At 38.8% G+C, this 144,179-nt stretch overlaps 1 long non-coding RNA gene across 1 annotated transcript; it reads left to right on the top strand.

Moving 5' to 3' along the window:
* The first annotated feature begins 78,922 nt into the window (after positions 1-78,922).
* On the top strand, positions 78,923-142,847 carry LOC137036075 (uncharacterized). Its single transcript, XR_010897139.1, has 5 exons — positions 78,923-79,035; positions 79,148-79,259; positions 80,337-80,695; positions 139,768-139,870; positions 139,960-142,847. It is a non-coding gene; the product is annotated as an uncharacterized lncRNA (long non-coding RNA).
* Positions 142,848-144,179: the final 1,332 nt, after the last annotated feature.

Raw genomic sequence — 144,179 nt, 5'->3', positions numbered from 1 at the left:
AACACGCACAACAGGTGTGATGCGTCACGCGTGCGAGACTGCGAGTGGACGAGACGCTGCGCATGACACGTGACAAGGGCCCGAGGGCTCGGGCTCGGGCAGAGAATCTAAGCTCTAATTGGGAGCCCCTCATTTAGGGCATAGCATTGCTGTAGTTCAAACAGCAAGCATAGCGCTAACATCGCCAATGTCATGCGTTCAAATTCCATGGAATGCATAAACTGAGAAATGTTTTTTTTTTTTCAGCCAGCTTTGAACAGAAATGCATCGCTTTTGTTTTTACTCTAGAACACACATTTGCTTGAGAAGCTTGAAATGACAGCTTTTTAGCATGATTTGCAGCAAAGAAGCAAAAATTATTACTCCATTGTTGCAGTGTTGTTAATGTTAACTATTTAAACTGTTTTTTGCTAATCAAAATGAAGCTGAAATAAAATAAAATACACATTCAGGATAATATTTTTATCTTGTCATGTATAATATGTTGCAGTGTTTAGTAATTCTGAATGGATCTGTGTACTGTAGTAGGCATAGGCCTATAATGCAGTCAGGTCAAGGCGGTTGGTTTATTTGTTTATTTATTTATTTATTTATTTATTTATTTATTTATTTATGTATTTATTTTTTCGGCATCTCCATGTGGTCCTGTTTACTATCACAACTTGACATGTCTAAAGCATAAATAAGCTCTAAAAAGCTCTAAACAAGCTTCTTGCTGTTGCACTGTACGCAAACTGTAAACTGAACAAACTTTTTTTTTTCTCGAGTCTCGAGAAGTGGCCTTTTTTGGAAAGACATGATTTTTTTTTTTTTTTGCAAAAAATACGGTTTTGTGAGAATCATCCTTTAATCTGATAGTTTACTTTGCTGAATATAGCAAATGATGATAAAATAATTAAACAAGATAAATTAGGTATGCTTCATTTCACAATAAGTTATGGGTGTGAAAAAAAGGGTGTGATTGATCACAATTAAAAATGTTAATCTTCTGACAGCCCTAATAGAAATATTTAAAGGTGCCCTAGAACTTTTTTTTAAAAGATGTAATATAAGTCTAAGGTGTCCCCTGAATGTGTCTGTGAAGTTTCAGCTCAAAATACCCCGTAGATTATTTTTTTTTAATTCATTTTTTTAACTGGCTATTTTGGGGCATAATTAGAAATGAGCCGATTCAGGGTGTGTGGCCCTTTAAATCTGGTGCTCCACGCCCCAAGAGCTCGTGCTTGCCTTAAACAATATAAAAAAAGTTCAAACAACTAATATAACCCTCAAAATGGATCTTTACAAAGTGTTCGTCATGCAGCATGTCTAATCGCGTAAGTACAGTGTTTATTTTGATGTTTACATTTGATTCTGAATGAATTTGATGGCTAACGGCTAATGCTACACTGTTGGAGAGATTTGAATTATGAATTATATAAATTATACAGACTGCAAGTGTTTTAAAAATGAAAATAGCGACGGCTCTTGTCTCCGTAAATACAGTAATAAACGATGGTAACTTTAACCACATTTAACAGTACATTAGCAACATGCTAACAAAACGTTTAGAAAGACAATTTACAAATATCACTAAAAATATCATGTTATCATGAATCATGTCAGTTATTATTGCTCCATCTGGCATTTTTCGCTATTGTTGAGATTCGCCTGTTCTTTGGAGGTCTTTTAAACAAATGAGATTTATATAAGAAGCAGGAGACAATGGAGTTTGAGACTCACTGTATTTCATTTCCATGTACTGAACTCTTGTTATTTGACTATGCCAAGGTAAATTCAATTTTTGAATCTAGGGCACCTTTAAAAAAGTGGAAAATCACATAACAAAGTGACTAAAAGTAAAATTTAAATGAAAACGAAATATTAAAATATTAATAAATAATTTAAAATATAACACTGTTGTCAGATTGCATCACTGCATTAACGTTTAAATTGATGTCAAAGAAATGTAATCTTGACAGTTTTCGAGTCTTTCCTCATGCATGCTTAAATAACTACATCGAAAATATCTGCTAGAACTTTGCTAAGATGGCCTTAGAGTGAAGTGACTTGCTTCACATAATACCCAGATTTATTGTCTATACTCATAGATATAAATGAAGAAGTGTGACCACCTTTCATTTTTCATTTTGTTCTTCATGCCACGTCCTTTCTGTTAGCGAGGATTTCATGACAGATCATTTTACCTTACAACATCTGAGGTGGCACTGCTTATGGAAGAATATCAGTGGAGAATTTGCTTTAGCAAAATTCTCATGAGGAATTCTCAAATTTCGCATGAGGGAACGCTCCGTGTGCCAGATTCACCAAGTGGAAAATGCAGCGCAAATTTTGACATCTCTCTGACTCAAGTTCATATTCCAAAGAATCATCTCCGATTTCAATTTTCACCACTCTCCACACCTCTGATCTCTTGCACAGAGATCAGAGTCATGTTACAGTCAGAAATAATTAGACCTGGTAATTACATGCCGCTTCGTGACTAAGTTGTGTTTAGGGATATAATGACACAGTCGAATGCCTTTGTTGTTTGACAATTAACCATATATCTGCTCCCCATTGCCTACAGTGATGTTTAGTGTTGTGTAATGTGTCACAACGTGCACGCCTGTCTCTTTAATTGTAGTTATTTTCCCTGTCCCGGCACTGGCTTTTGGAAAGGGGTGTGAGAAGCATGAGAAGAACTACTGCAGGGCACAAACCGGTCATTCCCTGTACGTCTGACCAGTCACATGCAAGCTTTGATGACGCTTGCTTTCACGATGTATAGCACCTCACGTGTTTTCTGAGGAGAGGAAACATGTTTGAAGATCAGTACAGGATCGTCTTGGAAATTCTAACACCTAATTTGAGCCTGAACTCAGTCTGACACCACAAAGTGGATTCCTGGAAGTCATAGAGACTGTATTCATAACACATTTGATTGCTTACAACGTTTAAGCATCCTATTATGGTTATTTATCTGTGGTCCATGTTGCAATTAACATTTTTTTTTAATGATAGTGAACTGTCAATTAGCCAGTTATGTTCTAAATATAAGACTGAGAGAGAGGAAAAACACACAGTAAAGTCTTGCATCACGTTTTGTGGCATAGTGCTGCGCCATACATACTTAAATAATGATAATAATAAATAAATAAATAAAGTCATTGGCATCAGTTTCAATATAAACACACCTTTCTATGTTATTAAGCCTATAGTTTTAAATTTAACCCCCAGTTTCACAGACAAGGCTTAAGCCTAGTCCCAGACTAAAATGCATGTTTGAGCTGTTTTAACTGATAATAATATGCACCAACATATCTTAAAATATGTCAGTGCCATTGTTTTGTCTCAAGATGCACACCAATGATGGTTTTTTTAAGGCATGTTCATGAAAACTACTGAAATGTCTTAACTGAACTAAAGCCTAACCCTGGCTTAAAGGGTTAGTTCACCCAAAAATGACAATTCTGTCATTAATTACTCACCCTCATGTTGTTTCAAACCCGTAAGACCTTTGTTCATCTTCAGAACACAAATTAAGATGTTTTTGATGGAATCCGAGAGGTATATTGTCCATAGACCGCAATATAATCAACACTTTCAAGGTCCAATAAGGTACTAAAGACACTGATGAAAAAGTGGACGTGACTGCAGTGGCTCAACCTTAATTTTATGAAGTGACAAGAATACTTTTTGTGTGCAAAAACAAAACAAAAATAACGACTCTATTCAACAATATCTTTTCTTCCATGTCATTCTGATACGTTGTTTATGTCCAGTGCATCTAGGTTCAACACGATCACATGAGAATGCGTATCAATAGTACGAGTTTGTAATCTCGTAGAATATATACGCCAAAATGAGTTTTGGCGTGCTTATGGTACGCAGATTTTTTCGCATGCATATGATACGCACTTTATGGCGTGTATATGATACGCTCTTGGGTAGGATGGGGGTGGGGGGTGGAGGGTTCGTACGTACACTGTAAAAAATGACCGATATTTTAACAGTAAAAGACTTTAAAAATGCTGCGGTGAAAAACCGTCAATTGGTTTACAAAAAGTTTCCATACTATATACGGTGAATGACTGTAATAGATCTAACGGTACATTTAATGAAATTTTACAGTAAAATACCGTTAAATTCACAGTTTTTGGAAGTTAAAAATAACAATTCATTGTAAAATTTACAGTGAAAAACCGTAAATTGACATTCCCACAATTCCCTGCGTGACACTTCACATTTGATATATTTTCATTGAAATAACTCTGTTTCTTCTTAGTTTTTCTCATTTTTTTCTAATCAGTTATGTACGTTAGGGTTTTGTGTTACATCTAATGTTGTTAAATTAATGTTTATTGCATTTTTAAAATGTCATGTATGTTACCATGATGGTGTTTAGTGTGTGTGTGAATGACACTGTGTGCACCTTCTGTATGTTAGTATTGTCCTTCTCAACTTGTGGAAAAGCTGCTTGTGATGAACTTCGATTCATCATGTGACTCTTATCACCACTGTGTTTGGTGACTGTCAGTGTATTATAAAGGTACAAAACAGATATTAGTACTTCATTAGGTTGGTAAATTAATGTTATATCAGTTAATGAAATACGTTATTTTACCGTAAAATTAACAATTTTTTTTTTTACGTTGCTACTGTATTTTTTACGGTAAAGTTCTGGCAACCACAGCTGCCGTTTTTTTACCGTAAATTTTACAGGGATTTTTTTTACAGTGTATAATACGCCATAAAGTGCGTATCATATGCACGCGAAAAACTGCGTACCATAAGCACGCCAAAACTCATTTTGCCGTATATATTCTACGAGATTACAAACTCGTACTATTGATACGCATTTTTGTGTGATCGGGCTCCCAGGTTCTATGTCAGAACGTTGACTCATTGGCTGGCTCCTGCGTCAGCATCACATGCATGCGTTGTGGTGCTCATCTGATCAGCTTTGGCCAATACTGAGCTGGAATTTGGACGTAAACATGGAAGCCTTTACTGTGCTTACTGCATCACCTGTGTAAGGATAATGACAGAGAAGAGAAGAGATGGTTGAAGTCATTATTGTCTGTTAAATTGCTGTCTTGATGACTCATATACCTTTCGGATTTCATCAAAAAATATCTTAATTTTTGTTCTGAAGATGAACGAAGATCTTACGGTGTGGAACGACATGGGGGTGAGTAATTAATGACAGAAATTTCATTTTCGGGGAAATTAATCATTTAATCTAATCCCTCTCTGTGAAACCAGGCCTAAATGTATAAAAATAATTAAGTTTATTAATTGATGAATCAAACTTGCTGGGTAATGTCAATTTTATATTTTATATTATATTTTTTAGTTTTACATGCATATATATATATATATATATATATATATATATATATATATATATATATATATATATATATATATAAATATATATAAATATATGTGCTTGTTACACATCGCTAGACACAAGCATCAAATTGCTGTCATTAAAAACAAAAATGACTTTCAGTTGATTTGTTGCTGTTAAGCATGTGTTGTGATGCCCATTTAAAAGAGTGACAGAAAGAGAAAGATGGAAGGGAATAAAAGAAAAAAAGAAAGACGGCAGTCATTCTACGTGCCAGAGATGTGGCTACTCAACTTTTTCTCATTCCCATTTCACATCTCTCATCATGTCTCCTCTCTCCACCCGTCTGGATGACACGTGTGTAAATCTCAGAGACCTTTAAGTGTATCCCGGGCTGCTTTCCCAATGGCACTGTTTCCTAATGACACAAGCGCTCGTCTGTATTTATGAAGTCCTGTGTGATCATCCGTCAGCGTGACAAACTCACTGTGACCCTCCAGCGGACACTTTGTGCTTATTTATGGAGTTTGTAAATAAATTATGAGAAACATTAATTAAAATCTGTAAACATTTTCCCCTCTTGACGTCTTTGAAATTCATACTTGACATATTCGTCTTTCTTGGCACAGAGGTTGAAAAGTCCTTTGGGTACATGAGGGGGAAAATACCAGGTAATTCGCTTGACCCGGCAAAGTGCAAACACTTATATATCATAAAAAGAATTCTCTCACTCCCAAAGTGGCCTGCAAGAGCGATCAGACAGGGATTGCGCAGAAAAACACCTTGGAAACCTGGGATGTAATGATTCAAATTTGCCACGGTTTGATTTTTATCACGGTTCTGTGGTTATGGTCTTTCTTCCTTTCGGTAAATGCTTGGTACTAAAGTCATTTTAAGGCATCAAGGTTGGGAAAAATTCAGAATTAAAGAATTGGCTCTCTTCGATTTCATGACTGTGAATTAGAATTAAATTGACCACACCCCACAGGAAGTTGAATTGGGGATGGATGGATGGATGGATGGATGGATGGATGGATGGATGGATGGATGGATGGATGGATGGATCAATCTAGTATTTAATAATAACAACACCCAGTTACCTTGGTATTCTTTGCAAGTCTGGATGAGTATTATAAAGTTACACCTCACCTGTAGACTGTCAATGGTATGTAATGCATGCCAAAATTCATCCGTGTTGAGTACATTCAGTTCTGCCGTCTAGGACTGCATTTGTGCTAAAAATGTGAAGAATTCTGGGCAGGTTCCTTCAAGTATTTTTATAGTGGCAGACAATGACGTCACAGTCACAGACTATAGATAAGCAGTGTGTGTATGTGCACAAGCGTTGTTTTCTTAGGCCGTTATTAATGATAGCTCTATGCAAGCACACAAATCTCACAGACTCGGATTATGACTTATTTGAACTCTTAGGTGTACCCAAATACATTCATCACCGACCTACGGAGGATGAGTTTCAACTCTCCACCTCGTGTAGGACTTAAGACAAAAATTAATTTTCTTACTTGTGTTTGTGCTTTAAAAATGTTTAATATATGTTGGGCAAAAAGTTAAGCCTTAGATTTGGAGTAACTCATAAAACATTTAATGTTCACCAGGAAATCTGGAACATAGCCTTCCCGTCAAATCATGGTCTAGTTGATGTTGGCAGTTTCCAAAGCTACACCATTATATGGACAAAAAGCTTGTTTCCCATTGATGGCAATTCAGAAAGAAGCAGTGTACTCTGAAAAACATGACAAATATGTAGTATACCCATTTCAATATCCAAAATGTAAAATATTTTTTTCCCCTTTCTGCTGACTTTGATGTGATGCAATGTGAAACACTGCATCCAATGTACACTGCCTTTAAAAAACAAACAAAACAAAAAACATTTTTTTCAAGAATTTATTTTTTCAGCAACTTTTACATAAATTCTATTTCAAATAAATGCTGTTCTTTTGAACTTTCTATTCATCAAGAAACATTATATATTGTTCCCACAAAAATATTAAGCAGCACAACTGTATTCAACATTAATAATAATAATAAATGTCTCTTGAGCAGCAAGTCGGCACATTAGAATGATTTCTGAAGGATTATGTGACACTTAAGACTGGAGTAATGATTTTGAAAATTCAGTTTTGCATCAAATTACATTTCAATATATGCCAAAAATAGACAACCATTTTGTATTTTTGATCAAATAAATGCTGCCTTGGTAAGCAAGAGACTTATTTCATAAACATTACTGACCCCAAACTTTTAAACGGTAGTGTATCTGACACATACACAATGTATTCAGTTATATAAATGTAAGCTAGACTAAAGTCCCTTTAAGACAAGTCATTTCACTCGGCGGCAATCTTAGCAACATCTCTTGGGCATGCAAGTGCAGCTCCTATCTCTTTGAATGGGGAAACATCAAATTCTCCAAAGCTGTTTGCCAAGCTTTCGATTAAACTTCATATTTGAAATCACCAATGAAATCTGACAACAACTCTCTCATAAATTTTGTTTCTAAATACTCGAATCATGAAAAAAAACGGCATTTTTTTCAGGCTGGATCAAGCTAATGTCATAAGTGTGCATCTCTATAGGAAGCACACGTCTGACTGTTTCTATAGGAACTGGAGCTTCGAATGGCCGCTGCAGTGACCAATCGATGATTGGTTCTTATTTTGAAGGCGGGACTTATTCCACCAAATTGGCCGTTGCACTTTCTCCCATTCAAAACAATTTGAGAGACTCATCTTGTGTTATTATATAGTCTTTGGCTAGACCTGATTTTATCCATGAGGAATTTATAAGATAGTGAAAAGTGTAACATCAGCTGAAAATGAAGTTTTTTGAATAAATTACATAGATGAATGGTGGACCAGGAACATGCATTAATAAGTAAATATGGTCAGTTTTGATTTACAGCGCATGCTCTCAGACATTGAATAAAAGCAAAAACCTTACAAGGGCCTTACAATAGCAGAAGCATTCCTGCCACACATCTCCTTCTCAACTGGCACCAATCATAATTACACAGAGAGAGAAACATTGTAAAGCAAACATATCCAATACAATCACACGCAATAAGACTCCAAGTAGTTACCAAAACACCGGTCTAAACTTTAACAAGAAACGGTAAATATTTACAGGCTTGGAGTGTCTCAGACCGCAGACCACAGTGGCCTCTTGGAGTGGAGTTTCAGAGTGTGACCGTGGCTTTAAGTTTGGAGTTTGTTTATATGAGACCAGGTTCAGGGAGGTTGTGTTTGCCTCCTCAGGTCAATCAAGTTTACACTGGCCTGATTGAGATATTCGATAGTCGCCAGGCAACAAGCATCAACACGCCATCACCAGCCACGCAACCAGCGTATATCTCGGCTCAGAGCGCAGCGCACACTTCCTCCGCATGTGTTTGGGAAATGCATCAGGAGTGTTTTGATTGGCTGCAGCATTTGGTTCTACTTTAGTCCAAGACTGCTGACAAATTAGTCATGAAACCCCAGACATTGCATTAAAGGTGGCCTTAGTGAATATGTGCAAAGTCCATCACATGAACTCTAGTTCTGCATCTGTGAGATTAATAGACAGACTGGAGTGCTACATCTGTCTAATCTCTTTATGACTTTGGCTTCCCATGACAGGCATTTTAGTTAACATTGTGGAGATTTAGGTCTCTGCAGTTTATCAAAGTTTCACAGAGAGCTGGTTCGTGACAAGTTGCATGTGAGAAAACCCAAAATTAAATCAATGACAGAAGAAGCGTGGAAGAGAGGTCCAAAACAGTGCTCTTTACTGAAGGGCTTGGGCTCTGTTCCAAAACCTAGTGAGCTGACTACATAGGCAGCATTTTAAGGCATCATAGGAAGGATATTGCAATAGTGAATATTGTTTAAGGATTGCATTTATACCAAGCGGCAACCTCCCCCTTTCTCTCATGAAGCCAATACGGAAGTAACTTAAACTGCGTTTCATCGACTGGCAGCTAGGGACAGGCTCCAAAAGAGAGCAGAATGTCATATAGTCCCATGTTAAATTGGCCAAGTTTATAGCAGAAAAAAACATGTTTACAAGTTGGTTCAAATTGTGGTTTTGGTCTATACTGCTATTTTTGCCCTTCATGACAACTCTGAGGGGGGTGATTTTTTTTTTATAACTTATCAGTTTAAATTATATTAAGCCTTAAAAGTTCTGCATAATTAAGGGCGTGGTCACTTGAGTGACAGGTAGATTGCGCTGCTGTCTGTGAGCCGTCATGTTACCTCAGCTGCCGCTGAATTTGGCATCTCAGCCGTTTTTGTGCTTTTTTTCTTGATTATTTTATACAATTATAAAATATGGCTTGCTGCATAATATTCGAGACTGATGTGTGTTTGTGTGCATGCATGGGGAAGAGACACAGAACACACATTGTTGGATCGTGGCATTGGCTGAAAGTTTTGATTGCGAGATTTACTACAATGACAATACCAGGAGGATATACAACTCTGACAGCACTGCTTGGATATTATAACTAAAACTGCTGCACTATTTTGAAAAGAAATATACTTTGGACACAGGCTCATTTGTTTGTTAGTTACGATCGCTGCTCAGATTGCATCCTTTCTTGAAGAACGATGACCGAGAGCAGGTCATTCAGAAGAAACATGAAATGTTTTTTTTTGTTTTGCAATGGACATTTATATTTTACCCAAGTGCCACAGATTGGATTCATCTCGCGATCTCTATTATAAAGGTATGAAGTCCCATTTGACATTTTCCATGTTGTTATTTGCACACCCAACACAAATTACTGGTGTTTGAGCATCCATATCTTAAAAAAACACCGTAAATTGACAGTAAACCTTTAGAACTTATTTTAAAACTTATCTTTATTAATAATTTAGATAGTATCTAGATAGATAGCTTCTTTGCTTGCTAACGTGGTCACGTTGTGGTTTCAGCAACCAATCACATCAGCTCAAACCACCTCCCCACCTCTTTGCCCATTTTCAGTTATCGGGGAGTGATGTGCGGTGACGCGCAGCTAAGATGGCTGCGGCCTCATTTTCGCCCAAAACTGCTGTTCAGAACTCTATGGGTGACGTCACGGACGCTACGTCCATATTTTTTTATGATTTATCTATGATTTATACTTTATTGAAAGGGCAATCACATAATACATTGCAATGAGCTGACAGACAAAGCAAGAACAATGTGATAATAAATTATCATAAAAATTTTTATGCTTATTAAAGTATTGCATATTTAGCTTAGCAACATGCTAACAAATCTCTATTGTGCACTTCAAATTGATGATTTTTGAGGTTTCATTTAAGTTTGGCTACTACCTAAGAAGGTAGCAGCCTATGTAGACAGCACAACAGCTCACTATCATAGCTGTCCCTTTCTTTCAGTCAATACACAAAGACTTGTTCCAGTTCTCTAAGTTTAGTTATTAGTGGAGTTTGTACATTTTGTTTCGGTAGCCTAAATGGTGGTTTGGAGGCACAAGCACCACCAAATACATTAATGCCCCAGGTTCAGATTTTTAGACTTAATCTTTTTCTCATATTTTATTATAACTTCATGCCCTTTTTGAATAGATTTGAACCTGTTCTGTGTGTGTCTTTACAAAAACGGTTCATTATTTGTGGCATCAAAAGTACTTTGGTTACCAAGAAGACACAAGTGTCAGTGAAGTCCTCCAACCGACAAGTAAATGTTTATTATTTCACTTTAAGCTTTTTTTTAGTTTTTATAGGTACAACGGAAAATGGTATTTAATTTCTTTCTTTCAGTAGATATGTTTGATGGCCTGTTTTGTCCTACTGTGTCTTTAAGTCTTTCCATGTTCCAATGTGAAATAAGATCTAGAAAAAAAATACCACAAAACAGTCTGCACTAAAATCAGCTGCTCAGACTATTAAGATTATAATGTATGAAGCCCCTGAAGGGATATTTTAAATGGAAAAAAAAAATATGAGATGGAAGGTCAACACTTTTGCATTCGATTGTGTACCCCCGAGAAACTTTTGCATTTGCTTACAAACTTTCAGATTCACTAAAGATAAGATAAACTTTTCTTGGCTTAACGCAAAACCATTGCAAGAGAACATAAAGTGTTGTGAGCAAACACAAAGTTTCTCAGAGGAGTGCAAAGGTTTTGCAAGCAAACACAAAAACAGTGAAATATAATTTTTCCTACCATGTGATATTTTTTTCCATCATCATGCGCTCTCCAAAAGATTGAAATGATAAGGAATATTGTAAAAAATAAACATCTGATGTTGAATTTCCACTTTCATTTGTTGTTATGGTGTTGGTAATAATATTATCCATCCTACCTCTACTGTAGCTGTTACCTCACTGTGAATCTGCAGACAGAATGGATTGGTTTACGTGTATTTTAAATGTGGGCTGTCATAACTTTGTGTGGTCAAATACATTCATCTGTTTGATGTCAGAGAGTTATAAAAGTTCAGAGTGAGCCATTTTGGCACATTCGTTTCAATGAATGCTTTTTTTTTTCCACTGTAGAGGAAATAAACAGTGTTGGGGTAACAAGTAAAGTGAGTTACGTAATCAATTACTTTATAGTAATCTAGTAAAGTAACGCATTACATTTGCCAAAAATAGAATTTTTGTTATTAAAAAACAGAAGTTAGCCAAGCCCAGGTGAGAAAAAGTAACACAAAAGTAATGTAACGCTTTACTTTCCATAAAAAGTATAAGTAATGCAATTAGTTACTTTTTTGGGGAGTAACACAATATTGCAATGCATTACTTTTAAAAGTAACTTTCCCCAACACTGGAAATAATAGCATTGTTTTAATAGCACTTTGAACTGAAGTAAATTGTGATTCCTTGTGATATGAGACCTTTAAGACACTTCAGTGACAGTTGGGAAAACCAGCAGTCATATTTGTATGCTTTGACAGTCTCTCTCTCTCTCTCTCTCTCACACACACACAATGTCAAGCATGCTTCATCCTGGGTGGGTGTTTGAACTCTGTGTATCCAGATCTGAGAACAGCACAAGCAAACTGTGTTTGGCCACTGTGTTTGGACAGCACGGCCAGGTCTCCCAGGGTGACTTTATGAGGAGCTGAAAGACCTATGGCCCAGTGATCCCCTTTCCCCAGGCTGCAGAGCAGGCCTGATGTCCCCTCTGGCTCTTTTAGAAACAGCTCTTTAGGCAGGAGGCCAAGTTCCCAGGGCAATGCAGTGCATTTGCGTAACTCCAGATGTCCATCTGTTCGGTGGTTTGGGAGGGAATTTGAATCCTTTTCTCCAACAGCTTTCCATCACCCAGTTCCCCATTGCATCTACTATCTTTGGCCATTTCCGTCTATGAAACAGGGAGCGGGACCCGGGTCAGGCGTACCATCGCGTGGTGAGGGGTGAGAAGCAACTGGTGGCAGGATGTGACCCTGACGTCAACCGTCCCGAGGCTGCGATGAAGTCATGGCAGTGTGGGCAAACGAACGCACAGGGAGAGAATATGTTTGGAATTGCTGTCTGACTGATTGTGTTGTGTGGGATTGAGAAAATGAGCCATCAATCAACAGGATCACGTGTATCACGCCTGGGTTACACCATCACGTTTTGCTCTCTCAAGCGCAGAAAGATTTTAGAGTGAAAAGTGGTCCTGTGCATCCTTGTTGTGGCAGTTGTGCTCTGTGACCCCTTCAGTCATCCAAATCAGTCATGCGAGATGCATTTCATTACAAAATCTCAGTGGAAACATAGTTTTTCTTGGGTGTTTATATAGCAAATTACACAGAGACACACACACACACACACACACTCATCTCATGAGTTACAGCGGCGTCACATGAAAATAATAATAAAACTAGCCGCTGTTGACTGCAAACAGTCAAAAGTGTGTGTACTCCAGTCAGAAGCCAATTTCAATAATCTTTCAGCATCTTGAAAGTATTTATAAAACACCAGCTTCCCATTTCAACAACAGTTCTCCATATCATATGCCACTGCACTCTGATAAAATAAATCCTTCTTGTGCTTTTAAGCAGACATGTCAAACATGCCACAGACTCACTTTATTTAAATCACAAGGAAAACTCAATGAGTTCCTTAACAGCACTACAACTAACCAGGTGCAAAGCAAGATATGGCTTTACAATTATAGCGGGTTCTCTAGCAAAGTGGTTCTAGACCTGTGTGTGTGTGTGTGTGTGTGTGTGTGTGTGTGTGTGTGTGTGTGTGTGTGTGTGTGTGTGTGTGTGTGTGTGTGTGTGTGTGTGTGTGTGCACGCTACATGGATGACAAGTTATTTTAGAAAAGGAGCTTTTATTCTGAAGTATACAGTACACAGAGCAAGTTTATACTTAACACATGCGGCACAACAACACCCATAAAAATGCGCTACACTTCTAAAAGAGGATGAGACCCAAACAGTACATTCCCATGATACTTTGCAACACGAACAGTCAATCAGATCTTGGCTAGGACACTAACAATACATTTCACAGTATTTTGTTTTTATTTAGCTTCAAGCTAAGCTTCCAGTTTTTTTATGCCCTTCCCTCGCTAACTTCTCTCAGTCTCGTTGACTCGGATATATGTCATTGCTTACTTTGCCTGAGTTCCCACTACTGGCAGAACCTTTGCAATGGGCTGAATTGGAACGTCCTAAGCCGTTGATCACTTGGAATCCGCTATGGAGCTGAATTATTATTTCATTTTTTTCCCTTATGAAATTGTTGAATGCTGCACTCAATATGTATATAGCTGTGTTTGTGTTGTTTTAAATATTTAAAATAAATAAATAAATATTATATATTTGTGAGGAGTCGCCTGTCATTTGCGTCATACCCGTGTTACCCTCGGATTCCAGTTTCATTTTGTAGAAAACATGGAAACACCAAAGACGCTTTGATACATTACATTTTAATAGACAAGGGAACAACTGTTTGGTTACGTTTATAGACAGAAAACTAATTATTGTTATATATCTCAACACGTTTAGTCTTATATTGTTTAAATCTGATTTTCTTGATTTTTTGCGAGTACCATGCTTTACCATGCCTCAGAGAAAAACACTATTTTGTGAAGTAGCTAACATAGCATAATCAGATGCAGCTTTATTTTTAGTAACAGTAATACAGCATTTTCTCCATCATACAATACGTTTTAAAATTAATTTCATGCCATTTATCAACACAAGCCATCCAGCATTTAATGTTATATTCTAAAATGGATCTATCTTACTGCAGTGTGTAACAGTGTCTCACAGCAGCCGCCGAGAGAACGCACAGAGTAACGTTATAACAATTTCAACACACTCAAATGTATCTAATATGATAAATAGAGCTGTGTTACCTCATACTCATGACCGGAAAAGCAGAAGCGGCGCCGGCGACTGCGGCATAATAAAAGTCCCACTGCTCGTGAGGCGTGTGTTGCACAATCACTCCAGCGGCCTCGTTCAGCTCCACAACACTCGGTCCTGCTCTGCTTCATACTACAGTAACGTTAATAATCACATCCATGAACATGATTTCTTCCCGAGACCTATCCCGATTGTTTCCACCGGCTGTGATGTGAAGACCACATGTCCCAAGATTCTGTGCTCAAACTTGGCATCATCAAGCTACGCCTTTGTTTTGAATAGGCCTCTAGCGACCTCTAGCGGACATAAATCTTACATATTGCACCTTTTTAACTAAAATTATTGATGATTCATCTAAACAGATTTTTGGCCAATCAGATGCTCTCCAGATTGAGCATGTCCATCCCTCTGATTTCACCTGCCATGTGTATTTGGTTCAAATATTTGAAAAACTTGTGAATGCTAACAACTTCATCCATTTGCCATCTATTATAAATGTGCAATGATAAAGTGGATGTTTGTCATCAGATTCTACACCAAAGGATTAATGCGCAGCCTTTAAGAAAATAATTAAAAAGAAAAGAAAAACTTAAAACAGGAGGCCAAAATACACAGAGATCCTTTCTCCACAGCTGCTGATAGTGGATTTGACAGATCTGCACTGGACTGTAGGATGATCACTTGAAGATGCCATAAAAGATTAGCACAACATAAGGTAGCCAACTTCAAGAAACAGCAATACCAGCAGGTGGGTCATTATCATTTCTCAACATGCTGGTTCTACTTTTAACTCTCATGGTGACTAAACTCATAGTTATCTCTTTTCCTCTGAGAAGAGAGATAGTCGTTGAACAAAAACAGAATGAAAGACAAGCACAACAATGTCCTTCATTCTCTTGCCAGGCAGATGTTTACAATACTATTAGCAGCTGCGATAGGCCAGGTATGTTCTTGAGCTAAAAAGTGGTTATGCTTGACAGCTAAAGCCAAAAGAAATAGCCCATATGCCACAGGCATTTTTATTTATACCCTCCAATGAGGAGGCCGCAGGCCCATCAGGTCGCTGAGAGGAGACACGTACATCATGCCCCTCGGCACTATATGCTAATATCTCAGTGTTCGAATCTCTTTGACACTTTGTCATGTTTCTCATATTTCATCAATATAACCCTACTCGCTATGTTTTTGTGCTGTCAAGTGGGATTTCTTGTGTGTGGTAAAGTGCTGACATACAGATTTGTTTCTTCTGCTAAAAAAAACTTCAGATTTCTAAGAAAATGCAGAAAGACCTGTTTCTAGTCAGTGAGAGCTTTATATGTTTTTGCTATAGATTGTTAGAAGATTTGTTGCTGTGTATGATGATGTGGTTTCACCGATCTTATTATGAAATGGTTTTAGTTGAGCATGTAGCATTACTGTACATGACTTGAATAGTGAATATGGATAGTGGAAATAGTTTAATTTGGCAACTGCAGTCACACTAAGGGACTAGAGGTGGTCACACTAGACTTTGAACATGCAACATTTTTGGATACTTCATTTGACGTCTTGCTCGTTTTTTGTTTTGTTTTTTGTTTTTTTTTCATTTATTTTAAACATGAATTCAACATATAAAAATATACAATCTACTTCACTTTCCTGCAATGCTGTAAACTTGCATTGCAAGTTTGCATTCAACCATTTTTAGTACATCATTGTTGTATAAATGTACCCTTAGTTTGTGTTTAACTTAGAGTTTATGCTGTGATGTATCAACCTTCTATTGATCATTTGTCTTCATGTGATTCAAATTCTTAGGTTAGAGATCAACAAACTTTGGAATGCAGCATAATGCAAACTTCTCCACATGAGCTTGTGTTTCTGGTCATTGCAAAGCTCAATATGGAAGATGTGGAAATGGAAGTCCCAGCCAATCACAAGTTTGTTTTTATATCAGGTGCATGAGCTGGACCAGACAATATCACAGTATCACAATATCACAGACACCAATCACTATGAAATCAAAATTAATGATTTTTAATGACGATACAACTGAAAATATTGCAGTTGTTTTATAATCAGTCAATGCATACCTTTATTATTATTCTTTTTTATTCATTAATTTATGTGCCCTCATCATTTTTTATCAAAAAAAGTAATGTACATCGCTCGGATATACGTCACATTAGAGGAAAAAAGGCAATCACAATTACCGTTTCATGCCAACTTTAAAGGTGCCCTTGAATGAAAAATTTAATTTAGCTTGGCATAGTTAAATAACAAGAGTTCAGTACATGGAAATGAAATACAGTGAGTCTCAAACACCGTTGTTTCCTCCTTCTTATATAAATCTCATTTGTTTAAAAGACCTCCAAAGAACAGGCGAATCTCAACATAACACCGACTGTTACGTAACAGTCGGGGTGTACACCCCAATATTTGTATATGCCAGCTCATGTTCCCAACATTATGAAAGGCATTAGACAAGGGCAGGCAGTATTAACGTCTGGATCTGTGCACAGCCGAATCATCAGACTAGGTAAGCAAGTGTAACCCTCATACGGGTAAGTACACACTGAGTTAGTTTGCCTAAATAAAATAACCTAATTCAACAATTCACTTTGGATAATAAATGAAATCACCATAACAAAGAATTGCATACAAATTACAAATTGTATTGAATGAACAACAATGGAAATAAACAATTACAATATAACAATTGTGTGGTGCGTTATCAGTGTATGTGTATGACTCAATGAGTCAAGGATCACCAGTTCTGTTCACTTAAGTTCACGTTGCTGAGCTCAGATTAGTTTTCCAAATCACTGGAATTAACTTTCCTTGGAATTAAATTTTTTTTTTTTTTCAAGCAAAAGTGTCTCGTAGAGGAAATCCGGGGTTTGTAAGTTTGTACAATCCTACCGCAGTGCTGGCCGGCAAAGAGCACTCCGTACAAATCGACTGAAGTTCACACCAAGATCAACTGGGTGGCCCGCCATCTTCCATCCGGAAGAGAGAGTGTTCGAGGAAAACCAAAAAAACCGAGATTCAATGAAAGTTATTTCGTTCCCGAAATCAACATGAAAATAACAAATCTTTTGCACCTCTTCCTGATGCATATGCTCATTTCTAGCTCGTGATCAAGTTTATTCCACAGTTTGTACAGCTTAAATTCTTTGTGCTCTGACTGTATTTTGTTTGTCTCACGTTGCCTATTTGCTCGCATACACAGCGCACAGCAGGGCGGAGCATGAATTGTTTAACCAATCACAATTACCCATTCATGACTGCTCAACAATTGCTAGGCAGATTTTCTATATTCAGGTTTTATGCAGCATTTTGATTGGTGGAATAATATAGAATACAATAATATAATATCGCATAACAATAATATAATAATATAAGCTTAATGTTAGAATTATAAGATTAACTTTTCTATAAGAACTTCTTATGGGGGTTACATCCTCCCCTTCTGAATCAACATGAGTCTCTTCATGTTATCAAACTACATCACAGTTTGAAATCATGGGATTTCTTAAGGTAACATCTTGTGTTTCCTTAAAGGTATCAATTATTGCTTGATGAAATCCTTCCAGTATAGTCTGTGCGAAAGAGATCATAGGTTTCCCTAATGTCGGGTAGTGAAACAATCCTGGGGGTCTACGGGCTCTTTCTGATCTGCGCACAGTACATTCATTTGATGGCTCATTTGGAGAAATTTCAGCATTGGTTCCATGTCCCATAACCTCAGAGTCTTGCTCTTCAACAACACTGTCAAGTGGACTGTTCTGTACCGGCAAATCCGGCTCAACTGAAATTTCAGGTGAAGTCTCAGGCTCTCCGCTCTCAGATATCTCAAGTAAGTCTCCCTCATCAGCTCTGATTGGAGGTACGTTACTCAGATACTCAGCCTCATCTTTAGTTTGGTTTGCAGTAACTGTATTATCACACTGCATTTCCATAACCATTTCATCAGGTAAGTGTTGCTCTTTTGTACTCAGGCCTGGGACAGACTGGCGGGGAATTCTTTCCAACCCATCCTTCCCAACAGACTCATCTGGACTAATGTGGCTACAGGGTACTTCACATAACTCCACCACCCCCTCACTTGTGAGAGTGGGCATGACTAATGTATGCTGCCAGTAATCATCATCATTATCATCTTCTGAGTCAGGTTTGTCAGACTGAATACTATCTTGCCTTGTTCTTGGCTTCGTAGCTTGAATAACTACTTCCTCTGTCTCTTTTGTTTCAGAGAGAAATCCACATGGAAGAAGGTGATCACGGTGCAGCGTACGTACTGGTTCCTCTGCATTCTCAGGCTTAACAGAATACACAGGTAAGTCTCCCATGCGCTTGGTCACAATATAAACGGTGGATTCCCACCGATCAGCGAGTTTGTGCTTGTTCCGTAAGCGCAAATTTCTCACTAAAACTCTGTCTCCTTTCTCCAAAGTGGACTCTCTAACAACCTTATCAAAGCGTTTCTTGTTCTTATCAGCTACTTTCTTCGCATTTTGGATTGCAAGTCCATAACTGTACTCTAATCTGGCTTTCAGATTCTTCACGTATTGAGAATGAGAGATGGTTCTACCATCCTTGACTGGTAACCCAAAGGCAATGTCGACTGGTAGCCTTGGCTGTCGGCCAAACATTAGCTCATATGGTGAAAAACCGGTAACCTCATTCTTTGTACAGTTATAAGCATGGGCTAACGGCTTCACAAAATCACGCCAGTGAGCTTTGTTCTTGTCTTGCAGGGTACCCAACATACTCAAGAGAGTGCGATTAAATCGCTCTACGGGGTTCCCTCTGGGATGGTAAGGACTTGTTCTCACCTTTCGAATGTTTGTGATAATACATAACTCCTTTATGACGTGAGATTCAAAATCTCTGCCCTGGTCACTATGAAGTCGCTCAGGAAATCCGTAGTGAGTAAGGAACTGATCCCACAGACACTTGGCAACTGTAGCAGCTTTCTGATCTTTCGTAGGAATAGCCACTGCATATTTTGTGAAGTGATCGGTGATGACAAGGATATCTTTAGTGTTCCGACTATCTGGCTCCAATGATAAAAAGTCCATGCACACCAGTTCCATGGGTCTGGTAGTGCATATGTTGACTAGAGGAGCAGCCTTATTAGGCTGAGTTTTCCTTCTGACACACCTTTCACAAGTCTTAATTTTTCTCTCCACCTCCAGGGACATTTTAGGCCAGTAAAATCTGGATCTGACAAGGTCGAGAGTTCGTTCAATCCCCAAATGGCCCATGTCATCATGGAGTTTCTGGAGTACCAGGGGTCGAACAACTTCTGGCAACACTAACTGATAAACTGTCTGGCCATCACACATCCTTGTCCTATACAGAAGTTCACTCTTCAGCTGGAAGCGCTCCCACTCCCGTAGCATCAACTGGAGATCAGGACTGTTAAACTTTACACGGGTAGACACTCTTTCCTCAGACTCTAGAAGCTTTATAACTTGACTAATAATAGGATCCTCTCTTTGCAGCTTCTTGAGATCTGCTTGACTATACTTTTGAAGAACTGAAACACCACATTCAATGTCCTGTTCCTCAAAACTAGCAGGAACCGCAGATGACTGCACTGTTAAGGATTCTACATATCCAAGGTAAGGAAGGTGTTCAATGTTTTGGCTAACAATGTGTCTTTGACATGTTGCCAAAACTGTCTCCCTAGCAACATCCCTCAGTGGACTAGAGGATCTTAAGAGATGTGATGTAAATCGCTGGATCCGTTGACACTCACTTCCTGAAATAGCATCATCCTCTAACACATCATGAGGTCTTCTGGACAATCCGTCTGCATCCATGTTATGCTTACCAGCCCTGTACTTGATGTTAAAGTCAAAGATGGACAAAGCAGCTAACCAGCGATAACTTGCTGCGTCCAGCTTAGCTGTGGTGAGCAAGTAAGTCAGTGGATTATTATCTGTGACCACCGTGAATTGACTCCCATAAAGATAGTCATGGAACTTTTCCACTATAGCCCATTTAAGGGCTAAAAATTCCAGCTTATGGGCTGGGTATCTTGATTCACTGCGACTTAACCCTCTGCTTGCATAAGCGATCACACGGGGTTGACCGTCCTGCATTTGGTACAATGCTGCACCTAAACCAGTCGTGCTAGCATCTGTATGCAGAGTGTAAGACAGTTTTGAGTCAGCAAAACCAAGCACTGGAGCAGAAGTTAACTTGTCAATAATGGTGGTAAATGCTTCCTGACACTCTTGACTCCAACGCTCCGCATAAAAGGCTCCTTGGCATGAAAGTACCGACCACTGGTGGCTACCTTACTCCCTTTCCGCTGGGACGGATAACCTGCCGTGAGATTTGTCAGTGGTTTGACTATCTTGGAGTAGTCTTTTATAAATCGTCTGTAATATCCTGAAAATCCAAGGAATGACCTCAGCTCTTTCAGATTCTGGGGTCTCGGCCAGGTCTTAAGAGCTCGAATTTTATCAGGATCCGTTTTCACTCCCTCCCTAGACACAATGTGTCCTGGCAAGTAGCGCACATCAGTCTGAAAGAATTTACATTTATCAGGAGACAATTTAAGTCCGTAATCTCTGAGGCGTCCTAACACATTGATGAGCCTACTCTCATGTTCTTCCAATGTGTCAGAATAAACGATTAAATCGTCCAAAAAAACTAGGACCTCTTTCAAATGAATGTCTCCCATGCATCTCTCCATGAGGCGTTGGAAGGTGCTGGGAGCATTCGTAATTCCCTGAGGCATCCGATTGAATTCCCAGAAGCCTAATGGACAAGTGAAGGCTGTTTTGGACTTATCTTCCTCTTCCATTTCCACCTGGTAATATCCGGATTTCAAATCCATTACAGAGAACCACTGCGATCCCGCAAGTGCTGAGAATGATTCCTCCAGGTTTGGAAGGGCATATGCATCCTTTATGGTCTGTATATTTAATTTCCTGTAATCCACACAGAGGCGTACATCTCCATTCTTTTTTCGTACCACAACTATTGGCGAAGCAAATGAAGACTCGGACTCCCTGATTATTCCAGCATTAAGAAGAGTTTGTAAATGCTTTTTCACTGCCTCAAAATCTCTGGGATGAATTGGACGCGCTCGTTGTTTAAAAGGCGTCTCATCCTTTAGTTTGATATGATGTTTTATCCTTGTAGCGTGACCAAAGTCAAGATCATGGTGGGAGAAAACATCAGAAAAAGAATTCAGTTTTTGGACTATCTGCTCTTTCCACTCCGCAGATAATGGAGACTGCCCAAAGTCAAATTGTAATCCAGAATCAGGAGTTCTCTCTTGCTGACTAAAACAGCCAGCTGAAATCATTTTCTGTTCTTTTGAACAAGGATCTTGGATGAGCTGGTATGGCATGCTAAGTTCAGCCAAAATACAATTTTTGGGAAGCAGAATGTCATGATCAGTTTCATTCCTCAAGGAGACAGGTACTTTGAAAGGACTACTCTTAGGTAAAGTAATGAGACAGTTGTCCACAAACACTCCACCCGGAAGAATGGATTCTGCTGGCTGTTCAAGTACAGCCCACGTCTCATCTCCCATCGAAACAGACTGAATAATGTGACCCTCAAGCAAAATCTTCTGCCCTGCGAGAAGAACTTCATTTGTTCTTTCCTGCAGCTTCACCAAGCCTAACCTACCGCTCGAAATCTGTTTTTGTCTCTTGTTCAGTACTCTCCAGACTTGATCATAACCATGACGAGAAAAATTTATTTGCAGGGGTAGCTGATTGCTACATTGTTCATAAACTGCGTCAAGGGTGTTGGTGCCAATCAACAATGGAACTTCACTACTTGAACTGACATCCGGAACGACCAAAGCAAGGGTAAGTATCTCAGGTTCTGAAAGTATAAAATCTTTTGGGAACTTTACGCTGACCTCTACATATCCCAAATAGGGCACTAGTTGACCGTTGGCTCCCTCCACAGCAAGCAATTGGTCAATTGGGTGTATGGGTTGATCACATAGACATTTGTTGTAGAAGGACTGTGCAACCGTTGTAACCTGAGACCCAGTATCTAATAAACAGTGACAGTCTTTCCCAAATACTTTGACAACCGCGGTGCATTTTTCTCCTACAAGTTGTTTGGGCAGCCTTTTGTTTTGAGAAACAGCATGAGACTTTGAGGTGCATTCTTGAGAATCCTTTAAGGTGGAACAAAAATCAATCATGGCCCCTGTGTGTTCCAAGGCAGGGGCCACTACTAGTTTAAATCCTGTTTTTCCAAAGCACCATTCTTCTTGTCCCAAGCACGTTGTTTCTCTCTAAGCTCCTGTCTTTTGGTTTGCACTAAAGTGGGGTTTGGTGCATTGCAGCAGGAAGAAACAATATGGGCATCTTCACCGCACCTAAAGCAATACCAAGGCCTGGGTCTTGAAGTAGGAACAGGATTGCTGTTCTTCTGCTTAGTGTCTGACTTTAGATCAGATGGTTTCGGTTTGTCCTGTTTAGAACTTTTCGCTTGAGATGTTTTTTCATCACGAAGTGTCAAAAGTTTTGCGACCTGAGTTTGCAGTTGAGCTATTTGCTTCTGCAATGACTGCACTGTTGCCGAAGGTATATAATCACCGTCAACAGTTAAGTCAAGATTCGTCAGACACGGTTTACAAGCAACCTGTGCATTAGGCTGGAGCTTTACTCTGGTCACCCCAAGGTGATGCCTCATTCGGTTACTTTTAGCTGCCTGCCTATCCTCTTCAGTGCGCAGCATGAGTAAAAACTCTGGAAATGTTGGAGGATTATGTTTCCGTTGTTCAAGCTGGAGGTTGGAGATCAGAGAATTATTCCAGCATCCTCTGCAAAATTGTCTCAACAACTGCCTGTCTGACTCTGTCGCAGCAAGGCCATTGCTTCGTACAACAGAACTCAATGCTGTCTGAAGACGATGGAGATAATCAGATGACTTCTCTCCAGCATTCTGATTGAGATTGAGAAATGCAGCAAAAAGCTCATCGCCATCCTCTACAGCAGCAAAGGCAGAATCAAGAAGATCAAGATAGGCTTTAGAGGAGGATGAGAGGGCCTAATGATTTGATTATGTTAGAAGCTGGAGGTGTAAGGCTCTCTATGATTTTTCTGACTACTTGTGCATCACTAATCATAGGGTCATTCAAATAGAGATTGACTGTTCCACGCCATGTATCATAATCAACTTCAAAGTTTTGGTGAGGAACTCTGCCAGAGAAAGGCTTCAACTTTAAAGGTACATGGAGTTGTGAGACTATATCTCCACTTCTGACTACATGCTCCACTACCACACGCTGAACATCTGGTGTAGTGAGATGGCTAGGTGCAAGCATGACTGGAGGGCTGTTAACGTTTAAAGAGGGAATACTCTCAGGGGTTGCAGTACATTTGGATGTATGAAGGCCTGTGGCCTCTGGAAGTCCATGCAAGTCACTCTTCAACCCATCGCTTGGCATTTCTGTGGATTTACCTGGCATAGAAGGCCTTTCTGAATCTAAGGGTGAGTCTAGGGCTTCAAGCACAGAACCATCCATAACAGATTCACTGATCCTACTGAGTTCATCTTTAAGAACATCTTCAAACTGCTTCCCACTCAACTTTGCTAGCTGTTTAAGCTCAGAGAGGTAGGCTTTTGTTGTGCTGGTGCCACACTTTTCGCTATACACACTTCCAAGACTTTGAATTTGATGATTTATTTTAGGATCTCCATGACAGGGTCTGCGGTGAGGTAAAGGAAGAGACTCTAAGGCTGCCATGGCAGAACCACATTCGAATTCAACTGCTGTCTGAGTATCAGTTATTGCTACCATTCTAGAGATGCTTCCATACTCGTGCAAAAACTCAAAAACTTCATCATCAACAGTGGTGTTTGATAACCCACTAATCAAGACACAATTGGGAACTTTCAGATTTTCCTTGAGTATTACATCCATTTTTTTTTTTTTTTTTTAATCAAATACAAGAGGTAAAACCTAGTGATATGGGATGTGTCAAATCAAATTGCTCCTGGCTGGCACTCGCCAAGTTTTACTGTGTAACCCTCATACGGGTAAGTACACACTGAGTTAGTTTGCCTAAATAAAATAACCTAATTCAACAATTCACTTTGGATAATAAATGAAATCACCATAACAAAGAATTGCATACAAATTACAAATTGTATTGAATGAACAACAATGGAAATAAACAATTACAATATAACAATTGTGTGGTGCGTTATCAGTGTATGTGTATGACTCAATGAGTCAAGGATCACCAGTTCTGTTCACTTAAGTTCACGTTGCTGAGCTCAGATTAGTTTTCCAAATCACTGGAATTAACTTTCCTTGGAATTAAATTTTTTTTTTTTTCAAGCAAAAGTGTCTCGTAGAGGAAATCCGGGGTTTGTAAGTTTGTACAATCCTACCGCAGTGCTGGCCGGCAAAGAGCACTCCGTACAAATCGACTGAAGTTCACACCAAGATCAACTGGGTGGCCCGCCATCTTCCATCCGGAAGAGAGAGTGTTCGAGGAAAACCAAAAAAACCGAGATTCAATGAAAGTTATTTCGTTCCCGAAATCAACATGAAAATAACAAATCTTTTGCACCTCTTCCTGATGCATATGCTCATTTCTAGCTCGTGATCAAGTTTATTCCACAGTTTGTACAGCTTAAATTCTTTGTGCTCTGACTGTATTTTGTTTGTCTCACGTTGCCTATTTGCTCGCATACACAGCGCACAGCAGGGCGGAGCATGAATTGTTTAACCAATCACAATTACCCATTCATGACTGCTCAACAATTGCTAGGCAGATTTTCTATATTCAGGTTTTATGCAGCATTTTGATTGGTGGAATAATATAGAATACAATAATATAATATCGCATAACAATAATATAATAATATAAGCTTAATGTTAGAATTATAAGATTAACTTTTCTATAAGAACTTCTTATGGGGGTTACACAAGCAAGAACAACAGCAAAAAATGGCAGATGGAGCAATAATAACTGACATGATCCATGATATCATGACATTTTTAGTGATATTTGTAAATTGTCTTTCTAAATGTTTTGTTAGCTTGTTGCTAATGTACTGTTAAATGTGGTTAAAGTTACCATCGTTTCTTACTGTATTCACGGAGACAAGAGCCGTCGCTATTTTCATTTTTAAACACTTGCAGTCTGTATAATTCATAAACACAACTTCATTCTTTATAAATCTCTCCAACAGTGTAGCATTAGCCATTAGCCACGGATCACAGCCTCAAATTCATTCAGAATCAAATGTAAACAATATAACAGTGTATAATACTCACATAATCCGCCGCATACATGATGAACACTTTGTAAAGATCCATTTGAGGGTTATATTAGCTGTGTGAACTTTGTTTAGGGACTGTTTAAGGCAAGCGCGAGCTCCGTGGGCAGAGAGCACGAGATTTAAAGGGCCCGCACAGCATAAATCGGCTCATATTTAATGATGCCCCAAAATAGGCAGTTAAAAAAATGAATTTAAAAAAAAATCTATGGGGTATATTGAGCTGAAACTTCAGACACATTCAGGGGACTCCTTAGACTTATATTACATGTAAAAAAAAAAAAACGTTCAATGGCACCTTTAAAGTTGTTGTATTTGCTAAAATACTGTTGGTGTGGACAATTTTTTTTTATCATTATTATTGTTTGTATGTTTTACAAAGACTGCATTTTTAGAAATATCTGAGCCAGACCTTTTGTTTCATACTTTGCATCATAATGTAGTTTTTTCTTTGCTTTCAAATTTACATTTATTCATTTAGCAGAGACTTTTATCCAAAGCCACCTTCTAATGATAAATGCTACTACACAAAATTTGAAAATGAATATTTGTCACAAACTGAGGGTTTCATGTGCCTTACATAAAGGCATTATCCCATAGCAGCAGGAATATCACAGTTCTCCAGTATCAGTGTAAGAATGGTAGATTGTCTCCAGCGAGTCATATTTTGCTTGCAGGCAATATTCCCTAGAGTTCAGTGGAGACAGGTAACTTTGCCCTCCTCAGTTTTTGCGACTGCTTTGACTGCTCTTCCATCCTCTTTGCAGATATGCTTGTCTTCAGGGGAAATTTTGAAACTTTATGAGTTTTTAGAGCTCAGGTTTCTGTGAAGGGTATCATAAATGATAGTTTATGGCTCAGATGATTCTTTATCCTGCCACCTACCACAGTTATGAAAGGGCTTCCCCGAGTAAAGAACTGAACTGGGTGGAGCTAGAATGCCATTAGAAACGAGTGCTGACGCAGAGTTTTCAGATAGTTTGAACAACCTGAAGCGTTTTGTCTCACAATTATTATTTTATTTCCCTTATTCATGGCTCACATTTCTATTAACTTGAGAACAATTTGTTACTAGTCACGCCAAGTCACTTTTACCTACAGTATATAGCGATTTATGCAATACAGATTTGTGGTATCTTTCAAGAGTTAGTAAGCAAAGAAACACACAAGACAGGAGTAACAAACTTCATCCATCTTGTTTTTATCTTTCACTCCTGTTCTCATACACATTACATTATTACACAACACTTCAAAATGGTAGTCACAATATATTTCATGCATAAACACAAGATTGTTTCAAAGCAGCTAACAGAATCAATGACGTATAAAGACAATAGTGTCATTATTCAGCTCAAGTCAGTTCACTGTTGATTCAGTTCAGTTCAATAGTGTAAATTTCATCAATTATGAATTCATCTAACACAATGGTTTTGTTATTTTCAGTGTTCAGTGTTGATTCAATTTAGTTCAACGGCGTTGATGTTCAAAATTCATCAATTATGAAACCAAAACAATTCAGCTATAAAGAAGCTGCAGAACCTGATTTCACCAAGTACAACATGTTCATAATATTACTGAATAGTTAGTTTCAAACCCCAACTAAGCAAGCCAAAGGCGACAGTGGCAAGGAACCCAAACTCCATCAGGTGACCAAAATGGAGAAACGAGGCTCAGTTGGGGGGCCAGTTCTCCTCTGGACAAATGAATGCACATGCTGAGATTTTTGATTCCAGGCTGCATCACATCATCATGTCAGATTTGTGGATTGATATTGTTCAAACATTTTACATCCAGCTCTTTTTGCTTGAGTATGACACTCTAGCATTAGGTGGAAAAATGTACATACATACAAACAAACCTAATACTAGATCAAGATCATTTAAAAAAGTCAAGTATTCAAAGTAACATCTCTTCTAAAGAATGTAAGAATACGCTGACACTGCCATGAATGACATAAGTTCAATACTTCACCCATTTGCATTAGTTGCACGTTTCACTGCTGGATGTTGTAAACTGTGATGTACAGGCCTTCAAACTAAGAGGGAGACTGAGAGGTTCACATTTATACACCTCAAGGTGCTGATGAGCGTGTTGTTGCAGACGTCAGTCTTGTCCTGTAACACGCTATCGGCATGTGTCAGGCTTCCATTTTCTGCCAGATAAAGCTTGGCTGGATGCCTAGTCTCATCACTCGTGCGGGGCTGCGTGCCGCCTCACCTGTAAGAGCTGAGATCCCACTAAAACAATATTGCATTACGTGCCAGAAATCAGAAACCACATTTGTCACGTACGCCTGGAGAATTTATAGCCGGCTTATGTGTTTGGTGACATAAAACGTATCGTTTACCCTTCGGGGCTGATGCATACTTGTGTAATACATCAACCTGAGCAGTTTAACCCTCATGTATTGTTTAAGGTCTGTGAGACCTTCTAAATACACATAAAGTGAAGTAGCAGTTTAACACTATGACATTTTTCTGTATTATAAGAAAATATAGTAATATAGTTTATTTTTATATTTCATTTTATAAAAATTGGATATAAACATGCATTAAACCAAAAATGTTTGCATCTCACTATTTTTATGCGCATTTTGGAATATTGCATAATAAATGCTGGATGGAAACGCCAAGATGCGCATAAATTCAAAAAATGTGCACAAAAAAAAAAATGTATGCATTCAAATTAGTAGGATACATTTTTTATGTGATATGAAAACGTGCATAAACAACAATGGAAACACTTTTACCGAATAAATTCCTTGATGCACATCAAAAAAGTAATGTGACTTTGCAATGGCACAGCATAACTGGACCAACCAGTGGAAAGGTCTCGTTGCATAGCATCTGAAATGCTGTTTTGGTCGTTCTTTAATACCTGAGCAAAGTCTGTCGTATAATTCCCTACCAGAAATGCAAATAATTTATTATATATGATATACTAATAATATATTATATAATATACTATATACAGTGGCTTCTACTGCAGCAACTTCCATTTTTATTAGTGATATTTAGCGTCAGTTTATCAGGAAATTACGATTTTGTTCTCTTCGACTCACTGGATGGAAATAATGCTTTATTTGCAAACGATTCAAGCGATATACTAAATTTGTGCAAGTTAAATTCACAACTTTGGATGGAAATTATTATAGAGCATAGAAAAAAAGTCAAAATGATGATGCATACAGTCGCTGATTTCTGTTTTTTTTTTTTTTTAAAGAAATTAATACTTTTATTAAGCAAGGTTGCATTAAATTGATCAAAAAGACAATAAAGCTGTTTTGTTTTTTTTAAACTTTCTATTCATCAAAGAATCATGAAAAAAACTGCATCACAGTTTCCACAAAAATATGATGTAGCAAAAATACTAAGTTCTGTCATGAAACTCTAGATGGCGCAGGCTGATGGGTCCTTAACGCAAACAGGTCTAGCTACTTGGCACAAGCTGATTGGTTCATGTCGCATTTGCGGCCAATGAGCTTGCTGCTCAACATTTAAATGGCTGGTTACACCCACTATAGCAGTTTGCTGCACACTTCCATATTTCCTCTGAAACCCTTCACCTTCCCCAGCTCCACCTGTATAGATCTGCTGAGGGTAATTTATGTGATATTTATGCAGCAGCAGTAGCATGTCTTGGTTATGTATTGGCAATAGCAACTTCCTGTACTTGCTCTGCAGCATCAATAATCTACAGCAGCAGCAGCATAGCAGATCTAGTCCACCAAGACCAACTACATTAACATTGTCATTTCCATTACCATGCTAAAAATCCTATGAGAGTTGTCACTATAGAACTGCTTTCAAAATTGACAATAATAATAATAAGAAATGTTTATTGAGCAGCAAATCAGCATATTATATTAATTTCATGTGACACATATACTTAATTTCATGTGAAGACTGGAGTAATGATGCTGAATCACAGAAATAGCTTTGTCATCGCAGGAATAAATTACATTTATTTTAAAAATATACTATAATAGAAAACAGTTGTTTTAAATGGTAATCATATTTCAGAATAGTGCTGTGTTTTTGATTTGCCTTGGTGAGCAATAGAGCCTTCTTTCAAAAACATTAAAGGAACACTCCACTTTTTTTGAAAATAGGCTCATTTTCCAACTCCCCTAGAGTTAAGCAGTTGAGTTTGACCGTTTTTGAATCCATTCAGCCGATCTCCGGTTCTGGCGGTACCACTTTTAGCATAGCTTAGCATAGTTCATTGAATCTGATTAGACCGTTAGCATCGCGCTTAAAAATGACCAAAGAGTTTTGATATTTTTCCTATTTAAAACTTGACTCTTCTGTAGTTAAATCGTGTACTAAGACCGACGGAAAATAAAAAGTTGTGATTTTCTAGGCTGATATGGCTAGGAACTATACTCTCTTTCTGGCGTAATAATCAAGGAACTTTGCTGCCGTTCCATGGCTGCAGCAGTGCAATGATATTACTCAGCACCCGTGAGCCCCTGCTTGCACAGGGAACGTGCCTTGCAACCATGGAGACGTTTGTGAGAGACGCTGCGTAATATCATTGCACTGCTGCACCCATGATACGGCAGCAAAGTTCCTTGATTATTACGCCTGAGTGAGAGTATAGTTCCTAGCCATATCAGCCTAGAAAATCACAACTTTTCATTTTCCGCCAGTCTTAGTACACGATTTAACTACAGAAGAGTCAAGTTTTAAATAGGAAAAATATCAAAACTCTCTGGTCATTTTTAAGCGCGATGCTAACGGTCTAATAAGATTCAATGAACTATGCTAAGCTATGCTAAAAGTGGTACCGCCAGAACCGAAGATCGGCTGAATGGATTCGAAAACGGTAAAACTCAACTGTTTAACTCTAGGGGAGTTGGACAATGAGCCTATTTTCAAAAAAAGTGGAGCGTTCCTTTAAAACAGTGTAGAGACCCCAATGGTACTGCATAACAATAAAAAAACAATCTATACATCTCTGTGGAAATGTTAAGAAACTGTTTGCATCCTTTCTAATGGATTAGTGAGTCTTTTAGATAGATTAGCACAACTAGAACTGCCTATTTGTGTTTACTAAATGTTTGCTGAGTCCTGACTTTTCTGCAGTACGTGTGCAAACATGCGAGGTGCAGGCTGCAGGTGTTGTTTGACAAGTGCAGTTCTGCATAGCTTTGCCTTTTCCTTTTTTACTTTGTCAAAAGTCTGCAAATCTCTCTTAAGTCTCATATTTGAACAGAATCTTTTGTATGTCATCAACAGTGCCCACGCAGCTGTAACGTCACTAATGTTTATTTTGTGCGTTTCAACTCAAGTGAGTTCATTGGGCGGAGAAGACGCTGAAAGGTTGTGACTGAAGGTATTTTCTGAAGGTACCAGAGTTTTGTTATGATCACAATGTCCAGAGGGTTTAGTGTAGTAGGCCTCTTCACTGTGAGTCTTTTAAGTTCTCTTGAAAATAACGAGTTCATTGGTAGAGGTTGCTGCTAAATTGATTTAACAGCTCAGCACAAACTTGCGTTAATGTCGCTGACCTACATAATTGCTCACGTTTCAACACTCTCTGCAGCTACTGCAAGTGGAAAAAATGTTAAAGTCATACTGATTTATTGAAGTTGCATATTGTCGCACGCATGGGATACCCTGTGTACACGTGAGGTACCTTCCCTGCAGTGTAGCGTCATAGTGGGTTGGAGGAAAACCCTTGACCTCCCTTTCTACTTTCCAACCCCCAAAGCTCTTTATAGCTTTTTAAAGAGCACTACTCCCTCTGTTGACACGTCACAACGCACCCAGAGGAAAAAGTTTTGTGCCTAACGGTGGTCATTTCACAGCTTTCATTTTATGAGATATTCACTTAGCTATCAATTTTGTCTCCGCTGTTTCTTCTTAAATACCATAGGAAAAATAAAAAATAAACACAAATAGTAATGTCACACATTCTTAGAAGAAAAGGTTCTATATAGGGTTCCGTCAGGCACTTCATGCATAGAATCTTTTAGGGCAGGGGTTCTCAACTCTGTCCTGCAGAGTTTAGCTCCAATCTTGATCAAACTTACCTGCCTGTAACCTTTTAGCAAAGCCGTTTTAAAGGCAGCGTAGGTGATTTGGTTCAAAAACATTTTTTGTTATGCTGGTTGAAAGTCTCTTCACATCCTGATAGAAATCACTAAGTTGAGTGGTCTAAATGCATTTATATGTATACAGTGTATAACGTCCGTGGAAGGCGTATGACGATAACATGTTTGTCCAATTGGTCTGAGTGCAACAATACAATGTTCTACGTGATTTCACGCAGACGTCACACATCATCAGCACTTTTTGTGATACGCAGAGTTAGACAGACAGTAACTGAAACAGCAGCCGCCTTTTACAGTTCCTCCTCAACCAAAACAAGCTTATGCTATGTTCACGCCATAACTACTGTAATATGGAAGCGATGGAAACTGGTGACGTTATACTCAGAGTGGTTCGTGACTCAAATTTACACATTTCAATGGCAACACAATCAACGGCAAAATGAATCTGCAGCAATCAGGTGGTACAGGTCAATGCTCTTTATGTCATTTACATTCATTATTATTGTAATGTTATGTGCTTTGAGACATGAGGTAGTTTAACGCAGTCTCTTGTGGCACTTTTGTTTGCTCCCTGCTGTGTGCGTTCATGTGTTTTGGAGGAGGCGTGGCTTTGGAGAGGAGGCTTTGGTAGGCTAGCTCGCTATTGCTAGCCTCTCTGAAAATGACCTACCCTACCTTTAAAACAAGACTTCTAGGTTAGCAAAAAATAGCGTAATGCTGCAGTACGCAAGGAAGTTGACCAGAGGCCTTTTTTAATGGATGTCAAGGGAGACAAGGTTTCACTGCACTGAATAAACAGCTTTTGTGGGAATAAAGCTCATTTAATGAATCAACAGCTTAAAAATTCATTTTGTATTGATCTATTTTTTAGAGTTTACACTTTATAAGAGAAGTCTTGGAAAATTGCTCAACAGGTAGGATTCAGTTTACGGCACTTATTATTAATTTCTATGGTATCTGCAAACAGTGACTGACTGTAGCACAACTCTGAATGAAATTCAACGACATCAAGGCTGAAATGTGATTGGTTATTAAAGCACACATGATCCAAGTTGGCCATTATGCTTTCTCCAATGATAGAGCCAGGAACCCTTGTATCTCCCAATAATGCATCCTAGTTCCCATACTATTTGTCCTAAATAGTATTTGAAATTAGAATTAGTGTGTCACAAATTGTAGTATGTTGAAATGAATATAACCGGATGGTCTACTTATTCCGGTTAAAATCCGAAGTACAGATCTGTGCACACTCTAACGGCTAATATTGGCCACAAGCCATTGCTCGTTGGATGAGGATTTGATTACAACTTCAAACACTTAACACATGCTAAAAAAAACTACAAACATGTCATATGTGTGAGTCCGGCGGTTAAAGGGATAGTTCACCCAAAAATGAAAATTTGATGTTTATCTGCTTACACCCAGTGCATCCAAGATGTAGGTGACTTTTTTTCTTCAGTCGAACACGATTTTTAACTGCAACCGCTGCCGTATGTCAGTCAAATAATAGCAGTAGATGGGAACTTCAACTATAACAGTAAATAAAACTTGCTTAGACAAATCCAAATTAAACCCTGCGGCTCGTGACGACACATTAATGTCCTAAGACACGAAACGAGCGCTTTGTGCGAGAAACCGAACAGTATTTATATAATTTTTACCTCTAATACACCACTATGTCCAACTTCGTTCAGCTTCCTGTTAGTGAGGTCAAAAAACGCATTGTGATGACGGAAGTGATGTCTCGCCCATATACTTCAATGAGCGCGAGACATCACTTCCGTTGTCAGAGCGCGATCAGACCTCACTAACAGGAAGCTGAACGGAGTTGGACATAGTGGTGTATTAGAGGTAAAAAATTAAATAAATACTGTTCGGTTTCTCGCACAAAGCGCTCGTTTCGTGTCTTAGGACATTAATGTGTCGTCACGAGCTGCAGGGTTTAATTTGGATTTATCTATGGAAGTTTTTTCGACTCTTATTGTTCAAGTTCCCAATCACTGCTATTATTTGACTGACAGACGGCAGCGGTTGCAGTTAAAAATCATAATTTGCGTTCGACTGAAGAAAAAAAGTCCTCTACATCTTGGATGCACTGGGGGTAAGCAGATAAACATCAAATTTTCATCTTTGGGTGAACTATCCCTTTAAGAGGTTTAGATAAAGGGGTTTGAGTGATTAATAATCAATATTTAACCTGACGAAAAGCTATTTATTCAATGTTATCCACATTATCTTTCATCTGCAACAGCATTGTTAACTGTTGTAAAGATATGTTTGATCGTTAACTTTTAAATGCATCATTATGAAAATTGCAAATGCATGAAGAGAGTTCACCGCATAAAAGACCCACGACTGGCAGATCAACACATTACTACATTTCTCTTTGAAACGGTAGGAAATTAAATTGAATGTGGAGTATTTTAACTGTGACAAGATGATTGATAGGGCTGTTTAAACGATGAAAGGATGCACATAGCGACAGAGCTGTCTGTTAAAAATGCTGTTATGATGAATTAGTATGTCCTAAAGTGTGCCTACTCTTCTGCTACACACTCAAAAGTATGTTTTTTTGTTGTTGTTTTTTTCACAAAAACATACTTTTAGGGCATAGTATAAGTAGGCGAATTGGGACGCAGCACATCTCTGTTTGAAATCAGTTTCATGAGGTACCGCAAATGCAAAGTTATTGCCTGTTAGGGCAGCGAGGCAACAAGTCAGCTGCTTTAGCTTTCAGACGCAGCCAATGACTGCAGGGTGAACTCCAGGTGCAGATAGGGAACGTAATCATGCTAGCATTTTAAATGACCAGTTGCCACCGTCTGTGTTTTCTCAGCTGCCTAATTTTGCCAAAAACACCTGTGCTGAGAAGTAAATGCCATGCCAATAAACTTAGTGAGCTGCTTCCGTAGGCAGCATTTTAAGGCATCATAGGTGTGCTGTTGTGGCTGTTCCAAAACATAGACAACGTGATTTAATTGCATCATAAGAGTGTGTTTTGGCCAAATGTATCCTTTGTGTAGAATTCAAATCAATAATACGCTGTAATGATTAGTAGGGCAAAAAAAAAAATGGTGGAAGAAAAGGTTGATTATAATCAATTAATTATAATTCATTCATTACTGTAAAGCTTTAATACAAAACTGTTACAATAATTATTATGTTAAATATTAAATATTATTTTACCCAAAATTCGAATTGGCATGAAATGGAAAACACAAAGTGGAGTTAATGCGGGATGATTACAGAATGCTTTGCTGTTTAATTCCACTCGCATGTAATGTGCATGTAAACATACGTTTTTTTACCCGACTGGAGTGTTTAAGGTACGTATAAACAGAACATTTAGTATCTGCAATCAGACTGAATTTAATCAGTGAAAATCTGTGCGTGTAAACAATCAATGAGTTCACTGCGGCCTGTTGCATGCAAGCGACTCTCAAGACAAAATCTTGAGATTATGCAATGTGACGTGGCACGACCCTGTAATTTGAGAGTGAAGGAACTAATGTAATTAAATCCTCGGGTCAAGAAACTTTTCTGCGAATGTAGAAGAAACCTCCTTAGGCATAATAAAAACATAATGAGAAGGAGAGAAAAAAGCACATACTGTAGGGATACACATGTAGGATTGTCACGTGGCATGCACGGGGCAGAGAGGGCAACCATGGCTAATTGTGAGCCTTGCACGCTTTGCTCATCTGCTTTAGAGGTGATCGTGATGAGCAGCGACCATTCCTCTATTATTTATTCAAAACACTGGAAAAACAGAAGAGAACAAGGAAAAAAAAAAACTGTTAGTTCACCCCAAAATGAAAATTCTGTAATTACTTACCCTCATGTCGTTCCACACCCACAAGTCTTTCGTTCATCTTCAGAACACAAATTAAGATATTTCTGATGACAAAATGCTGTCAGATGTCCTTCCTCTGCCTTTGTAACTACCACTTTGATGCTGCAAAAACTTCATAAAGAGATTGAAAAACTAATCCATATGAATCAAGCGGTTTAGTCCACATTTTCTGAAGAGAACTGATCGCTTGTTACGGTGAACAGATTTAATTTAAGCTTTTACTCCCATGTAAACATTGATCAGAGAACATAATCAGAAGCTCAACCTAACCTGAATAACGCACAAAACCAAACCTCTTCGGGAAGCTCAAACTTGTTGCATAACCAATGAGGTTCATTCTCGTGTGTTGCGCACCACGTTTGAGCTTCCGGAAGAGGTTTTCTCTTGTGTTGAAAAGAGTTTTATTTTAAGATTTTCTGTCTGTCCTTTTGTCCACATTGTTTTGTGCCTCTGCTGAACAGCAAGCAAATGAGTATCCAGTTTTTTTTTTTTTTTTTCGAGTTTATTTTATGGACAGGCCTAATAATATTTTAATAACCCCTGTAAAAGTGAGCAGAAACAGGAAATGGATTAACCTGACATTTACAAGATGAGGAAGTGGGTACTCGCATAGGCACTCCCTGCTATAAATGTCCATTTAGTCAGGAATTTTTTGGAATTACATTTTGGACAATTATCTCCAAGGTTCTGTGAAGGTTCTTGGATAAAATTCTTCTTTATATAGTGTCTCCACTGTAACATTTCATCCTAAAATGATTTATATAGAAATAGTGAGGCAGGAAGATAAAAAAAAAAAAATGTTCTTTTCGTTGATTTCAAGGATGGAATGTGGAATGTGACCAAAATCCACTTGTTTAATTGTTCTATCATTACAAGGATGTTGTGGTCAGGTAACTGCAATGAATACTGGCTTTGTACCTTAGAGTTAAACAGTTCAAAACCATTTTCAAGGAAAAGCACACCCACACAATAGACAAAGCGGACTGTGTTGTGCTTCCACAACATTTGCTGCAAGATAATACCGTAAGGTTGTAGACGGCACACCGCAGGGTCAAAGGTCAGGTCAAAGATCAGACCAGGACATGGACAGGTGCAGGATTGACCCCACTTTAATCATAAAGGCTTGGCCGGTGCTTTGTTTTATAAACCTGAAAAACAAAAAAAGGAATAAGTGGGATGTGCACTTCATTAATGTTTTTGATTTGGCCTAAAATTGATTACACCATCAATGCCCTGACAATGTTTACTTTTTTCCTACATACTATATTCAAGCTTCCCACAAGTAAATATCAATATCAGGGAATTTCAAAATTGTGTTTTCCATGCCTGGAAAAGTCATGGAAATTGTTTAATGAATGTACACTTTCCTAAATATGCTCTGCCCTAAAATATTTCATAGGCTATAATGCTCTCAGGTACAACCCGAATTCGGAAATTCCGGAAATGTTTTTAAAATTTGAATAAAATGAAAACTAAAATCACATGAGCCAAAATTTTATTCACAATAGAACATAGATAACATAAATGTTTACCGACAGTGGTTTCTGGAAGTATTCCTGGGCCCATTTAGTAATGTCATTGACACAATCATGCAGATGAGTGATGTGGTGTCGTCTGAGGGCTCAAAGACCACGAGCATCCAAAAAAGATCTTCGGCTCCAGTTTCTCTGAATCTTTTGATGATGTTATGCACTGTAGATGATGAGATTTGCAAAGCCTTTGCAATTTGACGTTGAGGAACATTTGTTTTTAAAGTATTCCACAATCTTTTTACACACTCTTTCACAGCTCTGCCCATCTTTACTTCTGAGAGACTCTGCCTCTCTAAGACATCCCTTTTATAGCTAATCATGTTACAGACCAGGGGCTGTATTCACAAAACATTTTATCTTACCACTAAGGGTTCTCCTAAATAGCAGTAAAAGTTCTTAGCTAAGAGTTTTCTCTTAAAACCTATTCACAAAGCTGCTGAGACCAACTTTTACTAAGGAATATACTGAAGTCTTAAGCTAAGAGTGAGGGCGGGGTTGACCTCGTTGCTATGGAGTAAACACACAGTGATTGGCTGATGGGGGGGGAGTCAGCGATTTAATCATAGAAATATTGTAGAATGAGGTGTCATGTTTCCACATTAAAATAAAGGTTTTAAAATACAAATGTTGCCCTATTCAAATAAATATTTTTTAATAAAAATGTTGCCATAGTCAAAATAAAATGTTGCCATATTGTTGCCATGAAGGTTTTAAAATAGGCTAAGTGTCACTAATTAAACTAGTATATACACTAAATTGTACACCTGGATGTCTGCATCTCAAGAGATTGTAGAATTCAAGCTACAAATTATGTTTTATAAACAAAGTCTGGGAGAAACACATTCAAACAGTTTTTCTAATCAGCTCGAGAGGAGGAATATATACACAGACGAAAGCTGACTCGCCTATACTGTAGTTACTTTGACAGTTTTCTGCATCCCTCTGCCACCCCACTCTCGGCTGGGGACAGTGGTGTAATGTAACGAAGTAATAATACTTTGTTACAGTACTTAAGTATTTTTTGGGAGAATCTGTACTTTACTTGAGTTTTTATATTTCTGTCAACTTTTACTTTTACTCCACTACATTTCCTAAATAAATTATATACTTTTACTCCGATACATTTTCCCAAAGCATTTTCGTTACTTTCTACAAAATAAAGTAGGAAGAACACAGACTGCAAGCAAGCATGTGCAAACAATTGCTTGCACAACCGCGGTTGATTTAATTTTCCGGGTTGCGTCCATTGCTGGAGCGGCTGAGAGGCGCTGTCATTACGAGCATAGATTACAAGACATTACGAGAGCGGCCTCTAGAGGCGAAATAAAAACTATCACTGATGCCTCGTATGGTTTCTTTTGACACGTGATGTGAGGCTGCGCGCTGCACAGAGCGGGACACTTCAAAAACGATTTAAAACTGACAACAAAACGGTATGTTATACAATGTACACTACAGTACATGTTTTCATATCACTATAAAGTAATTAGTTTGTTGACTAGATGCTGCATTAGTGGAGAACAGTATGTTTGCCGTCGAGGCTGAGAGGATGCTAAGATTAGTAGTAACCTCAAGCGGTTAAAACAATGTGACAAAAAAAACAACAACTGTATGCCACGATTGTTACCATTCATTTGCATTAGTTTATAACTATTTGTTCGCTGTTATGCATTCATTATCCGGTATTCTCAACGACAGAAGCTTAACAAATCAGAAATGTAGCCTATTCAATTTCAGTTTTTATCGGCACTGTAACACATATTTTGATTAGATAATCATCAATTTTTCTTAAATAGAGCCAAATAATGTGTGAAAGTACACATATAATAGACCCATGCTATGCCTTTGTGTGTAAAGATGGTAATTTTTAAGCATGACTGTTTGGATTTATATGAAATAGTAACATTTTACAATAAGAGTACATTTGTAACATTAAATAAGGTTAATAAAAGTATTGTACATTTTAACATTTTAAAGTTGTCTCTTACATTAGTTATAATGCACTATGAATTAACATGAACGAACGATCAATGTATAATTGATATATTAGTATTTTTTATGTATAAAAATTACAATAAACATTTAGCGTTTAGCCATTTTTTTTATTTAAAGAAACAAAATGTAAGAGAGTTAAAACTGAACACAATCTTGCTGATCAAACTGTGTATAGAACAATTTTTAATATTTTTTTTTTTGCTCCTTTTGTATTTTACATTTACTTGTACTTTTACTTTCAGTACTTAAGTACATTTAATATCAAAAAAATATTTTTCGTACTTAAGTACAAAAAATATCACATACTTTAAAACTTTTACTCAAGTAACATTCTAAACAGCAACTTTAACTTCTACCAAAGTCATTTTCTGGCAAGATATCTATACTTTTACTCAAGTATGGTTTTCGAGTACTTTATACACCACTGGCTGGGGATACGGAGATAACTTTGGGTTTGGACTAAATGCCAAGCTCAAAGCCTTCAATCCCCTTGGACAGCACACCAAATATGCTTATTATATATATATATATATATATTACTCTATTCAATCATTTGTAAGTGTGAACTCATAAAAACCATTGCCACAGGTAATCAGACAATATTTATTTATTTGTTAAAGTTTTTTTTTTTTTTTTTTTTTTGCATCTCATCGTAGATTCAAATCTATAAATAAAAATGTATTGCATTTATGAAGAAAAGGTTCAGCAACTAAGGCTCTATCGCTATTGCCTCAATGGTGTACAGTGTCTTTAGGTGGATTAGGACTGTTTGTGATTTGGTCTTAGTGATTTAGGAGTCCTCTTGACTACTCCTAATGTTTCACAGATTTAGGAGCTACTTTTAGTGCTAAAATGCTTTGTGAAATACTCTTAGAGCAAAAATGTAGGACTCCTAAAATTAGGACTGACACGCCCATTATTTTTAACTTGCCCTAAATCGGCAAGTTACGAGCTACTTTTAGCCTTAAGATGTTTTGTGAATACAGCCCCTGATATCAATTAACTTAATTAGTTGCTAGATGTTCTCCCAGGTGAATCTTTTCAAAACGTCTTGCTTTTTCAACCATTTATTGCCCCCGTGCCACCTTTTTAGAGACCTGTAGCAGGCATCAAATTTGAAATGAGCTCATTTAGTGGATTAAAGTGTACAATTTCTCCGTTTAAACATTTGTTATGTTAGCTATGTTCTATTGTGAATAAAATATTGGCTCATGTCTTTTAGTTTTCGTTTTTTTTCAACGTCCCAACATTTCTGGAATTTGAGTTGTAGAGTAAAACTTGCTCGTAAACCAAGAAGTCTGGGGCCGTATTCACAAAACATTTCATCTTACCACTAAGAGTTCTCCTAAATTGCAGTAAAAGTTCTTAGTTAAGAGTTTTCTCTTAAAACCTATTCACAAAGCTGCTGAGACAAACTTTTACTAAGGAATAGAGAGAAGTCTTAAGCTAAGAGTGAGGGCGGGGTTGACCTCGTTGCTATGGAGTAAACACACAGTGATTGGCTGATAGGGGAGGAGTCAGCGATTTAATCATAGAAATATTGGAGAATGAGGTGTCATGTTTGCACATTAAAATAAAGGTTAAAATTAAAATGTTGCCATATTGTTGCCATAAAGGTTTTAAAACTAGTATACACAGTTAACTAGTATATCCAGTTTATATATATATATATATATATATATATATATATATATGTAACAAAGCGGGATTCATGGTAAGATTCATTTGCAAGCTTTATTAAGAATGTCGTAGTCATATAGGCAGGGTCAATCAGGATCAGTCGAGAACAGCAAGGGACAGGCAGAATCATAATCAGGAAACAGGCAATGGTCAGGACGGGCAGATATCATTCACAGAACAGTATTACAGGCAAGGGTCGGGACAGGCAGCAACGGGTCAAGAACGGGTAACAGACAGGAACAGCAACAGTAGGTAAACAGGATATAAACGCTCGGAAATGACACACAAGGTAATCAAGACTTAGCGATCGGATGGTGTGAATGAGAGTCCTTTTATAGTCCAGGTAACAAGCTGCAGCTGGGTGTGGTGATTAGTGAGGAGTGTGTGCATGGCTGTATGTGGTGACAGGTGATTGGTGTGGAGTGAACATGTGACTGGCAGGGAGGATTGTGGGAAGTGTAGTCCGGGAACTGACAGGAGCAGACTGTGATCATGACAATATATATATATATACATATACATATATTGTCAAATATATACATATAATATGTATATATTTATATATCATTTTTTTTTTTACTCTACTCAATCACTTGTAAGTGTGAACTCATGAAAACCATTGCCACAGGTAATCAGACAATATTTATTTATTTGTTAAAGTTTTTTTTTTTTTTTTCTTTGCTGCATCTCATCATAGATTCAAATCTATAAATCAAAATGTATTGCATTTATAAAGAAAAGGTTCAGCAACTAAGGCTCTATCGCTATTGCCTCAATGGTGTACAGTGTCTTTAGGTGGATTAGGACTGTTTGTGATTTGGTCTTAGTGATTTAGGAGTCCTCTTGACTACTCCTAACGTTTCACAGATTTAGGAGCTAGTTTTAGCGCTAAAATGCTTTGTGAAATACTCTTAGAGCAAAAATTTAGGACTCCTACAATTAGGACTGACACGCCCATTATTTTTAAGAGTTTCTCCTAAATAGGCAATTTAGGAGCTACTTTTAGCCTTAAGATGTTTTGTGAATACAGCCCCAGATTTGTAAGTTAATTGTTATTTTGAGTCCAGTTCTATTCAAACTGGGTCATGAGTTAATTGGTCTGAACTGGGATTATTTTTAATAAACTTATCCATTACTTTATTTGTGTTTATTTTTGGAAATATTTTCTAAAAATAAAGTCATGCAGAAGTAGTGACCCAAATTATTTTTATTTTTGACATACATTTGGCTGAACTTCCCAGGGCTACTACTAGGGCTAAGTAACCAGCAAATGAATGGTAACATGATATGTATGATAAGCGGACGTCTTGTTTACACAAGTGGACTTGCATCAATTAGTTGTTTGGACAAAAGCAGCATCCCTAATTAAAGATCTGAATGACCTTTCCGTGGTATGCGACGGTTTGATAAGTGTGCAAATAAACAGACTGTGCTTCTAAGTGCAGAATGACACGTAATTGTAGGGTTCAGATGCTGGAACCGATCACTTGGCACTGAAAATCTGTAGGTCAGCCCGTCCAGCTCACACGCTGTAGTGATCCTCAACTTCGGCCTCTGATTTTCAAATTGTGGGACGTTCAGTGTGTTTTTAAGGAAACTTAAACTCCAAAATTTGGTCCAGAAATGGGAATTGCATGTTGTTCAGTTCTTCTTTTAGAACTCGGAGGATTATAGCATGGAGTCAATCACTGTCAGTTAGCCATAGCCGTGGACTTTCCCCAAAGCTTCAAAAGTTTCCTGTCTGGCCACAGAGACAATTCGCTGTATCCAGAAGCAAAGCTCCTCAGGGATATGTTTAGTTTGAAATAAATCCTGTTTACAAGTTATTTGTGGATGAAGAGTTCAGGGAGCAAGAGTCTTTATTTATTTCTTCATAAGGACCTGCAGCCTCACGTTCTCTGGATGACAGTAGAGCAAGTGACTGAGGACAGCAATGCCAATCTTCAGCACATGCTACATCCATTTCCTGGTGAGGGAAAAAAAAGTAGGAGCTATGGTCTGGAGACTCAACAGAGAGAGGCTGGAAATCAGGTTGCTCTATTTGCAAGTACATGACACACATATGATAGACATCTGGCCAAATCTGTACAAGAAAACCATCTGTTTATAGACCCAGATTGTAGATGTTGGATGTTAGATACAGATGTTTTCCACACCTGTGTATAGAATACACATCATGGAAATGTTGAAGAATGTAAAGGTGTATTCGATTTCAATTTAAGGTCAATTTATAATAATAATAATAATTCAGACATAAACACGGAAGCTCTGCACTGCGTTCACTGCACCAACTGTGTAGGAGACTGACAGGGAAGAGGAAAAAATTGTTGAATAAAGTCATTATTTTTGTTTTGTTTTTGCGCACAAGAAGTATTCTCATCACTTCAAAACATTAAGGTTGAACCACTGTAGTCACAAACTAGTGCATTGGGATAGAATTATGAGGTTGCCATGCTGAAATATATTAAGCAAGTAATGTTCTATCCAGTGCAGTAATATATCTTAGCTGAAAGAATTGCAACACAATACAAGCCTTTTTTCCCAACCACTCATATGGTTTACTGCTTGTACGGGTGAGTTATCTATCAAAGTGCTTGGCAGACTTTTCAGTGAACAAATGTCTTATAGAAATGCACGTTTGCAAACCTAGGGAGGTAAATCTGTCAGCTGTTAGAAGGTGTGATCTTGTTGTGAGGAATCTTTCATTATTTCCAAATTCACATAGATCAGCGCCAGGTGAACAACTGGCTAAATCAGTTCCACATTAAACAGTGTCCTCAATTGGACTTGTTATACTCGTGAATTTTAAATGGTATACCAGTCTTTGCATACAAAATTACTTTAAACTAAGAAGATCTAATATACTTATCCTAATATTATTCCCATTCATTTTATGATTGTCTTTTAATTTGATTATTTGACTGTACTGGCAAAACTCAATGACTTTTTTTGCACAGAACTGAAATAATAATGGCTAAAAATCTGTTTTACTTCAAAAATGATAGCTGGACATTACTTAAAGGGTTATAATAATTCTCATAATTTACTCGCCCTCAAGCCATCCTAGGTGTAAATGACTGTCTTCTTTCAGCCAAACACAATCCATCCATCATAAAAGTAATCCATATGGCTCAAGGGGGTTAATAAAGGCCTTCTGAAGCGAAGTGATGCCTTTTTGTAAGAAAAATATCCATATTTATAACTTTATAAACTAGTAGGCGTCCACAGGTTCACAAGAGAGTTGAGCTCAGGTGGAAGGGTGACCCGACGTATGACGTAGCTCCTTTTCTCTTATATCTTCTATTATATCAACATTTTTCTTTCAAACTTCTCGTTCTAGACTTCTAATTCGTGACCAGCGCTTCTGCGTTTGTCAGTTCTTACCTGAGCTTATGCTACGCCTTCGTCATATGTCCTATGTTAGGTCAGAAGTCGCCCTTCCACCGGAACTCGACTCTCTTGTGAACGTGCGAACGGCCATTAAAGCTAATGATTATAGTTTATAAAGTTATACATATGGGTATTTTTCTTACAAAAACCCATTGCTTCACTTCGGAAGGACTTTATTAACCCCCTGGAGCCATATGTATTCATTTTAGGATGGATGGATGGATGGATGGTTGGATTTAGGATCGGATGTGGGATTGAATTTTTTTCTTTTTAAATGAAATGTTCTTTAAATGTAGTCCTGTACCAAATCTACATTTTCTAACTGAATAGAAAGCTAAATTTCCAGCATCATTGTTCCAGTCTTTAGTGTCACAGGATCCTTCAGAAATCATTCTAATATACTGATTACGTGCTCAAGAAATATTTCTCATGATTATCAATGTTGATAATATTGGCTGCTTATTATTGTTGTGGAAACCGTGATGCATTTTTTTTTTTTTTTTTTTTTTTTTTTTTTTATGAATAGAGGGTTCAAAAGAACAGTATTTATATGTAATAGAAATCGTTTGTAACATTATAAATGTCTTTACTGTCGCTTTTGGACTATTGAATGCATCCTTGCTGAATCAAAGTAATAATTTCTCAAAGATGCAGTACATTGCATACTGCTCTTCAGATAACAGTAAGCAAGCCTATAAAAAAAAAAAAAAGAGGCCTAAATCTGTGCACTGTACGTTTGCACAAAAATGTTATTGACAATATTTTAGCTGTTTGTAGCCTTATAAATCAGTTTCAGCTTTTCAAGCTCCTCCATTCCTCTGTTTTAAAATGTTTTCGCAGCACCATCACTAGTAAAATACGACACAATGGCCGTGTTTGAGCGTGATGGAAGGTGATTTACTCTTTTGAGGAGGCGACCGCAGTGGGAGAAGAGCAAGAATGGAGCACATTGAGGCGAAAGTGCTGAATCAGAAGTATCGTGTTTGCATTTGCTTGAAGGAAACTCCAGTGGCTGAATGGCTCCATTGTTTGGTGGCTTTATGACACCGGCCATTTAATTTCACCCCGAGACGAATCTCAGGAGCCATGTGGGTGATGCGGGACGTGATTGGAAGCGATCTCTCCCGGAGCCCTTCTCTAGCAACTCAGAGGTGTTCATTTACCTCCATAGGGGTCGAGTCATAGGAGCAACCCATTTGTGGAACCCAAACAGACATCTTCTTTCACAGCTCTGTGGAGGGGTACAGAAGCAGAGACACAGAGATATGTATGTACAGTATAGTTTGCTTGTTTAGCGGTAAAAGCAATTAAAGGGTAACTTCATACCCAGTGATGTAATGGTCATGGTTCGCCCACAATTTGTGGCCATCTGCAGATGGCGTGCACTTGATAGTAGCTCACTCTCTCACACATGCTAAAATGTAAAGAAAAATGAATATGTTTAAGGAAGTGTTTCTATAAAAGAGCACACAAGACATTCGGAAATATACCCTGGTCAAGCTCAGACACATAAACCTTTTTTTAATTATAACTTGATTATTTACACAATGGCAAGAAAATTAGCAGGATGGAAATAAAATGCTAAAGTTAGCCATTGTTCAGCATGGGCTTGAGAGTTAGTTTACACGAGGACGTCCTCTTTTGATGGTCCACTTTAAAGGGTTAGTTCACCTAAAAATGAAAATTCTGTCAATAATTACTCACCCTCATGTCGTTCCACACCCATAAGACCTTCATTCATCTTCAGAACACAAATTAAGATATTTTTGATGAAATCTGATGGCTCATTGAGACCTCTGTTGCCGACAAGATAATTGACACTTGCAGATGCCCAGAAAGCTACTAAAGACATATTTAAAACAGTTCATGTGATTACGGTGTTTCATGTTATGAACATTCATTAATGTTATAAAGCGACTAGAATACTTTTTTGTGAGCCAAAGAAAATTAAATAACGACTTTATTCAACAATATCTAGTGATGGACGATGTCAAAACACTGTTCAATCTTTTGTTTCGAATCAGTGGTTCGGAGCACCAAAGTCACGTGATTTCAGTAAACGAGGCTTTGTTATGTCATAAGTGTTTCGAAATTTCAATAGTTCACTTGACTTTGGCAGTTTGATACACTGATTCGAAACACTACAATAAAGTGCGCTACCAATGGTGATTAACAATCGCTTAGCTCAAATTACATCAAACCATGCAAATTATTATTATTGTTATACTTTGTTATCAAATTGTTATTGTTAAAAACATCAGCATTGCGTATATTCCAATTTCTGTACAGTCTAATCTCTAATTGTTCATTTATCATACCATACAATTGGCCATCAAAATTGCCATAACTACATTTCCCATAACCCACTGCCCGGACTTATCAGCCATGATTGCTTTCAGCTGTTTTCAGTCATCTTGTTAGTTTCCGCCTATTTATATCTGGTTGTTTTCTGTCATTTGTCATTGAGTTTTTGTTGTTGTTACCCTGCATTTCTGAGCAGTCTCCCTGGTTCCTTGTTTTCTGTATTTGCTGGATTTTGCAAGTATTTTGACCCTTTGCCTGGCATACAATGTTGATGTTGGATTTCCCAATAAAACTGCAATTGGATCTTACTAAAGTCTCAGAGCATTCCGTGACACAAAATGATATGTTTAATTATTCCAGCTGCTGTGAGAAAAGGCTATAATTCCATCACCTGCAGCATCCTCACATGATATAGCCAACTACCTGGCAATCCTCTTTATGTAAACAGATGTGACATAATGACGCAAAGATGAATGGCTGCATGCTTGAGAAACCCTGAACACTGGCTGGTTATGTACTTGTATTTTTAACCAAATAAAGTTACAGACTGCAGCTTTTAAAGAAATTAAATAATTAAAGGATTAAAAGGGATAAATAAAAATAAGAATGAACACTTAAAAAAATGCTGGGTTGTTTCAAGTCTTGTTTGGGTCAAGTATGGAGAACGTCTCAGGTTACTTGTGTAACCCTGGTTCCCTGAATAAGGGAACGAGACGCTATGTCATATGATTTAATGGGAACCCATAACGTCATATATGACGTAGCGTTGACAGTTCCCATGAAAGTGAAACCCAACCATTGGGTTTAAAATTTAATAAAAAATGTTAAATCAACGGTTGGATTTGTCCACATTTGACACCAACATGAGTTGAAAAAACCCAGCATTTTTTAGAGTGTAGGAGTTCCAGGTCTAATTGTAGATTATATTTGCAGGTCAAATTATATTGTATTTAAATACAGTAGTCAACGTTTGAAGTGGATCAAAAAAGTTCATCAAAGTTGTCCTAAGAACTAAGGTTTTAGGACAACTTTGATGAAAGGTTTTGATCCACTTCAAATATTGACTGTATATGCAAACATGCAATCTTATTCCTATGTCTGTTGAAAACACAAACCGTTTCTTGTCTCGTCACATTCAGTTACCCCTAACCAAAACTTGATAAAGTTTGCAGCTCTGGATTTTACCATGGATCGTTTAACATTTCTATTATAAAACAGTTGTCAGATATTAAATGTTTAGCTACTTGCATCTTATCGTGCTCTCTTTCAATATTAAAACTAAAAGCATAACGTTTGAATTCACACTCGTTTTATGTGAACAGTATGGTCCGCCTTCTTTGATTTGATTGGCCATCTCAGTCATTTGAACATTGAAGCAGACATTTGGCCTTTTCTAATGGCCATTTCTCAATGTATTGTTCCAAATATAAGACAACCCTGATTATGAGATTACTTATTATAAGAAGATCTTATTGTAGTTTTAAAATCTGGGTACCGTCTTACCTTTTTTAAGTCACATACAGGTAAAGTTTGGTCCCGTCAGTGAGGGACACAAACATGACTGTCACGCGGCTCTTAGACTGTATGCTTTTCTTTGTGCCTGCAATCTTCTAACATTACACTCTGACACACCGTATTTCTCTGCACACTTTTTTTGTGTATTTGGCCTGTTGTTGCAGGTGTATTATTGACATGTAAAAGTCATGTCATTTTTTCAGATGTATTTCTAAAAAAAACAAACAAACAAAAAAACTGTTGTCTTATTTTCAGAACAATATGGTATATGGTATTACAGCTCTGGTTTCAGACACTTAAAAGTACATGCTAATTAACTTTATGCATTCCATCCATGATATTTGAACTCAGTGAACTGCTGATCTGTGTTGCTAAACAGACAAAGTAGAGACAGTTATCTCTTTCCAGCACTTTGCGGTCTGAGGAAAGCCTATCTCAGGCTGACTTTGGATCTGTCTCTGCCTCTCTGTCTCTCTCGCTCGCCTGTTTCTTGTCTCATATTCTCAGGGAACACTAGGAAACCGTAAAGCTCCTCTAACTGTGGTCTGTGCGATGCTGTGACCTTGCACTGAACCCAGGATTGTGGATTTGTTATTGTAAACATCCCTTCGATGCTCTTATTAAGCCTGTGTGAAGATGAAAGGTTACGCTCTGTTTTCACATCCATTTCCAATAGCAGATCCACAGTCCTCTGTGACGCTGTGACTGCTGCTGAGATGAGATGTGAAGAAAGCAGCATTGCATGGCCAGAACCTGACTCAATTTGAATTCTCTTTAATATATCAAATGTTTCTTCTAGTAATCAATGAGATTAAATGGAGACTTTTAGGAAGTCTATTATTATTGTTATTATTATTATTAATTTTATTATTTATTTATTTTTCAAAAAATGTAGCTTCTGAGAAAAAGTCTGTATATAATTTCTCAAACTGTGTCTAATCAATTTTATTTTAGTTTTTTTGTTTATTTGTGACCCTGGACCAGTCATAAGGTTCAATTTTTTTTTTTTTTATGATCTGAAACCTGAATAAATAAGCTTTCCATTGATGTATTGTTAGGACAATATTTGGTCAAGATACAACTATTTGAAAATCTGGACTCTGAGGAATAAATAAATAAATAAATCAAAATATTGAGAAAATCGTCTTTAAAGTTGTCCAAATGAAGTCCTTAGCAATGCATTTCCACTCACAAAAATAAATATTTTATATATTTATGGTAGGAAATTTACAAAATATCTTCATGGAACATGATCTTTACTTAATATCCTAATGAATTTTGGCATAAAAGAAAAATCAATAATTTTGACCCAAACAATGTATTGTTGGTTATTTCTACAAATATGCAAAAAAATGCATTTTTATCTTGCAATTCTGACATTTTAACTCACAAACTGCTGCAGTTACAGTTTTTAATTCTGTGGCAGAAACAAGCTTTCTTAACTTCAGTGCATCAAGTTTAAATGAAAATGTTGTCTTGACAAATAGCTGAAATAAAATACTTTTTATGTTTTATTCTATTTCAGTTAACATTTATTTTATTTCAAGTAACAATTTTTTTGTATGATTTTAGTTTCAGTTTTAGTTAACTATAATAACTCTTTTGCTAAACTTGTTTCTGTATAACGGAAATGGCAGCAATTATCTTTTATTATTTTTTTTTTTCAACCTACTTGAGCAGTGATTCATCCCTGACTGTATTGAACAGTTATTATTCACTTGTTATTTCAATGAGACAAAAGGAAGTGCACCTGTGCATGACCTTTCCAGTAAGAGGAAGGAAACCACATTGGTCCCGCTCTATGGATCAGAGCAAACGGCCCACATGTGACTTTAAATTGTACGGGTGTGTAGGATGATCAAAAAACACGTCATTTTCTCCCCTTCCCTCCCTTCCTCCCTCAGCCCAAAGATTCATTTGCCCCGATAAGTAAGGTGGAGTGACCACACAGAGGAAAATGTAATTGCTCTGAGGATATTGTACTCTCATAGTTCTGGAGATTTAAAGAGATCTCAGTTTAATTTAAGTATTAACTTTGTTCTCCTAAAAATCCTTTTGGCAAAGTGAAAATATGCAAAAATGAGACAACTGTTGACAAAGTATGACTAGAGAGCTATACAACTAATGTGGATTGTATAGCTCATTTTATTTGGTAATGATAATTTGATGAGAAATGTTTGATATTTCTAACTTTGCAATATTTGGTATCTTTTTCAATTTACATACATCATCTTATTCTTGTTTTATTTATTTATTTATTTATTTTTGTTTTTTTGTATTTTCTACATTGTGGTGTAATTCTATTTCTAATGTGATTTATTGTGTATATATATATATATATATATATATAGATAGAGATATATATATATATATATATATATATATATATATATATATATATATATATACACACACACACACACACACACACACACACACACACACACACAGAGGGGTTAGTAAGATTTTTTAATGTTTTAAAAGAAGTATCTTCTGCTCAACAAGTCTGCATTTATTTGATTAAAAATACAAACAAAAACAGTAATATTGTGAAATATTATTCCAATTTAAAACAGCTGTTTTCTATGTCAATATACAGTAAAGTTTAATTTATTCCTGTGATCAAAGCTGAATTTTCAGCATCATTACTCCAGTCTTCAGTGTCACATGATCCTTCAGAAATCATTCTAATATGATGATTTGATGCTCAAAAAACATTTATGATTATTATCAATGTTGAAAACAGTTGTGTACAATTTTTTTTCAAAATTCTTCGATGAATAGAAAGTTCAAAAGAACAGCATTTATTTAAAATAGAATATTTTCTAACATTATAATTGTCTTTACTGTAACTTTTGATCAGTTTAACTCATCCTTGATGAATAAAAGTATTGATTAATTTTATTTCTATCCCCCAAAAATAAAATAATTCTTACTGACCCCAAACTTTTGAACGGTAGTGTTTAATGTTACAAAAGATTTAGATTTCAGACAAATGCTGTTCTTTTGAACTTTCTGTTCATCATAGCATCATGAAATAAACATGTAAATAACTGTTTTCAACATTGATAATAATCATAAATGTTTCTACTACGTTGGTTAATGATGGTGGAGTAACATCTTTTAATGAATCCATTTGAAATCTTTTTTTTTTTTTTTTGCCATAAATTACATGACATCAGAGGACTAATTCCTAATTTTCTCAGTTATTTTGCTTTATTTCCAGATTCAATCATAGGCTCGTTGCGTACTAGAGCACGTACGCACTCTTCAAAAACGATGCTCTTGACAAACTAAAAGACGTAAATAACATTTGTGTATTCATTTGAAATGAAACATATAGATTGTACTGAATTTCAGCTTGCTTATTTTGCTGAAGGTAAGGATTTATTAAGTCCACGTGTCATACAGACAAGAAACTATGCTTCTAACCACAGCTCGAGAACTTCGTGAGGAACTATGGTTTTGGGAAACACCGACTTTTGAGTGGGGTAATCGCTGTCAACATGAGTGACATCATTGACAGGCCAGGTCCTCATTATCCATCAAAAGAAATAATGCGACTCATGCGAAGCCAAAACATAGAATTTGTCGTCCCACTCAGGGACCGATACAATGATGCATTTGGACATTTGTGGTTGTTGATTCATTTATCATTTGCTACGTTCCCAGGTCAACGGTTCTGCCTGTGTTTTGTTCTCACTTATCCGAGGTTTCTGGGACATTAATGTCACACAGCGTGAGGTGTGTCTGACGGGTTATTCAGCTTCCCCAAGGCTTTCTGGAAGACCCCTAAACTCTTTCTTCTGCGTTCTCACACAGAACTGTTCTCTGTTTTGTTGGGGTCTGTGAATCAGACATTCTATTACAATATAATCATATTTCTTCCCTGCCCCTGCCAAAGGACATTAAATATCATCTTGGAACCAACACCGGGTTTATTTGAATCATCTGTATGCTTTTTGCTTGGCGTTTGACTCGCATTTAATAGGAAACACATTCATCATGTGTAAGAAGGAATTTACCTAGTGCATTTTGGGCCAAATGTGTTATTACTCTAAAATCAATTGACTAGAAAATTTGCGGATGTCATAGAGGTTGGAGAGCACTGACAAATTGTTGTAGTCCCCAATGGCACTCCATATATTGAGCAAATAACAGGGCAAAACCATTTTCATTTCACATGTCATTCTGCTTATTTTAAAACATTATACCGAACATATCAGGAATTAATTTTTCAATAAATTGAGATAAATTTGTTGTTCATGCACATTCACTAACTTTGAGATCTTATGTAAAAAAAAAAAGAAGAGGTAAAATAAAAAAAATAAAAAATAAAACATGATTCACCTAACACTAACAAAATCCTTTTGAACATTTCCACCATTATTTATTTCTTCCATTTCATTACTTTTATTTGGCAACGATACATAAAATTGACCAAAAGTAACGTTAAAGACTGGTTTAGAAAAAAGCGATTCTATTGAACTTTCTATTCATCAAAGAATCTTGAAGGAAAAAAAAAAACACAAAAATAGCGACATCACTGTTTTCATCATTGATAATAATAAATGTTTCACCAAATCAGCATATTATAGTGATTTCTGAAGGATCATGTGACCGCAGACTGCAATGGCTGCTGAAATTTAAAAAAAAAAAAAATTTAATATTTCACAATATTACTGTTACTGTATTGTTGATCAAATACAGCCTTGGTGAGCTAAGAGACTTCTTTCAAAACCTTTGGAAAATCTTACTGACCCCAAACTGTTGAATGTTAGTGTAGTACATCTAACACCTCTTGACCTTTTGTGCCGAGCATGTTGTTACAGCATATGGGGGCAATTCACAATGGGAACAATTCAATTAAACGCCTTTCAGCTAATTTAAGTGCTAAACCAATTGTAGAAGGAACAATTCTGGAAACAGCGACAATTTCAAAGCCTGTGTGTGTGTGTGTGTGTGTGGGGGTGTTTGTATGTGTCTGCTTCTACATGTAGCTTGCGTATTTGTGTAAACAGAGAAGTCCGCAGATGCAGTGGGTTGTAGCAGGTGTAAATGGAGATGAGGTCCACAGGGCACTGAAATGGAAGCCAGCAGCAGCTGGAAGGCCTTATGACTCAGAAGGTCAGAAGGTCAATGGAGCAGCAGGCAGCAAACTGCATTTACCAGCGCAGAGATGCAGGGTGTGAGAAGAAACTGAAACTCTGTCCTCGGAAACTCAGATTGGGGTCATGGTGAGTATTAGACCTCATTTCATGCTTTCATTTGGCAGTTGGCACAAAATCGAAGACACGCAATACTGATGTCGGCTTATTCGTCCGTTCATTCACCCGGGCACAAGCATGTAATATAGAGCTTCAGAAAAGGCTAAATAAAGAGGGGTGAAATTTGATTATAAATATATATCCATGTTTTGTATTATTTTATATATTTAAATGCAGCCTGGGTCAGCATTAGAGAATTATTTTAAAATCATTAAAAAATCTTACTGACCCCAAACTTATAAAAGGTAGTGCTGCATCTAAATCATCTTTAAAAATAACAAACCAAACTACTTGGAGAGTCTGAAGGTTTAGTGGATTCATGGTCACAGTCACTGAACGTCCATGTAACCGTCATGATTGTTGGTGTGGTGTTTAGGTATGTTACATTCCTGAATGAATCTGTGTTTTTGAACAAATTGGTTCAATGATTCAGTGACTCACTCATGTTTTGCTCCTAAATTAATTGGTGTGTTTAAGTAAATAAATCAGTTACTCGCTCATAATGATGGTCGTGAAAAATGGCCAAAGATGGCCAAAAAAAAGTTGGTTTAAAAACAACCCAAATTGGGTTGAAAATGAACAAACCCAGAGGTTGGGTAGTTTTATTTAACTCAACTATTGTTTAAAAATGAATGTATTGCTTGCTTAAAATGAACTGTATGAAGTATGTTGGAAATTAACATTTATTAATGTTTAATAAATGAAAATGTATCAAGTTTAATGAATAATGATTAGGCTAAACAATAAACATTTAGGAAATTGCTCACCTTTTATTATTGTTGCCTCTAGTAATTATTATGTGTCTGATTTTTAGTTTCCAACCTATTTTGGGTTCATTTTAAGCCAGCCATATAGTAATTTTTAAACAATAGTTGGGTTAAATAAAACTGCCCAGCACGTTGGGCAAACATTTAACCCAACTGCTGGGTGAGTGTTGGTTCCTGAATGAACCAGAGTTCTTGAACGAATCAAATCAGTCAATAGGGCTTTTCACACTGCACTTAACCCTGGGTTATTGTTTATAGTCCGAAATGTACATTCAGTATAAACTTGATAGCTCTAGTATATCCTCGTATTGCCAATTGTACTATGTAAACAGGTTGTGTGCTGCGTTTATCCAATCGATGACACTGACACCGCAAATATGCAAATAAGCACGTTAACCCAGGGTTTAGAAATGTCCACTGTGAAACGTCAGTTTATTTGGAATTAATTGATAACCCTGGGTGAATTATGAGCAGTGTGAAACGTAAAGCAAGATAAACCAGGATTCCATTTACCCGCGGTTTAAAATCACCCACGGTTAACTATTTCAAGCGTGAAACGCCCTAATGACTTGCTGATAAAGACAGTTACATGTCACCCTCTACTGATGTGTCAATGTAACCTGGAGAAGGAATCATTTAAAAATCCCCACCACTAATACACAGATTGACAGCCTGGTCTGGAACTCCAATGATAGACAAGCGGAGTGATACAAACCAGGACTCTTGGCCAATAAAATTAGAGGACTGTAATAAACTGTTGAATAAATATAAAGTTAAGTTTTAAAAACAATAGATCTCTTTCAGATGATGACAGATGACCTGACAATGGATTCTTGAAACTGGTGCTTTGGTTTGTCTTGAATTCCACATTAACTCACAATAACTTAGTCCAGAGCTTAGTCCATATTTATCACATCAATGAAGACAGTCACTGTGCTGTGAGAGCTATGCTTCTCATGTGATTTATAAGGCTTTTCTCACACTGTTCGCCCAAATAGCATCACATACCTGTATGTCTGGGAAACTCAGGTGCCTCGCTCTGAGTAAATTGGTATTCCTAGAGATATTTAGGGCACAGAATCAACTATGCCACTTTATATCCCAGCACATGTCAACACAGAGAAAATCAAACAATGAGTGTGTCTGAACATACGCTCCACAACATTCCAGATAAACAATTTGCCTTTGTGGAGCGATCTGGCAGAGGCTTAAAATTGAAGACAGTGAAAACACACATACAACATAAAGTAGAAGAGTATTCTGAACCAAGCTGAGGTAGGATCCTGAACTTCACAAATATTCTTTTCTTTATCTTTGACATTGTTAAAAAAAGATAAAATATGCTTGCTTCTGAGCTTCTGCATCAAAACTGGAGAACTGTCCACAATATCTGATCCAGAACACTCCAGCCTCATATAAACATTGAGGAAAATGGGAGAAAATGGAAAACAGGGGTAGGATATGTAAGCAGCAGGCTTATTTGAGGCTCTACGGCTCTGCCAGTAAACTCTTGGAAGCAGGATGCATCTAAAGCTGAGTCTGCAGGCTGCATAGTACGTACAAAAGGTCGTGACAAAAAGACATGGCATCTCAATGGCCTCCGTCTTTCCACTCCATCACGAAGATAAAAGAAGCAAAATCGGATTATTTACCCCTCGGATCCCTGTCTTCCCTAAACTGAGCAGGCGTGCCTGGGAACGATTTGCTTAGCCATTATCCCAGGATATTTGGGATTCTGATTAACCACGCATTATGAGCCTGCTTTACCGGTGCTGGGATAAAAAAAAAAAAAAAAAGAGTGCTAATCTCGGTCTCTAGCCCCCTCTCAGTCCATCTCACATTCATTTTTCTTCTCTTATTTGGATGTTTTCCTGACCCGAGAATCCAAACCAACAAGCTCAGTTAACATTTCCACTCCACTCAAATTCATCAAAGTCAACATGTTAAACTTGTGAACATTTCACATCGTATGCCTGCCAGAGCACATTCTCCCATAGGAAAGAAAAATCACAAATGAGATCTCTTTCTAAATTGATTGTCTTAGAGAGCAAATTGAGATTGATTTCCTGCTTTCATGTCTCCTCTTGTGTTACAGAAGAGATCTCAACAATGTCTCAATATGTGGCACACCACCAAAATGCAAGTCAATATGAACTCAAATATTTCTCAGTGATTTTGCCAAAAGTAAATTATCTGAGCTATACTGTCCATGCTAATCTTACAATATTCTTACTGTATAACAGCCATTACCTCATTTTTTTTATTTTCATTTCTCCTTTGAGGCAAAAATGATACTTGAGTATATTTTTAAAACTCCTAAGTGTCCTAAGAAATCTAAGATGAAAGAGTAACCTCTGAGCAATAAAATTTTCATCTGACCAAGAGATTAAGAAAAAACAAAAAAGGAAGTTCACCCAAAAAATGGAAATTCTGCCTTCAATTTGTTTTCAAGTTACAGTATCTCTTAGATCAAATATAAACCAAATGTCATTGGCTTCATAAGACACATAAGAACTAATGCCGATTGGCATCAATAGCCACTTTTCCACTGTCGGGCCAGTGCGAGCCAGGGCTAACAGCGTGCCGGGCTGGGCCTATGGCCACAGACTTTAGGCACCAAGGCCAAAATCAAGTTGCATTTCCACTGTCCGTTAGCTCCGCAGCGCTGATCTAAAAACCGCCCTTAAACACACCTCCCTTGATCAAACATCACAGAACCCATTTCAGCGTGTAGACCATCACCTGACTACGATTAGCTCCACCTTTCACCTCGACCGCGCCTCAAGCCCCAGCTGGCCCGCTTTGGACCAAGGTTTTCGGAGGGCCGAAAAACCTGTGCCTTTGGCACCGAGGAAGCACCGAAGAGGCACGATCAAGCCCCAGAAGTGACAGTGGAAACACGACCGGCCCTGGCACGCACTAGAACACCCGCCTTTGGCCCGGCAGTGGAAACGCGGCTAATGGTGTCTAATAGCACTGATTGAGAAACAATTCGACCATTTGAATGACTTAAATTTCTGTCTGTTTCTCACACAAAGCTTTCATATACCTTAAGAAAACTTGGAATGTAGCGCACAAGTAGTATGGACTGCTTTTATGGGGCTTTTATTTGACCATATTTTTTTTTGTTTTAACCATGACAGGTCAAGAGGACACCAAAGTTCAGAATATTGGTTTTATCAGAGCTGCTGTTGTGCTTGTGTTGCATTTAGAAATTTGTCTGCAGTCTGGGTGTTTTATCTGGGTTCTTCGCTATAGGTCACTCAGATCGGACTGAGATGAGTCTCTCTGTCAGGGATGGGCAGTATTTATGATACATGTATTTCAAATACGTATTTCAAATACAAAATAGTATTTTGTAATTTGTATTTGATAGGGTTGATGACAATGGCTTTGTATTTTGTATCAAAATACTTTAGTGTTTTGTATTTTTGTAAAATACTTTAAGAAGTCTACCTGATGACATCATAAAATTGCAGCCTCTGATTGGTGCCTACTCAGTAGTTTGCAGTTGAGATCAGAACAGAAAATTGATCCATATGGGAGTAGGTGGTGACAGTAAGAAACATGCAGGCTGCCAGCTTTCCATCAATCTTTTGCATAAATTGCTATTCATGTTAAATTACAGTTCATGTTAAGTTTTGGTGTTTGTTTTGGTAGCCTAGGCTAAATAGTTTACCAATTTGCATAATGTTCTTGAAAACTATTATACCGAGCAGCAGCCCCCTATATTTATGATTAACAATCAAATGATTAATTAGTTAGAAACTAGTTGCTATGAATACAAGAGCCATCAGTTGTCTTCTTATGAATTACTTTGTTTGTCACTGATTCAGTGTTGCTGATGCAAAGTAGGCCCTTTGTTACCAAACACCAAGTAACTAAATTAGGATACAATTATGTGTCATTCACAAACATTAAACTGTTGGTTACTTTAAAACTAACCTTCATCTGGAAGATCACAGGGATATGTGAATATTCGATCTGTTAAAGCCACAATATGTAAATTTTCGCAGCTAAAGGTCGCTCATTTAAAACAAAGGTGTAGCTTGATGACACGTTGATTTCACGGAATCATGGAAGGTGTTGTCTTCACATCTACAGCCAGTGGAAAAAAATCGGGATGAGACTCGGGCAGAAAACATATTCATGGATGAGATTATTAACATTACTGTAGTATGAAGCGGAGTAGGGCAGAGTGCTGTGAGAGCTGAACGAGGCCACTGGAGTGATTGCTAATGAGACAAATGAGTGCAACACACGTCTCGACAGCAGCTTTGAACTTTTATTATGTCACAGTTTGCCGCTTCCACTTATTCTGCTCAAGCGTATGTGGTGTAAAGCAGCGTTGTCTTATCATATTAGATACATTTGTGTGTTGAAAGTTGTTATAATGCTACTCTTTTGCAAAGAAATTTCATGCTCCCTTGTAAACGTATTTTTTAGTATTTTTAAAATACAAAAATACAGTATTTTATTTTGATACATGGTGTGGCTGCTGTATTTTGTAGTTTATTTTGATACACTTAAAATGAAGGTATTTGGTATTTTATTTTAAAATATATTTTGATGTATTTTTGCCCAACCCTGCTGCTCTCTGTATCTGCAGCAGCCGTCTCTGGGCTTTCCTGTCCGTAAGCATAGACCGCCAGGCGGATGACATGGCTTGTTATTCCATGTGTAAGGAATTGGCAAATTACACACTGAGAGATGAAAGGAACACTGAATTCCTGCCAGTATGTTCTTAGTCCGCAACTGTGAAAGCCAAATGCTGGCGTCACCAATCAGGGTGTCGTTCACCTTTCCCAAGGGCGTTCGCTGTTGATTTAGATATCTGTGTCATGAACAACTACGCAATTCGGTGAGATAATTATCAGATTAATACTGTTTTTAGCCCTGTAGAGACGTAATGGTCCATTGAAATTTCAGTCTCAGGTGTCCAAAGAGTTATAAAACCTGCCGAGAATGCCAGCGATGCAACACCCAATCTGTTCAACTTAGAAGGAAAGATGTAATACAGCAAAAAGCAAAGAAATAAGGCGCTGCGTAGAGGCCAAAAATAAAAAATGTAATTTCAGAAGGTTCCTCAAGTGTTACATTTAATAATTGTTTTCATGATATTGGTTTTATGATGTACACTCTGTCACGTGTATGTTCTGTTTAGTTCACCTTTTGTCTTGTCTGTATTAGTTCTCATTAATCACCATGGTTTCTAATTAGTTAAGTCTTGTCAGCTGTTTCCATTTAGTAGTCATTATCTGTGTATTTAAGTTCCTGTCTGTTCTCAGTTCATTGTCAGTCATTGTTGTTGGTGTAATGAGTGTTGTTGAATGTAAGACGCTCTTATGTATATCACTAGTAAACACTATTTCTGTTGTATCCTGTGTTCCTCATTTTCCTTCATCGGCTAACGTGTTACAGAATGACTGACCCTCAAAACGAGTAGAGCAGGCCATATTCTCCTCGCCTCGGGCTTCACCTCCACCAGCTCGGTTTGAGTCCCCACTTCCACTTCGGTCCTCCAGGCCCACATCTTCCCCTCGACCGGTCAGCCCTTCACCATCGCCTCAGCCCACTGCTCCCTCATCGCCGCCTCAGCCTGTCCGCCCGGAGACTCCGCTGGGCTCCCTTGTAACTCCAAGTTGGCCTCCATCGGTCAATGGCCAGCTTCCGACACAGACTTCCGGGGTTTCAGCTACGCCTGCACCCTGCATCCCTACACCGTCATCAGGCTACTCCCTCCCTAACTTCAACCTCCCCATTGTCCTTGCTCACTCCAGCGTCACCCCGGTCATCCGAGTCATCGTCACCACCTTGGTCCCGCAAGCCAGCAGCTCAGCGCCAGGCTTCCAGGCCTGCGATGTCGCCTAGGTTCGTCAGCCGCGATGTTCCGCCGGTTCCTCCACTCACCATAGTTCCGCCTCCGATCAGTCCCAGGGTTCCGTCCGCACCGTCCCCACCATCGATACCACCATGGTGCCTGTGGCCAACTCCTCCAGGCTCCTGTCCATCCATCACCAGCTCCACGCCCTCCACCGGAGCCTATACCTTCTTCCCTCATCATGTACTGTTTGTCATGGCGCGAGGATGCGCCTTTCCGAGGGGGTGTTATGTCACGTGTATGTTCTGTTTAGTTCACCTTCTGTCTTGTCTGTATTAGTTCTCATTAATCACCATGGTTTCTAATTGTTAAGTCTTGTTCCTTGTTCCTGAGTTCCTGTCTGTTCTCAGTTCATTGTCAGTCATTGTAAGTGAATGTAAGATTCACTTGTATATCCAGTCAAGTTTGGACTTTCCCATAATTTTAAATATATTTTTTTATCTAAATGTTTCTGCCTAAATGCTTTGAAATAACAAACAGAAATTGCTTATAGTCCTATTCATTTGATAAGGTTGGATCAGATACTAAAGAATAAGTATATTTTGTCCAAACTTCTGACTGGTCATATATTTAGTTTGATATACAGTATTTGTGTTTGTTTCAATGACTGTGTTTTCATATGAAAATTGGGCCTGATTCTGCATGCATTATCTGAAGTTGTATTGTAATAATAAATTTTATTTACAAAAGTTTTATTAATAAAATGCAGTTTGGCTGCATGACTTGGGAACATACTGCGACTCTCCCATTCCACCACATATGTCTATTACTGATACATACCTTACTGTACTCAATATTGAGTGTTCAGTTTTGCTGTATAAGACTTAGGAACCAGAGCCTGAATGTATAAAACTGTACACTCAATATTGAGTACAGTATGGTATGTATCAGTAATAGACAAAGCAGACATAACAGACTAATCCTCTTAACATGACCTTACCCTCTAAGAACAAAGATCTCTAATCATGAAATAGTGCACAGTGTTCTGCAAAGAGCAGACCTGCCTCCAGCGTCCACCCACCTACCCATCATTAGCACAGTCATCAAAAATTTAAGAACTTACCAGGGGATTCATACAGGAAACTGGGATGAAACAGCACTTCACAATTATTTTCTGGGGAAATGCAAAACTCATTCATCTTGAAAGTCATAGTTATATTCCTCAGCATTTTCAGTAAAACAGTAGGATTGCCAAATCAGCTCTGAATGCTTCATTCTGAGGATTTTGCATGATACATTCATTTTTGTGGCAGCTCAAGGATTTGTTCTACAAGAAGTTGCATTCTGTGTTACTTTATTGCCTGCAGTTTATTGCTCAGCTTATGCAGTAAATGGAAACGCTGTGATGTCATACCTCCTGAAATAGGTTATGAGCTACAAAGGGCCACGTTGGATGATTTATGGCCATTGCATACAATCGCTCTAATGTACCATGAGCTCTCTTTATTAAATAAATGTATTTTAGCTTCTCAGGAGATGATTTACTATGGAGTGTTTTCAGCGGGCACATATTTTACTGGCTGAACATGTAGTGTGCTAAAAGAGCCACATAGCATCTGTCGCTCCACATCTGCTCTCCAGGAAACTTCTCAGTCCAACCGTTATCCATATATTTATTTATGGACCGTACCAATCTCGTTAATGCCAAATTTATGGCATGCGTTTCAGTAACATAGTGATGCAAAGTAATAATAATGCAGGTTGCATCATGTCAGGCTGAACGACTGGCTGGCTAGGCTGAGGAAAATAACTTTATGATGGGAAAATGTCCAGACTAGTTTCAACAATTGCTTTCAGATCAGTTTGAGTCTTAATTTCAGTGAATCATGTTGAAATTTCGCAATAGGCCTTCATATAGTTTATAGGAAAAGTTTACTGAAAATGAATTTTTGTCATCATTTATTCACCCTTGTGAAGTTCCAAAACATATGATTTCTGTAGAGCATAAATGGGAAAAAAGAAAGAAAAAAAAAATATTATATTTTCCCATACTCTATTCCATGTAATTACAGTGAAAGAAGACCAAAGCTTTCGAGCTTCATAAAGAAAACAAAACCATCATCAGTGTTGCCAAGTCCACGGTTGTCCTGTGAATCGGGCAACTTTTAAATTGCTGCCGCGGGTGATTTTTTTTTTTTTCTTTTTTTTTATCTGTGAGTTGATTTCCATCCCATACATACAATTAAGGCTCCCCAACACCCCCAAAACACCCCCCAAACATACAAATTCAGTGGAGAATTCGGCCGTTCAATGGAGGAAATTGCATTGGGCTATTTTTGGGCTATTTTTGCACAAACCTGGCAACCCTGACCATCACAGTATCATAAATATAGCCCATATGACTTGTGCACTATTTTCCAAGTTTTCTGAAATCATGCAATAGGTTTGTATGAGGAACATACATCAACCTTATTCAATTGAAGTTCATTTGTATGATTTGTGAATGAACTATTATTTTGAGTTAGACATTTTAAATGAATCAGTTCACAACTGTTCTGTATGACTGTATACTGGACTGACGCTGTTACTGAATTAAACTCACTGACTTGAGTGCTGTAGTAGATTTTATATGAATAACAATGTCAATGTCATGACTTGTTCCTCACATAAAGCTATGACTTCAGAAGACTTGAAATATGGTCCATGAGTTATATAGATTACTTGTTTGTACATTTTTTTGGTGCTTTTTATTCTGAAGCTTGAAAACCATTCATCCCAATTGCATGGAAAACAACAAATACATTTTTTTTTAATTTCTGCTTCTATGTTCCAGAGATGAAAGAAAGTTTCTGAGGTTTGGAACATGAGTGCAAGTACATAATAGCAGAATTTTCAGTTTTGGGTGACCTGTTCCTTTAAGGCTACATAGTCCTTCAAACCATAAACATCAGTTTTACTGCAGCTGTTTGTGGATGATCTTTTTTGATAAATTCTCAAAAATATGAGTCACTTATTCTCTTTGTTCATATTATCTCAGTTACATCATTCTTGATTCAGCGAACCTCTGTTTTCTTCCAACACGGATCTCTGCGACTTACCGTCGTGAATCCTCTACGCATTATCCAGCTGAGCCTTTTTTCTCTTTTCAGTCTCCGCTTTTACTGGAATTCTGTCCTGTGACCTTACTCTAGTGCTAAACTATGTTCCGTTAAAATCAACAGCCTTGAGGGGACGAGTTGAGGACAAAATAAAATAAGCAGCACTTCAACACATTGGCCTTATTTTAACAAACAATGCTAAAGATAGATTTTGCCATGACCAAAATATGGCAGCTGGAGTGTATGTCACAGAGTGTGTGGTTTCCTTAATCAGTGGTGTGTAGCTTATGTGCAAAGGAGCCAGGATTGTATTTTCTGAAAAAGTACTGACTTCCAGGTTCAGTCTCAGCATGGATTGACCTGTTGCCTCGTTACACAATGTTCTCTATCCATTAACTTTGCTGTATTGCTGCCTCCTGGGAAGTTCATACTTACAAGTTCGGAAGTAATAATTGTGCTGCAATTATTTCAAGGTCACAGGTGAGATATTTCTATTTTAAATCTCTCATGTCGAATCATGCTGTAAATGCAGTCCATTGCTGGATGTTTCAGAATATTAGGCCTATAAGAAACCATTTTTGTATGTGTATTTTTGTTAGGCCCAAACCCAGAAACGATTTAGAATTTTAGCACTTCCAGTTCCATCATCCCAAGGTTGTGTTTATGCCAAGTTCTCTCATGAAACTCTAGATGACCCAAACTGATGATATTCACAGTGTTAACTACTTGGCACAAGCTGATTGGTTCATGTCGCATCTGCAGCCAATGAGCTTGCTGCTCAACATTGAAATGGCTAGTTAGCATTCACTTTAGCAGTTTACAGCACGCTTTCAGAGTTCCTCTGATACCTCCATCTTCCCCAGCTCCACCTGTATAGATCTGCCATGGGTAAATCCCTGAAGCACTGGTCGAGATGAAGCTGTTCTCAGTGGGCACACGAGCACTGAACAGCCGCTGACGGCCTAGAGCTAGAATCTCCGAAAATGCCTAAACAAATTGTAAAATAGGCGCTATGATTAAATAAGAGTCTCATATTCCAGGTCTAAACAACTACATTCTCATCTAAAAAAAAACTCTTTAAACTACAGTTTGTGGTACAACAAGTGTAGTATTTGTAAAAAAATACTGTGGATTTGCTCGGCTGCCAAAGATAGGAGTGCTGTTATCACTAGAATATTGCACAGCTCTCAGCCAATCAGATTCGAGAACCAGAATGAACTGTTATATAAATATATATATAACACTGTCATATCCATTACCATGCTAAAAATCTCCAGAGAGTTGTCATGATAGAAATACAGTAATTGTGCTCTTGCAAACTATTCCAACTTTTTACCTTTTTTGTTTATATTTAGGTTTCAAAATTCATAAAGATTTTGTTAATTTGTAAAGATTGTCATGATGAAGGAAACTTGTAAGAATCATAAACTTTTGTTGGTCTCAGACCTTATTTTCTGGAAGAAGAAAAAAAGCCAATGGAAAAAAATCTATTGTGTTTTTGTTGAGGGAACCAGGCTGATGCTAAATTCTGGGTTGGCCTACAGAAATATGTCATCACTTCAAGAGCTCTGAATTGTTGATCATCAACAAAGAAATCTCCTACCAACCAAACTGCGGCACATAGACAATGCAATGCTAATATTTTTTCAGGTGCATGATTGCCAACAGAGGGAATGATTTGCAGTTTTACATCCCCTTCTCGAAATATGTTTGCTAAATAGGTTTCATTATATTGTGATGTATGATTTTTTTCTTAACAGTGAATTTATCATACATCTTAGCTAGGTGCCATTCTATAACACTTTTCCAAGTAAGAAAAGTTGAAAATTCTCATTTTCCAAGTTGTACAGAACGCACCATTGCACCTAGACAACTTGACCATTGATTTTAGTCTGACAAAATCAATGCACTGGGCCATGTCATATTTCTCTCTTTTTAGCCTTTTAGGCACTAATATTAACTGATAAAGAAGCTCTGTTCCAAACCCTAGTAAGTTAAATAAATGTTACCGTACATGACCAGTATGGAAGATCATTAACAATGTGTATGAATGTGTCATCCTCTTTGTGCATGCCGTCATCATTTATTTATTTATTTTTTTCTCTGCACTCCATTGTATATAGTTTATTATATTGTATATTGTACTACTATATAGTTATAAACCATAACACCAAAATGATGCTGTATCTTTATAGCCATAATGTCAGGAAAGCACTTAAAATGCTCCCTCTATAGGCAGCTCACTACATTTTGGAACAGAGTCTGAGAAGTTAATTCCAAAGTGCCTTTCAGATCAGTTTTTAGCTATTTTAGACTGCCTTTGTGTCTACACTGATAATATGGTCCTCGTAAGAGTGCATCCCTACTGGTCTGCCTCTTCCCTTATCATCAAACCCTATTTATAGGCCAGCACATTGGGGTAATCATCACCCCGGATATTTATATCACTACGTTTTGTGCGACCACAGGGCTGGCAGACTCCTTTGCCACTGTGTCATTATTCCAGAGCAGTGGCGTCTTCGCGTGTAATCCCTGCAACTGAAAGAGCGTGTGCACGCCGCAGCTCTCTTTTCCTCATGCTGTGTTCAGGTCTGGCACAGACCCTTGTGCTGTCAGCCACCAACGCCACCACACTGACGTGGGGTAGCATTCAAGTGCCACTGGTCCTATAAATTACATGTTAAGTCATGTATGGACCTGGAGTCTGCTTTTAAAATATTTGGGTTCTGGAGAATTTAACAAGGTGTGGCATACATGAAAGCCTTTTTCTGTCACTCATTTAAAAGGGGATTGAGAAAAACAACAGTGCACCAGACAGTTAGGAATCCAGGGTGCTAAAATGCAAAACACTTTTTTTCTGAATAATAGCTCTATTCATTGAATATGGGTTGACATTTTATTATAAAGCACCGTCAGGGTGTTATGTAATACGTTTAAAACACTGTCCTGGGTGAACAGGCACAGCACAAACACTACAGCTTTCTGTCTGGAATTTATCATAGAGATGAAATAAGGCTCTGCTTTCTCGTGGCACAACCGATAGTTGAAATAACCCACAACTCTGTCAACTTTTACTGCCACCGTCTTTGTTGGTTTTTATAAGGTTTCTATGTTGTGTTTATTTCTCCCTACACACTCAGTAGGGAATATAGCTACTGTAAATGGCTTCGAATACTATATACACTTGTAAGCTTACTTAATTTAACACAATTTGCTCATTGCTGCCATTTGATTGGCTGATTAGATATTTGCGTTAACGGGGAGTTGAACAGGTGTACCTAGTAAAGTGTCCAGTCAGTGTCGAGAACCATGTATATTCAATACATGTATTTTCATGATTTTGCAAGCATGAAAAAACAATTCAGTTTCTGGAGTTTTGGTGTTGGAATTTGGTCCCATTCTTGCCTGATATAGGTTTCCAGCTGCTTAAAAGCTTGTGGTCGTCTTTGCCATATTTTTTTTCGTTTAATGATGCGCCAAATGTTTTCTATATGTGAAAGATCTGGACTGCAGGCAGGCCAATTCAGCACCCAGACTCTTCTATGATGAAGCCATGCTGTTGTAATAGCTGCAGTATATATGTGGTTTTGCTTTGTCTTGCTGAAATACACAAGACCTTCCCTGAAAAACGTTTTTCTGGAAACCTTTATATACCTTTTATCATTCATATTGCCTTCTAAAACATGCAAACTTGCCATACCGTATGCACTTATGCACCCCCATACCATCAAAGATGCTGGCTTTTGAACTGAACGCTGATAACACGCTGGAAGGTCTCCCTCCTCTTTGGTCCGGAGGACACGGCATCCGTGATTTCCAACAAGAATGTCAAATTTGGACTCATCTGACCATAGAACACTTTTCCCCTTTGAAACAGTCCATTTTAAATGAGCCTTGGCCCACAGGACACGACCATGTTCTGAACCATGTTCACATGCCAACTTTTTTGAGACCTGATCAAATTTGAAATGAGCTCATTTAGTGGAGACTCTTAGCATTACTATTATTTATTGTGAATAAAATATTGGCTCATGTGATTTGAAAGTCTTTTAGTTTTCATTTTATTAAAAAAATGAAATAAAAATATAAAAAACTTTTTAGGAATGTGGTTTGTGTATATATATATATATATATATATATATATATATATATATATATATATATATATATATATATATATATAGTAAACTTTATATATCATAGTTAATATCATAGTAAACTTTGTATTCATCCATGTCTTTTTCTGTCGTGTTTTGTATTGATGTACACTTGTTCTTTGTACAGAGCATGCACATACATGCTCTATACATTTTGAATCCATGTTGGCCGAATACGTGAAATCCACAAAATCCACTTCTCAAGACCCTATCAGGTGATTGGAACATACTATTCATGTTTTTTGACCATGTGTCATTCTCTAAAAACATTTATTCCTCCAATCCTAAGCAATTACAAAGATAACACTTGACTTAAAGAGGTCATGTTTTGAGGAATCAATTTTTCCTTGACCTTAAGCTTGGGAATAAGAGCAAGGAAGCACAGAAATTCATTGCAAATGCAAAAAAGGGCATTTACATTGAGTACTGAATATGCTAGTTTAATTATAAGGGTCAGCGAGAGGGTGGGAAATGATCATAAAACTATATTATATGGAAAAAAATATATATTATATGAAAATTGTATGATTATGACCTCTTTAAACAGCAGGATACCGTTGCATGCTATGTCAGTATGTTCGGCACAGCTGTGTTGGACTTCCAGCAGGTGATGATGTCTGGCATATTGGCTCAGGAATACTGTTTGTGGAACACTGGTTTAAGTGGAATGCATTTTGCCAAGTTTTTTTAGTCAACTCAAAGGAATTTAAGGTTTGATTACAAAAAGGCTGCGGCAGGGAGGAGGCTACATGTGTCTCAGAGTTAGAGCCGCCTGAAGTATTTCCACCTGGTACATTTTGTCTAGACTAACATCATAGCTCTCGTGCACTCGCCTGAAAAAGAAGTCGGAACAGAATGACACTTGCGTGTGGGTGTGAACGTGTGCACTGGGGCATCGGCAACTTAAGCAACAATGGACAGGTTTGGAAACCTGATGCCTCTTAAGCATATTTATGCCTGGTTAGATTTCAACCAGTGTAACTGTTTCCCAGAATCCTGAATTTCACCCTCGTTCTATTTTCAGCCTTAGAGGCTGTTAGTTTACATAACTGTTCAGAAATACTTTATCCAAGTTAACAGTTCCCTTCAATCATTGTAAGTATGGTTATTTAATAAAGAAGAAATCTGGTTTGTTGATTCAAAAATGGGTAAATTATGAATAATATACACGAGAAAAGAAACACAAGATTTAAAGTCCAAAATCCAAAATTAAAAAAGCTCAATGCGTGCACAGAAAGCCTCATGTTTCTTTAAATGTACAATTTTCTTTAACAAAGCAATAAGCCACGAGAGGTTGGGTATTACAGTGATTTAGATTAGAAGATGGGGGTGTTGGAAAAAAAAATTACTGTATCGTACCTTGAGTAACTTAAAATGACGGCATCAGCAATATGATCAAAAACACATGTTCCTTCATCAGTTACTAGGGCTAAAATATATAATCATTACTGATCATTTGTTTCTTAGTTAACATACATACTAAGGCTAGAAAACATAAATAATAGATGCAAAAAAAAAAAGTGTAAATAATACTGTACTGTTCAACATTTTGACACATTACTATGTTTAATGTTTTTGAAAGAAGTCTCTTATATTATCAAAATACAGAAAAAAAACAGTAATATTGTGAAATATTATTACAATTTAGAATAATGGTTTTCTATTTTAATAAACTTTAAAATTAATTAATTTTTTTTTTTTTTGATGCAAAGCTGAATTTTCATCAGCCATTACTCCAGTCTCTAGTGTCACATGATCCTACAGAGATCATTCTAATATGCTGATTTATTATTAATGTTGGAAACAATTGTGCTGCTTATATGCTTTTTATAATCTGTGATACTTTTTCTGGATTCTTTGATGAATTAAAAAGTTTTAAAAAAGAACAGCATTTATTTAAAATAGAAATAATATAAAATATACTCTACCTTTCAGAAGTTTGGGGTCAGTATTTATTTTTCTTTTTTCTTTTTTTTCTTTTTTTTTTGAAAGAAAATAATTGTATTCAGCAAGAATGTGTTAAATTAATAGTAAACACATATATTAGAAAAGATTTCCATTTTGAATAAATGCTGTTCTTTTTATTCATCAGTGAATCCTGAAAAAAGTATCACAGGTTCCAAATAAATAAATAAATAAATAAATAAATCACAGAAATAAATTATATTTGAAAGCAAATTAAAATGGAAAAACATTGTTTTAAATTGTAATTATATTCCACAATATTTTTCCTTTTGCTTGATGAGCATAAGAGACTTGTGGCTGATTAGTTCACTTGTTGAGCTTACAATGAGTGAAAATGACTTTACTTTTGTTAAATATCCTGTCTGGGGTTTGTTTTATAAATAACCCGTAAAAAAAAAAAAAAAAAAGAATGCTCCGAATGAGTGAAAGAGTCAGCACTTTTGAACACCCTATATACGTGAATGTGTAAAATGCTTTTGTCATTTATGTTCTTTCATGCACATTCATTACTGCGGGCGAGATGTCATCATATACTCGAGGAAAAAAGGCAATATTGCCATCCTCTCTCCCCACGGTAACGGCTAATAATTGTATGTCTGAGTCTCTTAGCATTGTGTAGCAAAGCAACCAGTATAGACAAACTGAATATTGACCACAATGTCAATCAGCTTTCAGTCTGCAGTGTGAGCAAAAAGAGTCTTACAGTCAACATCACACTATAACCAAATGCTCGTCAGGATTCAGACTCCCGTGGGCTGAGTAATCATACCAGAAGCAAATTTAGCTTCATAAGGGCTGTTAAAAAGCAGAAATGGTTACACACAGACCGAGGAGAGTATAAAATTCTGGTTGCCTAATTGGTGACAGGATCATGAGAGGACCTGCAGTATACCGTCCTCACGCTAATTTAAGCTTTAAGCATTTGGGCCTCAGTGCCCCGCCCCTGCTGGGACAAGAGCACAATGTTATGGCCTCCAGATGGAGGGTAATGGGCCACACCTGAGCTCGTAACCCTGCGTCTTTGAGCTGAAAGCCTGACTCAGCCAAACACACACCAGGATCTCTTCCCACTGCGGGCGGCCGCGCAACATGGACACAGCCATTCCCAGGATTTAGTGCCAAACCAATCCTCAGCTGATGCCTATTTAAAACTCTCACTTATTTACAATCTCCATCCCATCTTACAGCCAGTTTTTCCTACATACAATCATTTATGTATTCCTGTGATGGCAAAGCTGAATTTTATGAATTGCTCAACTGGTCCTAAGTTTAAAAAGTTTAAAATAAGACATCAAATCACATTGTGATATAAGTGATTAGATTAACAGGTGTGCAGTAAAAATAATTAACAATACTTCATTGTTTAGAAATGCAAGGCACATGAATTGACTGCATGGGTTTGTGTGTCGTGTCTATTTGCGTGCGTGCAGTTCAACTGTTCGTTAAAGGAAGCATGAATATAGAATGTCACGCAAAGTGATAAGTCCATTAAAATTTTAGAAAGGTTAACTTGAACCTTTCTAACGTGAGAGTTTCTATTCTTAGCTGACCTTCTATTTGTGGAGTAACTTAATCAAACAGATATCCGGCACTTGAGGTGTCAGTGGACGTGGTGTCACACGTTTCCGGTTACGTTTAAGTGTTCTAAACCTTTTTAGGGCCAAAGAAAAGTTCCTCTGTTCAGGGAATTGATTTGCTTCTTAATAGATAGTGGCACATGTCCAATATCTGGATGGATTGTTCATTTGTACAGCAGACAATGCCAACATGAAGTTAGTAGGTTACAGTAAAAATTTGAAGGGGTCCACAAATTATTGTTTGATTTCTATAATTTCTATTTTTTGGTGATGGTGTCTTTTTAAAAAGTTTAACTTGATGTAACACTCTCTGTAATTACACAGCAAATGCTCATTTATTTTATAGCTCTATGCGCAGTTGTGTATTTTTTATATTCAAAGGAATTTTAGGAGAAACATCTAAGACAAAGTTAATTAAATATGTCTGAGAGCTCCAATAAGTCTCATAATCCATGAACAGGCAATGCAATTTTTAAGTCTCCTGCTTCTCAGATGTTTCCTCAGATGTGTCTTCTGGCACATTTGATCGCAACGGTCATTAATCGGCTGTCGGTGAACATGTCAAACTAGCGATCAAAGACTACAGAATTTTGCCTAGGATTATAGGAATCTTTTAGGATTCTCAAAATTTGTCTCAGACGACCAAATCGTGGCCAAAATCGCACAGTGTGCACAAACCTTAAGTCTCATAATCCGTGAACAAGCAATGCAATTTTTAAGTCTCCTGCTTCCCAGATGTTTCCTCTGAGAAAAAAACAAAAACAAAAAACAAGTGATCTCAAATGTGTCTTCTCTAGTGTTTTAAAGCAGATCTAAATGTTTCAAACTGTGTTCAGATGTCAAAGATCAAATTCAACGCTTCTCATGAAATTATTTCAAGACCAAATAACCTAAGTTATGCTTTTCACATTTATTTTATAACTCTATAGGCTACTTTTACAGTATGCAGCTATTGTTTATTTTATTTCTCCAAATAAATTTAAGAAGAAACATCTGGACAAGACTAATGAAACAACTGAAAGCATGAACAACATAAGACAACATAAACAAGACAAGACTAGCATTTACTAACAGCGCAAACCCTCTTTTGGTGTTAAAAAACTATTGTCAGGACTTACTCAAGACACGCAGTGAAATATCAGCGTTGAAAAGGCATGGACACTTATTGCATATGAATTTGTCGGAGTTTCCCTCTCACACGCAAAAAAATTATGGGAGGAGAGTATCTAAATGAATCATGCAAGGTGATTTACTATGGTTTGCACTAGTCAATTTACTGGCATTCGCGACATCATTTACCATTGCAAAAAAGCATGTCTTAAACCAGATGCTAATTTGTGCTGCTCTTGTTAGATTGCATTGGTCATTATGGAAATGATCTGGCAGCATCTATGTTCTTTAATTTGCATGTCGTCAGTAGATTACGTGCAGAACTTTCCACACCCGTTGCTCTTTTGGAATTGCGCTCTCACGCTAATTTGTCCTATTTAGTAAATCTGGCCCTAAGACCTGAAAAGACCCCATTGATCTCCAAAATGGGTCTCTTCTGAAGATTCAAAAGAGACGTGCTAGGGCCAGTCATGTTTCCACTGTCATTTCTGGGGCTTCATCGGGCCTCCTCAGGGCCAACGGCCAGAGGTTTTTGGCCCGCCAAATACCTTGGACTAAAGCAGGCCAACTGGCTTAAAGAGTGGTCATGAACAAAGGCGTGTGCAAACCTGTGCTCAGGTTTGTCAAGATACCAGGGTCTGCAATCAAAAGTAAGAAATCTTGAAATGAATTATTGCTCTTTGCTTATATGTCAGCTATTGACACATTTGTATCCATTTTTACTTTAAAGGAAAGTTAGGAGCAACTAAAAGCTCATTAAGTCTTATGAGCCATGAACAAAGACCGCAGTGATCTCAAATGTGTCTCCTCTAGAGTTTTTAAATAGATATCAATATCTTAAAGACAGCAACCTCTTCAGTTGCCATCCATCACTCAAATTTCAGCAGCACCTGAATCTTCTTAGCCACGTCAGAGACCGGATCACCAGTAGCTCTTTCATGCAGAATGAACTGGTTTAAGCTGGTCCAGCTGGTCATAAGCTGGTCCAAAGCAACTAGCTCCAGCTTATAACCTGCTTATAACAGCAGGACCAGCTCATAACCAGCTCAGGACCCACTAAGAACCAGCATAAACCAGCTCAAACCAGCTGCATGCTTCAAAACATACCTAACCAGCATGTTGTTTTTTTTCAACAGGGTATTGAAAAATAGAGCAAATAAACAGTGATGCAATTCCAGGGCATTACACAACACTATTTTTTGCTTTCATGATTATTTGTTCCATGATTAATTGTTATTCATATAAGCTCTATTCGTTATTGGATCTGAAGTAATTTTGTATTCCTAAAGTCTGGTGTGACTGTACCTGATGTAGGGAACACACTGATCCGAAGTCATGAGCTTATCAATCAGGCCTGTTCCAGTGAATCAAGCCTCATCTTCTTAATGCTTAGTGCTGGTCCTGTAAACTGACAGATAATCAATGACTCTTTGAAGCAAACAAAAAGCCACAAGGGGGGAAAAAACTTGCAAAGAACAGAACTTGAGTTTCTGGTTGACTATGCTAACTACACAAGTTGTTTCCCACTAAATACTGTAATATTAATATCGGTTCAAATTAATAATTTAATAGTGTAAATCTTTGGGAAATATATGTAATACACTTGGAGACTAATTTCTTTAGCTGATTTCAATATAGTTCAATTTCAGAAAAAGCCCAAAACAATGAATAACCATGCATCTTTAAATTTAAAATGTTGTAAATATGGGTTTCCAATGTTGATTGGTAACTAATATATTTTACACTTGGGTGTGTTTTTGTCACTAAATGTGTAAGAATAATGGTAAAGTTGAAAAAGCCAAATGTCAAGCTGCTCTTCTGGTTCAAGTCTTCTGGTTCAAGTTCCATCTACTGAAACTTTACTTCAAAGTGCTCTTGCAGGCAATGCATATGTTGTCATGGTACACAGCACACATGGAAGTCATTCAGGGCCTTAAAAGGGGATGGTCCTTTAGCTCGACACATGGTTGAAAATAGAACACAGTGTATTATATACAACTATGACACAATGTAGCACAATGAACACTAACTGTAAAGAAGTGTCAGTGTCATGATGCCGCTGTAGAAATTTCAGGATTCTTTGATGAAAAGACAATTCAATTTATTTGAAATAGAATTATTTTTAACGTAATAAATTACTTCACTGTCACTTTTTATCAATTCAGTGCAGCCTTGTTGAATAAAAGTGTTAATTTTATTAAAATCTTTTTTATAAATCTTTATAAATCTTTTAATCTTTTTTTATAAATCTTATTTTTAAGTGATATATATATATATATATATATATATATAGACCCCTTAAAAGTTTGTAAACATTGCAACATTTCCTGGTGGGCGGGGCTTAACTGGAGGCAAAAAGAGGCGCTGGACGCAATGTTGACAAGCGTAAGCTAGCATGTTTTAGGAGGGATTTATTAAACATGGATGCAGAAGAAGGTTCAGAACTGTCCGAATATGTACAGTCACTGACTCTGCGGGACCATGACAGCTATTTTTGTAAATTAAATTAAGTTTTGGAAATATCCAAGACAACATATGAATTACTTTCGGGTGGTTCTGGGAATTTTTTCAAGGCTTATTGTCTAACGTAACCCAACGTTGGGCTAACTATGATTATGGCTAGCAATGTGGATTATTTTAAGAAACCTTTTAAAGGATGGCACACACATCTATCGCTGTATGTTTGTTTAACATTTAAGCTAGCTAGTGCACTGAAGGTTGGCAAATTTTCACCTATAAAAAAGAAACTTGCTGATTTGTACTGATAAAACCAACACACCATTACATATGCATCAATTATTTTACCTGATATGAAGTGTGCCCTGCAAACACGAACATTATTTATGATCGTCTCTGTCCAGTCTGTACGCCGTATTGCATTCAACCACAATTGTCTTCTTGATTTCTATGAAGGAATGTCTGCCGGGATCTGGTAAAACTTTAGTTTTGAACCAAAAGTGCTGTTCCTTCTATTCTGGCTGCCAAAAACACAACAAGACGACATTTTAAAGTCAAAACCTCTCTCTCTCTCTCTCTCTCTCTCTCTCTATATATATATATATATATACACACACACTTTTATTCAACAAGGCTAATTTTTATTTATATATTTATTTATTTATTTATTTATTTATTTATTTTTACTGACAAAAAACATTGTTTTACATGTCTTGATATTTATGCATTGCCTTAAAAGGGGGAATCATTCATTCTTTTAGGTTCTTTCATTGAATCGGTTGAATCAATGAATGGATCAGTCTGAACAATTTGTTCATGAATCAAACTAATTTGTTTAAAGTTCAGCTATGATCAATTACAAAGGTCACATTTTGGTCTATTCCTCAATTAAAGCTACCATTTAGCTTCAAAAAACTTTGGAAATAGTGCATGAGTTGTATGGACCACTTTTATGATAGTTTTATGGTGGATCCTATTTGAAGCTTAAAAGCAACCAGTGTATTCAAAATTTGTCTGTGTTCTACAGGAGCAAGAAAGTCCTATAAGTTTGAAACAACATGAAGGTGAGTAAATAATGACAATTTTCATTTTTGGGTGAACTTTTCCTTTCACAAAGTCACTGTGGAAAAACAAATTGCAATACTGGCTCACACACCAGAAAGTAATGTTGTATTTTCTCTGAATAAGTGGGCAGAAAACAAGACTTAACTCTTTCTTTCAGACAATGACAATTCAGATATTCTAATTTTAGAGTGTTTTAAGCCACTTTTCTGTCTGTATAGCGTGGGGACGGGAGTCAGAAAAAGTCATGGAGGCATTCCCACCGGTGTCAAATGGATTTCGCCAGGGTCACAGACAGGATCCGTCTAATATAAAGACAGGGAGCTGAACTCAGAGTGTCACAGGGGTGTGTTTGGTTTATGCATTCCAGCAGCACAATGGTTATCCTTCGAGGACATTTGGAGCACACACTTTCTGTTGTTCGCCTGACACATATGATTTGGCCTGAGACACTGAATGGACATCTGGTTAGGAAGGCCACTTAACTGAACAGAGAAATGGAGAAGCTGAGAAAGTCAATGGGAAAAAAAGAGAAGAAATAAAGGAACCATGTGTTCTGGCTTTGAACTGTTGAGGTTGTATTTGTGTAGTTAACACCCATTTTCAGATGGGTGGTGGTGTTTCAGAATGCACTGATAATCCCCAAAACTTAATCCATGTAAGTCAAGAGTCAGTCTTGATTATTATGATGCATCGTGAAAGCCAAGTGTAGCCAAGAATTTGTTCCGAATTTGATTTTTAATCCTTCCTGCCATTTTGTTCAAATCAGTCAAGATGGTGAGCTTAGAAATTTTTGGAACAAACAACTAAACCTACTGAAATTGCATCTGTCTAGGACTATAAATCAAAGGTAATCTCTTGGTATATAATTTTGTCAAAAACATGTCAAAGACCTGTTTCTACAGAAAAAGACCAGCTTAGTCCATCTTGAATTTGCATGCTGGCCCAGACTAGTTTGTGCTGACGCAAAATAAAATTTTGGTAGCCAAGTCAAGTCAAGTCATCTTTATTTATATAGCGCTTTTTACAATGTAGATTGTGTCAAAGCAGCTTTACATTGATAACTGGTACATTATTTTGGCTGCACAGCAGCTCTTAAAGAATAGTGTCAATGCAGGTAGATCAAAGCACTGTTGAATATCAAATGTCAAATCAAATGTCAAGTGTCCCCAACTAAGCAAGCCAAAGGCGACAGCGGCAAGGAACCCAAACTCCAACAGGTGACATCAGGTGGCAAACAAGTGGCAGATAGGTGTTAAATGGAGAAAAAAACCTTGGGAGAAACCAGGCTTAGTCGGGGGGGCCAGTTCTCCTCTGGCGAACAGTGCTTTGTTACGACTCAGGTTGCTATCATAAGTCCGATAGGATCGCAACATTCAAAGCATTTATTTCAGTTCCATCCATTTCAGTAGCAAAAGGAAGTAGTTGATTTTAATTAATAATTATCAAAAAAAAAACAATCAAATCAAATATGGCTGCCAGCTGACTAATCGTGTTGACATTGAACCTGATGAGTTACCGTGGATGTCAAGATGTCAAGATTTGAGTCTGTTCTTCACACAGTGCTATTGCATAGTTTCACAAGAACATAGCACAATCATATGGACCATGTTTATTGGGGCTGGGTATTGTTAGGAATTTCACAATTCGATTCGATTTTGATTATTGAGGCTTCAATTCAATTCAATATTGATTTATTAGCTTCGATATTGATTCAATAATAAGTAAATACACAAGTAATTAAGTACCTGAGTATATTTTTAAAAATAATGTGTGCAGTATTACCTATGTTTAAGAACAAATTGACTACAGCATGTTTCCTGTCATGGTTTATTTAGCAGAACAAACAGTACAATATTGTACATGTGTTGAATACAAACCACAACTGTAACAAACAGGTGCTTTATTAACACCTCTAAAGTGCATGCAACTGTAAGTAGTAGAAAGTATATATATTTTTTTTCTATACATTCAAGTTATAAAAGAAATGTAAACAGAAGCACAAAATGTGCATGCTCATAAAAAAAATGTATTTAAAGCCCACGTTTTCAACAACACTATATGGGCGTAAGTCTTTACAGATGTAGACGGCCAAGGATCCTGTTATCTTTTGTGCATGACCGGAGCCTGAAGGAAATTTGCAGTGAAAGGCTTTGTCGAGTTGTGTCTGTTTAGAATCATCCGGCTTAGCCACGCTGGATTGTTTTTGTTGCATTAGATCTGCATGGTGTCAAGCTAGGTGGTTGCGCAAGTTAGTTGTGTTGTTACAATATTTAAGAACGGTGTGGCAATGCTTACAGACCACTTTGGTTTTATCCACCTCTTCATTTATTCCCAGCTTACAGTGGAATCCAAAATGAGCCCAAACGTCGGCTTTTAAAATTGGGAGTGCAGCTGCTGTCTGCCATCTTGCTGTTTTGGTAAAGCACGTCTTGTACAACGCTGAACGCTCTCACTAGAGTGTTGCCCACAGCGCCGCCACTGGCCGGTGAGCTGAATCAATTCATAGGATTTGATGAATCAATATTGAATTGAGAAACAACTAATTGCAATGCATTGATGAATCAATATTTTTACCCAGCCCTAATTTTTATGGTGCTTTTTTGACGATTTTGAGTTTAACAGCACTAGTCCTTATTAACTCCATTAGCATTTCCACAGAAAGAAAGAAATCAGCTGGAAAAAATCATTCTGAAAGTGATTCCAAAGATATCGTTCCTCCATGTCATTATAATTATAGCTGTGGTGTGAACCTCCATATCCATCTTCATATTCTCCATATTAAACCTTCATAGTCATCATTACACTTATCGTTCTTCGTGTGAAAGAGCCTTAAATCACCATCCACTTTTGTCAGCTGGAAAAGAGCAGCTTGATTATGTTTAACATGTCCTGTAAGGTTTAACAAAAAATTCATAACCGAATGAAGGTGAATAAATGATGACATTTTTTTGGGGGGGGTGAACTATTCCTTTAATACAAAATTTAGACTGTGAAACTGACTTTTATATAGGCTTATATTATACCATCTGAAACATGTATGATTGTGGTGTACTTCTTTTGTATATATTTCAGGGCTGAAATCTCAGACCAAGGCCTTTCAAAACTGACACTATGATATGGCATTGGTCAGCTACCCGCTGCTTTGATAGGACTGAGTATTGAGTCACTGGAGTTGAGTTCAAGAGAAGGTTAACAAAGCAAGCCCTACCCACACCTCTGTTCTTTTCCCAAAGACAAGTCAGTGCTTTGTAATGCTCCGAGATGTCAGAGGCTGACATCACGTGCTGGCCTGACTGTGGCCTGGAATCCTGGGAGTGACTTCCTGTTGCATGCAGAGTGTTCTCTGCTTCACACAGTGACGTCACCACGGTGTATCCCAGCGGGAGCCCACTAGTGAGGGTCAAACCGATGAGAGTGAGTGAACGAGAGAATAAGAAAGAAACAAGCAACAGAGCCAATAATGTTTGGCAGAACAAAAGGGGGATAAGAAAAGGTTATTTCCCCAAACGTTTATTTTAAGAGGACATATTACTCCTCAGATCACTTTGGGAATGGTGTTTTCTTTCAAGTTTGGTTTGGATGACTTTCCACTGTGTGTCTTACAGCGGTCAGAGCTATCGACCATGAGATTATACCGCTGTGTGGTGGTGGGACTATGGCCTGAAAATGAAAACAGGGGCCGCTATTACATTCTGGATGCTTCGCGTCCTGATCACGGTAGGTTACAGCCTTTTATGAATTTGCTTGTATCAGCTCCAGCCTGAGTTTTGGCATTTCCAAGCTTTACAAATTAAAAAAATGCATTATGAAAGCATATTATTATGAAATTTCTGGGTCACTACATGTAAAGCAATGCCTGTTTCCAAACAGGTTTCACAAAAAAAAAAAAAAAAACTCCATTGATTGGACATTCAGATACTCCTGCCCCAAACTCAGGCCATTTGTTGAATCAGTGTAGTCTGGGCAAATTTATTTGTGGAGCAGATATGACATGCCTCACATTTAAATAAATATATAACCTTCCTTCCAGAACAGATTACTTGAATTCTCTCCAAATGTGCATTAATCTTTCTCTAGTTGAAGTGTAGCATGTGATATATATATATATATATATATATATAAAACCATGGCAGTTCCTCAACATTTCAGGATGTTGTAAATAAAATTGTAAATAACATGTTCCTTACTCCCATGTGTGAGAGAAAATGCACCTGCTTAGCCGAATTCCCACAAGAAAAATTAGTTTTGCTATTACATTCAAGAAATGCATTGTTGCCTGTGATCTTGATATTGTTTGGACAGTTCTACCTAAAGACCTGTGAACCCCCGGCCAGAGGATCCCATCTGGAAAGGTTCGGCCCATTGAAAAGAAGCATCCAATTCAGTTCTCGGGCCTTCAAAGAGGAGTCAGAGTCATGGCGTTAGAAATTAGATTAGTCAGAGCCATGAAGTGTCCAGTGACTCTGAGAAGAAACCGAAGCATTCTGGGGATCAGAGGGCCTGGATGCAGCCAAGAGAAGAACAAGCATAAATCAAGAGAGGGTTCATCCCAAACAATACCGTCTGCTTAGAGTCCTAAACCTCCAACAGATGCACTGGTTTTCTTGCCTTTCTCCCTATAGCTTGCTAGCAAAATATGGGCCTCAGGAGAGCATTAAAAGGAGACTGGTGAATGATGGGCACAGCAATAATGGAGCAATCCTATCTAGCCCTGTCTTGCATATATATTGTTCAGATGTGTGGGGCGGCAAGAAGTAAGATGCTTGTTTTTTTTGTTTTTTTTTTGCTATATAGATGTCAGCTGCTGCAACCTACTTCCACCGGAACAGGCCCAAACTGAAAGACCCCTAAAACCAGCAGAGCTTATCAAGATTTGAGCAGAAGCACAACTGGACATGAATTAGTTTTTTTTTTCCTCTTCTCCATCTGTACCACTCTGATTTACATGACTTTTTATAATAAGCAGGGCCTTGAGACAAGCAACATTTGGACAGCAATGACAGCACATCTGGCGGGAGGAGAGAAAATAGAGAGAGTCTTCCTTTTCCAAATGCTGAACTTGCCTGGAATGGAAAGGCATGGTCAGGGTGGAATCCCAGGCCGGGGGCTGACATTTGGATGGCTTCTTGCACTGCCTTGGAACAGAATGCCGGGTAAGGATGCAGTGCATGTTCTTAAAAAGTTTTAGATTAGTGGTTCTTAGACTGATGTCGTATGCAACATGACTCTGGAAATTCACATTTTATTTAAATTAGTTTTTAATTTCTGATATATATGTCATTTTAATATAGCTTTGAGTATTTCCGAATCTAGTATATAGTCCACATTCTTCTGAAGGATGCAAATGAAAAAAAAAATCTTCACTGTTCTGAAGCTGCACATTGACATAGCCATGTTTATCAAAGTGCAGGCATCACAATTTTATTCTGCATGCAAATGTTGCCCCTCCAAGCATCAGTCGCTAGAGCGCCTCTTAAGATCAGGGGAGTGAGTTTTACATGCACAGCTCTTGCCGGCCTACGTCTGTTACACAAAAAAAGCAAAAAATTCTGTAGGCATCTAAATACTCAATTTCTTTGTATCGTCTTATACTATTTTAAGTTGTTACACTGTAAAGCCTGCATGATGCTCACTAAGGATAAAAAAAAGAAAAGTCATTGAATATGTATATGAGCCATTCCTAAAAGTTCATCTTTTTTTAACTGCATGTATGATTTTGAACATTTGCATATGCGTCTCTTTTGAGAGGGAAGTAGGGGGACTTTTGTTGGCATTTAAGGACTTTTATTATGATGGTCTAGCCCATAAGAACAGGTATGTGTGTGTAGTGTTGTGGTGAGGTGACCTGCTTTTGCTACCTTAAAGGTGCTATAGAGGATGTTTTGTTTTATACATTTTTGCAATATTACTTGAAACTGTCTTTAATAACTGATAAAAGATTTATTATGTGCACTGAAAGGAATAATATCAATATACATCATCTGTGCACGAGGTAGGGCCTTAAAAACATCAGCCAATCATTTGTGTGATCATTGCATATTGGCCCTCTGGTTTGTCAATCACTGCAATGCAATGTTTTTGTCAGGAATAACAACTGCAGATTATGAGTTACCTGCGGTGAGTTCGACATAATGAATCCACTAACACGACACAGTGAATGCCGGTGGTAAACACTCGTGCACGAGTTTTGGAAGGCGTTCCCTCGAAATGAGCTGTGAAGGAGGGGGGTTGTTCTCACGCATGCGCTCATTTCAAAAATTCACTAACAGTCTTTGGTTTCTCAGTCGTCGAAAACATCCTCTATGGCACCTTTAACTCCAAAGCAATGGACCAAAATGATCTCTGAAAATAGAGATGGTGCATTAGACTTTTATAGGTGCACTCTCTAGTCGGGGATACATGTTTTTTTCTGATTATATTCTGAGGACTTTTTTTCTCAGCTGGAGGACAAGCTGTGTTTTTGTGGGGCCTTGGATCAGCAGATCATACTTTTTCTCTTTTTGGGGACTTTTTTTTTTCTTTTTCATCTGGGATTTCGGTTTGTTGCCTGCACCAAAGCAGAAAAAAGACTGAGTCATCAGACTTGAGTATTATCTTTATCATTACTTTTTAGGGACTGGTGTGTTACTGCCAAAGAGCCCATTCATGGATTTTCGTTATTTGGACTATTTTGTTGGATTTTATCAAAGGGTCAACAATTTGTTTTGTTTGGTTTCACCTTCTAGCCAATAAGTAAAAGGAAACCATACAACCAAACTCTCCCTGTGATAATGACTCGACCCTTTCGTACAGAGTTGCAGTTGTTATAAGTGATGGACAATTTCTCAAAAGAAATCCGGAAATGTCTGTTTGGGTTGGCTAACATTAGACTGTCATTCACTAACTCAATCTGTAGAGCTTGGTTCTAGCAATGCCAGCATCAACGTTTTGATTCCAGAGGTATTCCAGGAAATGCATAAACCAGGATTGTGTGCAAATAATAATTAAATTGAAAGATTTTTAAGGGTGTAGAATTACAATTTGAATGAAATGATGTATAATTAAAATAAGCTGAAATTCTAAGACATTTATATTTGAATTTGAGTTTTAAAAGCCTTCAGGTTGCTAGCAGTTTTCTAGGGTGTTGCTTTGTGATTATTATGGTGTTATGGGTGGTTGCTAGGGTGTTGCAATGCGGTTTTCTAGGGTGTTATGGGTAGTTGCTAGGATGTTCTGAGATTGAAAGATGACTGTCCTCAGCCTGTTTTTTTACATAAAAGGCATAAACTGCTCACACAGAATTGGCATTCCACCTTAAAAAAAGCCCAAATTTTCCCAATCTTCCTGTTTGTTTTCCATGTTGTCAGAGTGATTATGGAACTTAGCATTTCTTCTTTGTTATATTTACTCATAAGATGGTGAAAGTTTTTTGGATGGAACGAAGGGGAGATTTTTAACAGCTCCATTTACCGACTAAAAGTATAGACTTCCTGTCAGATCAAAATGGTTTCATCCGAAGCCATCATAACAAATGTGAGATTACAAGAGGTTCGACATCATGTCACTTCATCCCCTTTCCAGGAAATGTTGGCTGTTCTCAGCTGTTACACTGCCACAGCCAAGCTCTTGGGTTAACAAACATTGTGAAGCGGCATACAAAAGACTCTAGTGCAAATGTTAAATAAACAGTATGCGTTTCAAGTGCTGAATGTGACATTCAGCGCCTGCCTCATCTTGCTCACTTTGTGTACAATTTGTCTGGCCTGGATACTTGAGTTGGGGTTTGTTTTGGTGTTTGGCTTTCTTTAACTATGCAAACTCATGCATTGTTTCTCCACAGCTTCAAAAGACTGATTGTCCTAGAGAAAACACCTTGCCCTCCTCCTAGATATGAGTCTGGAAAACATGGCAAACCGCTGTGACTTTCAGATGAACTGGGAAAGGCCTCATATTATACAGTAATTGAAGCAGCAAATCAATTTGCCAAATTGGCCAAAAGGTTTGTCGGTAAACATGACAACTTTCATCATTTGCCAATGATTGACAACGTTTAAATCGGTCTTAAAGTTGATTAAATATTGTTACTTCCATATTTGGACATATTTTCGAGTATGAAACTGGATTTTAATGTGAAAAAATGTAGGGTGCGACTTGCATTTATCCATCAGGAATTGATTAGATGAAAAGATACCAGAATGTAGTCAAGTGGTTAGAAATGAGTTGAATAAGTATGAGAGTGACCGCACAATATGACACCAGTCGGATAGAAAGTTGTTTTAAAGGCCATCTTTATATATATATTTTTTATTTAGATTAACCTGATGATCTTTGTGATACATTTTGTGTTATTTTAGTAGTATTTAAACTATTATAGTGCTATTATACTATTAATAAACTATTATATATATATATATATATATATATATATATATATATATATATATATATATATATATATATATATATATTTTTTTTTTTTTTTTTTTATTTTTTTTTATACAATAAAAACACTGGCTCAATAAGACCAAGAATGAGCATTAGAGAAGTAAATTTTGATTGCATGTTCACTTTCAATAAATCAATAATATGACAATATTGTTGTCAGAAGAAATTACTTTCTTTTTTTCTATGAAACACAAATGAGATGAGCGCTTCAACAAGAAGATTAAGGGAAGATTATCAGTCAACAATGACCTAAATTTTTGTCTGTTCCTCACACAATAGTGTAATTTGACTGGAATCTACATCATATACATCATACTTGTATGATGCCTTATGTTTTCCCCTTATAGCTTGACAGTATAAATCACTGTCCGTTTGAGTTTCATGGAAGAACGAACTGTTCCTTTAAAGCCTACTCTCTATTTGTGATGTCTGACTCCAGATGGCCATTTGAACGTGTTAGTTAAGGTGCCATGCTGAGGACTCGGGGAATATGAATATTTCAGTGCTTTCTCTGTCTGCTGGCAATGTCTGAAATCGGAGAGCCAGCGACGATAATCCATTTACCCCACACCATCTTACCGTATGCTTCTAACAGGGTGGGCCCATGCCTGTCATACATCAGCTCACATGTTTTGTGTCGCCCAAATTCCTTGACAACAGCTGTGTATATGTAAAGATTAAATCAATACAAGGAGGGAAAAAAGATGTGTCGTTTGCTAATGACACCGTGTCTTCACCTCGTTCTTTCATCTTACCCGTATAGTGGCTTTTCAGCCGTAAGATAGCTTTCTAAAAAACTTGCTGCCATTCCATTAACCTTCTCTCTTTTACATTCCTGTCAGGGTCATTTGATAACTCTTCAGATATTATTTTGTAACAGCCTTGGTAGAGCTTTTGTGAACTTTACTTTCATGAAAGTGTGGCCCTTGCTGATAGACATTGTCACTTTTGTTATTTCATTGTTTTACACCTCATTTCCAAAGCAAAAAAAAAGATTGGCTACAATATGATGGTGCAAGGTGAATCTCATGACATTTAGACATTTTCAGCAGCCGCTCAGTGCTCGTGTACCCGCCGAGAACAGCTTCATCTCGGCCGGTGCTTCGGGGATTTGCCACTGGCTCTAATAGTGGTTAAACATGACATATCATTCATGCATGGACTATTCTAGATAATGTTTGCTCAAACTCTGATTTTGTTTGAGCCTCGCAGCAATCTTTCACAGGCATCTTTAGGTCTGCTGTTTGATGTGTACCAAATGCTCCACAGTGGAAAAATCATGGCTCAAACTTCCAAAAAAGTACCAGTGTGGTTTTATTAGAAGGGCGTCGGACATGCCCTCCTCCTGAACATAAGGTGGTCTCAGTGACACACAGTACTCTCAATGGGATATCCTACTCTCGACTGGTCCCAATCGGTGAGAAAGCTGTGGGTTCGTGGTTACCATGCGCTTCACGCTTTTGTCTGACAGCTGCCCACATCCTGCCCCGGCATCGTGCTGAGCTTCTCAGGGTGCCGTCACTCCCAGTCCATTAGGAAGGGAGTTGCTCGTCCTGACTGAAGTCAAGCAGTGTGAAAATACTTCTCTGGGTGGTGTTGTATTATCAGAACAAGAGGTGGGGACACTTTTGGGGCCAGCCAAGAGTTAAAGTGCTTCAGTTTATGTCATTTTTAATGTTTAATGTGATGCCATTCAAAGGAAACACATGAAACGCATTTCTCTTTTGAACGAGGGCCATTTGAGATTCAAAATCATCTTATCCTGTTGGGGAATGTTTTTGTTTCCGTAATGTAAGCTGTGCACAGACGCAGATAAGAGTTATTGGACCCCTCACTGAAGTTTGATCTGATCTTCGACACACTGTGCTGCAAACACAAACAATGAGGCATACTGACTATGTATAATCAAACGGTTGAAATGCAATCTGATATTAACTGTAGGTCGATTTTGCTCTTTGCAGAATAAATGCATAAATGCATTTGGCTTCCTTATTCTGCCTCTGGCTTTAACTCTTGGTGGTTTTGTAAATGAATAGTATTTGTCTGTCTGTCTATCATTGGTCTCTGATCATCTATCTATCTGTCACTCTATCTACTATATCAATCAATAAGGCCTATAAACCTTAAAATGTAAAGAATTTTTTTTCTAAAACTTTTAAACAAGGCTTTGCCACACCGACATTCAAAGTTTGCCTAGACAAACTTTGCTTATATACAACCCAAATTCCGTAAAAGTTGTGACATGTTTTTTTTTTTTTTTTTTCAAATTTGAATAAAATGTAAACTAAAAGACCTTCAAATCACATGAGCCAATATTTTAGTCACAATAGAACATAGATAGCATAGCAAATGTTTAAAGAGAGATATTTTAAACTTTTATCCACTAAATGAGCTCATTTCAAATTTGATGCCTACTACAGGTCTCAAAAAAGTTGGCTTGTGGACAACAAATGGCTGACAAAGCAAGACATTTTGAAAAGATTCAGCTGGAGAACATCTAGCAACTAATTAAGTTAACTGATATCAGGTCTGTAACATGATTAGCTATAAAAGGGAAGTCTCTCAGATGTAAAGATGGGCAATCTGTGAAAGAGTGCATAAAAAGATTGTGGAATACTTTAAAAAAAAATGTTACTCAACGTCAGATTGCAAAGGTTTTGCAAATATCATCATCTACAGTGCATAACATCTTCAAAAGATTCAGAAAAACTGGAGAAATCTCTGTGCGTTTGGGACAAGGTTGAAGACCTTTTTTGGATGCCCTTGGTCTTCGGGTCCTCAGACGACACTGCATCACTCATCGGCATGATTGTGTCAATGACATTACTAAATGGGCCCAGGAATAATTCCAGAAACCACTGTCGGTAAACACAATCCGCCGTGCCATCTGCAGATGCCAACTAAAGCTTTGTACAAAAAGGAAGCCATATGTGAAAATGGTCTAGAAACGCCATCGTGTCCTGTAGGCCAAGGCTCATTTAAAATGGACTGTTTCAAAGGGGAAAAGTGTTCTATGGTCAGACGAGTCCAAATTTGACATTCTTGTTGGAAATCGTGGATGCCATGTCCTCCGGGATAAAGAGGAGGGAGACCTTCCAGCACGTTATCAACGTTCAGTTCAAAAGCCAGCATCTCTGAAGGATGGGAGTGCATAAGTGCATACGATATGGGCTGCTTGCATGTTTTGGAAGGCACTATAAATGCTGAAAGGTATATAAAGGTTTTAGAGCAACATATGCTCCCCTCTAGACAACGTCTATTTCAGCAGGACAATGCAAAACCATATACTGCAGCTATTACAAAAGCATGGCTTTGTCGTAGAAGAGTCTGGGTGCAGAATTGGCCTGCCTGCAGTCCAGATCTTTCACCTATGGAGAACATTTGGTGTATCATTAAAAGAAAAATATGTCAAAGACAACCACGAACTCTTCAGAACCTGTAAACCTATATCAGGCAAGAATGGGAACAAATTCCAACACCAAAACTCCAGAAACTCATAACCTTGATGCCGAGACGTCTTCAAACTGTTTTGAAAAAAGAGGAGATGTTACACCATGGTAAACATGCCCCCGTCCCAACTATTTTGAGACCTGTAGCAGGCATCACGTTTGAAATGAGCTCATTTTGTGCATAAAATTGTAAAATTTCTTAGTTTAAACATTGATGTTATCTATGCTCTATTGTGAATAAAATATTGGCTCATGTGATTTGAAAGTCTTCTAGTTTTCATTTTAATCAAATTTAAAAAACGTCCCAACTTCTCCGGAATTCGGGTTGTAGTAAAAATTACAGTTATATTAATTTCTTTGAATTTTAATTGATTTCAATTTGGAATTCCTTACATTCACATTCAAATTGCAATTCTCAATCCTGTTTGCTACATAAGTTAAAATTCAGGAATTCATTTGTAATCTGAAAGACATTTTTTATTAAATTCTGAATCATGCACCTGGTGGTCACTATAAACTCTTGTTGTATGGAAAAAGAACAGCATATTATTTGCAACAAAATGAGAGTGAGTAAATGTCAGAATTTTGGGTGAAATATTACTTTAGCTAAATCACTGGTGTTGGTTTTGATGAGTATGATTGCATGCATCTGTGGTTTACCAGCAAGGGAGCAGATTCTGTTGGGACCACAGAAGCGTTCTCTTGAGCACTTGATGTTGATTATGATCTTTTCATTTGCTCAATTTATCACTCTGGTCACATTAGTCATATTGCTGCTTTTTGGCAATGTGGCTCTGATAAATCGCATTCGTCAGCAATAAACAAGGGCAGGATGGGGTTGAGGCCTGTTCCATCCCCTCTACATTTCCAGATCTTTCTGCTTCCTTAATCAGGGATTTAAAACAGGTGTCCTTTCCAGTTAAAACTGTTTTTCTTCTCTTTGTATGAAACATGCTTGTTGCATAATGAGAAGCACATTTACTGCATTACTGATTTGTTCTTCTTTTTATTAGATGTTAGTTTTTTTTTTTTTTTCTTTCTTTTTTTCTTTCCACTTTTCCTGGCAGGTTGTGAAGCTGGACTCCTCTTATCAAGCTAAATAACACCTGGAGGGAAACTTTTAACACACTTCACTTAGCTCGATCCTCATCAAATCTAAACGTGTTTGGCACAAAAAGTCTGTCTTCTGGATCCTTCTTTGCGAGCCATGAGTCTATTAATGGCACTCCAAGGAAAACAGGTTTGGAGACCAAACAGGAAAGCGCTGGATTTGTACCAGTTTCTATGGCAGGTGAGTCAGTGATTTAGCATTCGCTTTATGAGTTGTGGCATGGGCTCTGGAGCCTCAATTATACATGGATAAAAGACCAGGACCTGTTTTTTTTCACCTGGGTTTGCAAAGTAAACCTGGCTATAGATGGTTAAATGGGTGCATGTAAAAAAAGACTCAATCAATATGCTATTTTTTATGATGACATCATCACTGTGACTAACTGATGGCGCATATTGAGGCAAACGTCCCTACTATTGCTCATACTTAGGTTTAGGGGTTTAAACATCTAAGCGATCCTCTCATGGCTTATTGTTTTCAATGGGGGTGGCGCGTTTTTAAAATGCCAGCAGAGTACGGTGCTTTCACGCGGGGCATCAGCATTTATGCTTCTCATTTACTTTGAATGGGTGACGTCATGCGTTTCTGAACTGAATTGTGGGGCTGTCGTCACTATAATGGTCACATCAGAACCAAGCTTCAGACACACCCTCCATCAAGCACAGACGCCCCATGTGAATGAAGCGTGACGAGGCGCTAAGTGTCTATTTCACGCTGAGAACTAAGCGCTTTGCCATTTTTTACTGGTCGCCGAGAGTTAAAGAGTGTTCAACTTTGGGTAAAACCAAAGACTTAATATATAGAAAGACGGTGCACTCGTATTATTATGAATGTGAGAGAGTGCAAAATGCAATATGGCGGAATAAGACCCGCCTTCTAAATAAGAGCCAATCGCTGATTGATAAAGTCACTGCAGTTGCTGTTAGTAGCTCCGGTTGCTACAGAAACAGTCAGACATGCACTTAGGACTGCACATGCGCATTAGCTTGATCCAGCCTGAAAAATGCATTTGATTTGATTCGACACAGTTGTCAGATTTCATTTGTGATTTCAAATATGAAATTTAATCGAAAGCTTGGCGAACAGCTCTGAAGAATTTGATGTTTCCCCATTCAAAGAGATAGGAGCTGCACTTGCATGGCTGAGAGGCATTTAAAAGATGGCCACCGAGTGAAATGACTTGTCTTAAATGGACTTTGGTAAAATGCAGTTCTCATCACTGTCACTTTGTACCCAGCCGTCCAATCACAGTGGAGGAGGGGTGGGACAAATACAACACCGACGTCGTCAACAGATGACAACAACAAGCATAATAACGGAAACAAAATCATTTTAAACAAGAGCCAGAGCAAACAATTTAAATTGCATCAACATTTTTATATAGAAATAATACAGAAACAAATGATCTGTGAAATTAGATACTAGTAACTCTTCCGTGGATATTCCATATCATAGCAAGCAGAGCGTCTCAACTGAAAAGAATGCTGCGCTGCCGAAGCGCTCGCAGCTAGGCATTGGCTAAAAATGCTTTGGTGGACACACAAATATTAAACTTTGACTAATGTGAGTATTAAGTATTAAACTTTCACATTTTTCATCCTGAATCATGGTTATGGTACTTAATGGTATATTTTCAAGCTTTAATCTTAATTTTAAATAAGTAAAAAGTCAAAAACAAGTACCTCATAACAAAGATGAGTTTAGTCTGTACTTCGAGTGCTTCAGGCTGTATTAATCACTGTAGTTTAAAACTTGAGTGTTCAGTAAAAAAACCCTGACCTAATGTCTGAGGAATATCAATAAAGTGCTGCCTTGCGAGCACTGTAATAACTTGCGAATCAAATGCAATGCAGACGGAGCGAGTTGTGTGGTATCATGCGGATCCAGTGCAAGGGATCCCTCCATCAACACGTGGAGGAGAACAGAACAGGTGGCCTTCAGCCAGAGGGGATTTGGAAGCACTCACAGAAACACCCCTCTCATTCATCTCACTGCACATACTGTTCTGGGTTTAGATTTTCACCTCAGACTACACAGGTTCCCATTCTCACTTCAAAAGAATAAATAAGTACTTCGCCCCAACTTAAAACCGAGAATGTAGTTGATAAAATATTACTATTTTTATACATTCGGCAAACCCTCCAAAGCGATTTGATTTAACATACACATTATTGTTATTTGTGTTCATAGGGAATCACTCCCACAACCGCGCTGTTGCTAGCGCCATGCTCCACCAGTTTAGGTTCGGTTTAGCTTCTGTTTATGTTCGCTGATCAATGTTTACATGTGAGTAAAAGCCTAAATTAAATCTGTTCGTTGTAAAAAGCGATCGAGTCTCTTCAGAAAATTTGGACTAAACCTCTCTATTCATATGGATTAGTTTTCCAGTCTCTTTATTAATTCTCTCAGATTTCATCCAAAAGATCTTCATTTGTGTTCCGAAAATGAATTAATGAGAGAATTTTCATTCTGGGCTGAAATGTCCTTTATATCCAAGCGTAGCATTATTTCAACATATGAAATTACATTTAATAGCTGCTTAATGAGTTCTGTGAATCGGTTTGTATGTGAACTTCCCTAATGTGCCTCTTCAGCATTTAGCATTCAGAAAGAGCCGTTTTGGCTTGCATGGTTTTGGCTTGCAGCAGTCAAGCTGTGGAGAAAACTATGACAAAGCTTATAAGCAAACGTTCTTGGCCGGTTATTATGGCTATACCTCTTTCTGTTTATGCTCTGCTTACATCAACAATTACAGCATATTTGTTCAAAATCCATACAGGATGGCAAACATGCTAGCTCATATTTTCCCCTCCTCTCAGAATCGCTGCCAGACCTCACACTTTGTAACTCACTGTTGACTCGGCCAGCTCCGATCACTCACCTCATCAAAGTATAACTTTCATTATGTTTTGAGTTATTACTACTGTGCTCATTAATTGTAACCCCCAGCTCTTTTAATAGCACTGAGATTCGTAATTGTTCAGTGTAATATGCTCAGAGACCGAGAGATGCACTTTCCTTTTACAAGAAGATTTAAATTTATAGTGATTGTCAAAAAAGAAAAGGAAGAAAGCAAAAACCTGGCGTCTGTTCTTTTTGGGAGTGGTGTGGTAGACTTTCCCTAATTCATCATGGCCCTTTCATGTATTACATACTAAGTTCATAGAAAAATAAAAAAAAGAGACAGCTACACCTTCTACAAGGAAAAATTCCTTCGGCAGAGTGAATATTGGCCAGCCCTTCCTTTCACGGTCCTCTGTGCCAGATTCACAGAGCTCTCATGCAAAAAGAGCTGGCTTGGACCGACTCTAGGCCCTTTCATCTCAACCCTGCAATATATTTAATTACTTACCTAAATATACATATGAAAGAGGGGTGTGACATGACCAGAGAGACGTGGAGCTGTGCAGCCCAGCCTGGCTCAGAATTTGACAGACGTCCAGACATTAAATGGATCAATAAGAGTCTCTGTCAGTAAATGTAACTAAATAGTGGCTCGCTGTCAGATGAACCCAGAGGTTTATGACTGACTGCTCATAATGCTAAACGCGGCTCAAGTTAGGCAGGATGTGAGTGTACAGAGGAAGAAACAAGGAAGAGACAAACTATACGGATGGGAAAGGGAAAATAATGGAGGAATATTAATATGAAATATGAGGATTTTGGACCCTACTGCCAGTATAATTCTGGGAAGGCAAGTTTTTCTTTGGGCAGAGGAAAAAGAAAAAAGAAAAGAAAATAATACTTTTATAATGCACAAATCAGTACAGATTTGGACTGATAAGATAAATTAATTAGAAAACTACTTTGTGTATATTTATTTTTTATTATTTTGAAATACTTTCTCCTATCTTAGTTTCTTTGTTTCAGGACAAGTAATGATTTTTTTGCATAGTGGTTTTCACAATCCCCAAAGCAGCATTATGCCGGGTTCTGACTGTTACGATAGTCACTGTTAAAGTCCCCCTGAAATGAAAATTTAAGTTTTTTAGCTTTTAGTATGAATATGTTAGCCTTAGAGTTATGAATAAGCTGGTGTGTTCCAAAACAATGACAAAATTCACATTTAGGAGATACAAGCATTCAAAACGTACAGTCTCTCACTTCCGCTAAAATGGATCACAGATTTTCATGACATCACATAACACTTCAGCTTCTCGTCAGATCCTCTGTCCAATCAAATGCTCTCTAGAATCCGAAGTCCCGCCCCCTCCTATACTATAAACAGACGCTGAAGCTGTGGCTGAAAATGGTCATTTGCTCACACATTTACTAGTTTCTACATGGTGAATGGCACATAGTGCACTATATAGGGGATAGGGAATGATTCAGACAGTGTAAATATGCTTTCCATTGATGCAAATGAAGTCCGTTTTCACGTTAGTCAAGTCAAGTCAAATTTATTTATATAGCGCTTTTACAATTGGTAATTGTTTCAAAGCAGCTTTACATATTAGACGCACAGAAAAAAGGGAAGTGGTTAAAAATAAGCTGTACAGACAAGCGTGGTAATATGTAACATATACAAGATGCTGCTACATTAAGCCAATGTCGGCTGACTCCCAGGGGTGGAAAAAAAAAACCCTAGGAGAAAAACCCAGCATGTTAACACTGGGAAAAAAGTCCTAGGAGGGAAAAAAACCCTTGGAAGATATATATAATATATGTAAATGGATATGGAGATCAAAATCTGAATTATACATTTTTATTATAGAGATTAAAAATAGATTATATATAAATATATAACGTTAGTGTCACGTGAACCACCGCAGCGCGAGCACAGTCTGCTCTGGTCCAGAGACACGAGAGCACAGAGCGGATTATATCCGCGGACTGCGAGTCGGCTCAGACCAGAAAAGGTATTGGACCCATTTGAATTTTGCACAGAATGCTGTATTTTAAAGTTATATAGAGGGTATTAGGAGAAGCAGTTTGAGATTAAAAGTAAACGTTTTTACCGAGTTTAACGGCTCTGGCCGAGCTGTGGTATAAACAAAACGCTATTGGCTATTCAAAAGAGGGGCGGAGCTTTTCGATATGTCCCGCCCTGTCTTCCTGTTTTAGTTGAAATTACATCAACACATTGAATTATGCTGAGCATTCCAAGACACTTCATTGGGTCTTTAAGGCCCTTTCACGCTGAACGCGCCATGAAAAAGCAAGCAGAAACGCAGAAGAATGGACCTTTCACACAGAACATGAAACGACTAAACATCATCTGCTAATTTACGCCTGCATGCTTGGTGGCACCAATCAACAATGCATTTGTCCTTGTGTGTCTCGTATATATGGCTTTAGGCCAGAACACACCAAGCCGACGCTGACGAACTAGTGGCGACGAAAGCAGACTGCGGGGTTGGCTCACGGCGGCAGTGTCTGGGTCCACAGATGGCCTGACACACCAAACCAACGATAAACAGCCGACGGCCAAGTAGCACATAAGTTCTGCGCCTGTGTGAGATGAAATGCCTTTCCGTACCAGCAGATGGCAGTAATTGAACAGCCAATCAGAATGAGCCGACGGCCCGACGAGCTCCGATGGCAATTCGACATTTCGAATCAGCCGAAAAAAAGCAGACGAGGACCAACTTCAGCGACGTTTTATCTCGGAGCTACAGGTCAAAAAAAATATCCTCGCTTTTTCGTGTTGTGAATATTCACGCCCGGTGTGAATAGCCCCATAAGGATCTATTGTTTTTAATCAAGAGCGTCATCGCAGCGAACATTCACGCCGAATTTCACGTTCAGTGTGAAAGGGCCTTTAGATTATTTGATTTTGATTTCTTGTGTGTCGTGGACAAGTGTGACACACAAGTCCTGAAAAGTAAAGCCAAAACATTTCAAAAAGATCGCCCCCAGGTGGCTGGATGAGTATACGTCATAAACCCCACCCTCTCCATGTAATCTAATGGGACATGAGACAAATTACACTTCAAATAAAATTTTTGTCATTTTGGTTTGTCATTTTAGGTAGTTTTTATCACGCTGATGTAAGCTAAAGGCTAAAATGTTCTCTTTTTTTTATAAGTTTGGTTTTAGTTAGTTATCTTATGCTGTAATAACGGGGGTGTGACATCATGATTGACAGCTGAGATTGATAGCTTCTCTGTAAGTAGTCAAGGAAGACAAGACAACAACAACATTTATTTATATATATATATATAAAAAGCAGCACTCTAGGAAAAACTACCACCAAGTACAACTCAGCCTTCATATACTTGGTCAGCATTTGCTGTAGCAGTGCAGTTCGCTTTCAGAAACCCTCCTCCTTCCCCAGGTCCACCTGCTACAGGTAATTTATGTGTAGACACGGTGTTACTTGCTCACAGCAGTGTGTCATATATGTATTGATGCATGTATATTGCAAGTCCCTTATTTGCTCTGCAGCAGAAGCAGATCTATTCTGCCAAGACCAAATAATATTCACATCGTTAGATCCATTGCCTTGCCAAACACTCATTGAGTTGTCATGACAGAACTATGATAACGACACAAGGGAACAATACAATTTTTTCCCAGCCGATAAACAATAAAAACACTGATAGCCAATCTTAATCCTCAATTTTACGTGGATTTAGAGCTCAAGCTTTTAAAGTGGGAGATGATGTAACTGCAGGATGTGCTTATATTAAAGAAACCGTTATCATGCTTTGGTGTAGATGCTAATATTGCTATCTTTAGAGTTATTTTCTCCATTCAGTTCCTTTCAAAATCGTGTCCTTGTTTACATCCAAGATGAAGGCATGTATGTATGTATTAAGCTAATATCTACAAAACACTATTTATTGGCATGGGATATAGTAGGTTATTGAAAAAAGTACATAGACCAGCCCAATATAGCAATATTGACTCAAACAATGATGTGACTATGAGACAGGATTATCTGTGTTTGAGAAACCTGTTTAAAAACGTCTCGGGTTACGAGTGTAACCCCTGTTCCCTGAGTAAGGGAACGAGACGCTACGTCAATGACGTGATGGGAACCCTCTGCATTTTGTGTTCGTGAAGCACCTCTGTATCCAACCAATGAGAAGATGTGACGTCAGAGGCGGGTGACGTCACGGACCAGGAAACTATAAAGCATACCCAGAAACAGAGAACGCCAGCTTCTGGAATATGTCTGAAGCAAAGCGCTCCAGGTATGAAGGAGGTATGGCAACGCGACGTAGCGTCTCGTTCCCTTACTCAGGGAACAGGGGTTACACTCGTAACCCGAGACGTTCCCTTTCGTGGGAACTATCGACGCTACGTCAATGACGTGATGGGAACGCTGTCCCAACTACGCCGTATCTTCAAGTGCCTGGCTGCTATCTTGCAAGACCAAGGAACCTGGAGTAGAACTTATATTAAGATTATAAAATCTGATGAAAGTGTGCTGGGATGACCATCCAGCTGCACCACATATGTCGTCCAGAGACACTCCTGACAGAAGAGCTTTAGAAGCGGCCATACCTCTTGTAGAATGAGCTCTAACGGCTAAGGGACATGGCTGTCCCACTGCTTTATATGCAAGTGAGATGGCCTCGACCACCCACTTGCTCATCCTCTGCTTGGATGCTGGGCCCCCTCTTCTAGGGGACCCGTAACATACAAATAATTGATCTGTTTTTCTCCACAGGGCAGCTCTGTGGGTGTAGGCATCCAGCGCCCTCACAGGGCAAAGCAGATTACGTTTTTCCTGATCCTGATTTTCAAATGGTGGAGGACAGAAAGCCTCCAGTACAATGGGACCTGGGACTCTAGTGGGGACCTTTGGCACGTAGCCCGGTCTAGTATGTAAGAAAGCCTTGATCATACCAGGCGCAAATTCTAAGCATGATGGAGCAACTGACAGTGCTTGCAAATCACCAATCCTTTTCAAGGAAGAAATTGCCAACAGAAAGACTGTTTTTAGTGTTAGAAATTTATCTGACACTTCTTCTATTGGTTCGAAGGGAGCCTCAGCTAACCCTTGGAGCACAATAGATAAGTCCCAGGTCGGAGTTTTTGTGCGCACCGCAGGCCTCAACCTCAGTGCACCACGGAGGAAGCGTATGACTAGGGGGTCTCGACCCACCGAGGAGCCCCCTACAGGGTTATGATAAGCCGAGATGGCTGCAATATATACCTTCAATGTTGAAGGGGTTAAGCCTTCTGAAAATTTTTCCTGAAGGAATTGTAGCACACAGCTAATAGGAGAGTGGACGGGGTCCATATTACGCTGGCCACACCATGTGGCGAACAGTTTCCACTTGTACATATACAGCTTCCTCGTGGAGGGAGCTCTGGATTGAAGGATGGTCTCCACAACCTCGGTTGGGAGACCAGATTCTATGAGCCTTGCCCCCTCAGAGGCCAGGCCCATAGCTTCCACATTTCTGGGCGGGGATGGAGAATCGTGCCGCCTGCTTGAGACAGGAGGTCCTGTCTGAGAGGAAGCTCCATTGGAGAGCCGTGAAGGAGAGATATTAGGTCCGCAAACCATATTCTTGTCGGCCAGTAAGGAGCCACCAGTATTATGTCGGCCCTTTCCTGGCGAACCTTGTCCAGAACTCCCGGGAGCAACGAGACTGGGGGGAATGCGTACAGACGTAGCCTCGGCCACGTCTATAGCATAGCATCCAGCCCTAGGGGTGCTGGGTGCTCCAGAGAGTACCACAGAGGGCACTGAGTTGACTCCTCTGTGGCAAATAGATCGACTTGAGCTCGTCCGTAGACTTTCCATATCAACTCCACCACCTCGGTGTGCAGTTTCCATTCCCCCGGCCTCGCGCCCTGCCTCGACAGGACGTCTGCTCCCACATTTAACCGCCCGGGAATATATGCCGCTTTCAGTGAAAGGAGTTTTCCCTGGGCCCACAGGAGGATGCGGCTGACCAAATTGCATAGCAGGCGAGACCGCAAGCCCCCCTGGTGGTTGATATATGAGACCACCGTAGTGTTGTCCGTGCGGACCAACACATGGTTTCCCCTCAGGTCTGGGAGGAAGTGTTTTAGAGCTAGAAACACCGCCATCATCTCCAGCCGATTTATGTGCCAGGAGAGCTGGTGGTCCTCCCAGAGACCCTGAGCTGAGCGACCACTCATGATCGCCCCCCAGCCCGTGAGGGAAGCATCTGTCGTTAGCATTACGCGACGACGAGGAGTTCCCATCACGGGTCCTTGGGACAGGAACCAAGGCTTTTTCCACATGACCAGAGCACGAAGGCATCGCCGCGTGACTTTGATCATGCGAAAAGGATTTCCCCTCGGGGAAAACCCCTTGGTCCTGAGCCACCACTGTAAGGGTCTCATGTGCAGAAGGCCAATAGTAATAACGTTGGACGCAGCTGCCATCAGACCCAGCAGTCTCTGAAACTGTTTTACAGTGAGTGACTGGCCTAACTTCACCCCATTCACGGCCCCGAGAATGGCATTCACACGAGCAGGAGTCAATTGCGCCTGCATCGTGGTGGAATCCCAGATTACACCTAGATAATTCGCAACCTGACTCGGGACCAGCACACTCTTTTTGGCATTGAGTCTCAACCCAAGCTTCTTAATGTGTGACAGAACAACATCTCGATGTTGAACTGCTAGTCGCTCTGTTTGAGCTAGTATCAACCAATCGTCGATATAGTTCAGTACGCGGATGCCCTGGAGTCTCAGCGGAGCCAGCGCTGCATCCACGCACTTCGTGAACGTGCGGGGTGATAGAGATAGGCCGAAAGGAAGGACCCTGTATTGGTAAGCTTCGCCCCTGAAAGCGAACCTGAGGAACTTCCTGTGAGAAGGATGGATGGATACATGGAAATAGGCGTCTTTCAGATCTATTGCCACAAACCAGTCCTCGGACCTGATCTGTGGGATAATCTGTTTGAGTGTGAGCATTTTGAACTTCAACTTTTTTACAGATCGATTTAACACACGTAAATCTATGAACCCTCCATCCTTCTTTGGAACAATGAAGTAGCGGCTGTAAAAGCCTGACATTTTGCTGGGAGGAGGAACCCTCTCTATTGCTCCTTTTTGCAAAAGCGTCGTAACTTCTTGTTCCATCACCAGAGACTGCTCTGGGGCTACCACTGTGTGGAGAACCCCATTGAACTTGGGCGGTCGAGAACCGAACTGAATTCTGTAACCCTGTTGTATCATGAGCAGCACCCATTTCGAAATGTTCGGGAGACGTTTCCATTCTTCCATATATTCTACTAAGGGAACCAGTCTCTCGAGACTGGTCTCTGGTGTTTTTTGAGCACTTGGCTCGTTCATCTGGCGCGGCGCACCGGCAGACAAACGAATCGAGCGCTGACCGATCCCCCTCGGAGGATCGGTGGAGACCGCTGCGCCCTGACGCACGCTGGGTGGCAGGGTTGGCAGGACGGCCCCCTGAGGGCACCGGGGTAGAATGGGCGCCCGAGATGATAATTGAATTACCCCGGAGGGGACTGCCCTCAAAGGTCCCAAATGACTGGCGTCAGGACCTTTTCTTGGAAGCCTTTTCTTTCTTGTGCTGACCGCCCCGGTCCCCAAGCTTTCTGCGGGGGAGCCCGGGTGGCCACACTGGCTTTCTGCTGCGCCCTGTGCGCCGAGGAGCTGGCTATCGGCCGAGACTGCTCCCGCCCAGCAGTCTCGGGGGGATGAGAGCGACGGGGGAGAAGCTTTTGGAACGCCGCTGACTGTTTGCGTGTCACAGATGTCACTGCGTCGCCGAACAGGCCAGCAGGAGACAGCGGTGCGTCCATCAGGACGTTTTTATCCTTTTCTTTGATGTTGGATAAATTAAGCCATAGATGCCTCTCCGTGGCCACCAGGGCTGCCATAGAGCGGCCGATTGATTTGGCCGTCTCCTTGGTGGCCCGGAGAGCTAGATCTGTTGCCTTTCTAAGTTCATGAATGGCTTCAAATGATGCTTCCCCACTCTCATCTATTTCCCCCAGCAGGTCGGCTTGGTATGCCTGCAAGATAGACATAGTATGCAGGCATGCCGCCGCTTGACCTGCCGCCGAATAAGCCTTGCCCACTAAGCTGGAGGTTGTTTTTAATGGCTTAGTGGGCAACGTCGGGGTCTTAAGGGACGATGCAGACTCGGGAGAGAGATAGCTCGCGAGCGTCTCTTCCACCCAAGGCATCGCCCCATAGCCGTGGTGTTTCAGCCCCATGATGTTACTGTATAATGATGTTTGGGGGCTGTAAACACGGTATTGAACTGGTCTCTTCCACGACCTCGGTGTGGAGGTCGGGAAAGAACGGCAGACCCCGGCTCTGGGGTAGTGACCGCGCTGGAAGAAATCTTTCATCAAGCTTGCTTTTAGGTTGATTTTCCCTTTTTTCTACTTTTTTCAACTGCCCTGGTCACTACCTCCAAAAGCTCCTCGTGCGCTGGAGATGAGGATGGCGGTCCCTCATCTCCTTCTTCGACACCCTCCACATCAACCTCCTCGGAGGAAGACATGTTGAGTGCCGGTGTCTCTCTCCGGGGGGAAGAAACCGCAGCGCGTGCTTCCGCCACCAGAGGAGAGACACTGGGTTCAGCAGGTAAGGGGAGCGATAGGGCAGGACCCGTCTCTCCCCCCTCTGCTAAATCCATTTGTGAACCCCACGAGCGCAGCCTTCGTTGTGCCTCAGCAGCAGCGGGACCGGACCCGCGGGGAACACTCGCCGCGGCGCCCTCCTCAAAGAGCGCCCGGCGTGAACGCAGCACTCTGAGAGTGAGCCGCTCGCAGTGCACACAGACAGCTCCCTCGAGAGCTGCCTGTGCGTGCTCAACTCCCAGGCATTTTACACACATATCGTGTGTATCCCCGTCCGTAATGAAGTGCGGACAGGGAGGAACACACTTAGTAAACTTTTGCTGCTTTTCCGCCATTTATATATATATATTTGTCTTATTTTGTGACTGTGAAACTCTTGTCCTCAGGCGAAGAGATGAGTGTATGCAATGTGCAGGGACAAACAACAGTAAATAAGACAGACAAGATACAGATAGCGCTTGCTGAAGACAACAGAAGCTGGCGTTCTCTGTTTCTGGGTATGCTTTATAGTTTCCTGGTCCGTGACGTCACCCGCCTCTGACGTCACATCTTCTCATTGGTTGGATACAGAGGTGCTTCACGAACACAAAATGCAGAGGGTTCCCATCACGTCATTGACGTAGCGTCGATAGTTCCCACGAAAGGGAACTGTGATTATTTTTGCAAATCAATTTGGCACATAAATTGCACACTCTAGAATTTCATGATTTCATACACCAGATTTAGCACTTGTAGCTGTAAAAACGTAAAGACATTTAGATATCCAGCGATAAAATTCTGGGCCTGGTTGCAACAAACTCCTCATAATTGTAAGGGAATTGTCATTAAGAGTTTTCTTAATTTAAAATGTTGCAACCAACTGACCCTTAACTATAACCTTGCCTGGTACTATTAATTAATCATAACTTCATGCGTGTGTGCAAAACATTACTGCTTTAAAAATAGTTCTGCATCTAACATTTAATATAAGAAAATGAGCTTGCTTTTGTGTTATCTCAAGGTCCATAGGGCTGCATGCAATCACTTTAATAACTTACGTTCTTGGTTGGCATTGACAGCAACTCTGAGTCTTGTAATCATATGGTGTTAGACATTAGATACAGTATTTCTGTAACTTTGAATGAATGTCTGTTGATCATTATCATTGTAAGTACACTCTCTCATCATTGTGTAAACATTTCTATTTCTAATTTCCTGCTATCAGACTGTTTTTTTAACCTACAAGCTTTGCATCCCTAAAGATTACAGCATTTTGTTTTGAATAGCACGTTTCTAAGCGACATATACAAACATCTAACCAAGGACAAAGTCACTTGTTTACTTAGAAAAAGGAAAAAAAAAGCTCTAATGCTGTGCTCTAATGGAATTCCAACGTCCTTGTACAGTTTCCCTGCAGTCACCTGGGAACGCGAGCCTGTGAACACGCGTTTGGAGAGAATCTGCTGTGATTCACAATCCCACATGTTGGCTACGTTCACACAGTCGGTGTTTGGGACTGACAAACGTTTTTACTAACAGGTGTGACTTTCCCTTTGGATGGAGTAATGTCTGTATATACAGGTAACCAATGTCAGACACTTATTTTAGCTCACCGGTAATGTCTGTAACCATAGACACATAATGATAGTAAATTGTATTGGAATTTTAAGGACTTTAAAGGGTTAGTTCATCCAAAAATGAAAATTCATCTTCGGAACACAAATTAAGATATTTTTCATAATATCTGATGGCTCAGTGAGGCCTGCATTGCCAGCAAGACAATTAACACTTTCAAACACATAGAAAGCCACTATTTAAAACAGTTCATGTGACTACAGTGGTGCAACCTTAATGTTATGAAGCGACGAGAATACTTTTTGTGCACCAAAAAAAAAACAAAGTGATGACTTTATTTAACAATATCTAGTGATGGCTGATTTCAAAACACTGCTTTGTGAAGCTTTACGAATCTTTTGTTTCGAATAAGTGGTTCGGAACGCATATCAAACTAGCAAAGTCATGCTCTATGGTGGTGAACCATTGAAATGTTGAAACACTTATAACGTAACGAAGCCTCGTTTACTGAAACTACATGACTTTCACACTCCAAACCACTGATTCGAAACAAAAGATTCGTAAAGCTTCAAAGCATCATAAAGCAGTGTTTTGAAATCACCCATTGCTAGATATTGTTGAATAAAGTCATTATTTTTTTTTTTTTTTTGGTAGACAAAAAGTATGTTTCTTCATAACATTAAGGTTGAACCACTGTAGTCACATGAACTGTTTTAAATACATCTTTAGTAGCTTTCTGGGCATCTGAAATGGTTCATTGTCTTGCTGTCAATGGAGGCCTCACTGAGCCATTGGATTTTATGAAAAATATCTTAATTTGTGTTCCAAAGATGAACGAAGGTCTTACGGGTGTGGAACGACATGAAGCTGAATAATTAATGACAGAATTTTCATTTTTTGTTGAACTAACCCTTTAAGAAATAGTTGTCTTGCTGGTTGAATCCTGTATGACTTTTATTGTAGCAAAAGATTGGGTGTATTTTAAGCTTGAAAAGCATCATAAAAGTACTTCATATGACCTTAGCACTAGTTATTTAAAGCCATCTGAAACTGAAGTTTAAGAAATTTAAATAGTCTTAAACAGATGCATTTATTAGAAAAAACACTATTGTGTAATAAAGAAATAAATCTTAGAAAAACAGTATGAATTATGTGTTCATGAACCTAAGGACCTGTTTCCACCTGGTATTAAGATGCATTTTGGTTGATTGGATCACAAGTGGACGACTCTAAATACAGGTGTAAACAGGATCTAAAACGTTTTGAGCTTGTCCACTTTCAACCACTTCCAGAGATAGTCGAAAACGCATTCAACTGGACTGCTTTTGTAGAGTAAACTTTCATGATCAAATATGTTCGAACAGCCACAAAAGACTGCCTACTCTCTGCTTACTGACCTAATGTGTAAACATTATGGGAAGCGCACTAGCCAGATGGGGTTTTAACCATGTCGGTTAAAGACCCAAGTTTGGTTTGAAGATGAAAAATGTACCAAGTACAATGTTCTCTCACCATTCCTGATTTCTAACACACTCGCAGCATTCGGTGTGGTCTTGCGGCTATCAGTAGAGAAACAAAAGCTTTTTCCATCGTCTCATTTCACGTACATATGTAAATTGCGAGAGCTTATTTTATCCATTAGATCAAAATATCTGAAAAAACCCCATACATTTACCCACACATAGCCCCTCCCCTCAAAGAAATCAGGACAGAAGTGGTTGAAAGTGGAGACATGGGACAGATTAAAACACAAGGTTAAAGATTAAAACACAACAAATTCTTGAGTTCATCTCAATGATCAGGGCTGAGTTTCGCAAAAGCATCAAAAGCCTGAGTAGATTGTAGAACCATTGCCACCAATGGTCTCTGTGATCAACTTAGCTCACAATGCTTTTGGGAAACGCAGCCCTGGCCAATGCAGTTAGCATCTCACTGGAGATGACGAGCATCAATTTTGTTTGTTCCTCACGCATCCCAGTGACTTCAAAAGAAGTCCATATTCATTGCAATTGTATGGAAAAAAGTGACTAAATATATCCTTTTGTGTTTTGGAGAACAAAGGAAGTCATATAGGTTTGCAATTGCAATGACGAGGGTGAGTAAATGATGGTAGACCTTTAATTCAAACTATCCCTTTAAGTTTTAATTAGTAAATTCAGCACCGATCCAAACACAGACTCAAAATATAACTCCATAATACAGTATGGCAGAAATGGATATTATGCAATATTATGACAAGATTCAGCAAGTTAAGCGAGGAAGTTTTTAATAAAGTGGAAAAGAAATCTTTTGACCGTAGGCCTATCCAAAGCCTGTGATCTGCAATAATTTATTTCATGGTGAAGAATGTTCTGAACCCCCTACATTTGTTCAACGACACCTCTTTTCCAACACAAACCAGCCGTCTCCAAAAAACACTTCACTAGGGGCCGTGTTCCCCACAGTGAGGTCAGCTGTACTTGATTCCGACCAGCTATTATGTTTGGTTGTGAGGCGAGGATAGTTTCTCCAATAAAACTTGATGATAATTTAGTCCATCTCCTTTGACAAAGGGGACAGCAAAGCAAATTATGGCCCCACCCTGTAAGACACCCTGACTAGGGCCAAAAACTCAGCATAGAGCAGATTGAACTTGGCCCGTGGAATCTCCAGATGTGTCATATAGAGAACATTTGCTCTTTTTACAATCTCAGTGCTTTTCCCTCCATTTCTCACTCGATATCCTCTGTATCCCGTGAAGAACTTGAAACAGCATGCTCTTTTTTCCATAGTGGCTTGCCAGATTTCATTTCTCTGATCTTAGCATCTCTCTTCTAGTCGTGTCTTTCAAGAAACACTTGATGTGGGAAAATTCTGAACAAAATCCGAACCCTGTTTAATATGTATAATACTTCACTTGTCATGTAACTCGTTTGTGCTTGAACATGTCTCAGACCACTTTGTTTTGTTTAAGTAATGTCTGTGAAATAATCTGTACTTATTACTCTTGGACAGACAGAGCTTCTGATCACATAATCTGTATAGGTTTTTTTTTATAATGTTCTGTGAGTTTTCTTCAAAACTGTTTGTTGAGAATTCATTCCTTTTTTATTCATTTTTTCATGGTTTCAGGTAACCCCATCCTCCATAAACAGCACATAAATGATGGATAGATCCACATGTCAGTCACTACATCTTCCTGTCTAGGTTGAAATCAGCTGCAATGGACCAAACAGTTGATTTTGTGCATCCTCGCTTCCTTTCCTCACAAATTAGGATGCGAGGGAAGGATGCAAGGAAAGAAAATGAGGATGGAGGAATCGAAGGAAATCTTATTTGTATATTGGAATATTCTTGATCACTCTGCCCTTATGCAATTTAAGTTTCGCTATTTAAGAAATTCACAATATATAATAATAAAGCAATATGACCAGTTGAAATAGGTGAGATGTATGGTTTATTTAAACTGCAAAAGTGACAGGGGGAGTAGAATTTATACATGTGTCAGATTTTTTGAGAAGAAAGCTAAGGATACACCTGTGCATCCTCGTGCATAGCTCCTCTGGAAGCTTTCTCACTCCTTGTTCCATGCCTTCTTGGCTATGAAAGGCTTCCAACCACCCATAACATCATTGCCTAGCAACGCCCCAGCGACCACATAGCAACACCCTGGCAACCCTAGCATTGTGGTGCAGCTTAAAAACTTTTTTCTCTTCAATACTTCCCAACATGTGACCATGTCAATTCCAAAAAACAGGGCGAACGTGATTTCACCAAGAACATGTTACTCGATCAACATTTGTGTTGATCCTGGAACAACATTCCAATCAACCAATTAGATTTGAGCCATAGGTTTATAGTTAATGCCAAGTTTAGGCTTACAACAAAGGTTAGGGGCTTCTACACCATTCTTATTTACTAATTTTCCTCTGATTGTAGGGATAAGTTATGGGTAGGGTCAGGTTTAGGGGTAGGGATAAGATTAAGACTATGATTTTGACAATGTTGTCAAAAAATTTTGATCCAGGAACATGTCTGTCTTGGCAAAATCACGGTGGCCCAAAAACAGAGACTAAATTCAGAATGGCTTACTGTCATACTATTCTTAGTATTTCAGCTGTATTATTATATGGCCCACATAGTAGGATGTAGTATGCAAGTGTTCTATTCTGAATCCAGCCACACTTTTCGAGCTCCTCAATGAGCTTCATTCTCACCTACACCAATCAGAACACGTCTAGATAAGGCTCTGCCCCTCTCTGATGCAAGTCATACATCCCTGAGATTCCTCTTCCTTATAGCCCTCCTAAGAACTTTTATTAATGATGCTATAAAAATGATAGATCCTAGCTATATAAAAGTGTTGTGTTCCCACACAGCCTCGGCCCTGTCCAGTTATGACTGGAATGTTAGTTTTGCCATGTTTACTGAAGACCCCATAGAGACAGTTTTACAGAAAACACCTAGTTCCTATTTTACATGAACTTTGTGTTGAAATACATGAAATGTCACAGCTCCCAGTGTGTATAGTCATAAAGTTTTGTAAGAACAAGAACTTATTCTAACCAAAAGCAACACATGCAATGCAAGTTTTGTTTATTATGCAGGCAAAAGATTTTATAGTTATGCAATCCAACCAGTGAACACACTAGCCATGTACACACTGCAACTAAATACAATTGTCACTTGGCAAATGGATAAAGTAAAGCAAATTAAATATTTATTTGCCAGGTTATTATGTATCATTAATAAAATGATCATACAAATTATTAAGCTAAATGTTTACACATGAAATAATATATATTTTTTCTTTTTTTTTCATTTTTTATTTTTGAAATTAAAACATTGATTATTTATTTATTTATTTTTCATTTTACTTTTAAACTACCATTCTTAATCACAAATATTGTATAAAAAAAAAAAAAAAAAAAATAGCAGACAAATTGTTTACTGCCATGAGGTGGCAAAGTGTAGCTATGGTTATCACTGTATCAACCAATGCAATTTTGGGAGTGACTCCTGTATTTTGTACATACCGAACGATAATTTAGAGGATTCACACCCGCATTAATGGTCGCTCCCAAAACTTTTCAGCGTGTGCGTGACCATTGAATGTTCCATCCATTTGCTTTTGCCTTGAAGCAGTAAAAAAGAAAACATTCATCATTCATCTGTCATTATTTTTCCAGAGTGCAAGTCATTCGCAATGTTTGCGAAGAGCCTCTCTTCACATCTTGTAAAACCTGGGATGCAAACCCCACAATGCTCTTTTGCCAACAATTGCTCTTGCTCAAGGCTGCATTCCAGCAGAGGAGAGGTTCTTATTTTGCCTATTTCTAAGCACCTGTTACCTTGGAGACTGGGTAACCAGGGAAACACAAACTAGCACTAGGAGGCAATATCCTCAGAAATGTACGAGACACACCCTTGGAGATGAAATGGCTGGGAATTAATCATCCTGAATGTGCAATGGAGCTCTTTGTTAAAGCATTGCTTTCAGGTTGCATTAATTATTTGATAAAGTTGTGAAATCATTTATCTTGAACATGCTGAAATTCAGGCTTATTTGAGAAATGGAGATCCATCAAAATGAACTTGAACCCATAGTGTACTACAAGTGATAACTAAACACATTTTATTTGCATTTTGCATCCGTGCATTAGCTCTTGAAGGGTTAGTTCACCCAAAAATGAAATTTCTGTCATTAATTACTCACCCTCATGTCGTTCCACACCCGTAAGACCTTTGTTCATCTTCGGAACACAAATTAAGATATTTTTGATGAAATCCGAGGGTATCTGATCCACACATAGGCAGCAATGTCATTGCACCTTTTGATGTCCAGAAAGGTAGTTAAAAACATGTTTAAAATAGACAAAACAACAACAAAACAAAAATAACTTTATTCAACAATTTGAACTGTTGTCATACTGTATGTAGTGATATTAATAGGGTGTGTGTTTGATGACAGAAATTTCCTTTTTGGGTAAATTAACCCTTTAAAGTGAGTGACAGCATCCTAATAAACCTGCTGCAGTCTGTCATTAATGATAAATAATAAATGACAAAGGAAAATCAATCACTGACCTTGACTGAATAACCTAAGTAGCTTTAATAAGGATTCATCTATATCTAATGCATTTTTTTGTTTGTTTGTTTGTTTGTTTTTGCTTTTGTTGTTGTAGGCTATGACTTATCTGAATACCACAAACATCTTGTTTGTAATTACTTCCCAAAAATTACTCCCAAAACTTCTTTGTTCTTATTGCTGATGGTTTACTTGTTTTATGTATAATTGTTTTGGAAATTAGTTAACCTAGTTTTTGATAATTGTGAAATTTCACTGATACTTAAAAAGACTCATATTGTGAAATGAGACTTTGATTGTATCGCCCACCAATAATCGTGTCAGATAATCGTGATTTCAATATTGATAAAAATAAGCGTGATTATGATTTTTGCCATAATCGAGCAGCCCTACTGAGCATCCATATGGTATTGCTAGAATATGTGTTCGTTCCATAGACATTGCAATGTTTGTCAGTCTAAACAGTTGGTTAAATTTGCATGTTGAAATAGCAGTTATAAGTTGCATGAGTTGCATGATATTGCGTGGGACTAATTCCACAATGTTCATAAGAACACTGACATAGTGTTGACCTGGTGTTTGAGTGACGGACACGCTCAACAGTTCTACAGTGAACTTTCACAGTGATGTATTGGGTTCTAATACCCCCTCATTTTTCACTCGGAAACAGTTTGTTGGAGCGAGCGCTACATTTTTGGAAGTGCAGGTTGCATGTCAAACTTCAGCAAGTGTTTAGAAAAGTCAACACAATTAACCACAAGAGATTAATCTGTCTCCACCCTCACTTCACTTAACATTCCTTCCTCTCGTTACTGTGATTAATAATTCCCACAAATACCACACTAAAACCCAGTCATTAAACACAGACAGTCATGCCTCGGACTTCTCAGCGCTACATACTGCAGCTTGTGCTTAATTTCTAAAATACTTTCAATGCTCATATTTTGCATAACGACTCTGACAGGCCATTATCAGGGTGGTAACTCTAAATAAACAGCGCGAAGGAGTTGTTTTGTTGACACTGTCGTCAGGACTGATTATTTTGTTGTGCGTTTGAATCAACATTAGGTCATGTTCTGTCATTTCAAGAGGTGTATTGCTGATAAACTTCTATGCTAGAGGTTATCTGTTTTGACTTGTGTGATAACCGGTGACCAAAGCTACTGTTCTCTTGTCTCACTGATGAGATGAACTGGAGTGAAGGAGTGGTGTGGTTTTTACATTCCCATCATGCAGAGAGTGGACATCTGCCATCCGCTTATCCGCATGCAGTCTTCTTTTTAAACAAGTCAGTCAAGACAAATATTCAGACTGCGTGGGAGATTCACACTGATTCCTCCATGCTGAGCTGCAGATCGTTTTGAGACGCTTTCTCATGGTTTATGGGAGCTAGAGCTGTGTGATGTAACTAAAAAATAAATCAAAACATGCTTTTTACAGAATTTATTTATCTAGGTTAATGTTAATATATATTAATTAATTTATACTTATACACTCCAACCCCCAGTTTCACAGACAAGGCTTAAGCCTATAGTCCCAGTCTAAAATGCATGTTTGAGCTGTTTTAACTGATAGCAACTTTCACTTGTTTTGTCTCAAGATGCACACCAGTTATATTTTTTTATTTGTTTTGTTAAGGAACATTTATAAAACTTGCTTAAATGTCCCATTTGAACCTAATCCTGTATTAATATGCCCTGTCTGTGAAACCAGGCCCAAATGTTTATTGTACACTACCATTCTTTTTTTTTTCTTTTGAACATTTTACTTATCAAAGTATCCTGAAAAAAAAAACAAAAAAAAAACAAAAAAACTGTATAATGGTTTCCATAAAAGTACTAAGCTGTTTGCAACATTGATAATAATAATAAATGTTTCTTAAGCATCACATCAGTGATTTCTTCAAGATTTTACTCTATTTTTAGTCTTGGTGAGCATAAGAGATTTCTTTCAAAACAATAAAGAAATCTTACCTACTCTTTTAAATGGTAGTGTATTGAAAATTAACATTAATCAAGACTAATAAATGCTGTAAAGTTGTTAATTGATTAATGTCTTCTAGTGCATTAGATAATGTAAACAATTTGAAATTTATTGTTAAGTGCTACCAAAACTGTACAATTAATAACTGATTGAATAATGGCACGATTATATATATATATATATATAATTTTTTTTTTTTTTTTAAGATATAAACATCAGTGGGAATCCCAGGGTTGTGTGGACAAAGTTGGACCTCATATCACATCCCACTTCCCTCTCTTGGTTTTAATACACCTAGGCCCTGCACCAGCACAAAAGACAGGACATTTCACATACAGTATGTGTGTGGGGTAAATAGACATGAGTTTCCTGCTAGTTATCCCCAGTGCAGACCACATCAAATGCAAAAAAAACTACGGGACTGACTTTGAGGACCTCTGGATGTGCTGACTGAAGCCTGGGATACATTGCATTGATTTTAGCAGTGCTATAAGATCATTACAAATCACACTGTGCGACATCTTTTAAACTTGGGTACGACAAGCATGTACGATGATGACACCAATTGAATCGTAGTCAGAAATCGTAGAATACAACAGGACACTTCTGAATGGTTAGTTGATTAATTTATGTAGCTGATGTGGGATATCTTAAAGTCACTGATTGGCATATTCTGTCATGATAATCTATAAATCGCTCATGTGGGAACTGTTGTAAAATGCCTACAGAGTCAGAGAATATGTGCTGCATGAAGACAGAACATAGTTTAATTTAATTACGGTTATAACTTATGTTGTCATCTTGCTTTTATGACATGCTATTGCATTTGTGTTACGTACTGTATAGCAATAACATGGCCTCATTCCCTTTGTTGCGTGTTCTCGGGGGCAGGGTTTATGTAAATTTTAGGGTTAGTGATGTCACTAACCCAGGCAGAAGCTTGTTGTAGTCCTTAAACAGAGAATTCTTTAAAAGAAAATATCACCCGCTTTGAACTTTAAGCGTTGTAGATGTTGTTTATGCTCTAACAGCGACATTACACACTAACTAAAGTTAAAAAAGTGAAATCATAATCAAACACCCCTTTAAATAAAAGCAGATATAATCAAGAAATGCACATAAACCAAGATATATTTATTTTTCAGATGGACACCTTTGGCTGTTGCATAATTTTCCTAATTTTTGTCTAATTTTCCAGCAAAAAAGCTTACAACAAGATAAATGTATTTAAGAAGCAAAGCTGCATAAGACATAAAAACATTTTTAGATTTTAAATTTTTTATTTTAAATTTTTATTTTTAAATCAAGTTTATTTTGTCTTGCTGCTATGGAAAATGATTAGGGCCAAGCAATAATAAAAAAATAAAACCATCTCGAGATTAAAGTTGTTAAATTTCGAGAAAAAACTCGTTAAATTTCAAGAAAAAAGTCTAAATAAAATGTTGAGAATAAACTCGTTAAATTCCGAGAAAAAACTTGTTAAATTTCGAGAAAAAAGTCGAGATAAAATGTTGAGAATAAAGTCATTAAATTACGAAAAAAAATTGTTAGATTATGAGAACAAATTCGTTAAATTATGAGAAAAAAGTCGTTAAATTTCGAAAAAAAAAATCGTCGAGACAAAATGTTGAGAATAAAGTCATTAAATTAAAAGAAAAAATTCGTTAAATTATGAGAACAAATTCGTAATTTAATGAGTTTTTTCTCAACATTTTATTTCGACTTTTTTCTCGAAATATAACAACTTGAATCTCGAGATGGTTTTATTTTTTTATTATTGCTTGGCCCTAATCTTCTTCCGTAAACTGCATTGCCAGATTTTTTTTTTTTTTTTAATTTTTAAGTTTTAATAAGTTTTGGTGTGTGTCAAAACAAACTTATTAAATTTTGGTGCAATTTCTCTCACTAAATGATTTTAATACTGTGGCTTAAACCAATGCAATAATTGTCCCCAGTGTTTGTCTGTCTTTTTCTTTTTGCATTGCATGGGTAAAAAAGAAAATAACAGAGGGCTGGAATGACATGAGGGTGAGTAAATGATGAAAGAATTTTCATTAGTGGGTGAACTGCTCCTTGAAACAGAGATGGAGCAAGTCGGGTGTGGTGATAGAGAAATGCTCAGCAGGAAACAAGCTCAGAGTTCAGGGAGCAAAAGAGCCACGCACATTCTCCCGGATTTTTTTCCAAACCAGCACGCAGGGAAACTAATTAGTCCCTTCTGACAGTTGTTATCTTAAAGAAAACAGCAGTTGCCTAGACGTTCTGTCAAGCGCACTTGAAAAGCATAGGGAAAATTGAGAAGGCTCCATCAGAAACATCAGCGCGTCGCTACCACTTCCGCCCATGCTGCGCTGAAAAGCGACTTAGCAGTGACTCAGATTCATCCCTGCCAAGACAAAGTCACCCCGGCACATTGATCAGCATCTCTGGTTTAATGAGCACTGCCAGTGGGGCGTCCTACAGTTTACGTCTGAAGTCTCTGCCTCTTCATTAGGCTGCGATTAATCATGTTGGCTCGCGATGAGGTATCGCTTCTGGGAGCTCCAGCAACACTAGCAGAGTTACTGGAAGCTGAACAGCTCAGCAAATAGACCTTTAGAAGGATCTGAACATGAGGCATGAGAAATGGAGGTGGCCTCAAACTCGTTTCCCTTCATTCACGTGGCTAGACGCTCGATGATCCGGACACGGTCGATTTCACAGCGGGAACTGCACCAAGCTGACTGCCTCACGGCCGCATAATCAATCTAATTTATTATGCAAATGTTTCCTGCCTGCTCATTTAAAATATATGTCTGGTAAATTAATTGTAACACCTAAGATGATCCATTTTTTAGACCATTGAACGTGCCTGAAAGTGAGACCCTGAAAAACCTCCCGAAAGTTCCCGGGATTTGAGCTCAGTCAGCAAGTTTGTGAGGCAAAAGAATAAGCATCTAGCCACAATGTGCCTCTGCATGACGCTACATGTTCCTATATCTCACTCTCTCTGAGTGTTGGCCTCTATGACACTTGTTAAATATAGAGTATTGCAGCCCGGGGCAGTTAGCGAATGACGTCGGTAGTTAAAGCCCAGATTGCCTAAGTCAGCAGAAATTGGCTCCAGTAATTAAACTCAAAGGTTAAATACTTGATCGAGTGTTTGTGCAGATCAGAATGAGATAGAAAAATGCAAGCCTTGTATCTCTATTTGTGAGGCATTCCATTGTCCAATTGTGGTACGACTAGGAGAGACTGGAGTTTATCAGACAAGCAAAAGAAAGAATTTGAAAGTTAAAAGGGCTATGAAAAGTCTAGAAGGATTTGTTCGCGTTGGCTTTGTACATTTTGGCTTGTTTTATAGCAACAGCAATGTCTTTCAATTGGTGGCCCGTTTTTCTCTTCAAGGATGCCTACGCACTTTATGTGGGAATGAGTTGTCACAAGGACATAGAGGAAATCTGGTAAACTCAGACCAGCATATTCATAGCCAAAAAAAAAAAAAAAAAAAAATCTAAAAAGTATGAACTTATTAAAATGATCAAGAATATTTGACAGTGGGGAATTGTCAGGAAAGTACAAGGAGAGAGCAGGGAAATGGACCAGGACATGCAATTTCACTGAATTAGATACTGAAAAACTATTTAACCCTCTATGGTGCCTTGTCCTTTATAAATGATGCAGAGAAAATTGCGTTTAAAATACAATAATAAGATTCAACCAAAAAAAAAACAAAAAAAAAACACACATTTTAGTATTATCATATGACATCCCCTTCAGCCCAAAAATTCAAATCTATGTGCCATGTGCTTGACATTTTTGGCAACAAGGACCTGAAGGAGACATGTCACATGCTGTCAAGGCTCCATTGTGAGTTCATTTTAGACTAGGAAACGCATATAAATTAATTCTTTGTACACCCAAATGTGTTTTCTAAAGTTTTTGGCCATTTTTTAATGCACATTTTGTAAATTCAATAACTTGGATACCAAAAAAAAAATCTGCGTGTTATGCATAAATGAAAAAGTCCTACTAAGGGATAGATTTTTTCTGTTTTGTTCATTATTGGCAGACAGCATAATATCCTTTTTGCCTGTGTTTTAGGTTTATGTTAGTAAGTTTTATAGAAGAGGAGGAAAGCTGAACCTTTTTCAGAAAGTATTGATGATAGTGACGGCAGTGCATCAGGAAATAAGGTCATAGTAAGAAAGAAAGAAGATGAAGATCAAGGATGATAGAAGCAGTCAGGGCTGTCCTTAGGGCAGTGCAACCGGTACAATAGCACCGGGGCCCTGTGCTTGAGGGGGCCCCCACAGAGAACGGACTGAGTAGGGATCCCCTCCGGAATGCGATCGCGAACGGATTGCAGGGGCCCACTTCCGCTACCTCGCACTGGTCCCCACCCCATGCTTGGGACGGCCCTGGAAGCAGTGGTAGTGATGGCAAAGATGAAGAATTTAAGTCATAGATTGTGGAAGTCAGGTATTTGGATACATTATCCTATGCAAGATGTGATCCATACTTCAACCAGCAGTCAGGAAAGATGCTTGTCTGGCTATCACCAGACCAAGCTCAATTTAAAATTGAACATTGGTCTGGGGAGTTTGCTATACTTTTCTACTGCACAAGAGGTGTGATCAACGAGCATTATTCACGCAATTGGATAGTCCTTCAACCAATCAGATCAATGATCCGGGTGACGTACTTTGCAGAGCGACACGAAAACTCCAGACAGGTTTAGTTTGTATTGGTTTTTAGCATTGATCAGCGGTTTGCAGAAGCAGCAATGGCATTGAGCGATTTTTGCAGGTTTTGCAAAATAAACATGAAAGTGAGTGGCATTTACAACCATTCGAGCGATTTGTTTGCTAAACTAAAGCAGTCATTCAGCATCGTCGAGAGGTTAAAAGGAATTGGATTGACGGTCGTGCTTGCCGTCGCTTCTCTATCGTCATCGTGTTATACCCGCCAATAGCGAGCAAGGTGGATAAGCCAGTCTGTGATTGGTTCCCGCAAAAGTGTAACAGACGCAGTAGAAATGAATGTACGGGTTTCCAGACTGAGATGCCAGGCGAAATCAAATCGCTGGCAGATCAGGCTGGGTTTACCCAGTCTAGAAAGTACCACTGCCTGTTGGCCTCACAGTATAATATCCTTTTTGCCTGTGTTTTAGGTTTATGTTAGTAAGTTTTATAGAAGAGGGGGAAAGCTGAACCTTTTTCAGAAAGTATTGATGATAGTGATGGCAGTGCATCAGAAAATAAAGTCGTAGTAAGAAAGGAAGAAGATGAAGATCAAGGAGGATAGAAGCAGTCAGGGCCGTCCTTAGGGCCTCACTACACTGACAACCAAGGATACTCCAAAAATGATGAATATACAGGTCAAGATCGAGTTACGTATTGAAAGTGTGGGCTACACTGAAAAAGAAGAGTCTTGTTACTTTTCTCTTGAGCTACAATCATTGATTTGGAATTCCAAGAAAGAAACAATGTTAAAGAATGTTTTAATTTTTTTTTTAAAAACACTAAGACATGGTTTCACTATTTTCCTGGCAGTGAAGTTGCATCTGAATTTGTGTTTTTGATATTTGCACATGTGCGTTCCATATGAAATATATTAGCACAAGCTGAAATGGAATGTTAAGAAAGCTTTTTAATGTTTTTTTTTTTTGACACACTAAGACCTTTTCACTACTTTTCAGATAGTGAAAATGCATTAGAATGTGTGTGCAGTATTGCCAAATTTGTCAAAAAAATATTTACCCTAATAGGACAATGTCAGTAATAAATGACAAAACCCTACAAAAAAGGTCAAAGGTCAGATGTAGAAAATTTATTTTGGAAAATGATTTTAGCCTTAAATATATGTCAAATGTAAAGTCATTATTTTTTTCTAACTGTGATTTCATAATTCGTCCCATAGAGGGTTCAGTTATTTTTAACAAATTGTTCTTGAGATCATTTTTTCATGGATGTATGAAATCCCTCAAGTTCACACAAGTGTCCAGCAGAATAACCACTGGTGTAGTTCATCATATGAATGATAAACATTTTCCACAAAGTTTGACCACTAGAAAGTGTCCAAGACATATCAAGATCTAACAAACCTAACAAACTTAAAGGGTTAGTTCACCCAAAAATGAAATTTCTCTCAGTAAGTACTCACCCTCATGTTGTCCCAAACGTTTGTTCATCTTCAGAACACAAATTAAGATATTTCTGATGAAATCCGAGGGTATCTGAACCACACCTTTGTAGCAACTTCATTGCACCTTTTGAGGTCCAGAAAGGTATTAAAGGCATCGATACGGGTAGTCAAAGTGACTACAGTGGTTCAACCTTAATGTTATGAAGCGAAAATGTTTATTGACCAACAAATCAGCATATTAGAATGATTTCTGAAGGATCTTGTTACATTGAAGACTTAAGAAATCTCGAGTTGCCATCACAGGAATAAACTACATTTTAAAATATATTAAATTGGTAACACTTTACAATAAGGTTCATTAGTTAACAAAATCAGTCAACATGAACTAATAATGAACTGCACTTCTACAGCATTAATTAATCTTTCGCAATGTTAATTTCAACATTTAATATGTTTTTAAAATCAAGAGTATTTGTTAACATTAGTTAATGCACTGTGAACTAATTTGAACAAACAATGAATTGCTGTATTTTAATTAACTAACAAAGAATAACAAAATTGAAGACTTCAGATGCAAAAGCCTCTAAGTGCCATCTGAAATTTTCTTCTAAAATGAGCATTTTTATCAAGCTTGTATGTTTATGTTCAGTTGTTTCACTTTAATGACAATGAAAAGGACCTATTAATTGCCATTAAACTGAAATTACTGAACCTAAACATAAGAAGAAAATTTTAGAAGAAAATTTCAGATGGCACTTTGAGGCTTTTGCATCTGAAGTCTTCAAATACAGTAACAAATGTATTGCTCATGGTTAGTTCATGTTAGTTATTACATTAACTAATATTAATTTTCTATATAAATAATTTCACAAAATCACTGTTTTTTGATCAAACAAATATGTAAACATTTTAAAAATCATACCAACTCCCATCATTCAACTTTTGAACAGTAGTGTATGCATATAGTGTATGTTCTAACTGGCTGTGTTGCATAGTTCCCCATTTTTGCTTTTGGTGTGGACAGGCAAATGACTTTTTGCTGTTGGTTAGTGTTGGTTGGCTCTGTGCAAAGCTTCACCTGCATGAAGTGAGAGCCGATAATGAGCCGTAGGATTCATCCCAAATACAGACAGCCCATCCACCGCAGAGCGTAGGCAGCGGCCACAGTCAGAGAGCACTGCTGGGCCAGGACACACTGAGTGAGACCTGTTAGAGCCTTATTAAAGGTTGGCGACCGGGGCTGGGTATTTTCAGACTGACGCGTTAATTTCCAGCAGGACTGTGGCTCATTGTGGAGTAGTGGGCTCAAAGCTTCGCAAAGGCCACACATGCTGCGCAGTGAAATGGATGTAAACACAGTAGAGGGTTTTGGACTACTTGCAAGGTGACCAGCCAAACCACCCTAAGGGCTGGCTCTTGTTGGTGCCATGCCACCAGGCACTGACAGTGTCAACATCATTACTGTCAGATGCAATAAATGCCTAGGGTTCTTATGAGCCGCTCTGCAATGGCTTACCAGATTTGCCTTTTTCTCTCTCTGGATCACTGAAGTAGACCTTCACCTTTTCTTAAGCTGGCTGTCGTGGAGTCAGTTGTGTCTGAGAACAAGACTGTTCATTCTTTAGATGAACTCAAAGTAATTTTGATAGTAAGATCATGACATGAAGAGAATGAGATATATTTGTTTTGGACATCTTCTGTAGTATCAATTCATCAATATCTTGGGACATTAAATAAATTTGGTAAGTTTTCTCTGAAGAGAAAGAGTATACATTTTAGATGTGTAAATATGCTGAAACTGAAATTTGTCAATGTTTAGAAGTACACAATCATGCATAAGCAAACAGACATGAAAGCTTAGCGTAGGTTCTACCAGGAAGACTCGAATGCCACGTCATTCATTCATACTCATAGATGGTCACTGCCTTACACCTGGAGTATATAAGCACTAAACTCTCTGTTTCACGTTTGCAGTTGACCCTGATGTTCCTCTCCATCCTCCCCACCACCACCAGTTTGGCCCTGTCCATCCATGGGGTCTAGGCTCCGCCCCTGCCTTCAACTTCAGGCAGGATTAGTCGAATCTGCATTCCCCCAGGATTCTGAAAAATGACTGGGCCTACGCCAAAACACTTAAACAACTAAATATGAATCATTGTCGCTCACTACCATCTGTTAATTCATTATAGAATAAATACCAAGCAAACATTCACTTGCCCTCTGAGTCTTTCTGGTAGAAATGGATTATAAGTCAGAAAACTTTACATTTTGATTTCATTTAATGCCATTAAATGCATGCAGTGGATTTATATTTGCTCTTACCTTCTGCCCTTCACATCACAGCTTGGGATTATTTAAAGGCTTTTGGTCAGCAGTATTGTCATGACATCCTCCATCAAAGATGACAACTGCTATTGTGATGAATGGGAATGCTGACAGATAGCTTTCTCCAGGTGGAACAGACCTCCTTAGCTTGTCTCCCTCTGTCCTGCTGGGGGAACAGATGTCCAGTAAACAGGACAAACGAAAGGTCATGTTTCTGTGACATCCTCGATTTGTTCACATATCCCAGAGACAGTGCACGTGGCAGAGCCTGTCCTACCTACAGTATACTACGCAAGGTGTGTAGTAGTGATGGGTCGATCATGAATGATTTGTTCATTTTGAATGAATCTTTAATATGACTCAGGAACAACGAGTTGTCTTAGCTGTCTTAACTTCGTGTTAGATCACTTTGTGTTTACCGTACAACATCCCATAGCTTCTGTACAGGAAACAGAAATGATTAGAACGAACGACTCGGATCGGGAGGTGAGGTGAACTAACAGAGTGCATAGCCTGAAGACCCAGCTAAGAAATTAATTAATAATTTCTGTTTGTTAATTTGGCATTGGCTGCATTATTATTTAATTTTTTTTTCTAAATGTGATCAACGTTTGCGTAAGTTGATGTGTTAGGGAATTTGGCTATTAACATGTAACATTTCAATTATATTCTGTTGAAATAAATTAAATGGAAAAAAAAAATTACTTGAAAAAAGATTTGTTCACTTTGCTGCACGAGACTCAAAGTTCCGAGTCAGTAAAATAATCTGAACTTCCCATCTCTAGTACGTAGGGCCTCTGAAACACCAGGGGGCCAACTTGCACTCAAAGATTAAGCAAATTAGCGTGAGAGCGCAATTTCTCAAATGCACAGATGGGAGTGGCAAGTTTTGCGCGTGATCTACTGCTGACGTGCAAATTAAAGCAGTCAAATCATTTACATTATGATAAATGTAATCTACCAAGAGCAGTGCAAATTAGTGTTGGGTCGCAAATAAGCAGAGCTGATGCTCATCAGGTGTGGGTCAACACGTGTTATATGTCATATACGGATAACGTCTTCCTCTGGCATTCCAAAGAAATTAATACAATTGGAAAATATTGTCTCCTCCTAGCAGCAACATTTGCAGCCATATCGCAAAATGGGTTAAGACATGCTTTTTGGGGGCATTAAACATTGGCACAAATACCAGTAAATTGATCAACGCAAACATTAGGATATCGCATTGCATGATTCTTTTAAATACTCTCCCTCCCACAAATTTTGCATCTGAAAGGGAAACTCCTACAAATGCATATGCAATAAGGCAAAAGCAACTCAGTCCATGCCTTTTCACTGCTATTTTTGCATTGCGTGTCTTTAGTAAACCTAGACAGTAGTTATTTTAACGCCAATTTAAGTTATTTTAAGTTATTTTGCGCTGGCGCAAACTGTTGGTAAATCTGGCACTATATAATGTAAACATTTTTTGTGACATGCAAATACAAATGCATATTCAATTTTAGTGAAGTCATGTGGAAATGTATTTTTCTAATACTTAAAGGTGCTAAAGAGGATGTTTTGTTTTATACATTTTTGCAATATTACTTGAAACTGTCTTTACTAACTGATTAAAGACAATTTATTAGGTGCACTGAAAGGAATAATATTAATATACATCATCTGTGCACAAGGTAGGGCCTTAAAAAAAATTCAGCCAATCGTTTACGCGATCATCGCGATCATAAAAAACTCACTAACAGTCTTTGAATTCTCAGTCGACGAAAAGATCCTCTTTAGCACCTTTAATGATTTATTTAATAAAAACTGTTTTCGACTCGGATATCATGCAGTGCGGCGGATAATGCTTCGTGATATATTTCAATATCTTCCAAACAAATCATTCTGTCTGGAGCAGATACAAATTGACACAAATTTCACAACTGGATCTGATTTCGATTTGATCACCTTAGATACAAATACAATGAATATGCAACAGCCTGTACAGCCTAGTGCATATATTTAGCAAAATGCTCCACTCTAAGTTCATTTTTGTTGGCAACTTTGGTCATTGAACATTCTGAGGTAAATGTGACGGTAAATGTGACATTTTTACAAGCTGTTTTATTGATGCCTTTCCGCGGTTGAAACACTGATTTATCGATTACAGGTGACATGATACAGATTTTGGTAAGTTGAACTGTATCTTTCAACATACCTTCGGATGTCCATTCATGTTTATTTCGTGTTGGAAATAGTAAAGTGGAAGAGATGGCCGGTTCACGTGCGCTCTGCGTGAACTGTAGCGCTACAGCAATATGTCACGCGACGCCACAGAACGCCAAGAAATATCGTGACACCTGGAGAGACATCTATGGTTTCACTCAGTCCAGTCTATGATAAAGTAGCCCATTTTCGATTCTTGTGAGGTTTATTGTGCTTGCAATTTTATCATTTTAAATAATATTAAAGTTATTAATAATGTTAAAGTTATCCAGTATGTAATAATTACATTATTTACATATCTATTTCATTGCGAAGGCAGTGGCTTGAAGAGAGATCCCGCCCATACGCTCTTCTGATTGGCTGTGAGTTTTTATTGACTTTATAGTCAGTGTTTCATATTGCTTTAAGTTTGTAGATCCCCTGGCCAAGCATTGAATCCATTTTGGTGCAAAAGGATAATTTAATGCAAAAGGTCTGTCATGTACTCTCATTCCTCATCCTTGTCTTTATAAGAAACATCTCACAAGAGATTGAGTTGTCAGTTAACGCCTGTCTGAATCTAAGCTGAAAACCACTGAAGACAGGAAACATTTGACAACAGACATACTCTGAGAGTAAAACAAAAACTTACCTTATTGATTTGTCAGATCCAAGTATTTTCCTTTTAATCATTAACTGCAAAAAGTGCTGTGATTTCTACAAGATCTGACAACATTTCCCTACTCTTTGCTTCAGTTTTCCAGAAATCTAGGTCATGTAGAACATTGAGAATGGAAAGACGCACCATAGAAGCGTCTAACTGTCAAATGTTTTGTAATATTGTCTTTTTATGCCTTTGTCGAAGTGAAATTCATGAGATTCATCCTGCAAAGCATCAGACTCAGAAATGCAGACAGCTCCTTTGTTACAAAGTTCTCAACTGCGGACAATGTGTTCCAATTAATGCTTTGGCATTGTTCATGGATACTTGAATTATTTGTTTCCAGTAAAGTTGTGAACACCCAGTTATTTTAATCTGTGGGGCGAATCACAAAAGAGTCTAGCTGTTCTGGCTGTCTGGACGTTTGCTGTCTCTGAAAGGAAGGTGACAGACACTTTAGTGTACTTTAATTGTGGCAAATTAGTAAGAAGCTTTTAAAAAAAATGCATCAGTCCACATACTCATCCATTTGAGGGCTCTTTGTCTGCCTACACTGTAAAAAATTACCGTGATTTTAACAGTAAAAGACTGTAAAAATGCTGCGGTGAAAAACTGTTAATTGGTTTACAGAAAGTTTCCGTACTATATACGGTGAATATCTGTAATAGATCTAACGGTACATTTAATGCAATTTTACGGTAAAATACCGTTAAATTCACAGTTTTTGGAAGTGAAAAATAACAATTCATTGTAAAAATTTACAGTGAAAAACCGTAAATTGACATTCCCACAATTCCCTGCGTGACACTTCACATTTGATATATTTTTGTTGAAATAACTCTGTTTTAACTTAGTTTTTCTCATTTTTTTCTAATCGGTTATGTACATTAGGGTTTTATGTTACATCTAATGTTGTTAAATTAATGTTTATTGCATTTTTAAAATTTCATGCATGTTACCATGATGGTGTTTAGTGTGTGTGTGAATGACACTGTGTGCGCCTTCTATATATTAGTGTTGTCCTCCTCAGCTTGTGGAAAAGCTGCTTGTGATGAACTTTGATTCATCATGTGACTCTTATCACCACTGTGTTTGGTGACTGTCAGTGTATTATAAAGATACAAAACAGATATTAGTACTTCATTAGGTTGGTAAATTAACATTATATCAGTTAATGAAATATGTTATTTTACCGTAAATTTTACTGGGATTTTTTTTTACAGTGTACTGAAATCCATTGTTAAATATACATATTTAAAATGTAAAATTCACATGTAACTCCGTAAGTATGTTTACAGTTTGATGTCATTTTTACAGTATTGTTCTGGTAACCACAGCTGCCGGTATTTTTCCGTAGAAACAACAGGATTTTTTTTACAGTGTACAACAAACAGGAATGAGGATCTATGATGCCTTTAATATGCACACCTTGTGGATCATATAAGTTGACAGACAGCTGAAAAGCTATTCAGTGATTGAATGGGCACAACTTTGACAGATCCACATTGTTTATCACCTAGCCAGCAGGACTTTCGTTTTAGAAGCAATATGACTTAAAAGAAGTGCTTAATAGGCTCGCTGTGCATGACTAACAGAGCTTAAGGTGTCCACCTGTATTTCATTCGCTACTTTTCATCCCAACCAGGCCTGACTAGCTTAGCCTTCCGACCCTGAACATCTGGCACCTGCAGAACGGTTATGAGGGAGAAAGAGAGTTTCACATGAAACTCATTGCCAACACACACACACAATTACAATATATATATATATATATGTATGTATGTGTGTGTACACACTCTCTAAAAAAAAATGCTTGTGTTTGGGTTGTTTTGACCCAGTGGTTGGGTTAAATGTTTGACCAACCTGCTGATCAGTTTTATTTAACTCTGCTATTGTTTAAAAAATATTAAATGGCTGGATTACAATGAACCCAAAATAGGTTGGATAAAACGTTAAATAAAACTGCCCAGCATGTTGGGCAAACATTTAACCCAAACGCTGTCCATTTTCAACCCAACTTGGGATGTCTTAAACCTGTTGGGTTGTACTGTCCAGTGTCTAGGCTGCCCTTCAGAAGGCTTGGAAGGTAGTGCACACAAGTTGTATAGACTGCTTTTATGTTTTTTTGATTGTTTGTTTGTTTTTTACCATGCTTTTTAGTCCTACTTGTCAATCTGAAGATTATTTAAACATTCTGCAGAGAAAGATAACAGCACACAGATTTGCAACAACATGAGGGTGGGTAAATAATGACAGAATTTTAATTTTGGGGTGAACTACTCCTTTAATATCTTTGACTTCTGCACACCTGAATGATATTAAGAGGTAAAACAGAGGGTGGAAAGGTACACAGAATGAAGACAATAATTTAGCAAAACTGCAATTCAACCAGAATCTATCTGTCCTTCATGGACAGTGCTTAGGGAAAATAACAGTGCCCTAAATGTGAGATGTATTTTCAGCCGTCTGGATGTGGATCAGGCATGTGGTTGACATGAAATCCAGACGACAGCACGGGGAAGGCTGCACCCTGCAATAAAATCAAATCCTGACATACATTCTCTAAAAAAAAAAAGAAAAAAAAAAAAAGGAGATTCCTAAAAAGTTCCTTTGTGCCTTTCAGAGACCCCTGTGTCTGTCAGACTAGCCGAGCCTAGAAATGTGGGGGGAAGGATCGCAGCAGACTGTGATGGAGAAAGATCCGTCTGCCCGCCTGCAGGATTAGTTTTAAGAACGAGGTGGAGGGTGGAAGTGGGCAGAGTGGCCTGGCACTAAGACTCTTCCTTCGTGAGCGGCCAACAGAACGGCCTCTGTGGCCACTGTGGCATTGCCGAAATGTCTCCTCAGACCAAAGGCAGCAGCCGGCTAAATTATCCAAAACATGTTTCACTGGGAGCGTTTGTCTCATGCTGCAGTTCCCAGGAATAACAGAACTATTCAAATATTTGAGGGATGTCGATGCTGTAGAGATATGCATGTCGCAATAACCTTGAAGACACCTGACTTGTAAATCTAGAGAAATTAATGCATTCCTGGGCTTGTTTTGTGAGCATGTCATAAAAGAGCCATGCCTCAATAATTCACTATGAGATATGCATTTCAGCAAAAAAACAATAAGCACCAGAACATCAGCAGTTAAGAATGTTGCCCAGTTCAAATTGGCCAAGTAAAATTGTATTTTTTATGATACTTTTGGTATGGCTTGGTATTTTATTGATACTTTTCACTTTTAACCAACTAACAACCAGCATGCATAATAATCATTGAGGAGCAGTTGAGGATTTATTTTAGTCAGTTCATTCTTGTATATCAACCGGTTCAAAATACACTTGTGCTGCATCCGAAATCACATACTGCGTACTGCATTTGGTTTAAAACTTCACAACCATTAAAAAAGTATGTTCTATATAGTATGAATCAAATTCGGATGTACTACGTCCACCATTTTGACATCGTCATTAGACCTATGGTGTCCGTTGTGTCACTTCACTTCCATTCACAAATCCTCTCCCATGGTCTCATGGGATAGAAAAGTGTCCATAAAATACCCGCTTCGGAATCTCACCGGAAGTAGTGGGTCTTCCTGGTTCTTTTCGCCTACTGTTTTACTATGAATCCGGACATACAACTCAGCTCACATACTGATTTTTGAATACTATGGAAGTAGGCATATACAGACATTAAGGCCTTATATAAGGCATTAAGGCCCGTTCACATCAAGAATGTTACCTATCCACCTGTTTCCGGGGGGTGCTACTGTAAAAAAAAAAAAGTGGGTATACCAATATAAGTAGTATACCAATTGTATTTTGTGTGCTAATTAACAAAGAGGCTTATTGCTTTTCGGATCATTATTTACTTTGTAAAGTTGAAAGATTTTGTTACAGTGTGTATTTATTTGGTTTAATGTTTTATCTGTCTCTTCCTGTGCCTTTGTTGATACCGGACAAATGCATACACATCTTTCACAGATTCACACACTCTGATTAACTCGTATAACTAATAACTGCTGCTTTCTTCTCATGAGCTCCCTCTGTTGCTCTGGCTGAAAGGATAACAGTATAGAGAGACGGAGAGATCATTCAAAGCTCCTCAGATCACTATCATCGCATGACGAAAATTAATAGAAATGCTCAGAAAAGTGACGTAAACATGCTATTTTATCAGTATATTTCTAAATGTGTAAGCCATAATGGAGTTGTTTTGTGCATTCTTGTGATCGTAAATAAATGGAAGCAGGTGCAACTAAATAGGTATGTGTTCTCTTTTTATGTGAAATATCAGTTATTATCAGATTCAGCATGATTGATGTGCACTCCTGACACAAATTAATAAATTACTGTTACTGTAGCATTTTTTTATTGTAAAACATGTTAAAACTTTGTTTTATTGTAAAACTTGGATCCCTAAATCCTGAATGACTGTCAACTGTTGAATGAATGAGTGTCACATCCCACTTGTTTACTTCAAACCTGAAGACACTCCCACTTTTGACGCAAGGCCTCACGGGGCGTCGGAAACTTGTGGATAAAGATGTTCTCTATACTTTTATTGGTTCTGTTTTGTGTCAATATATTTCTATCATGACAACCCTGTGAAGACTTTTTAGCATGGTAATGGATATGAAAATGTTAATGTATTTGGTCTTGGTGGAATAGATCTGCTATGCTGCTGCTGCTGGTATTGCTGCTGGTGTTGATTATTGTTGTTTTCGTAGATTATTGCTGCTGCTGCTGCAGAGCAAATACAGAGACTTGCTACTGCCAATACGGACATTGATACGCTGCTGTGAGCATGTAAGACATACTGCTTCAGCACAAAGAGCATATCTATACAGGTGGAGCTGGGGAAGGTGGAGGTTTCAGAGGACCTCTGACAGTGCGCTGCAAACTGCTATAGTGGGTGTAACCAGCTATTTAAATGTTGAGCAGCAAGCTCATTGGCTGCAAATGCGACATGAACTAATCATCTTGTGCCATAAAATCAGTTGCGTTAAGGACCCATCAGCCTGTGCCATATAGAATTTCATGACAGAACTTGGTATTTATTGAAAAGATGTTTAATGGTAGCACTCCTTTTGAAAGCCTCATTATTTTGTGCTAGATAAATGCTGCTTTTATTGCAAAATAAATAGTCATCTAATAGTTCCCATTAAATAGCTTCATTCTAGCTACTGTTTTAAAAGGGCAACATGACTGTAATTTAACTAGTTTAAATTATGAGTGGTTTGTAGCTTGGGAAAGTACGGTTTCAAAATAGCTTCCCCAACAGTGAAACCAAAAGCCTTGATTGGTGTCATTTACTGCCCTCTGTGCTTCTGACCAATAGACTTGAATTATCAGTGGTCTGTGCCCAGCTGGCAGCTCTGTATCTTTCCTCTATACCCCAGAGATCCTGTTCATTAAACAAACCCTAGGAGGGGGCAGCCGCATGGCTCTGCATTAGCTGCTTTGTTCACTGGAAAAACCACCTGGATTGTGTTTTCGCATGCTATATATAGCCTCACTCCTAAATGTGAACCACCTGTGCTGGACTAAGACAAAATTTCCCAAAGCTGGCTGAGAGATGTGGCAGCAGAGCTGGCAACACGTGCAACAAGTCCAATCAAATGGCAGCTTTAAATTAAGTTCCAGTTTCTTGAGCAGCAGGGGGAAAGCATTGCAGGTCAATTAATTTGGACATGACAAGGCAAAATACTGTAGCACCTTGATGTTTATTGCAAACATTTAAGTTTAGTGAATTGGAACTGTATATTGCTGTCAAATAAAAGAGATAATATAACTGCAGTGTTAACAAACTGTGTATATGTACGTACATGTGTTTAAAAAAAAAGAAAAAAGAAAAGAAAAAGTGTGCAAACATACATTTAATATTTTTGAAAGAAAAAGCTTATGCTCACCAAGGCTGCACTTTAAAAAATGCTGAGTTAAAGACAACCCAAGTTGGGTTAAAAATGGACAAACCCAGCAATTGGGGTGTTTTAACCCAGTGGTTGGGTTTTATTAACCCAACTATTGTTTAAAAATTACTATATGGCTGGCATAAAAAGAACCAAAAATAGGTTGGAAATTAAAAATCGGACACAAAATTACTAGAGGCAACAATAATAATCGAAAACTACCCAGCAGGTTGGGCAAACATTTAACCCAACCACTGAGTTTGTCCATTTTCAGCCCAACTTGGGTTGTTTTTAACCCAGCATTTTTTTAGAGTGTGCATTTACTTGATTAAAAAACACTGTAAATACAGTAGAATTGTGAAATATTATTACAATTTTAACTGTTTTCTATTTTAATATATTTTAAAATGTAATTTATTCATGTGATGACAAAGCTGAATTTTCAGCATCATTACTCCAGTCTTAAGTGTTTTTCAGAAATCATTCTAATGTGTTGATTTGGTTCTCAAGACACATTTCTTATTAATATCAATGTTGAAAAAAGTTGTGCTGCTTATTTGAAAACAGAAATCTTGTAACATTACAAAAATGTCTTTACTGTCACTTTTGATCAATTTAATCTTTCCTTGCTGATGCATTCACTTCTTTAAAAAAAATAAAAAATAATAATATTTTGGTCTCCAGATATGAGGCCCCACATTTAATGTACTTTAAGTCTAAGGGATGTTTTTCACCTAATTTATTGTCCGTCAGATGAAAATCATAAGTCTGATCTCTTAGAAAAATAACAGCACACCTCTCCACAGCAAGCGCTTGATTTGAGGAATCACTCATGTCTCTAACACAAACAGTGCATGACAAATTGCACACTTTTTTTTCAGATCATGAGCAATATTAATAGTGATGTTTGCCATAGAGAAAAACCTTGCTCTGTTTTTGTGTGAAACCAGCCTCAACTGTAAAACTGCCCCAGCACCATCCATCACTGCCTGCCTCCTTCCTCTGCAGCTGTACTCCGAGATTTATATCATTATTTTAGAAAAACCGTGGCCAGAATTGGAATGTTGCTTTTCTTTGTGGCATGAAATACAAGCATGTGTACCATCGCTTGTTGCTCCTTCTGTTGAGATTTGTTTTTTGTTATAGTTTGAATGAGAAGTTATGCATCATATTTGTTTTCTTCCATGCACAGTTATTTAGCTAAAGTCATTTTGTAGCTGTGTCAAAGGAGAGAGCAAAAAAAAAAAAAAAAAAAAAGGACTGGAAGAAAAAAAAATGCATGGGTTCCAAGTCGGACCTCTCAGCAGCCATTAGGACGATGTAAAAATGGATCCTTTGAACAAGTAAACGAGTGTTCATATGGAATCCCAGAAACGGGGACCCCACACGCAGCTGGGTGAGTCATGTTTGCTCGGCAGTTTAGTGACCTTATTACACGTCTAGCAGGTCATTTATTTTTTATTTTAGTAATCACTATCCAATGACATTATTAATGTTGGAAGGACATATAACTTTATTTTTATCCCTTCACATTCCAATCTCTATTCACCTTTGTTCAAGTTGAATTTGATTATAGAGTTTCTGCATCTACTCTGAAGCGTCTGCTTGACTTCAGCCCAGAAGTTGCCGTGACTTGATCTCAGATGTCCACTGCCGGGACTTTTGGTAAACGTTTGGCGCAAAGTTTGGAAGTGTACCTGGAATACTTTGTTCTTAAAATAGAACGAGGCGTTACCCTCTTTCCTGCCGACCTGTTTGATGCTGACACAAACTGATGAATTACAACTTCACTGGAAATTATGAGGACAGAGAGAAAATAGAGTAATTTTGTGTAATTGCGGTCAAACTTTGAGCAGGCCGGTCATGTGTTGGGAACTTAAGTGTTTTGGGGTGTGATTATTTTTAGAAAGTAACTTTTTTATTCCATTAACACATTATGCTTGCACATTTCACAACCCATGTTGTCTTTTCCAAAGCTTTTTTTCTCAATATTGGAATCCTGACATTGCTTCAGTCTGAACACTGTGTTTTATGGTTCTGTTTGTGATGATGATGATGGGGAGTCTGTCTAAAGATCAAAGTTAGACTCGGACAAGAATGGCAAAAAAAATGTGTGATTTTGTTTTTGAAACTATCGTTTTTTAAGACCCTGTTTTCTCTCCTGTATTGATATTTTCTATTGGAAATCTGGATGAGAGATCTTGCCCTTTTGTTCCAAATAGCCTTTTAGTTTAGAAGGCTGGGACATTTGTGTTCTAGAGAGCATTTGATGGATAAAGACCTATCTAACGCATGATTTTTTCAGTTGTTCATAAACATATTAATGGAAAAAGTGTCATTACAATGTATTCAGCACAAACTAGGCTGTAACACACACACAAAAGATGTTTACATATAATCCACAAGACAAAAAAAATGGCTGAATTTATTAAAATAACCCCATTCATATGTGAACCACTGATTCTCAATACTGTGTGTGGTTACTTGGATGATCTACAAATGTTTTTTTTTTTTTTTTTTTTTTTTGTATTGTGATGTTCACAAGTCCCTTGTTTGTCCTGATCAGTTAAACTGCCCAAAATTCTTTAGAAAAATCCAGGTCCTGCAGATTCTTTTTCAGCATTTTTTGCATATTTGAACCCTTTACAGCAGTGACTGATCCGTCTTTTCACACTGAGGGACTCAAACACAGCACAAAAAAGGTTCAAACATTCACTGATGCTCCAGAAAAAAAAAAAAAAAAAAAACATGATGCATTTATAGATGGGGGTGAAAACATTTGGAATTTGAAGATTAAGGTAAATTGTATTTAATTTGTCTTCCAGGAAACATGCAAGAATCTTCTGTTGCTTCCGAAGGGCAGTACTAAATTAAAAAAAATTAAATAAAAATTATATTCAAGCGAAATAAGAAAAATGTGGACATCTTCATCCTGTTCAAAAGTTTTCACCCCCCGACTCTTAATGAATCGTGTTTCCTTCTGGAGCATCAGTGAATGTTTGAACCTTTTTTAATAGTTGAGTTTGAGTCCCTCAGTTGTCCTCCATGTGAAAAGATGGATCTCAAAATCATTCAGTCACTGCTGTAAAGGGTTCAAATATGCAAAAGATGGTGGAAAACTGAAGAATTTTGGGGACCTGGAGATTTTTTCTGAAGAAACGAAGCTCAGTTTAACTGCTCAGAATAAACAAGAGACTCATGAACAACCATCACAAAACAAACAAACAGTCGTGGATCATCCAGTTAAACACACACAGTATTGAGAATCAATGGTTCACAAACTTTTGAACTGGGTCATTTTAATAATTTTTTTTGTCTTATGGATTATATGTAAACATATTTTATGTAAAATATCTTACTCAGGACAGTAAATGAAAAAAAAAATAACATGCATTTTGTATGAGCTCTCATCTTTTGTTAAAATTTTGCACAATTTCACAGATTCTGCAAGTGGTTCACATACTTTTTCTTGCAACTGTAGTATGTAGTAGGCCGATATAGCAGACACTATACAGGTGCTGGTCATATAATTAGAATATCGTGAAAAAGTTCATTTTTTTATTGTAAATTATTTTTAAAAATGAAACTTTCATATATTCTACATTCCCTACATGTAAAGTAAAACATTTCAAAAGTTTTTTTTAAATTTTGATGATTAGAGCCTACAGCTCATGAAAGTCCAAAATCCAGTATCTCAAAATATTAGAATATTTCCTAAGATCAATCAAAAAATGGATTTGAAAAACAGAAAAGTTCAAGTTCTTTAAAGTATGTTCATTTGTACACTCAATACTTGGTCAGCAGCATATATTACAGCAAATGACTTGCTCCTAGCACAAATTACAGCATCAGTGAAGTGTGGCATGGAAGTGATCAGCCTGTGGCACTGCTGAGGCACTATTGAGCCTTCAGATCATCTGTATGTTGTTGGATCGACTCTCTCATCTTTCTCTTGAAAATATCCCATAGATTTAGGAGTCAGGCATGTTGGCCTGCCAATAAAGCACAGTAATATCATGGTCAGCAAACCACTTGCAAGTGGTTTTTTGCACTGTGGGCAGGTGCTAAAGCAGCTGCTGGAAAAGGAAATCAGCATCTCCATAAAGCTTGTCAGCAGATGGAATCATAAAGTGCACCAAAATCTCCTGGAAGATGGCTGCATTGACTTTGCACTTGATAAAACACAATGGACCAACACCAGCAGATGTCACGGCCCCCCAAATCATTACTAACTTCAGAAACTTCCCACTAGACTTCAAGCAGCAGTGACGGCGGCAGGACTGAAGATCTGGGCGGTGGCGGCAGGGCAGACCAAGGTTGCTCCGTGGCCGTATCAGGGAGAGCGGGCAGCTCGGTGACAGCCTCCGTGGCCGTATCAGGGAGAGCGGGCAGCTCGGTGACGGCCTCCGTGGCTGTATCAGGGAGAGCGGGCAGCTCGGTGACGGCCTCCGTGGCCGTATCAGGGAGAGCGGGCAGCTCGGTGACGGCCTCCGTGGCCGTATCAGGGAGAGCGGGCAGCTCGGTGATGGCAGCGGGCTCAGGCTGCCCTGAGTGCATCGCAGGACTGACAGGGAAAGCATGCAGGACTGGCGTGGGCTCACTGGCTGGAGCGGGCTCACTGGCTGGAGCGGACTCGGGCCGCTCAGAGTGCATCCTCCAGGCACGCAATGCTGACAAAACATAAAAAGTGAAGACAGTCCTCTTGGCCATCATAGGACTGACAGGAAGATCATGCGGGACTGGAGTGGACTCACTGGCTAGAGCGGGGTCTGGAGTGGACTCACTGGATGGAGCGGACGCCCTGACTGGAGTGGGCTCTGTAGTGGACTCACTGGATGGAGCGGGCTCTGGAGTGGACTCACTGGATGGAACGGACTCCCTGACTGGAGTGGGGACTGGAGTGGACTCCCTGACTGGAGTGGGCTCTGGAATGGACTCACTGACTGGAGTGGACTCACTGGCTGGAGCGGGCTCTGGAGTGGACTCACTGGCTGGAGCGGGCTCTGGAGTGGACTCACTGGCTGGAGCGGGCTCTGGAGTGGACTCACTGGCTGGAGCGGGCTCTGGAGTGGACTCACTGGATGGAACGGACTCCCTGACTGGAGTGGGGACTGGAGTGGACTCCCTGACTGGAGTGGGCTCTGGAATGGACTCACTGACTGGAGTGGACTCACTGGCTGGAGCGGGCTCTGGAGTGGACTCACTGGCTGGAGCGGGCTCTGGAGTGGACTCACTGGCTGGAGCGGGCTCTGGAGTGGACTCACTGGCTGGAGCGGGCTCTGGAGTGGACTCACCGGCTGGAGCGGGCTCTGGAGTGGACTCACCGGCTGGAGCGGGCTCTGGAGTGGACTCACCGGCTGGAGCGGGCTCTGGGAAGGCCTCCGGGCCTTGAGGGATAACTAAAGCCTTCCTCCTCCTCCTCCTTTTATGAGTGTGAAGCAGAGACTCAGTGCCAACCTCCTCTGAGGCCTCTGGAGCGGATTCACGGGCTGGAACACACTCATGGGCTGGAGCAGGCCTTGGAAAGGACACACGGGCTGGAGCGGGAACAGGAGGTCTCCGAATTGGCTTATTCTTACGTAGGTATAAGTAATTGGCAAAGTTCCAAAAGTTCAACCTCTCCACCAGCTCCATCTCCCACTGTGGTAGAGGGTCGTTCAGACAGCCGTTGCAAGTTTCCTTGAGGACCGCATCAGGGAGGCTAAACTTCTCTGCCCGTGACCAGAACTTTTGGACAAATGGTCGTATCCTCATACCCTTCTGCCGCAGCACCGCCAAATCCTGGGGACTGCCCCGAGCTTCCCGTGCCTTGGCCGGGGACCAGACTCCATCGCTGCTGGATCCTTGCATTATGGTGGTTCTTTCTGTCACGGATGCACACAGAAACAAGGCGGTAAGATCCAAGTGCAGTGATGTTTATTTAAGGGAACTCCAAACACGTAATCCAAGGAACAGGCAAGGGTCAAAATCACAGAAACAGTCCACAAAACAAAAGCCAGGAGTACAAAAGTGCACGTAACAAAAATACAAAGAACCAGAAAAGGCAGAAACAAACCAGGTATAAATAGACAGACACTAATGATGTAATACCAAACAGGTGAGTGCAATGATGATGAGATAATGAGTCCGGGGAGTGCGTTATGGGTAATGTAGTGAATGCAATGGGTGGAAATGAGAGTCCGGAATGGAGTGCCCTCTAGTGGCTGATAGGGCACTCTCACTGGTGATCATGACACTGGGACCATGATTTCAACATGAAATGCTAAATTTACTTTTATCTGAAAAGAGGACTTTTGACCACTGTTCACTGTCCAGTTCTTTTTCTCCTTAGGTAAGATGCTTCTGATGTTGTTTCTGTTTCAGAAGTGGCTTGGTAGTCCTTTTCCTGAAGATGTCAGAGTGTGGTGACTCTTGATGCGCTGACTCCGGCTTCATTTGACTCATTGTGAAGCTCTCCCAAGTGTCTGAATGGGCTTTACTTGACAGTATTCTCAAGCTTGTGGTCATCCCTGTTGCTTGTGCACCTTTGCCTACCCAATTTCTTCCTTCTAGTCAACTTTGCATTTAATATGCTCTGATACATCACTCTGTAAACAGCCACCACATTCGGTAATGACCTTCTGTGACTTACTCTCTTTGTGGAGGGTGTCAATGATTTTCTCCTGGACCATTGCCAAGTCAGCAGTCTTACCCGTCAGTGTGGTTTCAAAGAACAAGAGATACCCGGAATTTATACTGTAGGGATGGTCATTTAATGAAACTCAAATGTAAACATTCTAATATTTTATAGGATATTGGATTTTGGACTTTCATGAGCTGTACGCTCTAATCATCAAAATAAAAAATAAAAACACTTTTGAAATGTTTTACTTTACATGTAGGGAATCTAGAATATATGAAAGTTTCATTTTTGAAAATAATTTACAATAAAAAAAATGAACTTTTGTCACGATATTCTAATTATATGAACCGCACCTGTATATAGTTAAATTGTGGTCACAAATTAAGAATTAATATTCTCATGACATATTAATTACTTACCTCATCTTTGTCACGGAGACGAACCCCGTGATTCCCTCTACTGGCCAGCAGAGGGCTCCATCTCCTGAATACTGACACTCACGCATCCACTCATCCATGTATACTGATTCGCACTACATTCCCCATAACCCCGTGCCTTGGACTCTGATTGATCGCCAGCTGCAGCTCGTTATGAACACTATTTAAGCAGCACCCAGACACTATTACTACGCGAAGTCTTGATCATTGCCCCGGCTGACAATTCTGAGCGTTTATACCCTGTTGGATTATCTGTTGCTGTCTTTGTTTGTTTATCGTTACTGACCCGTTGCTGCCTGCCCACCGACCTAGTGCCTGTACTTTGGACTGTGAACCTTGCTTGTTACCCTGACCTCCTGCCTGTTTCCGACCACTATTCTGCCTGCTCTTCATTGCTGTGTTTGCTGGTTCTGACCCCTGCCTGTACAACGACGAGTACTTTTAATAAAGCTTGCATAATGGATCCTATGTCGAGTGATGAGTCATTACAGAAGACTTCGCCACAACCCGATCCAGCGGCTTACGATCGTCTGTGTGCTCACATGGCTGCCCAGGTGAGTCAGATCGCTGCTAATCAACACCAGCTGAATCGTCTGACTACCATCACGGAGGAGCTGGCTAAGGCCGTCCAGAGTCTTCACAGCACTGCTGCCGCGACACCAACCCCGGTTGCGGCCGCCATTACACACGCGGTTGAGACGCCGTCTCACGTTAATCCCCGTCTGGCGTTCCCGGAGAAGTTCGACGGAGACGCTGCGAAATGCAAGGACTTCCTGCTCCAATGCTCCTTGTTTGTCGAGCAACAACCAACCCTTTACAACACCGAGAGGGGTAAAATCGCTTTTGTTTGCTCTCTGTTGACGGGAAGAGCGTTGGACTGGATTACTGCGGTCTGGCACGCTGAGGGCACGGCGTTTGTCTCATTTGAAGATTTCCTCAGGCAATTCCGTGAGGTTTTTGATCACCCCAGAGAGGGAAAGGGAGCGGGCGAGCGCTTACTGGAATTAACCCAAGGGAGATTAACGGCAGCTGAGTACGCCATGAGTTTTCGCACGCTGGCTGCACAGACAACCTGGGTGAGTGACACGTTCAAAGTTTTGTTTCGCAAAGGTCTCAGTCACGAATTACAAACCGAGCTAGCATGCCGTGATGAGGGTAGAGACCTCAACAGCTTCATTGAACTGGCCATATCCATCGATAACCTGCAGCGTGCACGCCGCACTAGTTCGCGACGCCCAGTATTCACTGCTCCACCGTGTCACGAAGAAACGCCAGAGCCCATGCAGGTGAACACCTATCACCTCTCGGCCGAAGAGAGAAATCGCCGCCTCACCAACCGCCTATGCTTATACTGTGGATTACCTGGCCATCAGCGGGTCTCATGTCCCTCCCATCCGTCACCTGCTACAGCCAAATCGGTGAGTCCCACCTCGAACTCTGTCACTTCCCTGAACTGTGTAACTGTACCGATTACTTTATTGATTCATGATAAGCGAGTGGTCACCACTGCCCTGTTGGATTCCGGTGCAGCTGGTAATTTCATTTCTGAGGATTTCGCTAAGTCCCATGACATCTCTCTCATTCCCTGTTCAATTTCCCTCTCTATAGCCACGATAGATGGACGCCCTCTGGGGACGGGCTCAATTAACCAACTATCCCAAGAACTGTCGATGTCAACTGGTTTACTGCACAACGAACTAATTCAATTCTACGTACTGCCTGTGTCCAACACCCCAGTCATTCTAGGTTTACCGTGGTTACGGCTCCATGACCCACAAATTTCGTGGAGAGAGGGACAAATCACCAGGTGGAGCGTCCGATGCCAAAACTCATGTCTGTCTGCCATAGCACCCATTCCTGTTCACGCTGTCTGTGTAAAGCCAGAGGAGTCGTCCGTTCCCAATCTGCCTAAGGATTACCACGACCTCACCATGGCATTCAGTAAGGAAAAAGCCAACACTCTTCCCCCACACCGAGCTCATGACTGTGCCATTGATCTCCTTCCAGGTCATTCTCCTCCCCGAGGCCGCATCTTCCCTCTGTCCCAGCCGGAGTCTGAAGCCATGGCTCAATATATAGAGGAGGAGTTGAAAAAGGGGTTCATTCGTCCGTCAACATCCCCTGCATCCGCAGGCTTCTTCTTTGTACGAAAGAAGGATGGGGGACTTCGGCCGTGCATCGATTATAGGGGTCTCAACGAGATCACAGTGAAATTCCGATACCCTCTGCCACTGGTGCCCTCAGCCCTGGAACAGCTACGCACCGCACGATATTTCACTAAACTGGATTTACGCTGCGCCTACAATCTGATCCGCATCAGGGAGGGTGACGAGTGGAAGACAGCCTTTTCCACGACTAACGGGCACTACGAATACCGGGTCATGCCGTTCGGCCTTGTCAACAGTCCGTCAATCTTCCAGTCATTCGTCAATGACATATTCAGGGACATGCTGAACAGGTCGGTGATTGTTTACATTGACGATATCCTTATATATTCGAACACCCTTGATGATCACATTCACCATGTCAGAGCTGTACTTCAAAGACTAATTGACCATAAACTGTATGCCAAAGCAGAGAAGTGCGAGTTCCACACCACATCCACCACCTTCCTTGGATACGTCATCAGCCCAGAGGGGGTCGCCATGGACGAGTGTAAGGTCAATGCCGTCCTCAAGTGGCCCGAACCCAGCACCTTGAAGGAGTTACAAGGCTTCTTAGGGTTCGCCAACTTCTATCGTCGATTTATTCGGAACTTCAGCATCATAGTAAGCCCTCTTACATCCATGGTCAAGAAGGGAACTCGTCATCTTATATGGTCGGACACAGCTCGCCAAGCCTTCCAGGAACTCAAACAGCGCTTTATCACCGCACCCATATTGTGCCATCCCGACCCCTCGATTCCCTTCATCGTCGAAGTGGACGCTTCGAATACTGGAGTGGGGGCAGTCCTCTCACAACGACAGGGTCCACTAGCCAAAGTCCACCCCTGTGCCTTCTACTCCCGCAAGCTTAACCCAGCGGAACGCAACTACGATGTAGGAGACCGGGAACTCCTCGCCATGAAATCAGCTTTCGAGGAGTGGAGGCATTGGCTAGAGGGTGCTAACTACCCCTTCACGGTTCTCACTGACCACAAGAATCTGGAGTACCTGCGAACAGCCAAACGTCTCAACCCACGTCAAGCCAGATGGTCCTTATTCTTTACTCGCTTCAATTTCACGGTCACCTATCGTCCGGGCTCTAAGAACGTCAAGGCTGACGCCCTGTCTCGCCTACACGAGGAGGAACAAACCCCCAGTGACCCCGAAACCATTCTCCCCTTTCAAGTGGTCATAGCACCCATCCAGTGGGACATCATGACTCTCATTCAGCAACATAACGCTCAACAGGAGATTCCAGCCGCATGCCCACCCGACAAAGTGTTTGTGCCTCTCCACCTCCGCGACCAAGTCCTGAATCTCACCCACAGTCTGCCCGCTTCCGGCCACCCTGGTATCACGGCCACCATCCATCTGCTACAAAATCGCTTCTGGTGGGAGTCTCTAGTCAAGGACGCCACGGCCTTTGTTCAGCATTGTCACACCTGCAACGTGCATAAGAGTCCAAGACAGCTACCCGCCGGATTACTCCAACCACTTCCCACACCTCAGCGTCCCTGGTCTCACATAGCCATCGACTTCATCACCGACCTCCCTCCGTCCCAAGGTAACACCGTCATATTCACAGTCATTGATCGCTTCTCTAAAGCCTGCCGTTTAATCCCTCAGCCCAAACTCCCGACGGCCATGCAGACTGCAGAACTCCTATGTAACTGGGTCTTTCGTCTCTACGGGTTACCGGAGGATATCGTCTCAGATCGTGGTCCCCAGTTCACCTCTCGTCTTTGGAGAGCCTTCTTCCAGGTGTTGGACGTCAACGTAAGCCTGACTTCCGGCTACCATCCTCAGGCCAATGGACAGGTCGAAAGACTCAATCAAGAACTTACTCGCTTCCTCCGATCTTACTGCCACCAGAATCAGGAGGATTGGGGGCGATATCTCCTATGGGCCGAGTACGCTCAGAACTCTTTAGTAAAACCTGCCACCGGTATCACCCCATTCAAGTGTGTCTTGGGCTACCAACCACCCATGTTCCCGTGGTCGGGAGAACCAACCGATGTGCCAGCGGTCACTGACTGGCTCAACAGAAGTGAGGAGACCTGGAACCAAGCTCATGTCCATCTCCAACGAGCCATTCGCCGCCAGAGAGAATACGCCGATCGTCGACGACGCCCCGGACCAGAATATCACCCCGGTCAATGGGTTTGGCTCTCGACCCGGGATCTTCGCCTCCGGCTCCCCTGTAAAAAGTTGAGTCCAAGGTACGTGGGTCCTTTCAAAATCACCCGTCAAATCACACCTGTATCATACCGTCTTGCATTACCTAACACCTACCGTATTTCTCCCACATTTCATGTTTCCTTGCTCAAGCCCGCTGCTGACCCCGGTGAGGAGGGAGAGGGGAGGTCCCGTGAACAGAGTCCCCAGCCCGTCCTTGTGGAAGGCGAGGAGGTGTATCAGGTGCGAGAACTACTTAACTCCAGACGTCGGGGACGCATCATCCAATATCTGGTGGACTGGGAGGGGTACGGTCCCGAGGAGCAATCTTGGGTCGACGCTGAGGATATACTTGATCCCAACCTGATCGACGAATTTCACCGCGACCACCCAGAGAGACCGGCCCCTCGACCACGCGGTAGGCCCCGACGTCGTGTTCCACCTCGCGCCAGGAGTCGCTCGCAGGGAGGGGGCTCTGTCACGGAGACGAACCCCGTGATTCCCTCTACTGGCCAGCAGAGGGCTCCATCTCCTAAATACTGACACTCACGCATCCACTCATCCATGTATACTGATTCGCACTACATTCCCCATAACCCCGTGCCTTGGACTCTGATTGATCGCCAGCTGCAGCTCGTTATGAACACTATTTAAGCAGCACCCAGACACTATTACTACGCGAAGTCTTGATCATTGCCCCGGCTGACAATTCTGAGCGTTTATACCCTGTTGGATTATCTGTTGCTGTCTTTGTTTGTTTATCGTTACTGACCCGTTGCTGCCTGCCCACCGACCTAGTGCCTGTACTTTGGACTGTGAACCTTGCTTGTTACCCTGACCTCCTGCCTGTTTCCGACCACTATTCTGCCTGCTCTTCATTGCTGTGTTTGCTGGTTCTGACCCCTGCCTGTACAACGACGAGTACTTTTAATAAAGCTTGCATAATGGATCCTATGTCGAGTGATGAGTCATTACAATCTTAGTAAATCATGGCCATGTTGTACTTATTTGTTCCTTCATTTTGATTTAACTAATGCAAGGGTATGAATTATTACAACATGGCCACGATTTAGTAAAATGAGGGAACAAATTAGTAAGATGTGCTGGCTTATTAGTCAGTCGTAGGAACACAAATAAACAAGTCTTTATTTGTGGCTATAATATACTTTTTTTTCTGTATGGTATGTGCACGGCTCTGTACAGATGTTTAGCCAGTTGTTTATTTATTTATTTCACACTTAGTAAAAAATGAAATGGACATATTTTCTAAGATTACAGCTCTGAATTGTCATTAGTGAAGTTTTTGTGCATTCTTATGATGTCACCCACCAGTCAGCATCAAAACAATCAGTACACTACCTATTTTATACCAATAAATAATAACATTCAGGGTCATTTTTTCTTTAATATACCAGAAATGCAGGCAGGAGAAAGGGGCTCTTGGACTGCATAATGGTGTAGTTGCGGCATCTACTAGCAGAAACGGCCACAGCAATTGTATACATACATGCAAGTATTATATGCACAGAGTGTCCAATGGGATCACTAACATTCCTTCCTGTCTCTTTTCAGAAAGTTCCTCCTGGATTAAAACTTTCCTGTAGTTGGAAGAAAGAAAAAAACTGGCTCCCACACCCACCCAGACAGTACCATCTGCACACTGAGTCTGGTAAAGGTCAGCATGTTATGAACATTGTAAACATAAACTCCTTTCGTTCAGCATGACCCTGCATGCATCTGATGAATGATGTTCCATTCATTTAGGTGTGATATTCCACAGTCCAGATCTGCTATACAATTAAGCCGCTACTGTGATTCAACAGAAACCGCTAGCAACTGCACCAAGCCAGCTTTTGAAACGAGGTGCTTCTATGATGTGTTCTTCCTAGGAATCCAGCACTGCCGTTCAGTGGAAAGAGAACACCAATCCGCAAATACATTAACAGGACATTGTCGCTCCGGGACTGGGATCTGACAACTTGTTGCAGGCCGTGAGATGAAGTGTTGGGATTAACCCGGTCACCATTCAGTGCTTCAGAGGAGCGCCAAAGAACGCCACTTAGGTGCTCCACCTTTGTCAGGATACTCAGCCAAAATGAGTTAATATCCTGGAAGATGGGGACTATTTTACCATCTGTCAGGCAAATCCGCCTGGACAGGCTGGGCTGGGGCTTTGCTGGCAGGCAGATGAGAGGCTGCTACCACCGAAGACTAATTAGTGCAAATAAGCACCTCCTGAGCTCCTCAATCCTGTGACAACTCAAGCGAAAAATTTAGAAGACAAAGTTGGCAACATACAGTTAAAGCACAATCTGTACAGAGTTTTCCTCCTTTGCTTTTCTCTCTGTTTAGCCACATAAGATTTACCATACTATTTATGCTCTTTTCATATTCCATGTTGACCACAGGGAACTTTTGGGTTCTCAGTTAGAAATCCTGCCTTCGAATTCCTTAAAAAACTGACATAAATGAGACACTTGTTGAATATATAGATATAAAGGTAATGTGGATAGCATAGCTCAGATCATTTGGGTTTAGAAAACTTTTATGGTAAGTATACTGAGTTTGTATTGAGATCCTACTCTGACTTTTGATTGCAGAGGCTATCTAGTAAGAGTTGTGCAAATAAACCTCACTCCCCTGGCCTCAAGAGGTGCACCAGCGACTGATGCTAGAGGCTGCAGTCTTGTTTGCACTCCTGCTGGAAACGCCGGTTTGAATCCTGCTTGGAGCAGTGTGAGTAGAACCGTAGGGTTTTCGTTGGTGTTGTGACCCAGATAAGAGTAATGTTTAGTCCACGGAGGCTAGCTAGTAAGAGCTGTGAAAATAAACCTCACTCCCCTAGCCTCAAGACGCGCATTGACGCTAGAAGCTGTGTTCTTTAGCATCCTTGTTAGCGATCCTGCCTCCCATGCCAGAAACGCCGGTTCGAATCCCTCTCGGAGTGGTTACACTGACTTTGGAGTCTGTGCACAGTTGGAAACACATTTGAGATCTCTTGAAACTCTAGAGATTACTGCAGTTTGGTTCTCTGGAGAAAGATCTTAAGCAAAAGTTTAAATCCATTTAATCTCATTGTTGTCTAGGAGAAACAAACTAGATCTCTTTCATTCCCATGGGATGTCCTATCTGCTGTATGCTACTCTGCAGGCTAAGACATAAGACACTGGCTTAAGTAGTCTAAACCACATTTAGACTGAATGCTAATGGCTAATGTTGCTGAGCCACTGCATTTTCCTTCCTAATTCTCACCACAATGAGGATTACACATTTTCAGTCCATGTTTTATCATTGAATTTCACACCTAATACATGACATGGCACAGGGAGAATGAAAGTATACACTCATTTAGCAGATTTGAACTGTTGAGCAATACATGAAAACTGACCCTATACTTTCTTAATACACATTTTTGGTCATTTTGCAATTTTTTACTACTTATTTAATATCCTGTTTCAGTCTGAAATATGTTGGATTATCAAAATTAAAAGGGTTGCAAACATCAATTCAAGTATTCTGATAACAATTTTCAAAATGAACATATACTTTTGCAATAGTTAACTTGAAATAACAATGAACAGTATTTTACAACATTTATTAATCTTGATTAATGTGAATTTGTTTGAACACGTTTAAGTTGTTTATTAGAGTATAAATTAATATTTGTGAATGTATTATGAACAAACATGACTTAATGAACAATAGTATATTTATAAATTAAGCCTAGATATTTTAGTGTCACTGATATACTACTATAGTTTAATATTTTGAATTAGACTTTCTTAAAAGTCTCTTTTCAACTTAAAGTTTCCCAATTATATCCCTAAAATCAATAATTTTATCCATTAAAACTCATCTTTGATCACCAAAGTGACATGAAATATTTCTTCCTGTGAAAAAAATTTTCACCATGCCTTAAAATAGCCTAAATGTAACTCTTCACCCTGGCTTCATTTAATATACGTGAATCTATGAATATGCTAATTAGCCCCGCCTCCACTCACTCGCACAAGCTCAGATCCACTCGGTCAACTTACTGAGGTAAATGCTGCACAATAGCATTGTTTTTTACAACGTCGGACACATGACAGTAAACTAAACAAAGATGTGAAATGTTGCCTTGACAAATAGCTATTTTATTTCTGTTAGTTTCATTCATTCATAGTTAACAATAATAGCCCTGTAATAAATTAAGTTAAAATTGCTGTTTATTGTTCCATGATACTTAATGCATCAACTAATGTTAATTAGTAACATTATTGTAAAATGTTACCTGTAATATCATATTGCCTTATGCAGTGTACATTCCACAATGTTTAAGTACTAAATAGCCATATATTTGTGTTTTAAATACAGGGGAAATGCACATTTACTGCCTAATTACCAATGCCTGAGGAAAGCCAGAGACATGAAGGCTTTCCAAAAATACAGATAGCTTTTTCTGTGTCTGATTAATTCTTCACATGCATCCTGCCCCAGGTAAAACATAATAGGGCCTGTCGCAGCTCCAGCTGGATAATTGCGGGTTTGAGGGTGTTCTTCCCTAAACAGATAGTGACTGGTGAGCTTTACCACATGTTTCATCCTAATCAGTGACTCCATATCATCCCTTATCCCACTTATTGTCATAGGTCATGGTGGAAATGGAGACAGTGAGGGGAAAAAGAACAAAGCTTTTTTTTTTTTTTTTTTTTTTTTTTTTTTTTTTGAGCCTGGAGGCTTTGTTTGACATCAACACAACACAGCTCTTATCTGAAAATTAAAGAGACATACAAAAAACTATTTGAGCAACTAACCATATAATTGTGAGCAAAATAAATAGGCTTCTACTCTTTTAAGAGAAAGAAGAAATGCTTCCCACATCTTTTGTTGTTGACGTTAAAGGCTGCTTGTCCAATTTGGACAGGTTATGCGACATGCTCTCATCCTTGAAATCTAAGAACAAAACTACGTAAAAGAAATACGAGCCAAACTACAGTATGTTGGTTTATAACATGAATTGTGCTGACTACATAGCATTTCATCTGGTAAATTATTTACTTTAACCTTGAAATCAATTCAATAGTAAAATTTTATAGAAAATTAGAAATCAGACAGTACTTGATTTTGTATATTCATATATTGTTATATATTGTTATTTTTCTTGAGAAAATCCTGTACCCTTATGGCAAAAAAAAAAAAAAAAAAATAGAATCCATGATACCATGTATCTGAACAAGATGTCCAGGATCTCCCTGCTTGCACCAAACCTATCTAGTGGGTTTGTTGCCAAAAAGCTCTTTTTTTCTTCTTAATTATTGCCCTGATGGTAGAAATGGGGATTTTCAATGCTTTAGCTATTTTCTTACAGCCACTTTCTATTTTCTGAAGCTCAACAATCTTTTGCTGCACACCAGAACTATATTCTTTGGTTTTCTCATTGTGATTAACGATTAAGCCTTTAACTTAAAACTCATACAATTAACGAATTTGGCCTTTGTGTTTCTTCATATTTATTCTCTTGTGGAACAGGAAGTCCAGGAAGTGGACAGTTTCATGCTCCTAGTCACCCTGGCTTGCTGAAAAAAATGTAAATATGAATTTGAATATACTTCAGAGATATTTTAGGGGTGCCAATAATTGTGGCATAATAAATGTATTTCATAATGTGAGTTTAACCCCACTTTCAATAGTTTTACTTCAATGAAAGTTTAGAATTTTTTGAATGAAAGATCAAAAGGATAAACAATGCAGATTTATTTTCACAGCCGCTATTGCTCATATTTACCAAGGGTACCATTAATCCTGGAGTTGACTGTATTGGCTAATTTGTACATTGTATTGGTTGCCATTTGTGTCCAATGTGAAATCTCAGCCCTGAAAATACTGCAGTTCATCCACTGAGCCGAGAGTCCAGGATTGGCATAACCTCATCTCTGGCCAAAAGTCAAGTATGTAAAAAGGAACATTTCACTCAATGGCATGCATGGAAAAAGCAAGAAAAG

The sequence above is a fragment of the Chanodichthys erythropterus genome, chromosome 14, assembly GCF_024489055.1.
Source record: "Chanodichthys erythropterus isolate Z2021 chromosome 14, ASM2448905v1, whole genome shotgun sequence".
NCBI lineage: Eukaryota > Metazoa > Chordata > Actinopteri > Cypriniformes > Xenocyprididae > Chanodichthys > Chanodichthys erythropterus.
Note: the sequence above shows the minus strand (reverse complement) of the source record. Positions and strands in the feature narration are given on the sequence as shown.